General features: G+C 45.3%; 1 protein-coding gene and 1 long non-coding RNA gene across 2 annotated transcripts; one reads left to right on the plus strand and one right to left on the minus strand.

Moving 5' to 3' along the window:
- Positions 1–43,207: 43,207 nt before the first annotated feature.
- Positions 43,208–45,008, minus strand: TMEM158 (transmembrane protein 158). The gene has a single exon (XM_029243446.1). The coding sequence runs from the start codon at positions 44,721–44,723 to the stop codon at positions 43,848–43,850; it is 876 nt and encodes a 291-aa protein (XP_029099279.1). The 5' UTR covers positions 44,724–45,008; the 3' UTR covers positions 43,208–43,847.
- Positions 45,009–45,258: 250 nt separating this feature from the next.
- Positions 45,259–121,252, plus strand: LOC114907948. The gene is made up of 4 exons (XR_003796821.1): positions 45,259–45,429; positions 61,427–61,641; positions 119,873–119,955; positions 120,967–121,252. It is a non-coding gene; the product is annotated as an uncharacterized LOC114907948 (long non-coding RNA).
- Positions 121,253–141,599: the final 20,347 nt, after the last annotated feature.

Consider the following 141,599-nt stretch of genomic DNA (forward strand, 5'->3'; position numbering starts at 1 on the left):
TCCTCCCATTTCCCTGCTCTTTAGCCTCAGCTGGGTGACATGGGGCAGGTTACTTGAGCTCCATCTGTTGAATGGGTGCATGGGGTTGGCGGGGAGGGCAGGGGGCTCTGAGTCCCAGTGTCTTCCCTCTCGTATGCTGGCATCACTTCCTCCTCCCCTGGCAGTGTGATGGCTGGACGTGCTGATAGAAGCCTGGTGGGAATAGACCCTGTCCAGGCATCTCTCCATGTGCCCAGCCCTGGGCTGCTGGCTCAGAGCCACCCCCAGAAGGGGTTAACTGGCCAGAGTGACCCCACCTGCTTAGGAGCCAGGAGCATCTGTGTTGCATCCGATCTCCTGCCTTTCACTGTGGAAGTCCCAAGGCCAGCGTTCTCATCAGCCCTAGGGACATGCACTTCTTTTAAACAGAACTCCAAATCTAAGGGTCTGGGGCTGGGGAAGTAGAGGTTCAGTTCTGAGCAGGTTCATTTGGTCCATTTTCGAGAGGGGCTTCAAATGGGGATTCACCTACTGAAAGAAAGAGAAGCAACCCCTAAACCCTAGGCTTCTAAATGTGAGACACAGGAGTGATGACACTATAAATGGGTTTCTACGCCCAAACCAAAGGTGGCCGGAGGACACTGCTAGCAGAACCAGGCTGTGGCCAGTGGCTCTGCAGTTGGGGGATTTGGCAAAATCTGGCCCACAGGAGCCGATGACCCTGGGCGAGTCGCTACCCATCTTGGAACTTCAAGTCCTCCCAGTAACACAGGGAAAATCTGTCTTCTGTGGAGTTGTCCCAAGGCCAGGGTGATGCGTGTGTGAGTATACCAGGTACCAGGTACTGGGGCTCTCACTACAATTAGCTCCCCTCTGCCTTCCAGGAAAATGAAGATCAGGATCTTGGGACTCCACTCTGCAGGGGGAATACAGAGCCATTTGAGGCCCTGCTAGGCACATTTCAGGAAATTAAGTCACAGTCACACAAACACTCCTCAAAAGGTACCATTTCAGAATATGGTAAAATGAAAGGACCCCTAATTCCACCATGTTGGTATTTTCCCAGACACTGCTCCACCCCTGGAGAGCAGACAATTTCCTGTCCTTTTAAAAACTGAGCTGGGGGACTTCCCTGGTGACACACTGCTTAAGAATCCACCTGCCAAATGTAGGGGACACAGGTTCGAGCCCTGGTCCAGGAAGATTCCACATGCTGCGGAGCAACTAAGCCCGTGCATCACAACTACTGAGCCTGTGCTCTAGAGCCCGCAAGCCAAAACGATTGAGCCTGCGTGCCACAACTACTGAAGCCCGCACGCCTAGAGCCCATGCTCCTCAACGAGAAGCCACAGCAATGAGAAGCCCGCGCACTGCAACGAAGAGTAGTCCCTGCTCGATGCAGCTAAAGAAAGCCCCGCGTGCAATAACGAAGACCCAATGCAGCGAAAAAAAAAAAAAAAAAAGAATCCGCCTGCCAATGCAGGGGACACGGGTTTGAGCCCTGGTCCAGGAAAATTCCACATGCTGTGGAGCAACTAAGCCCATGCGCCACAACTACTGAGCCTGTGCTCTAGAGCCCACGTGCCACAATTACTGAAACCTGCGCACCTAGAGCTGGTGCTCTGCAACAAGAGAAGCCACTGCAATGAGAAGCCCACGCACTGCAACAAAGAGTAGCCCCCACTCACTGCAACTAGAGAAAGCCCATGCGCAGCAACGAAGACCCAACACAGCCAAAAATGAATACATAAATAAATAAATTTATTTATTTAAAAACAAAGTGAGCTGCACTGAGCAGGCCTCTGTAGAAATAACTTGCAGTTTGTAATTACCACTGAGTGTAGAATCTCTGGCTGGTGAAGACAATCATTAGCTAATAATGCCGGAGGCCATGGGAACTGCTAAGTATAACCCTCATTGTACAAGGGAGGGAATAGACAGAAGTGTGATGAGGCTTGTCGTGGTGGGGTCTCAGTGGTGTCTGTTGCTGGCGGGTAGGAACAGTAGCGGTGATAAGAGCTAGGCGACCCTGTTAAGTGGACGCCCATGCTAGTGGCCCACCTGCAGACTCCACCTCCACCACATGGCTATTCTGTTCATGAGCTCACGGTGCAAACACTGGATGGTCAGGGGCAGAGACTGACTCATCTACTTGCCAAGTCATCCTGTTCACTTAATAATTTAGTGCCTCTTCTGGAGCAGATCTTTATGATGGTCACTAACAGGTGGCACAGAAATCCTCACAATTTGTGCCTTCACAAATTGTCTCCACCATATGCCTTTCCTGGGACTTCTTTGTTCCTGATCTTCCAGTCTTGCTCCTCCCAGGCCTCTGATCAACTGGCCAAGTCTTTCTTCACCTCTCATGCATCTGTGTACATTCGTACCTCAAGCAAGGTGGATGGATGACCAGGTGCCCTTTGCCCAAGGCCCTGCCCATCAGGGACACTCCCTTTCTCTCCTGTCTTTTCTTTCCTTGTGTTAGCACGACAGCAGTACCTTCCGTATGGTACCCACACACTGAGTTCATCACCCAGCAGCCAAGCTCAGGCCTTTTCCTGTCTCTCAGCTGGCCATAGCGACCCCTCATGGGGCCAAAGGGGTGAGCTGAGGGAGAGACATCTGTGCAACAGTGATGGGTGGCCTGAAAGTCCGTGCCACCTGGTCACGCAGCTTAGTTTTCCCCTCCAACCCAGTTTATGCCTGATCCTGGATGTCACACTTCCATCGTATGAAGGATTGTTCCTAGGCCTGCCCATTTAATGAATTGGTGGGTCTGACACTACCCAGCTCATGATGGCCAGTCCTGCCACATGGCCATTTGGTCAGTCCCTACCTGGGTGCAGTAATATGATTGGTGCTTCTTTTTGAGTGGCATGTAGTTCTTTCCTGCAATTGTATGACCTTGATCCGGAACCGCATGGGTCTGTGCTGTGCATCTCTTATTGAGGCAGACAGAGGCTCTGCATAACATCTTTTTCTACCTCAGATACCTCTAGCAGCATGGGATTTTATGGGTCACATGGCCCATGAAGCAGGTCTGCAAGTATATATTATAGCCAGGACCTACTGCAGGGCCCTTTCTTGCTCTGCGCCCCACTCATAACCGTCAGTTTTCATCTTTCACCCCAAAGATGGATCATAGCATTTTTCTCAAAATGCTACCTCCAAAACTGAGAGGCATATGCAGTATTGTGCTACTTTCACACAGGTAGAAGATCAAAGGACAAAATTTTATCTTTTACTTTGAACAGAATGTCTCCCTGTGTCCCAGAACCATTGCACCCTCGAGTCTTTGTATGACCCATTCTTTGTAGTGACTGTGCATCCAAGGTACTTGCCATTAATCTTGCACATCTGGTCCAATTTATATAATGTCATCTATAGAGTAGATCAATATGCTGTTCTCAGGAATATCTAGCTAGTCTAGGTCCCTTTAGGCTCTATTGTGGCAGAGGTGAATTAACATAGCCCTAGGGCAAAACCTTGAGTCTACACTGTTGTCTGTCCCAAGTGAATGTAAACTGATCTGTATGGAACACAATGCATTTGCCACACCCCTTACCAGAGGCTATGTTAATCTGCTCAAATAAAGGTACCATATCAGGTTTAGCAGCAGCAATATGACTATTGTTTAGTAATTTTGTGGTAGACTACTGCCATCAGACTGTGGTCAGAGGCCAGGCTGGCTTTTGCAGAGGCCAGGCTGTCAAATTAAATGGGGATAGATTGGGGATGACCTTCGTCTTTGTGGGTGGCCTGATCTCTGTCATCCCCCTGAAGCATGATATCGTTTGTGACTTACTGCCTTGTCAGGAGAGGATATGGTTTTAGGAGCTTTCACTTAGTCTTTGCTACGAAACATAGCTCTTGTTGCTCTTATTCTACTGATCAAGGAATCAATGAGAGGATTTATTTTCAAGTAAATCCATTGCAATTAAACAGTTAGGAGCTGGAGAAATGACCACTGGATAAGTCCAAGGACCCACTGGACCCACTGTGAGATGAACCTGGGCTGGAGCTCCATTTATTAACTGACCCCTACAAGCCTCAGTCTCATAGGGGGAGCATGATGGCTCTTTGGTGCCAAAAGATCTGGGCATTTCCCTTTTCCCATTGTGTATTACCTGAGTAAATATCCATGGGCTCCTTTGGGGAAGGATTCGGGGGTTCACTCCTGTATTCAGTTGGCATAATTTTGCAGGGTTCTCCCTCACAGAGACCTGGCATCTCCTTCAAATGATGGGTTCTGAGTCTAAGAGCTGGCTCAAGTCTGGAAATTGAGCAAAGGATTGTGACTGTATATTGACGTAGCTAAACTTGGCCTTCTGTTCATCCTGATCACTCTTGATTTTGTGTATGAATCAATACCCTTGTTAGATGCCCATCTATTTTGCCACTAGGAGCATCATCTCATATTATCCATATCCATATATCTGTGCAGGTTGGGCACCCCTGGCTGCTATTCCAAAATTGTCATCCATTATGGTAATTACTCCCACCTTGACTCTGATGGTTATGTGTTGTCACTGACCTCAGCTGTCCCTAGATCCCTGCATCCTCATAGTTACTAATAGGAGCCCAGTTCTGTAATAGTTCCTCTTACATTTATCCCCTGCCTGTGGCAGACAACCAGCTCTGAGATTTTCAACAATTCTGGTGCCCCCTTACCAGAGCACTGCTTTGGTAAATGGAGTGACCTCCAGGCCCTCCCAAGGAACACAGTTAGCTAGGGGGTCTTTCAGTCTTATACATTAGTCCCATTCTAGCTGCCCACTTTTTGAATCTTTTGATCCATTTCCCTAGAGTCTTCCCTGGTAGTTTTGGCATTTCCAACCTAATTTAATGTATTAGGTATTGCTTTTTCCAAGCTTCCAAGGGTCATCTTGTTACCAACCAGGGTCCTTGGCCTCCTTAATAAATAGAAGTTGATAAGAGGCCAGACAAAAAATTCAGGCAAGACTTTATTGGGGCCCCTGCTGCAGCAGGGGGGAGTGAAAACAGGTAACAGGTTCCCTTGCTTGCTCCCCAAGGGGGGAGCGAGCTGGTTCCTTATATGTGGTATGTCCAGGGATCAGGCAGGAGGGGTGACTTAAGTGGTTTGCTCACCCTTTTGGTGGTGTTGAGTGCAGGATAATACCCTGCTTTTGCTCCCTATACCCTGTTTATGCTCCCGGCTCTTCAGAAGCGGCAGTTGGGTTTTTGGTCTTTTTGTATCTTGTTTTTCATAATTTGCCCCAACTGGGCATGCACGCAGTTATTTTTAGTCCCTCTTAGTTTTTTTATATTCTGTTGCTTGAGGAGACATTTGTCCAGGTGCAAGCACTGCAGCAAAGGGTCCCAGATCCCAGGTCCCAGGTCCCAGCCTGTCTTAATCTCAGCAGAGTATCAGGACAAGCTCCTAGGACCTTCTCTGGGTGTTAAATCCTGTGTCATGGGAGAGTGTGCTCATATCAACAAACTCTTCCTTATTTAGTTTAGATTCTGGCCCCCTTGATCCAGCACCAAGAGGATCTCCTTCCAGGCATATTCTCCCAGATCCTGCTCGTACATATTAGGCGAGAACTTCAGCTCCTTCAACACAATCTGTCTCCTTCCTTAGCGTGGCCAGAACGTCCCCATCCGAACAAACTAGCTATGCTAAGATTCAAGCAAGGCTAAAAGTTAACCCTAGTTGTACGTCTGGTGGCCAGGAGGGGAGGTGGGGCAGATTCTGAGGAGGGCAGACATTGTCTTGTGTGGCCTCTGTCTCATCTGAAGCTTCTGCACAGTCACCGAGCAAGGGGAGGTACTTCTATCAAGGGGCAGTGAGCCACCCCTGCAGGCACAGAGGCTTCAGGAGAATCAGAGGTCAAGTTTTCCAAGTACCTCTACCTAGATATTCCCATCCCGGGTCTCAGAGTCCCACTCCTTCCCTACCAGAGCTTTGACTAGGTGGAGAAATCAACTTCTCTGAAGTTCTGCTATTCTTATAGTTAGAGCCTAAGGCTGCTCCTCAGCTTGGTCTGCCCTTTGGTTACAGGAGATGAGGATTGCCTTAACCACTGCCAACGAGGCCCTCTGGCTTTCACATTTTGAACTTAATACTTGCCCTCAGTCTATTATTTTTTCTCTCTAAAGCATGAATGGTGTTCAGCAACAGTCTTACAGTTATCCTCTCTCTCCCCATATTTTTCACATGCCTGAGACATAATATGAGCCAGTGCACCCCTTCCACCCGTATCCCATCCCAATGAACCACATGAAAATCTTAGCATTTGTGCAGTTATAGCCCACCAGGCAGAGAGAAGGAGGAAGTGACTTGCCCGGTTCAGCCAGCAAGTGGATAACCAAGCCAGGACCAGTGTCCTTCTTCTGGTTCGACTGCCTCACAGGGTAGGGGGAGAGGTGGGGCTTTCTGGATTCTAAGAAAAGCAAACTCCCTCCAATGACATCAACTAAGGGAAAGTATAGTTACTGCAAGGATTCATGAGCTCAGAAAGCCAGGGAAGCCCAAGATCCAGTCCTGGGAAAACCATGGAACTGGGTCTACTGAGGCCAGAATCCTTATAAGTACCTCTGGGACCACAGCAGGAGGAGCTGTGAATCTCCACCTGGGATCTGGGTACTTGCATGGGGCCTGCCCTCCTCTCTCCTCTCCATTCACTGGCCTTTTCTGTTCATACTTGGCAGCTAGGGAAATCTGACTGGCACAACTAATAACTGTTACACTGCTGGGAAGCCATTTGCTATCAGACCACATCCTGGGCTATTGACCAGACTGGGTATCAGCTGCCGTTGGGCCAACCAGGAGGCAGCAGAGTACAGCGGGTGTGAGCAGAATCTGGGGCTGGCCTGCCTGGTTTCCAGTCCTGGCTCCACCACCCATGGGCTGTGTGTCCTTGGCCAAGTCATTGAACCTTTCTGTGCCCCATTTCTCATTTGTACAGGAGAGATGAAAATAGAGCCTGCCTCTGAGGGTTGCTAGGAGGGTTCCATGAGTGAATATTGTTTAAAGCCCTTAGAACAGTGCCTGGCACCCAGTCCATGCTCTGTGTCTGTTAAAGAAAAAAATGTGACAGAGTGGAGTCGGAAGGCTTAGAGGGGAAAACAGAAAATCTGCAAAGGAAGAAATTTGTTGAGAAAAGGACAGGTCCCTAGAATTGTTTCAGTTACCAAGTCTCCCATTTTCAGTTTAGTCCATGTACTTCCTGTAGGAGAACTCTTTTCATGAAGTAGTCTGAGTTGGGTTTTTCCCTTGCTACCAAAAAAGTCGGTCTAGAACAACCCCCTTTTCCCACTTCCATGCATTGAAGCCCTGCCCTCTCTTTCAAGTCTACATGAGCCTTTCTTTCTGTGAAGTCTGCCAGGGTTTCTCGTCAGACATCTCTACCTCTAAGCACCCAGAGCAGGGTCTGAATCTCCCTTAGGCCTCTTCCCACTGTCCACCTCACACTTTGGGTGCTTGTGCGCAAGCCTCCCCTCCCCAGATAAACGGCATGATGTCCATAGAGTCAGGAAGCCCAGCGAAGAGCTACAGCACCAAGAGCTGTTCAATGTGTAAAATAATGAGATATGATCTACACCTCCGACTTCCTGGCTGCACCATAGATGCTTCTAGGGTACAGGAACCTGCCTTATTCTATCTTGAATGCAGCCTCGCAGGACTCTATGCCTGTCACAGGGAGAGGGGGGTCTTCCTAGGCTGTCTCCCCATCTAGCTCCTCCCAAGTGAGGAAGTATTGGCAGAATGGTTGGTCAGAGCCTGAGACATCCATTGGGCCAAGTTTTACTGGTGGGCAGGCTCACTGGGTGTTAGAAGTGTGGGCACATTAATGAACTTCCTCTTGCCCTTTCCGTCTCCGGGTGATGAGTATGACAAAGAAAAACCTGTTTTCTCAGGGCAGGCCCAGCTGTCCTCTTTCACTTTCTGTTCCACGCAGACCTCACACCTGGCAAGGTCTGCCTCCCTTTCTGGTCCACTTTCTCCACTTGAGGCTGGAAGCTGCAGATGCAGGTACCTGAGATTCAGGGCTTGGGAGGTGAGTGAGAATCAGGGACCACTTAGTGACCACTAACCTGAACTGCTTTCTCCAAACCAGCTTGTCCCTGAGGCTGTCGTTTGGGACACCATATAATCCATCATCCAAGTCAGGCATTTTGAGAGTGAAAGGGGAGGTTATTAATATTGACCTTGGGAAAAGAGTCACAAACAGGGCACGTTCCAGGCCAACCAGGGCCCCTGGGCCCCCTCGTTGTCAGGCTCTTGCTCTGTATTCATGCAGTAGTACTTTATTTCCCATTCGGTTCTCATTCCTGGGGAGTACAGCTCCTTTGGCGAGAAATCAGAGAGGGAGAGGAGAGGAAAATCAGGATCTGAAAACCAAAACCCAATGTTGAATACCTTACATATGTAATAGACTCTCTTTTTGTTTTGGCCGTGCCTCGCGGCATGCGAGATCTTAGTTCCCCAAACGGGGATCAAACCTAGGCCCTTGGCAGTGAGACCACAGAATCCTAACCACTGGACCGCCAGGGAATTCCCTAGACTCTTGATTAATATGGGTGAAAGTATAATGAATGTAGCTGAATTATTGCCAGTGATAATAAAAGTAGCAGACGATATTGTGGCAATACCAGTAGTTTAAAAAATAACATGGAAGACATGTTTCTTTACTTTGATGGATCTGAGTTAGAATGGGCTTGGGATCCCAGCTCATCTCTTACTAACTGTGTCATTCTGGGCATGATGCTTAACTCAAGACTGTGCGTGATCTGAATGTCCCATGGGGCCTTCCTGCCCCTTGGAGATTTGGCACATTTGACTTAAACATCCTGTGTAGTGGATTAGGTAATTCAGAGTTTTCCTCATCGTTTCTGCAAATTCTGATCCCTAATGTTTTTTTTAAAAAACATTTTCCTTGATGCTGCTCTCTTTCCCCACATTCCATGTCTGTGTGTTGCCTCACATCAAACCCCGATGTGAACTTTAGCCCCATCACTCGTTTTCCACAGGAAACCCAATCTTTCTCAACATCCCCTGAGTTTGGAAACTTCATGGATTTGAGGGGTTATATGGAGGAGTTCATCACACACCACGACCATCTGCCGTCTGGGTGGCTCCAGACCTTCTTCCCCTTTCCACTTGGTTGCCGTTCAAAAGGGAGCAGCATCTCCTCCTGTGTGTCTCTTTTCCTCAAAGAAATAGTTTCCAAAAGCCACCCCCATAAACTCTCACTAATATCTCATTAGAATTGTTTTATCATATGTTCCTGTCTAAACTAAGCACAGGCAAGGTAATGGTACAACCAACTTGGGCTTAGACTAATTAGGACTCACTTCTGGGGGTAAGGCTGGACTCAAACCCCACAAATCTTCTAACTACCACAGTGGAGGGTGGATACCAGAGTAAAACTGGGTTTGTTGGACAAGTGACTGGTTTTGTAGCCATGTGTCTGCCACTGTGAGACAATTGAGATTAATTGAGCTTTGAGTCGTGGAAGACAGAGGGAAAGGAGGGCACAGCCAAAGAAGGGTGTCATTTCCCTGGCGGGGAGGCACGAGATGGTGGGTCAGACAGATCTCTCTTCTGGGGTGATGTACTGCTGTCAGTTGGGACATTTTGGTGATTCCCTAAAAAAACCTCAAGGCAAATGGGGCTGGGGAAAGTATTATCTGAGTGGCCATGAGTATAAGCTCTGTTGAATACTCTGCTTCTTGGGAGAATCTCTGATAAGATCTCATTTGCATGCTGGGATGGCAGTTGTTTCTGCTTCAACGTTTCCGTTTCAATTCCTTTTCCATTGACTTGCTCTAACACGGAGCATGTCTTTCCTTGTCTCAGAATCTTTAAAGCTATATCTTTTCGGTTCTTTTTCTTTTTTTTTTTTTTTACCAAGTCTTTAATTTTCATAAGTTCTCCAGAAGTAGTTTCCTCATCATTAATGTTTTCTCTGGACACTCTAAGTAGGGAAACAGCTGCAGATTTCAGCTCAGATTCTGTTCTGCATAGTTATAAAAATGTTCAGTCCTTTCAGATCGCCCCCAGTGCCCAGGTGGAAATACCTTTCTACTAATGGTTTCAACTAATCATGTAGACCTTGTCTCAGATAACCAGCTCTTAGCCGATTTCCAATCTATGGTATAAAGTCATCTCCGTCTGCATGGCATAATTTGAGTGCATTTTCATTTATTTTTAAAATTAACTAATTTATTTTTGGCTGCATTGGGTCTTTGTTGCTGTGTGCAGGCTTTCTCTAGTTGCGGCAAGCAGGGGCTACTCTTCGTTGTGGTGCGCGGCCTTCTCATTGTGGTGGCTTATCTTGTTTCTGAGCACTGGCTCTGGGTGCATGGGCTCAGTAGTTGTGGCTCGCCGGCTCTAGAGCACAGGCTTAGTAGTTGTGGTGCACGGGCTTAGTTGCTCCGCGGCATGTGGGATCCTCCCAGACCAGGGCTCCAATCCGTTTCCCCTGCATTGGCAGACGGATTCTTAACCACAGCGCCACCAGGGAAGTCCTAAGTGCATTTGTTTTTTTAATTTCATTTATTTATTTTTATTTTTGGCTGCGTTGGGTCTTCGTTGCTGTGTGCAGGCTTTCTCTAGTTGCGGCGAGCGGGGGCTACTCTTCGTTGAGGCGCACGGGCTTCTCATTGCAGTGGCTTCTCTTGTTGCGGAGTACAGGCTCTAGGCGCGTGGGCTTCAGTAGTTGTGGCACACGGGCTCAGTAGTTGTGGCTCACGGTCTCTAGAGCAGAGGCTCAGTAGTTGTGGCACACGGGCTTAGTTGCTCCGTGGCTTGTGGGATCTTCCCGGACCAGGGCTCAAACCCTTGTCCCCTCCATTAGCAGGCAGATTCTTAACCACTGTGCCACCAGGGAAGCCCCCTAAGTGCATTTTTAGGTCAAAGTGTTTTGCAAATAACTCTGCTGTTATATGTTCCCATAATGGCACTGGTGTCTGCTCAAGTCCAGAATGAAACTTGCAATAATGCTCCCACAACATCTGCTAGGAAAGATTCCTGTAACTGAAAGAGTTTTACTGCTAGCAGCTTTTGTGTCTCCATTCCTTCACCCTTGTTTCACTGAAATGCAATTTAAATAGTCCTTTTCTTAATTTCTGGCTCATCAAAGGTCTGATGTACACTGTGGAGATGAGGGCATTGGTTGAGATGATTCCAGTTAAGAGAGCAGTTTTGGTGGGCTGCTCAGGGCTTCAATGTCTAAAAAAGCACTCTGCTCCCACCCAGCATCTCTTTGGGTACATAAGAGCTTTTGATCTGTAATGAGGGGAGGAGGGATGAGTTTTATTTGGGGGATGGGCTGAAGGAAACAGAAGGACTACAGGAGGAATGTTATGGCACCTGTTCTTTGAACCATGATAGAGAAAGGGATTCAAGACTGTAGCTGCTCAAGTGAGAGCTTTTAAGACCCTGGATCCAAGCACAACTGCCTTAGGGTCCAGGGAGTACAGCAGGGAGCTGGCTGTGGGGCGGACTTGTCACCTTGCCTCTGCCCCAAAACCACTGAGGGTATGCCCTTCGCCTGCACCTTGGTGTTTGATATTGATGGTTATCAGATGGCCTTGTGGGCAGTGATTCCTGACCAGGAAGAGTGGGGGCTGTGGCAGGAAGTGGGGCAGCGGAGGGTAGGAACTGCAGCATTGTTAGCAAGACCAAGAGGACACCCCTCTGGGATGCCTAGAAGTAGCAGGTTGAACCACAGGTTGCTGATAGCCAGTGATCAAGCTGCTGGAGCTTGGTCCGTCACCATCTGGCTGCGATAAGGAAGGTTAGCATCATTTTGAAGTCATAGGCTGCTGAGGATTCTATCAATTTATTTTAAGGAAAGGTCCAGGAAAGGCAGGCAAACGTTTCTTTCCTGAAATGATTTGCAATGACTTCACCTCCCCAGTTCATTTCCTGTCTAATCCAAACTTGGCCCGAACCACTGTTCCAGCTATCGAATGCTTTGTAACAAATCACCCCACTATTTAGCGCCTTAAGACAATAATCATTTTGTAACCTGCCGTGATCTCTGTAGGTGAGGAGCTTGGGAAAAGTTCATCTGGGCGTTTCTGGCTTGAGTCTCTTATGTGGTTACGGTCAGACAGTGGCCGGAGCTCAGAGAGCCTGGGCTGAAGCAGCAGGCAGCTGGCCAGGCACCTCTGTCTCTTCATGTGCTGTCAGGGCCTCTGTGTGGCCTCTCCATGTGGCCTAGTTTAGGCTTTCTCACAGCATGGAGGCCTTAGGGCAGTCAAAATATTCCAGAGGGCTGAAGACTTCACGAGTGAGGACCACGGGTGGAATATGGATGTCTTTTATGGCCAAGCCTCTGAAGTCTCACGTAGCATCACTTCAAGGGTGAGCTGCTAATTCAAAGTCACAAAAGCTCACTTAATGTCAAGGGCAAGGGAATTAGGCCCCACTTCTTGATGAGGGAGTGGCAAGGTTCTAGAAGAGTGTGGGGGTTGAGGAGAGGTGGAAGACTTTGCTGCACCCATCTTTGGAAAATATACCCACAACCACCTTCTCCACGCAGGGTGAAATCATTCTTCCGAGTCTGTCTCCCTCCAAGGCTGGCTTCCTTTAAGACAGCCTTGATCTGGATTTTCCTCCCTTATCAGCTTTCTGCCACCTTTTCTACGTGCTTGAATCTCTGCTCCTTCCCCTCTTCTCCCAGCTCCTCAATCATGTTGGCTCATCTCCCAAGCCCTATTTAATATGCAGGGCCTCGGATGGAAACCTCTCCAGGTCTCCTGCTTTCCTGCTGAGGGATCTTTTCCTAAAAAGGCACTGAACTGGCAGTTCTCATGAGCAAAGAGAGTGCAGAAATCCATCAGAGCACTGACTAAGATGCAGGGCAGCTGTGGGATGCTGGCTGATTGAAACATCCCTGAGTTCTTTGATCTGAGCAAGACACACACCAGGGAGGACAGAGGGAGTAAAGGGCTGGGGGAGAACGCTAGGATAATAAATGGACTTGGAAACCAGGAAAGGCTCTCAGGGAATATTTTCCAAGCTTGCAGGCATGTAAGGACACTCCCTAATTGCCAATAAGTGAATCATCACCAATTATCATGCAGCCCAGTTAAGGATAATTGTATGCTATAGACCTAGAATCAAAGCCTTAAGAATAATATTATTAATAATATCATTATTATTAATAATATTATTTTTAAATCAACAGAAAAGAGAATCTGTTTAGAAGCCTGGAGGATGATCTAAAAGGAGAGGTCAAGATGGGAACACTTGGAGGCAGGACAGCAGAAAGACAGGGTATTCCTATGTGACCGTGAGGAAGGGCAGGCTCATGGAGAAGCATGGAGCTTCTGGCCAGAAGAGACCTGTTCATAGAACCAGCTATAGGTCCCCTGAAGTCACACTAAGCTGTCACCCTCTCCTCCCTGGGGTGTTTGTCCTTTTTTATGTGGCTGTGAAATAACCAGGCCTCACACGCATCATGCATTTCCGTTTCTTTGCAGTAATTCTAGCCAGAGAAGGTGGCACTCAAACCCAAGTGTGAATTCTGGCTCTGTCACTATTAATCTGTGCAACTTCAGGTAAGGTACTTAACCTCTCTGAATCTCTGTTTGCTCACGGAAACTGTAAAATGGGGAATATTATACCTTACCGTTGTGTTGTGATAAAATGAGATCATATGAATCAAGTGTTTAGAATAGCCTTGGACCCAATTAGTGCTTAATCAAGTCTGTTCTCTTCTGTTCCCTCTTAATTATCCAAATATCATCTTTTTTCATTTTGTAACCAGTCTCAAACTTGTTTCTTTTGATAGGTTTGCATTATTGCAAGAAAGCAAGACATTTAAAATCAAAGCATGGTTATACTAAATGGCAGGCCATAATCATTTTGGGGGATTCAGCAAATGAAGAATCCTTTTTCCTGGTTTCCTTTTCATGTGTGGGCCTTCCGAGATGCTACCAAGTTAGGAATGCAGCCCGCCCAGCATCCTGGCCTTTGTCCTTGGATCTAGGATTCCAGATTTCCCAGCCCTTCACCTGCCATCACAGGTTTAGGAAGGGCTGTCTGGGGGTTTTGCTATGAGTCTGGGTCTGTGAGGCACACAGAGGCGTTGTAAAGGCAGATGCACACGCCCCATTCAAGTCCAGCCCCTTATGAACACACACCACAGATCATCTATTCCCTCTCCCTGGGGTAAAACATCCTCCATTTCCCCTGAGAACTCCCCTCTCAAGCAGTGACTTTCTCCTTTGGGGCCTCATAGTGCCCGTGACTCGCCTCCATCACAGCAGCTCTCCCTCGGCGTCCACATCCTGATGATTTGGGTGCACACTGCCCTCCCTGCCAGGCTCCTCTCACACTACTGATTTCCAGCAGAGAGCTTGGCACAGAGAGGTGCTCAGTAGGTATTTGTTGACCTGAATCAAACTGATGAAAGGCAAGACTTATAAGACTTTCCCAACCCTAATATTCCATGATTTTAAAAAGTGCCTCCGGGCTTCCTTGGTGGCGCAGTGGTTAAGAATCCGCCTGCCAATGGAGGGGACAGGGGTTTGAGCCCTGGTCCGGGAAGATCCCACATGCCGCGGAGAAACTAAGCCCGTGCAGCACAACTACTGAGCCTGCGCTCTAGAGCCCGCGAGCCACAACTACTGAGCCCATGCGCCTAGAGCCGTGCTCCGCAACAAGAGAAGCCACAGCAATGAGAAGCCTGCGCACTGCAACGAAGAGTAGCCCCTGCTCGCTGCAACTAGAGAAAGCCTGCACACAGCAACAAAGACCCAATGCAGCCAAAAATAAATAAATAAATAAATAAATTTATAGAAAAGAATCACTTCAGAAATGAAAAAAAAGAGACTAAATCAAATTTGCCCACCTTTTCATCCACTTCCCCTCTGATCATCAAGGTGGTCAAAAAGCTGGGCTCAAGACTTAGCGTGAGCACCATCCTCCACAAAGATTAGGGCCTGAAACTCAGCTGGTGCTCAACGAATGGTGTTTGCTCAATAAACAGATCAAATGAATGTGGCATGGTAACACCAGGAAGTATACTCACTGACCCAGGATGTATCATCTGAGGTGCTGATTTATCTTAGCGGGTTGATGAAGCATTTCTGGGAAACTCACAGGGTGACAAAAATGCAGGCATTGTCAGGAAGGTGGATTAAGCTGTTTTGATTGCTGGGCAGACCTAGTCTTCAACATTTCCCCGTGGTTACAGCTCTGGATTTTGATGACCTGTCTGAGTGTTTATAGAAGCACAGCCTTTCCAGCAGCAGCTGAAAGGGTCTTTTTGGGAAGCCTATGTGAAGAACCCACTGTGACATGGATGTCACCACAGGCTGTGATGTGTCTGATGGAAAGATGCGGCAGACCTGGGTGAAGGAAGTGAAGTCTCTTTAATGATGAAGGTTATAGAAGTACGTGGAAATGGTTACAGAAAGTAGGAGGCAAGCCAGCCTGCTTCAAGGGAGAGGTGAAGCTTCCCATGTCCCCAAAGTCTCCACAAGGACAGCCCCCCACAAGTGATGCGAGCTTCAGAGTGAGGCTCTGCGAGGGCACCACGAGGTGCCCTCTGCCATCCTCATGGGAGGAGTGAGTGGGTTTTTCTCCTGTTACTTCCTCTGCAACCCCAGATGTTTTGGAGACTCTGGCCACTTACCTGCCTACTCACCAGGTACGAGGGATGGGACAGAATAACTCTAGCACCTTCCTGAGTGTTCACCCTGAAAGTAATAGATGAAGTAAAAGCCTATTTCTCAGGAGGATCCATTCCTGCCAAGGGCAGTTGCCAACCCCTACTGGAAATATGTATCACCCCTATTGTGATACATATTTCCAAATTACATTCCAAATTGCTTTCACAAATTTATACTCTCATCAGTGCCTTCATGAAGACATCCTTGCCAGCATTACATATTAAGATTAAAAAAAAACTCCCAAGGCTGGAGTTTTCACACATCAAGAAATCGAAGCTGAGAGAAGCTGAGTGATCATTCAGTGAATCATAGAGGATGGCAGAATACAGATATGACAAAAGAAAAGTTTCTATTCCACAGGAAGTACAGCTATTTTGGGACTTGGGGAAAGAATCGAGAAATAGGGCAAGAAAAGGCAGGCAGGGTCAGGCTGTGAGTGTGCTGATGCTTTCCAACCCACCCATCAGAATCAAACCCCAGGGGTAAGGGAAGATAGAAACACCCGGTAGTTTTAAGGGCTCCAAGAACACCAGGCTGGTGTCCGCACTTCCCTGGGTGTCCCCTGAGAAGGCTTTACACATTTCACTGGACCCTTGGGTCAGCCTGACGCTGCTTCCAACATGGCGCCCAAGCCATGGAGTAGAAATGACTGAGGGGGGTGCTTCGGTGGGTTGGGCCTGAGACGGCAGCCCTGGTTCGAAACGTCTGGTCCAGTATGAGATGTGGAGGAGGTCTAGAAGTTGCTTTGTGCCACAGGGGGACCCAAATAGTAGCTGAGGTACTGGCTGGTGAGTTCTCTAGGGTGTCACCCATGGCAAAAAAGCAAAGTGACCTTTTAACAGAGAGTTACAGGGAATTCCCTGGCCATCTAGTGGTAAGGACTGCATGCTTCCACTGCAGGGGGCACGGGTTCGATCCCTGGTCTAGGAACTAAGATCCGGCAAGCTGTCTGGTGCGGCCAAAAAAACCCCACAAAAAAACAAAAAACAATGAGAACTACAGGATGGACTTCTCAAACCAGGGATCAAGTGGCTTTCCCATGCAGGCCCCGGGGCATCAGTAGCCTCAGTGAGAGCCAGGTGAGACCTAGGTGGCAAGGCAGCACCTCCAACCTCGAAGGCAGCATACAATTGTGCCACAAGACATGAAGACTTGTAAGCTTCCCCTGCAACGAGCTGTTATCTTGGAATGAAGAGGAGGAAGGAGAACCCTTGTAGTGATGGAGAGACTAAAGACAAAGTAATTACCCAAAAGGAGATGACTTTAAACCAGAAAAGTATGAGATACCATGATGGCACAAACAAGAGGTTTTTGCCTACAGTGGAAAAAGGGGGCTTGTGAGCTACTGGGGATCTTATTGACAGTCGTGTTTTGCACACTCCACCTTCATGACTTCTATAATAACATACTTTATTTTTTCTGATTATAATGGCAATATGATTTCATTCTGAACTTGGAGAACAATAGTATAAAGAAGAAAATAAAAATCATCCTATGATCTCACCAACCACAGATAACCACTGTGCTATCTTGGTGTATTTCCTTCCAGTCTTTTTTCTACGTATACGTGTTTGTGTGTGTGTGTGTGTGTGTGTGTGTGTTACTGTGATTGTATGCTGGTGCTTCTTGTTTGTTGACAACAGTCTTTAATGTCTGAGGCACTTTTGTTTGTGGAAAAGAATACCCACCACTTTGTGTACTTTGTTTATTATCTGTAAATAATTAACAATTCTTAATGTTCACAGCACTCATGACCACCAAACTGAAAATGTAAGAAGTCATCAAATCCAATTTCCCCAGATGCTTAAACATTGATGGAAGTATGATCAATTAAACTTCCGTAAACATTTGATTACAAATCTCCAATATTATCAGATTCTCTCATGTGCTGTAAATGCCTTAAAATGCAGACAGAACAGGCCCACAATGACAATGATTTCTACACTGAGCAGCAGTTACAAAAGTGCTCATTTTATCTCATCATCTCATTCTTACTCCTGTGTTTATTTCTTGCCAGAGGCTCGGCTTCCTTTCCTTAGCCCAGAGATCTGGCTGCCTCTTCGCTGGCTGAAATGGGAGAAAGGGTTATGGGTCGGGACTGCTCAGATTATCAGACTTCTAAGATATGATATGATTTTTTTGTAGTCCTATCAGATGGGGAGACTGACCTGATTTAGATAAAAACTTGTCACACTGAAAGTACAGCTTCTCTTTCTCATTGATTATTTTGACCTATAATGTTGACACTATTCTTCCTCTTCATTTCATGTGCATTTCATGGGTGATTAAGTTTTCTTCACAAAAAAATTTTTAATGGCTGCCTGACATTTACTGGAATGGATGCACCATCATTTATTTAACCTAGTTACTTAATTGTTGGGCATTTAGATGATGTTCAGTTTGTTTTCAGTTAAGCTCATCTCCATTTGAACAATGTACGCTTATGAATCTCAGTGTGCCTTTCTAGTTTCTTGGGTTAAACTCATAGAAGGGAACCTCCTGGGTCAATGGTTATGAAGATATTTAAGGCTTTTGATACATAATGCCAAATTGCCTTCCAGAATGGCTCTGTAGGCCTCATTGTTCTGGTGTGGTCCCACATAGGATAGGAGAAGGCACTGCTGTCTTCCTTTAAAGGAGGAGAAATCAAGACATGGCAGAGCGGGACTTCCCTGGTGGTCCAGTGGTAAAGAATCAGCCTTCCAATGCAGGGGGCGCAGGTTCAATCCCTGGTTAGGGAACTAAGATCTCACGTGTCACGGGGCAGCTAAGCCTGCACACCACAACGACAGAGCCCACGCACTCTGGAGGCTGCGGGCCACAACTAGAGAGAGAAAACCCACACACACCACAACTAGAGAGAAGCCCGCGCGCCGCAATGAAGAGCCCGCACGCTGCAACTAAGACCCGACGCAGCCAAAAAAAAAAAAAGAGAGAAGACATGGCAGAGCAAATTGTCAGAGGAGAGGGTCATCACTACTGGAGGTCCTGGTGAAGGAAGTTCCATGCCAGATTTCCAAACACTGCCCGGTTACTCACATATGGTAACTGTGCTATTCAAACTAACAATTCAGACTCAGCCTGACAAGTCCAGGCATACTTAATGGACAGTGAAAAAGAATCTTTGGAATTAGGACTGTTCCAGAGAAGCTGGAACGTATTATAATTAGCTATTCATCCCTGCATTGTCCAATATGGCAGACATCAGCCACGTGCAGATGTTGAGCTAATGTGACTAAGGAGTGGAATTTTGAATTTAATTTAATTAATTTAAATTTAAAAGCTGATATTTGATGCAGTTATTGGAAAACTTTTAAGGGTGTTTGGAACAACTTGAACATGTGAATTTATTTTTTGACTCTAAGTTTTATGAAACCTAACTAAATATGGTCAATATTTCCAGAGAAAATTTAGCATCCAAGTTAAGATGTGCTATAAGTGTAAAATGCACAGTGGATTTCAAAGACTTAGTATGAAAAAAGAACGTAAGCTGTCCCATTAGTAAATGTTTTATATTGATCACAGGTTGTAATGATAATATTTTGGATATATAAGGTTAAATAAAATGTCATTAAAATTAATTTCACTTTGTTCTCCTTTTTAAAAATAAACTTTTAATTTTAGAATACTTTCAGATTTACAGAAAAATTGCAAAGATAAAATGGAGAAGTCTCATATGCCCCACACCCAATTTCCCAATTATCAACATCTTAATATTAGTAGGATATAATAACCAACAAGGACCTACTGTATAGCACAGGGAACTATACTCAATATTTTGTAATAACCTATAAGGAAAAAGAATCTAAAAAAGAATATATATATATATATATATATATATATATATATATATAACTGAATTGCTGTGCTGTACACCTGAAACTAACATGATACTGTAAATCAACTATACTTCAATTAAAAAAAGTTTTTCAAAATTAAAAATATATATTTTAGTAGGATATATTTGTCACAGTTAATGAGCCAATATTGATACATTATTATTGACTGAACTTTATTCAAATTTCCTTAGTTTTTATCTAATGCCTTTTTTCTGTTCCAGGATCCCAACCCAGATACCGCATTATATCACATCTCCTTAGGCTCCTCTTGGCTGTGACCATGTCTCACATTTTCCTTGGTTTTGATGATCTTGACAGTTTTTTGAGGAGTACTGGCCAGGTGTTTTGTAGAATGAGCCTCAATTGGAATTTGTCTGATATTTTCTCATGGTTAGACTGGGGTTATGGGTTTTGGGGAGAAAGACCATAAAGGTAAGATGTCCATCTCATCATATCATATCAAGGGTATATACTGTCAACATGGCCATCATTGTCAATGCAAACCTTGGTCACCTGACCAAGGTGGCCTCTGTCAGGTTCTCCACTGTAAAGTGACTCTTTCTCTGCCCACACTTACAAGTGAGGAGATGTGCTTCACCCCCTTGGGAGTGGAGATCTGCATAGATTATTTGGAATGCTTCTGGAAGGAAGAGTTGTCTCTTCTCCTCATATATTTATTTATTCAATCATTTATTTATGTCAGTATAGACTCATGGATATTTATTTTTATTCTTTGGGTTATGATCCAATACAACTTTATATTTACGTTCTTACTCTAATTGTTCTATAGCTTTGGCCATTGATTGGGAGCTCTCTCAGTTTGTCCTATGTCCCTTTGACATACCCCATTGTTGTGAGGTTTTCTGAGTGGGCTTCTTTTTTTTAATGTAGCTACTAGAACATTAAAAATCACATTTATGCATGCATTGTATTTCTATTGGACAGCTCTGATCTAGACTGTCTTGTATGCAAGCACTATGTACTTAGAAAATTCTTAACCTTGGGACCAGCAAGAGTGTCTAAACTGTGTGGGCATCCTAAATCTTGCATTCAGTTAATTTCTCCTCTTTGCTTTGGCTCCTGGGAAACTCAGTGCTGTTATTGTGATCCTTGTCTAGAAATATCCTAGCATACTAAGTTTCCTTCTGGATATATTTCCTTTTTATCTCTGTTTCCCCATGGCCTCAACTCCAACAATTAATCATTTAATTTTTTTTTGTATTGTACCTAATTTTGTTAAGCCATCCTGAACCCTCTATGGAATAAGGCATGTTTATAGGACAATGTTAATGCTCTGCTCAGATCCCTCAGATCCCTTTTACTGTTTTATGTGTGTGTGTGTGTGTGTGTCCCTGCTGCCACACTTCCAATAGCTGGCCCCTGTCTAGTCTCTGGAGATCTAGTCTTAGGCTATTTGGGGAGGCATTGCCTGAGAATTTACATCCCTCTGGGGCAGCCCTTAACCATTGACTGGTGGGGTGTAAGAAGTGGAAGCTTTGTTTAGGTGCCCTGAGGGCGGGAACCGGGGGGATTCTGAGGTGTTGCTTACACTGCAGAACCCTCTATGGATTCAGGCTACAGCCACCCTCCATGGGACTTTGCCTGAGATGGCACCTTATCGTGGCTTCCCTGAGATAGCATCCTTCATAAGTCACTTGCATACGAAGCTCATCTCAATGTCTGCTTGGGGAGCATGACCTAAGACAGCCAGTGATACTTTTTTTTTTGAATTTTTTAATTTTTGAAATTTATTTTTTTATACAGCAAGTTCTTATTAGTTATCTATTTTACACATATTAGTGTATATATGTCAATCCCAATCTCCCAATTCATCACAGCACCACCACCACTCCCACCACTTTCCCCACTTGGTGTCCATTCTTTTGTTCTCTACATCTGTTTTTCTATTTCTGCCCTGCAAACAAGTTCATCTGTACCATTTTTCTAGGTTTCACATATATGCATTAATATATATTTGTTTTTCTCTTTCTGACTTACTTCACTCTGTATGACAGTCTCTAGATTGATCCACATCCTACAAATGACCCAATTTTGTTCCTTTTTATGGCTGAGTAATATTCCATTGTATTTATGTACCACATCTTCTTTATCCATTTGTCTGTCGATGGGCATTTAGGTTGCTTCCATGACCTGGCTATTGTAAATAGTGCTGCAATGAACATTGGGGTGCATGTGTCTTTTTCAGTTATGGTTTTCTCTGGGTATATGCCCAGTAGTGGGATTGCTGGGTCATATGGTAATTCTATTTTTAGTTTTTTAAGGAACCTCCATACTGTTCTCCATAGTGGCTGTATCAATTTACATTCCCACCAACAGTGCAAGAGGGTTCCCTTTTCTCCACACCCTCTCCAGCATTTGTTGTTTGTAGATTTTTCTGATGATGCCCATTCTAACCAGTGTGAGGTGATACCTCATTATAGTTTTGATTTGCATTTCTCTAATAATTAGTGATGTTGAGCAGCTTTTCATGTGCTTCTTGGCCATCTGTATGTCTTCTTTGGAGAAATGTCTGTTTAGGTCTTCTGCCCATTTTTGGATTGGGTTTTTGTTTTTTTTAATATTGAGCTGCATGAGTTGTTGAATATTTTGGAGATTAATCCTCTGTCTGTTGATTCGTTTGCAAATATTTTCTCCCATTCTGAAGGTTGTCTTTTCATCTTGTTTGTAGTTTCCTTTGCTATGCAAAAACTTTTAAGTTTCATTAGGTTCCATTTGTTTATTTTTATTTCCATTACTCTAGGAGGTGGATCAAAAAAGATCTTGCTGTGACTTATGTCAAAGAATGTTCTTCCTATGTTTTCCTCTAAGAGTTTTATAGTGTCCGGTCTTACATTTAGGTCTCGAATGAATTTTGAGTTTATTTTTGTGTATGGTGTTCAGGAGTGTTCTAATTTCATTCTTTTACATGTAGCTGTCCAGTTTTCCCAGCACCACTTATTGAAGAGACTGTCTTTTCTCCATTGTATATCCTTGCCTCCTTTGTCATAAATTAGTTGACCATAGGTGCGTGGGTTTATCTCTGGGCTTTCTATCCTGTTCCATTGATGTATATTTCTGTTTTTGTGCTAGTACCATATTGTCTTGATTACTGTAGCTTTGTAGTATAGTCTGAAGTCAGGGAGTCTGATTCCTCCAGCTCCGTTTTTTTCCCTCAAGACCGCTTTGGCTATTCGGGGTATTTTGTGTCTCCGTACAAATTTTAAGATTTTTTGTTCTAGTTCTGTAAGAAATGCCACTGATAATTTGATAGGGATTGCATTGAATCTGTAGATTGCTTTGGGTAGTATAGTTATTTTCACAATATTGATTCTTCCAATCCAAGAACATGGTATATCTCTCCATCTGTTTGTGCAGTGATACATTTTAAAGTAAAATAAATTTGAAAGAAAAGAGCAGTTTCTGTAGGTATACTCAGAAATTTGAGTTAGTCTGCTGTATAGCTTATTAAGTAAAAAATGAAGCCAGACTCACTTCCCTTGACATATCAGTCTGGAGTCACAACTGTAGCAGCAGGGAAATAGGAGGGGGATCCCTGTGCATTATGGGTGCTCATTTTGTGTCCTTTGGACACTGATGCCAGATCCTAAAGACCTTCTATGGGGGCTGGGATCACCTCAGAGAATGGGGAGCAGGCTTCCCTCCCTGCTGCCCTCCCAAGTGCGTAGGTGAGGCCAGAGGCCAGAACAGGGGCAGTTCAACCAAAATAACTGTCCTGCTGCACCTGACTCGTGGGCCCCACACCCCAGGTCCACCCACAGGCCACAGGGAAGGAAGAGGCAGAGTACAGAGGGCTGAGTGGAGATGGAGTTTCATTTGCCACCCTGAGTGACCACAGAGAGGGTTTCTAGAACTCTCCACCCTCCTGGCAGCTTTGGAGAGAGGAGCGCTCTGTCCTCCCATTGCTAACAGCTGGGGAAGTATGACTGTGGGTTATTCTACACAGCTCAGAGGTCCTGGGAGTTGTGAGAAGCCTCCTAGTTCAGGTTCTGCCTTTTGTGGGAAGGCAGAAGGTGGACACCTTGGTTCTTCGAACTAGCTGGGTCACAACTAATGACCACTTTCTCATAGCGTCTAGAGTCTGCAGAGCGAGCCTCGGCTTCCTGGGAATGGCGCCACCTGGTGGTGGGCACTCTAGGGATGGGAGTGCATTCTCTCTCTTGCTCATCTGGGGCACTTGGAGATGGAGACTAAGCGGAGGTGAAAGGGTGGAGATTTGCCTCCTGCAGCCTCAGACTTCCCTGGCAAGTCACTGCCTGGGGCACATTTGCTGACTAGCTGTGATTGAGGGCTTCCTGGGGCAGTGGAGCCAGATGCTGGAATTCAAGCCCCATCTTCACCACTGTGGGAACTTAGACAAGCTACTAGAACTCTCCAAGCCTCAGTTTCTTATCCGTAAAAGGGAGATCAAAGGACTTGTCTCCCTTGATTCTTTGTAAAGAATGAATGAGATTAGGCATTATCTGAGTCTGGGTTCCCCAAAAGCAGATCCTGAGATTCAGATGTAAGTACTTTATTTTGGAGGTGATCTCAGGAAATACCACTTGGGGAGGATATGAGACAGGTGAGGGGAAGAAAAGAGCAAGAGTGATTTATCCAGCAGGCGTTCTGCCACTGGGGCACCGGGTGGTGCTTAGTCCCTCTCAGCATTACCTGGCCTGAGGGGCATAGAGCTGGGGTATTTCCACTGATTCCCATCAGTCTCTGAATACGGGGGAGGTCCTGCTGGGGTGCTTTAATTCCCTAGCACTTCTGGCCTATTCAGTGCATGCACATAGCAGGCTCCAGCAGCCAGTGTCCTAAGAGTCAGAAATGATGATATTTGGAAGTTGGGCCAATATGTATGGAAATGTTCAGTGTGTGTGGGAGGGGTGAATCGCAAAATCTTCTATATGCATATTTAAAAGTTCTCAGAACAGACTGGGACACTAGTGACATCTCAATAAACAGTAGTTCTCAATAATAGTACACATCAGTGACCCAATGTAGCCCACCCCTTGTCCACCAGAGTGGGATGTGGCTGACAAACTAGAAGGGGGACAGATAGACTGTGCCATGGGGAGCACAGGTGCCAACAGCCCTACCAGCAGGGGTTTGATGTTCCCCATTTTGTAGATAAGGAAGCTGAGGCTCACAGAGTATGAGAGCCTCGCCCTGGTCCTGGGTCAGATGACATCAGTGTTGGTCTCCCGTGGGCAGGTACCGCTGCTCCCACCAGTGCCAGGATTGTAAAGAATTCATTCTGTGCCTGAAAAAAAATGCTCTCTGTCTCTGAGCCCAGCCATGACTGTGCAGAAATGTGTTTCCTTCTGTAAAATGTCAAGGCTGAATCTTTTATGTTCTCCCCTCGGTCTGCGCCCAATAATGAACTCCACCGAAGCCCCACGGCTGCCTCCAACCCCTGAGACTCATTGGGAGCCTTGGAATAATAACAAAAGGACTAATTCTCAATGGTTGGAGAGAGCGAGGGAATGGCCTTATCATTCTTTTCATGCACCACTTAGACCTGAGAGAGAAGAAGAGGGAATTGGTGGAAACAGGAAAAGGTTGGGGGCCTGCTCTCTCCCTCATTTCCAGTTGTGACCACATGGAATATAGGAGCTTGCCTGCCCATGGGGCCTGCTTCCTGTCCACCAGGAGCCAGAGGCCCAGGGTCTCATTGCCAGCATCATAGCCTGGAATAGAGGGTCTGCTCAGCTCTCCTTCCTAAGTGCTGCGGCCACATCTGTCAGTGCTGGTGACGAGGTTCATGCGGTACTAGCAGGAGAGCAGCCTGGGTGTGGGCTGGGCAGGGCTGCCATGAAGAGCATCATGGTTTGGGGGCAAGGAGCTGTTTCCAGGTGACTCCACTGGGCAGAGGACAAAACCCATCTTTAATGGTCAGTTCTTGGATGGAGTAAGGTAAGCCTTTTTCTTATTATGATTATTAAAAATTTTTTTATTGTGGTAAAATATGTAACATAAAACTTTCCATTTTAACTATTTTGAAATGTATAATTCAGTGACATTAATTACATTCACAATGTTTTGCAACTATCCTCATGCTGTTTCCAAAACTTTTTTATCACCCCAAACAGAAACCCTGTCCCCATTAAGCAACAACTCACCATTCTCTCCCACTCCCAGTCCCACAACCACAATTCTACTTTCTGTCTCTGTGATTTTGACTACTGTAAGTACCTCATGATACTAGTGGGTATGTGTCCTGTTTTTTCTAATTTATTTATTTTTGGCTGTGTTGGGTCTTCGTTGCTGCACGCGGGCTTTTTCTAGTTGCAGCAAGTGGGGGCTGCTCTTTGTTGTGGTGCGCAGGCTTCTCTTGTTGCAGAGCACAGTCTCTAGGTACGCGGGCTCAGTAGTTGTGGCACAGTTGTGGCTTAGTTGCTCCTTGACATGTGGGATCCTCCTCCTGGACCAGGGATCGAACCCGTGTCCCCTGCGTTGGCCGGCGGATTCTTAACCACTGTGCCACCAGGGAAGTCTCAGTATTTGTTCTTTCTTGACTAGCTTATTTTACTCGGTATCATGTTTTCAAGTTTCATTCATGTTGTGGCATGTGCCAGAATCTCCCTCCTTTTTAAGTGAGATTATCCCTTCATCTGTTGATGGAGGCAAGTCTTTCCCTTACATTTCTATCCACTGTGCACTTAAAAAAAAAAAAAAAAGAATAACACTTTTGAAAGAAACAAAGAGGGCACCCAGCCCATATGACCCTCTCACAGCACTGGTCTGGCTTGCCCGGCCACCAAAGATACCACTGGTCACCGACACTCTTCGGTAACGCTTCTGAGAACAGCAGCTAACAGTAAGAATAACATACGCGTTTCAGTCAATTACACATAAGCATGGATTTAATATTTTGGTCCTTGGAAGTGATCAGACTGGGCTGTATGTTCCATGAGGGCAAGGTCCACGATCGTTTGATCTCCATTCTGTACCCAGGGCTCACTCTGACCTGCCTAGCATGTAGTACAGTAATACTAAATGAGTATTTGCTGAATATGGAATGAGACAGCTGGTCCACAGGGCTGGAGTGGATTGCTGCCCTGGAGTAATAATACTGCTAGTACTGTTTGTTGAGCACCGACATGTACCTGGTGCTTAACGCTCACTCTTCCTCCCAACAGCCCTGCAAAGGTAAGCATCATCATGCCCATTTTACAGACAAGGAAGTTGAGGTTAAGTATTTAACCCAAGGGAGTACAGGGCAGAGCCAGGTCCCAGTTGGAATCTGTGTTCCTGGAAGGGTGTGAAGAGGAAGTAAACAGTTCACTAGGTCATCTTTTAAAATCTTTACAACAATACCTATGGAGAGAGGTGCTGATACTATTGCCATTTTACAGACAAAAAAACTGAGGCCTGAAAAGCAGCTAGCAAGTGCCAGGGCCAATATTAGAACCTGATCAGTCTGGCCTTACTGCCCACTGCCTCTGCCCCACTGGACTGGCCCTGTTTCTCACTCCGTTCTGCTGGAGTCACTCAACGAGCTGAAATATCAAGCATTGCTGGGGCTTCGACTTCCCTCCGAAAGCAACTGGAAGGCTGAAGTGAGTCTGTGGGAATTTTGCCATCTCATCTGGCTAATTAAGTGTGATTTGCGGGCTCCTGAATGATGTGGATGTGAATCATAATAAACACGGGCTCATTCAAACTTAGTAACCCCACTAGTCATGTATCTATGTTTAGAAGGGATTTGGGAGCTGCATGAGTTGGGGCTGGGGCATTCCTGGAGGACCCCGTGTCTGTTTTTTGCTGCCTTCCTCATAGGACAAGCACTTATCAACCAGAAGAGAACAATTTGTGGATCAGTTTAAATAAATAAATTTTATAATAACAAACAAACCATTGTGTACAAGATAAATTTTGCATGAATTTTAAAAAGAAAACATAATATTTAAAAAAATTGCCCCTTGCAAGAGGCAGCATTAGGTAACAACCTCAGCATGCCCAAGGTGGAGGGGCATTCTGTGGCCAGGAGACTTTTGCAGAAGGGTTTGAGAATTAATTCGCTGCATCATTATACCACCATGCCAGTGCGTCTGGCCGCCAGCTCCTGCCTCTCCTCTGTTGGCCTGCTCTGCTCACTGAGCAAGCAGGCTCTAGTCTGATGCTCAGGGTCAGGCACGCCTGGTACCTGCCCTTGGGGTAGAGGTGGTGTGTGTGGTTATCTGCTGTGTTCCCTGTTGTAATCTACCAGGTAGACAGAAAAGGACATGGAACTTCTAAACGTGGTGCATGAGGCACCATCACACTTTATGTTGTAGGGTCTATCAACTCAGAGAATCAGAACTCTGATTCTTTCCATGTCCATGAGATGAACATTTCAGGGAAGATCAGAAAGAGTTTCCCCATGGCCTTTATTGCTCATCAAATGCTGTGTGCAAACACTCCTTTCCACACTGCTTCCATCTCTCTGCCTGATGATGGGACTCCTCAGTCATCTTAACCTGGGAGATGGATGGTGTAGAGCAGGCATCTGCAAACTATGGCAAAGGACCGTGGGCCTGTTTTTGTATGACCTGTGGGCTAAGAATAATTTTTACGTTTTTAGTGGTTGAAAAAAATCAAAAGAATAATTCATTTCATATGGAATTTAAGCAAAATTCAAATTTTGTATAAATGTATACAAAATTCAAATTTCTGTGTCCATATATAAACTTATAAATACGTAACTTTATATAACATATATAACTGTAAAATAAATAAAGAAATAAATAGCCACACCTATTCATTTACATATTTCTTATGGCTGTCTTTGAGCTACACCAGCAGAGCTGCATGGCCCACAAAGCTGAAAATAGTTACTACTTGGCCCTTTACAGGAAAACGTTGCCAACTTCTGGGTGTCTTTTTTTTTTTTTGGCTGCATTGGGTCTTGGCTGCTGCACACGGGGAGTGGGGGCGCTGCTCTTCATTGCGGTGCACGGGCTTCTCATTGCAGTGGCTTCTCTTGTTGTGGAGCACGGGCTTCAGTAGTTGTGGCTCATGGGCTTAGTCGCTCCGCAGCATCTGGGATCTTCTCCGACCAGGGATTGAACCCTCCCCTGCATTGGCAGGCAGATTCTTAACCACTGCGCCACCAAGGGAGTCCCCTTCTGGGTGTTTTGCTCAGAGCCCACAGGGATCCTGTAGGGGGATAGTCACAATGACCCAGGAGCAATGTCTAGGGCAAGCTGTCTCTCCTCCCTCAGCAGAGTGTGCGTGCTGCTCCCAAATTCAGCTTCCCATGACATTGGTGGCTTCTCCCCCAGTGGGGAAGGCCGAACATGACCTCACCTTTCCCAAGTCTACAGGTTCTAGGTAGCTAGCTCTCCCGGGACTCTCCTGGATATCTTGCACCCAAACTCAGAGTCTTATATGGTGCATGGAAGAATGGTTTTGTTCCCCATGCGACACATATTTTTTAGTCTGGCACCAAAGATTCTGATTTTAAAAAATAAGACAATTTCCCTAACTGACCACTTAATTTTTAATTTGGAAAAACATGCTAAAAATATACTTCTGGTTATCCTAAGTGAAAATATGCCTGGTTAGATGTAAATCTTCTAAATATGATTTACATGGGGAAAAAAAAGAAAAGAAAGAAAAAAAGGATGCAGGTATTGAATGAATTCACAATTGTTTGTTTGTTTGTTTTAAAATAACTTCCAGCAGAGAGTTACTGAACCGAGTAAACCTTAGCGAAGGGGGTGTGGATTCGAAGGAGGGGTGTGGGCTTTGTGACATTCTCCTGTGTCTGAGCCGTGAAAGTTATTCAGCCTCCCAGAGCCTGAGTCTGTCCATAAATATTTAAAATAGTGAAAACATAGCCTCCCTTGTAAGATTGCTGTGAGGATTTGGAAGGTCAAGTTCCTGGCATGTAGTAGGTACACAACCCATGTTAATTTCTCCTGTTCCTTGCCTTGTGCAGACCACCCTAGAGTATGATACCGAGTGTTAACTCACAAAGTCAAAGAAGTCATTTTTTTTAATGTGAAAAATTTCTCATTTTTTGTTTGCTTCATTGTCTTGAAAAACCTTTATTCCATGGCTGTGGCCATTTGAATACAGGAAAATAAAAATCATAATTTTATAGATTATTAGACCCACACAAGAAGCCAGTATAGACAGTCTGGTGGTAAAAACCACTCATATCTTAAAACCCCTCTTCTCTAATTTGTACTATACTTTTCCCCTGCAAGTCACCCAGAAAAATGAGTGGGCACAATGGTACAATGGTACAATGAAGAAATGCTTGAGGGGTGTGTCTTTGTAGCTGGTATGGTCTGACTAGCCTGGAAGATGGGGAGGGGAAGCCAGAGCACGAAACTGCAGGCCTGGAAGAACCAAGGCCTTGTCTTGTCCAACAACCTTGTTCTGTAGGTGAGGAAACCGAGACCATACAGCTTATTAATGGCAAGGCCAGAACCCTAAGCAGGTGGCCCAGTGCCCTGTCTTATGTTACTACCAGTCTCCTGGCAGTCTTGGGGATGCTAATACTGTATCTAATGCTGATACTAATACTGTGGGACCTCCCTTATAATGCAAGTACCTGGGATCCAGGGCTTTGAACACACAGGCAAATGGCAGGGACTTCAGACTTCATCAGGAAGGGCCAGCACGCTAGAGCTGGCTGCACCTCAGTTGGCACAAGTGCAGGACACCCAGAGGCAAGGCCAGCTAGCCAGACACCATCTGAGACAGGCCAAAGTCCTGGAGGTCAGCTGGCGAGTGGGACGGGGAGTTTAAAGTTCACCTGGTGCCTTTCAGCTTCACTCCCCACCTGCCACTACTGGGAACAGGACTCAAGAGCAAGGTGAGGTCTGCAGTGAATCCTGTGGGTGTCCCACCCCAGGCCCCCATTACAGGCCTGTGCACCCATCCCCCAGCTGCTGAGGGTGTGGTTGCTAATATCTCCCAGTTGCCTCTTTCTATGGAGAACTGGGCCAAGCTAAATGGGAGCTGCCACGGAGGTGTTGCAGCCCGTACCCCCAGACTTTGGCCAACGACTAAAATGGAAGGACAAAAGACCAGCCCTTTGCATCAAGTGGAGAGAGGGTACAACTCTGTGGTTCAATTCCTGCATGAGAGCCCCATGGGATCAGGCTGAAGCTGACTCCAGCTGAGACTCCAGCTGAGACTCCAGCTTTGCTCCTTCCCTGCCCCAACCCGATTCCTCCACTCCCTTCCTCCTGAGTGCACCCTTCAATCAATCCCTTGTGTGAATCTTCACATCTCAAGCTCCGCTTCCAGGGACCCCAGTCCTAGACAAGATCCCTCCTAGAAGGCCTTAATATGGTCCATTTATTGTGAGTGGTGCTGAATACATTTTGACCCAGTAATGGTTCTTGTCCTTGGCCGATTCCCCCACCTCTGGCCCCAGCTCTCTCCTTTCTCTGGGTAGGTTCTGTCTTCAGTCCCTGCTCCCGACAGCAGAGGCATCTGAATGCAGCTGTTACTTGGCCATGTGGAGTTGTGACAGCTTTGGGGGCAGCATTATACAGGAGCAATATCCTTCTTGCTTATTGAATCTCAGAATTCATTTCACACCAAAGGCAACAAACAAACCCAGACAATACAAGGCAGCTCCATGGTTATGATTGGAGGAGATGAATTGCATTGTTCATCCTCTAAAGTTGTGTTCTGTTCCTTATCAGCCTCATCTGAAACCTCAGGCTCAGAGTAGAGATGTTTCTCCGGCCGGAGTGGAAAGTTTGGTCTGCTTTGTTATGTGTCGGAGATGATAGACTCGGGATGGGAAAGATAGAAGACCTCCCCAGCCCGCTCCCTGCCAACAATCTCCATCAAGCCTTTGGCCCTCAGATAGGTTTCAATATCCTGTGCAGCTGACTTCTGACCCACATCAGGAATCCAGCCTTTATATACCCACTGCCCAGAGAAGCCCTCTATCACCTTATGCAGAGGGAGGGACCCCCAAAGAGCCCCTGAGTAGAGAAAGCAGAATGGCCTCTAAGAAGCAGGTGCCTGCTGTGGTTAAAATATGTAGAATATATGCATGAACATTTGTCGATAAATATTAGCCACGGTCACTGGGGATGCTGGGGTTGTCGCTGCCATTGATTTCTTTATCTTATGGAGGGTGTTTTCTCAGTTTTCTATGATGTAGCACTTGTATAATAAAGAAAAGTTTTCAAAACAGGTACAGAACAATTCCATTTTTAATATAAATAACTACTCACAGACACATATACATGTGTAAAAATAGACTGGAAGTATATTCACCAAAATGCTGGCAGGGCTTATTTTTGGGTAGTAGAAAGATGAGTTCTCTTTTCCTTCTTTTTTGTGTGTCCTCATTTCTAATACTTCTACAATGGATAAATAGTATCCATGTTCAAGCAAGAATATAAGGATGATGCTGTGCAGCAAATTGTCCTTTCTGAGCAGTGTTAACCCCCACGGGGTCATGGTGACAACCTGGAGCTGGCACTGTGGGATGTGCCTCTCAGGCTGGGTGAGACACAATTTGGAACTCAGTGATTCAAGCCCCTTCCAGGGCCAAAAGAGAAGAGTGTTTCAGGGCAGAGGAGAGAGTTGATTGGGCTGTCCACTCAGGGGTAGCTCTTTATTTTATTTTATTTTTTGGCTGCACCGCACAGCTTGTGGGATCTTAGTTCCCTGACCAGGGATTGAACCTGCATCCTTGGCAGTGAAAGTGCAGAGTCCTAACCACTGATTCGCCAGCGAAGTCCCCCAGGGGTTAGCTCTTATAAGAGGGAGACCAGCAGAATCTGCTCCCGACTGTTGTCCCCATGTGCTCCCGCCAGTGCCCATCCCGTTGTAGGTCCCCCAGATGGCCTTCCTATGGCCCATTCTTCACCTGCTTCAGGCTATGGCTCCAGGTCAACCACTCCATTTTAATGTCCTTTGTGCCTTTATGTGGGGTCTTTTATTGTGTGTGAGGGAAAGGGGAGGACAGGATGAGGTGGGAGATAATCTTTATGTTCTTAAAGCTGTTTTATTTTTTTAATCTTTTATTAAAGTATAGTTGATTTACAATGTTGTGTTAATTTCTGCTGTACAGCAAAGTGATTCAGTTATACATATATCTACATTCTTTTTTATATTCATTTCCATTATGGTTTGTCACAGGATACTGAATATAGTTTCCTGTGCTATACAGTAGGACCTTGTTGTTTATCCATTCTATATATACTAATTTGCATCTGCTAACTCCAAACTCCCACTCCATCCCTCCCCCACCCCTTTACCCCTTGGCAACCACAAGTCTGTTCTCTACATCTGTGAGTCTGTTTCTGTTTCGTAGATAAGTTTACTTGTGTCATATTTTAGATTCTACATATAAGTGATATCATATGGTATTTGTCTTTCTCTTTCTGACATTTATTTTTGATGATTTTTAAAAATTTTTATTTTACTTATTTTTTTATACAGCAGGCTCTTATTAGTTATCCATTTAATACATATTAGAGTATATATGTCAATCCCAATCTCCCAATTCATCAGACCACCACCACCACCCCCAACGCTTTCCCCCTTGGTGTCCATACGATTGTTCTCTGCACCTGTGTCTCAATTTCTGCCCTGCAAACCGGTTCAACTGTACCATTTTTCTAGGTTCCACATATATGCGTTAATATACGATATTTGTTTTTCTCTTTCTGACTTACTTCACTCTGTATAACAGTCTCTAGATTCATCCACATCTCTACAAATGACCCAATTTCGTTCCTTTTTACGGCTGAGTGATATTCCATTGTGTATATGTACCACATCTTCTTTATCCATTCATCTGTAGATGGGCATTTAGGTTGCTTCCATAACCTGGCTATTGTAAATATTGCCGCAATGAATGTTGGGGTGCATGTGTCTTTTTGAATTACGGTTTTCTCTGGGATTGCTGGCTTATATGGTAATTCTATTTTTAGGTTTTTAAGGAAACTCCATACTGTTCTCCATAGTGGCTGTATCAATTTACATTCCCACCAGCAGTGCAAAAGGGTTCCCTTTTCTCCACACCCTCTCCTGCATTTGTTGTTTGTAGATTTTCTGATGATGCCCATTCTAACTGGTGTGAGGTGATACCTCACTGTAGTTTTGATTTGCATTTCCCTAATAATTAATGATGTTGAGCAGCCTTTCATGTGCTTCCTGGCCATCTGTATGTCTTCTTTGGAGATTTGTCTATTTAGGTCTTCTACCCATTTTTGGATTGGGTTGTTTGTTTTTTTAATATTGAGCTGCATGAGCCGTTTATATATTTTTGAGGTTAATCCTTTGTCCGTTGATTCATTTTCAAATATTTTCTCCCATTCTGAGGGTTGTCTTTTCGTCTTGTTTGTAGTTTTCTTTGCTGTGCAAAAACTTTTAAGTTTCATGAGATCTCATTTGTTTATTTTTGTTTTTATTTCCATTACTCTAGGAGGTGGATCAAAAAAGATCTTGCTGTGATTTATATCAAAGAGTGTTCTTCCTATGTTTTACTCTAAGAGTTTTATAGTGTCCGGTCTTACATTTAGGTCTCGAATCCATTTTGAGTTTATTTTTGTGTATGGTGTTCAGGAGTGTTCTAATTTCATTCTTTTACATGTAGCTGTCCAGTTTTCCCAGCACCACTTATTGAAGAGACGGTCTTTTCTCCATTGTATATCCTTGCCTCCTTTGTCATAGATTAGTTGACCATAGGTGTGTGGGTTTATCTCTGGGCTTTCTATCCTGTTCCGTTGACGTATATTTCTGTTTTTGTGTCAGTACCATATTGTCTTGATTACTGTAGCTTTGTAGTATAGTCTGAAGTCTGGGAGCCTGATTCCTCCAGCTCCGTTTTTTTCCCTCAAGACCACTTTGCTATTCGGGGTCTTTTGTGTCTCCATACAAATTTTAAGATTTTTTGTTCTAGTTCTATAAAAAATGCCTTTGGTGATTTGATAGGGATTGCATTGAATCTGTACATTGCTTTGGGTGGTAGAGTCATTTTCACAATATTGATTCTTCCAATCCAAGGACATGGTATATCTCTCCATCTGTTGGTATCATCTTTAATTTCTTTCATCAGTGTCTTATAGTCTTCTGCATACAGGTCTTTTGTCTCCTTAGGTAGGTTTATTCCTAGGTATTTTATTCTTTTTGTTGCAATGGTAAATGGGAGTGTTTCCATAATTTCTCTTTCAGAGTTTTCATCATTAGTGTATAGGAATGCAAGAGATTTCTGTGCATTAGTATTGTATCCTGCAACTTTACCAAATTCATTGATTAGCTCTAGTAGTTCTCTGGTGGCATCTTTACGATTCTCTATGTATAGTATCATGTCATCTGCAAACAGTGACAGTTTTACTTCTTCTTTTCCAGTTTGTATTCCTTTTATTTCTTTTTCTTCTCTGACTGCCATGGCTAGGACTTCCAAAACTATGTTGAATAATAGTGGTGAGAGTGGACAATCCTTGTCTTGTTCCTGATCTTAGAGGAAATGTTTTCAGTTTTTCACCATTGAGAATAATGTTTGCTGTGGGTTTGTCATATATGGCCTTTATTATGTTGAGGTAGGTTCCCGCTATGCTGACTTTATGGAGAGTTTTTATCATAAATGGGTGTTGAATTTTGTCAAAAGCTTTTTCTGCATCTATTGAGATGATCATATGGTTTTTCTTCTTCAGTTTGTTAATATGGTGTATCACATTGATTGATTTGCGTATATTGAAGAATCCTTGCATCCCTGGGATAAATCCCACTTGATCATGGTGTATGATCCTTTTAATGTGTTGTTGGATTCTGTTTGCTAGCATTTTGTTGAGAATTTTTGCATCTATATTCATCAGTGGCATTGGTCTGTAATTTTCTTTTTTTGTAGTATCTTTGTCTGGTTTTGGTATCAGGGTGATGGTGGCCTCATAGAATCAGTTTGGGAGTGATCCTTCCTGTGCAATTTTTTGGAAGAGTTTGAGAGGATGGGTGTTAGCTCTTCTCTAAATGTTTGATAGAATTCACCTGTGAAGCCATCTAGTCCTGGACTTTTGTTTGTTGGAAGATTTTTAATCACAGTTTCAATTTCATTACTTGTGATTGGTCTGTTCATATATTCTGTTTCTTCCTGGTTCAGTCTTGGGAGGTTATACCTTTCTAAGAATTTGGCCATTTCTTCCAGGTTGTCCATTTTATTGGCATAGAGCTGCTTGTAGTGATCTCTTAGGATGCTTTGTATTTCTGTGGTGTCTGTTGTAACTTCTCCTTTTCCATTTCTAATGTTAATGATTTGAGTCCTCTTCCTCTTTTTCTTGATGAGTCAGCTAATGGTTTATCAATTTTGTTTATTTTCTCAAAGAACCAGCTTTTAGTTTTATTGATCCTTGCTATTGTTTTCTTTGTTTCTATTTCATTTATTTCTGCTCTGATCTGTATGTTTTCTTTCCTTCTACTAATTTTGGGTTTTGTTTGTTCTTTCTCTAGTTCCTTTAGGTGTAAGTTTAGATTGTTTATTTGAGAAGTTTGTTGTTTCTTGAGGCAGGATTTTATTGCTATAAACTTCCCTCTTAGAACTGCTTTTGCTGCATCCCATAGGTTTTGGGTTGACGTGTTTTCATTGCCATTTGTTTCTAGGTATTTTTTGATTTCCTCTTTGATTTCCTCAGTGATCTCTTGGTTATTTAGCAATGTATTGTTTAGCCTCCATGTGTTTGTGTTTTTTACGTTTTTTTCTCTGTAATTCATTTCTAATCTCAGAGCCTTGTGGTCAGAAAAGATGCCTGATATGATTTCAATTTTCTTAAACTTACTGAGGCTTGACTTGTGACCCAAGATGTGATCAATCCTGGAGAATGTTCCATGTGCACTTGAGAAGAAAGTGTAATCCGCTGTTTTTGGATGGAATGTCCTATAAATATCAATTAAATCTATCTGGTCTATTGTGTCATTTAAAGCTTGTGTTTCCTTATTAATTTTCTGTTTGGATGATCTGTCCATTGGTTTAAGTGAGGTGTTAAAGTCCCCCACTATTATTGTGTTACTGTCGATTTCCTCTTTTATAGCTGTTAGCAGTTGCCTTATGTATTGAGGTGCTCCTATGTTGGGTGCATATATATTTATAATTGTTATATCTTCTTCTTGGATTGATCCCTTGATCATTCTGTAGTGTCCTTCCTTGTCTCTTGTAACATTCTTTATTTGAAAGTCTATTTTATCTGATATGAGTATTGCTACTCCAGTTTTCTTTTGATTTCCATTTGCATGGAATATCTTTTTCCATCCCCTCACTTTCAGTATGTATGTGTCCCTAGGTCTGAAGTGGGTCTCTTGTAGACAGCATATATATGGGTCTTGTTTTTGTATCCATTCAGCGAGCCTGTGTCTTTCGGTTGGAGCGTTTAATCCATTGATGTTTAAGGTAATTATCGATATGTATGTTTTCTTAATTGTTTTGGGTTTGTTTTTATAGGTCCTTTTCTTCTCTTGTGTTTCCCACTTAGAGAAGTTCCTTTAGCATTTGTTGTAGAGCTGGTTTGGTGGGGCTGAATTCTCTCAGGTTTTACTTGTCTGTAAAGCTTTTGATTTCTCCATTTAATCTGAATGAGATCCTTGCCAGGTAGAGTAATCTTGGTTGTAGGTTCTTCCCTTTCATGACTTTAAATATGTCATGCCGCTCCCTTCTGGCTTGTAGAGTTTCTGCTGAGAAATCAGCTGTTAACCTTATGGGAGTTCCCTTGTATGTTATTTGTCAGTTTTACCTTGCTGCTTTAAATAATTTTTCTTTTTCTTTGATTATTGCCAATTTGATTACTATGTGTCTTGGCATGTTTCTTCTTGGGTTTATCCTGTATGGGACTCTCTACACTTCCTGGACTTGGGTGGCTATTTCCTTTCCCATGTTAGGGAAGTTTTCGACTATAATCTCTTCAATATTTTCTCGGGTCCTTTCTCTCTATATTCTCCTTCTGGGACCCCTATAATGTGAATGTTGTTGCATTTAATGTTGTCCCAGAGGTCTCTTAGGCTGTCTTCATTTCTTTTCATTCTTTGTTCTTTACTCTGTTCCGCAGCAGCGAATTCTACCATCCTGTCTTCCAGGTCACTTATCCGTTTTTCTGCCTCAGTTATTCTGCTATGGATTCCTTCTAGTGTAGTTTTCATTTCAGTTATTGTATTGTTCATCTCTGTTTGTTTGTTCTTTAATTCTTCTAGATCTTTGTTAAACATTTCTTGAATCTTCTCCATCTTTGCCTCCATTCTTTTTCTGAGGTCCTGGATCATCTTCACTATCATTATTCTGAATTCTTTTTCTGGAAGATTGCCTATCTCCACTTCATTTAGTTTTTTTCTGGGGTTTTATCTTGTTCCTTCATCTGGTACATAGCCCTCTGCCTTTTCATCTTGTCTATCTTTCTGTGAATGTGGTTTTTATTCCACAGGCTGCAGGATTGTAGTTCTTCTTGCTTCTGCTCTCTGCCCTCTGGTGGATTAGGCTATCTCCTGACTTATTGCACTTAGTATGATAATCTCTAGGTCCATACAGATGGCATTATTTCATTCTTTTTTATGACTGAGTAGTATTCCATTGTATAAATGTACCACATCTTCTTTATCCATTCCTCTGTTGATGGACATTTAGGTTTTTTCCATGTCTTGGCTAGTGTGAATAGTGCTCCTATGAACATTGGGGAGCATGTATCTTTTCAAATTAGAATTTTCTCTGGATATACGCCCAGGAATGGGATTACTGGATTATATGGCAACTCTATTTTTAGTTTTTTGAGGCACCTCCATACCATTTTCCCTAGTGGCTGTACCAACTTACATTCCCACCAACAGTGTAAGAGTGCTCCCTCTTCTCCATCCCCTTTCCAGCATTTGTTATTTGTAGACTTTTTAATGATGGCCATTCTGGCCAGTGTGAGGTGGTACCTCACTGTGGTTTTGATTTGCACTTCTTTAATAATTAGCCATGTTGAGCATCTTTTCATGTGCCTGTTGGCCATCTGTATGTCTTCTTTGGAGAAATTTCTACTTAGATATTCTGCCCATTTTTCAATTGGGTTATTTGTGGGGTTTTTATTTGTTGAGTTGTGTGAGTTGTTTGCATATTTTGGAAATTAAGTCCTGTCGGTCACATTGTTTGCAAATATTTTCTCCCATTCTGTAGGTTGTCTTTTCATTTTGTTTATGGTTTCGTTTGCTGTGCAAAATTAAAGCTGGTGTTTTAAATTCACATCTCCTCTCCTGTTATTGTTTTCCCTTCTACTTCTCCCTCTCTAATTCAAAAGAACAATTAATAACAATAGTATTTTTGATGATGATAATTATTATTATTATTTCCAGTGTAGTCCTCCTCTAGAGGTTGCAGAATTATCTAGGAACACAGGAGGTGATTTAGGGTATAATGTTAAGAAACTCAGCATCTTTCGTACTAGGAGAACCAAAGAATATGGCATTTAACTCAAGACAGGGTACTCCTATGATCACAAAATATTCTGAAATAAGATTCCAAATTATTACAATGATAAAAATCACAATTCTAGATCATTACACAGTGTGAATCATGATTTAAGTCCAGAGTGGCTAAGTGTACAAGGCCAAGAGCTAGGCTGCAATTCACAAGTATATCCTCTGGGATAGAACAACACGGAGGCTTGGACTGCTGGGAAAACAGCAGGGACTCAGAGACACTGTAGCACAGCCACTGGGAGGGGTCGGGGAGCTCTTCTAGGTTCCGAACAAGGTTCACACCTGCAGTCCAGGGTCAGACCGGGGTGGGGTATACAGCTATGCAGTCAGCAATCTTTCCCCACCCCCTCCCTGCCTGCTGACCCTCAGGAAGTCTGATAAAACTTCCCAGGAGCCCGGGAAGGATTCTGGTCACAGAGTAAAGTGGGGCCTGCTGGGTACCCCCAAGGTAAGTTATTTTCTCAAGTGCCAAAAAAGCTTTCTAGGAGACAATTTGTATGAAGAGTCAAAATGAGGCCTTAGGATGTTATCAAGATGCCAATTATTTTGACTTTCATCACTGCCCCTGTGAAAGCACAAAAAATAATGGGTCCTCAGAGGCACACTAATTCACCCCGGTACTTTAAGGAGACAGTTCTGGGAATACTCAGGCAGTAAGAACACCAGGAAAATGCTCAGGGTGAGGGGAGGAGAGAGGCCTTTAATTGTCCTGGGTGAGCAGCAGCCATGCTACCAGCCCTCAGAGAACCACAGTAAATCCCCATCATCCTCAAAATATGCTTGGACCCTGGCCTTTCCCAGGGCATGGCAGAAATTACCACGCCTCAGCACCTGTGTGGGGGATGCCAAGGCTGGGCTGCAGACTGTGCGATCCTGGTAGCTGGAGGTGAGGAGGGAGAGATGGCAGCTTCTCAGGAAGAAGGTAGAGGAGAAGCAGAGGGCTGTGAATGGTAAGGGGCCTGCTGGTAGCAGAGACCCTGGCTTTGGAGAGAACAGCAGGAGCTGACCAGTGATGGAGCTGCCAGGTGGGGCATTAGGAAAAATCGCGTAAATTTAAGAAATTACTCAGAGCTGATGGGACGTTGCAGGCCCAGAGAAGAGGGAGGTTCTTGAAGATTTCTGAGAGCTGGAGACTGCTAGGAATGCTTGTCCTTAGGGTAAGACCCAGGGAAGGTGAAGATCTAGAGAACAAGAACCCCAGAGAACCGAGAGTTGGCAAGGAGGAGCTGGGGGACCTCGGGGTCTACTGATGCCTAGTGTGAGCACACTGCACGGCACAGTTTTGCACTAAAACCAAAAACCCAGAAGGGAAGAGCCAGAGAGAGTGGTAGGTGGTATCTGGTAAATACCTGAGTTCCGGTTTCCGGTTTGTTCCCAGGTGGTCCCCACGTGCTTAAGTGGTTTGGCACTCCCAGCCCAGAAGGAGCCAAGTGTTGCACTGGGAGAGATGTCCCAGGAGATGCAAAGCAAAGGCATTGTCTGAAGGAGAGACTGCCCTGGTTTGGGGGCTGGGGGCAACAGAAGGTCTACAGCAGGAGACCAGACAGGAGACGGGACGCTGATGACCCGAAGAGGCGCTGTGGAGCACCCAGGATGAGGTGAGAGGTGTACAGCATAGCAGCCAGACCACAGCGACCTGGGTGGGTCTGGGCCATTGCCCTCTGTCATCCTCATCCTCTCTTAGTGACTTTTTCTCCCAGTGTTCCCAGGGAAAGGCTCAGCCATGCACTCAGTGTCTTTATATTGCTCTTAACTCTCCCAATCCTTGTAGCTTTAAACCTTTTAACCTAGCTGAGAAATGGATGATTCTTCCCCAGTGAAAGGAGAGAATTGGAACAGTGAAGACCAGCCCTCTTCTCGCCCCTGTTGTCAATGAACGAGTCATTTCTGTGCGGTGGGGGAGGGGCTAGGCCAGGTGAGAGGGGACGCCTGCTCTGACCTTCTCTCCATTCCTTTCCTTTTTTTTTTTTTTGGTACGTGGGCCTCTCACTGTTGTGGCCTCTCCCGTTGCGGAGCACAGACTCCGGACACGCAGGCTCAGCAGCCGTGGCTCACAGGCCCAGCCGCTCCGCGGCATGTGGAATCTTCCCAGACCGGTGCACAAACCCGTGTCCCCTGCATCAGCAGGCGGACTCTCAATCACTGCGCCACCAGGGAAGCCCCCTTTCTTTCATTTTAACTCCTTCCATCCTTCTCCCTTGATGACTCCTAGGTCATGGAGATCCAGAGTGTATTTTTGTCTAAATCTCCCCAGTTGAGTTCTTTTGGGACCCACTGTACCCAAACATTGGAATGGCCACCAGGCTGATGACCTCCATCACTCAGGAGACTTAAAGAATGAACTGTAATCTGGGAATTGCACACGTAGGCGCACACAGGCTACAGTGGCACACTTCCTGTCCCGTCAAAGAAGTACTGATTTAGTACGGTAAACTGCATTTTGGAAGTGTTTCACTACTGAGATGATGCAAATCAAACTGACTAGGAGCACAGACCTAGAAGCTGAGCCTGCCAGCGTCTTACTTCCTTTACCCAGTGGATGGTCCCACTTAAAGAGACCAACAAGACACAGGCTCCATCCTCACTTTGCAGTCTCCTGCTTAGAGCTCTGGCTCTTAGAAAGCAGCCAAAGTCAGCATAGTGAACTAACCGGTCATCCAACGTGTGTGTGTGTGTGTGTGTGTGTGTGTGTGTGTGTGTAGCACGATTGATCGATAGATCTAAATACGTTTTAGGTGTGTGTGTGTGTAAAAATACATAGATAGAAAGTTTTATCAAGTGCCTGAGTGTCTCATTTAAAAAATTGATGCTCTCTGGCTCCTTTGCATTTGTGACTACACAGAATCTGACAGTGACAGGGGTGGGTCAACAGAGGATCAGACTCTTGAGTGGCTAGCTCCTAATTCACCTAGAAAGGGCAGTTTCTGGTGATGAAAAAATAAGAGTCAGGGAGGCAGAAGACCCAGGTTTGGTTTCAGCTCTGCTTTTTTGTGTAGCTGTGTGATTGTAGGCAAAATGCTGAACCTGAGCCTCAATTTTCATCTTGGAAAAATCAGGGTGACTGTGTGTGTGTGTGTTGTCCTAGGAATTCTTAATATGCCTTCCAGAATTACAAATGCTATGACTATATTAAAATTGACCAAGTTTAGGAAAGTTATTGATTTTCCCCTGCTAGTTACCACAGGGTTAGAGAAGAGAGCAGTTCACAACCTACCTTGCTTTGGGGTATAAGAACGTTTACAGTGACGCGTGAGGCTAGCGGATTTGCATTATACTGAACTTCTCCAATGCCTGGATCAGGAGATAGAGGAAGACTGCCACCCTCACGCTTTCCTCTCTAAGAGGCTGGCTTCTGCTAGAGATATCCTGGACCCCTAAGAGACAGGAACAGCTGAAGCTACAGGGCAATGACCCAGACTCTCCTCCAGACAGATTCCTGTGAAAAAAGGGTCCCATTTCTTTGATATAATAGAGACATCTTGAGATAAAAGGAGGCTACATACTTTGAAGGTTCTCTTCCACTAGTACACAGTGGTTCTCAAATTTGAATCCCATCAGAATTTGTCACAGGGCTTGTTAAAGCAGATTGCTGGGCCCCACCCCAGAGTTTCTGCATCTGTAGGTCCTGGGCAGGGCCCCAGTTCTGCATCTGTAACAAGTTCCCGGGTGTTACCGATGTTGCTGTTCCAGGGACACCACTTTGAGAACTATCAAGAACGATACCTAGTATTCACTAGAACAGTATGCTCTAGAACAGTTATCAAGTATTCACTCAAAAGTGGGGAGGAGATGGAACAAGAGAAAGTAGCTTAAATTTTTTTTAAGGTGTTAATTAGTCTGTAAGAGTTTACCTTGAAAAAATCTTAATGCCGAAATAGCTCAGGCTTTAAAACCAGCTTTTGAAATGTGTTCGTATACTAAAGGTTACACATATGAAAAGGAAATCTACATGCCTTTTAAAATGAGTCATTTTCATGAAAGACACCTGGCTCAGAGGAACTACCGATTTCACCATTTTGGCACTTAACTTGGTGTTTTGCAGGGCCTGAGGGAAATGCGTAAAAAGATAAATCACATAAAACCCTGTATGCCGCCCTGACGGGTGTCAGTGAGGCTGAGGGGTGGGGGTGGCCGCGTGGTGAGAGGCAAAAACACTGCCATTAGGGTCAGTAGTATGGTTTCCATCTCCCGCCTCTCCCAGACAGGTAAGGGAGACAGAGTTAGCCCTTCTCTCACTTTCTGAAGATTCCCTTCCTCACGTTTCAAGGGATCATCTTGTAATTCTTGGATTCCTTTTCCGAATCAAATAAAGACACATACGCATCTCTGGAGGAAAATGTCTGTATTAAAAGCCAAAAAAACACATAAGTACAAGAAGAAACGCCCATCTGGCCACGTCACTGGATAGATCGACTTGGAAAAAGGTTAATAAAGTTCATTTTCAGCGGTAACAATATATCAGTGTTAAATCATTCCCATGCCTCCTCCCCCTTTTAAATAAATTAAAAAACAACAAACTTCAAATACTATGTTCAGATACAAAGAGCTTCCCTTACTACAGCAATAACAATTTGATTTTTTTTACTAAAACTTTCATTTAAAACAGTTATTAAATATATAAAACAAATACACAGGATTTGGTCATTTTCTGCCATGAATATAGGGCACGTGGGTGCGGGGAGGAAGGAGGGCAGGGGGTCGCAAAGAGGGGAAAGGGCCCCATTTCCCTCCTCTCCGTCTTCCAAGCTGCGGATCTCACCCTGCAGGGCAAGGGCTTGCATCTGCTTTTCGGAGCCAGAAGCGCGGCACAAACCTGGCTTTTCCCACACGCTGGGGCCTCTTCTGCGGACCCCTCCCCGGAAGAACTAACGGTCACTACTGCACGAAGCACACCGGCCGAGTCTCCCGGCGGGAAAGGCACCGAGAGCGCGGACATAGGGAGGACAAGGGGAGGAGTGGGGCGGGTCACTTGGTCGCCGCCCCCGAGGTGACGGCCGCGGCTGCGGCGGCGGCGGCGGCGGCGGCGGCGGCGGCGGTGGTGGTCCCAGCGGGTACGGCGGCGGGGGCGGCGGCGGCGGCGGCGGTCCGGCGCTGCTCCATGCCGTTGGGCAGGAAGCCGGCGATGATGGGCACCGGCCAGATGAGGGCGGCCACGCTCCACACGACGATGACCAGGGTCATGAAGCAGGCCACCAGCGTGGACTCGATGGGCTTGCGGTTCAGCCGCCAGCCCGGCTCGCCCTGCAGCTCCTCCAGGCTGAAGTCCAGGCAGCAGAAATGCAGCGGCTCTCCCTGCAGCCACAGCGGCCCGGGGGGCTCGGCTGCGGGGTAGGCGGGCAGCGCGGTGGGCGTCCCGGCGGTGGCGCCGGCGGGCCGGAGGCGGCCGGGGCGGCGGCCGCGCACCCAGCCGCAGCCCACGCAGAGGCGCAGGTCCTGCTGCGCGCCGCCCGCCGCCAGCCCTAGGTGCTCGATAAGTAGCGGCGGCCCGACTCGGTGGAAGGCGGCGGCGAAGAAGGCGCGGCCATGCGCGTTGGTGGAGAAGAGGAGCAGGTCGCACTGGAAGCCCCGCGGGCGGCCCCAACGCACGAGCAGCGAGCTCAGCATCTGTCGCTGCACGCTGATGTTGCACGGCGCCGCCGCCTCCTCCTCCGGGCCGGGGCGCTCAGGGGCCCCGGGCGCAGCCGAGGCCAGCAGCCGCGGGGCGGCAGGCTCGTCCGCAGACGACGCGTTGACCGAGGCGTTGAGGGGCGCCCCGAGGAGGCCCGGCGCGTCCGCGGCCCCGCCGCGGGCGGGCGGCAGCGGGCAGGCGGCGGCCAGCAGCGCGGCGAGCAGGGGCAGCATGGCCTGTGGCGGGCGCCTACGCGCGCAGGGCAGGCGGTGGCTGCATGGCGCGCGGGAGACGAGCCGGCGAGCGGACGGCGGGACCGCGGGGACTGGCGGCGGGCGGAGTGAAGACGCTTCGGGCCCCCCTCAGCCCACGGGGGCGGCGCGGAGGCGGTGGCGGCGGCTCGCTTGGCGCGTTTCCCTCCCGACCCGTTGGTGTCTGGGGTTCCCCGCCGCCCCCGACGCGGGAGCCCTCGGACGGCCAGGCGGCTCTGCTGGGCCCTGCGCTCGCCGGGAGCAGGATTCCCCGACTCGGCTCCGCCTCCCGCGCGCCTCGCCCCATCCCGCCCCGCCCTCCGCCCGCTAGGCTCGGAGACTCCGGGGAGGGCGGGGTTGCACGCGCCACGGCGGGAGCGGGGGCGTGGTCGGGCGGGCCGGGAGGGGTGTAGGCTGCGTGCGGGGGTGGGACCCCGAGGCCTGCGCGTGGGCCTGGAGGGTCGCTTCTGTGGCTGTTTTCCGATAGTTTGGGGTGGGGTGGCTTGGTCCGGCTCGCGAAGCTTGCGGACGCTCCCTGGCGGCCCCGCCACACCGCCGGAGTCCAACTCCAAGCGGCGAAGGCACTTTGAGGGAATCGCGTCCTCGGAGGGAGGCTTTTGTCACGCCTGAGGCGGGCCTGAGATGTCTCACCTTAGTGCTCACCTGGACCTCGCTCCTTTTACAGAAGGTAAAACTGAGGCGGAGATAGGGGGAAAGACTTCCCCAGGCCATCCCAAGAGCCAGAACCAGAACTCCTGGCCACGAGTGACTCTTAGGTCCGGAGAGTTTGGCGGGTTTTTAATGTACCTCCAACACAATAGATCCACTTGGTATTCTCACAGCAAGCAAACCCCAAAATTCCAAGAACTCTATGGAGTTGGGGTTGAGAGGGTCGGGTGGGAATGTGTGCCCCATAACCTTGCAGCTCTGGGGTTTCCTGATAGGGACTTTCACTCCCAGGAAACAGCTCCTCATGTGCAAGGCCCTGTCTGGCAAGTCCAATGAGCACGTATTTATGAAAGATTTGTATGTAGAGTCTGTTCAAGGGAAGATTCATCTCCGTTAGGATATTAAGTGGAGGAAGGCCTGTCAAGAATAACGTGCCAAGATCAGATTTATATTTTAAAAAGCACTTTCCTAGCAGTTTGGCCTTTTACACTTGGTAAGAAAAATTCACTGATGCTGCTCCAAGAGAATACCCCTGTGGTTTGAAGCCAGTGTGCTCCGTGAGCACCAGCTATTCCTGAGTCTGAGAGGGAAGGGGTGGAGAGAGCAGAAACAGGCCATCGCCAAAATGGCACTCCGTCTAAACCAGCTCCGTTTCCTGAACAGAACTACATTGCTAGGCTTCGTGGCTGATTACATTTCTGGCAGAGTTATCCACTGTTTCTAACAATAAGTCAAACCAGGTTGAGGGAGATGTAAAAACAGCTCCAAAATATAGGTCGCAAACCTACCTGCCTTCTTTCCACTTGGGCAAGTTATTATTCTGACTTGGCCTTGGCTTCCCAGTCTGAACGGTGGGGTCAGTGGTACCTGCCTTGCGGGGTTGCTGTGATCAGTGCACTCAACCCAGTGTCTGTCCATCTGTTCACAGAGGTGCTCACGCGTTGGCTGATGAGATGTAGTTCCTATCAGTCTAGCCCGAGCTGGCTGTCTGGAATGACCCTTGGTTTCTACAGAAATGATGAATTTCCTTGAGGGGATGGGACTCCCTTTTGTTTAAGCCTTCGTCACTTTTCTGCTGGGAAGCAAACTACCAGAGAGAACAATGTGAATTTTCGTGCTTTTATTAAAAGTTAGTTTTCCCTTGAGACTTGCATGTCAGGAACAGAATTTATTGTCTGATATGGCAGAGCTGTTTTAATCTGAGCCATGTGGCTGGTGAACAGCCCACGAACAGGGGCCTCAGGTAATCTTCAGGGCTGAGAGAGGCCCAGTCTTCAAGGGGTGGGTTTTGAATCCACTGTCTTTGACAGTAAGTGATGCTCTCTAGGGTTTCAGCCAGAGGTGGGAGCTTCCTGGCTTTGTCTGAGCAGCAGGGAGGCAGCAGCAAAGGAAGAAGACACAGAGCCACTTGGGGAGCCAAATAGTTCGCTGCAAAGCTGTGCCACCGTTGCCCTGCGTCCTAGGAACCTGAATTCTGCCCACTTTTCCAGCACGTGTAGGACTCCAAAACCTTACCCTCGTTCAGAGGGACAACCACACAGTTCTAGATTGATTTGCTGTCTTTAGGGGCAATTGGAATTTGGGAAGATAAGATAAAATTACGTTGTTTTCGGTCTTGTTTACTTCTGTGTTACCAGCAATGGCAGAAGCACTTGAGCACAGGGTCTCGAGAGGCTGTGTTTGTTGATTGGACAAATTTGCCTGTTTGCTAATAGCCACCATTTATTTAGTACTTTCCACATGCCAGGTGTTTTACACACATCATCTCTACTCTTTAAAACAATCCTATGGATGTGATACCTATTTTACAGTGAAAAAACTGAGGCTCAAAGAGCGTGAGTAACCCACCTGAGGCCCCACAGCAACTGGTGGCAAAACCGGAATATCAGTTCAGTGTCCACTGACTCGAAAGTTTGTGCTTTTCAAAGAACTAGTTGTGTCTTGTCTTACTGAGGTTGGGTTCCAAAGTCTGTGCATAAGTTAAAAGAATATATGGTGTAATTCTAATTTCATTTTGATAAAAACTTTTGGTCGAGTTTCTTTTTAAAGATATATATATAACCAGCATATTATAACAGCATTAGACAAAGATTGGAAAACAGTGGAGGAAACCATTAGAATCCCGGCTACCTGATTCTTTACTTCTCTGCCTCTGCATCATTATTCTTTTCTGCAATCTTTGTATTCTCTAAATATGCAACTAATACTTAAAAAAAAAAAAAGGAAATTGAAGTCCCACTACCTTTTATAGCCATTATCACTTTGTGTTCTTCCCTTCAGCCCAGAGGGGATCTGGGGTCCAGCCAGGAGCATAGGGCACTCAACATGCAGTTGCTGACTGAGTGAGTTGGCCTGCTGGTTAAGAATTCTGCCCAAGCTACAGGCAGAGACCTGGTTAAGTTGTCTGGCTCCTGGTCCCTTCTCTGATCCATCTCCTACCACTTTCCCTTTCCCTCACCGGCTCTGTTCCAGGCATACTGCCTTCCTTGCTATTCCTGGAACACAGCAAGCAAATCCAGACGCAGAGCCTTTGCCCATGCTGTTTCCTCTGCCTAGGATGCCATTCTTTCTGATAGCTATCTTGCTTGCTCCCTCCCTTCCCACAGATCTCTGTTAAGATGTCAGCTTCCCCAGAGAGGCCTTTCCGGACCATTCCTGTAAAACAGCACCCATTCCCAGCATCCCCATCCCTCTCCATCCTCTTGTGCATGGTTCCGTGTCTTCCTGGTACTTATCGTCAGCCGTCACACCGTAGGTTTTTCTTCTTTGTTTAATGTCTATCCCTTCTTTGGAATGCTTGCTGCCTCAAAGCAGGGCTTTATCTGTTTTGTTCAATGGAACAGTGTGTGGCATATAGTAGGGGTTCAATAACTAGCTGATGAATGAGTGAGTGAATTTAATAGACTGGGCCAACGCAGCAGGCAGGATGTCGGGGAGCGGTCAGGGAATTGAGATGGACAGAGCCATGCCAGTTCCACAGCAACAAGACTCACGTAGCCCCTACCAGCCTGCAGGCCAGGAGCCGCCCACCTGGCCCTGCCCTGCCCGGGACTGGTGGAGGAGCCAGGTCCCATGGGGAACCACCTGGTGCGGCAGAGTTTGGCCTGGAAGACTGAATTGATCTCGTAAACCCTGACACTCAGCAGCACTGAGGGACATGAGTCAGGGCAAGCTGAATGACTAGGAAGAACATCCCAGATGAGCCCAGACTTCCCTTCTATCTAAGGAAGAAAGGCAAATGAGACTCCTTCCATCTCCTCAAGTCCTATCATTTTTATCAAACGAATGGAAGACTTTGATAAATCTCTGTTTTGTCTATAAAATACAAATAGCAAGTTCTTCTACATGGACTGTATTGTTAGAAAACAATCATGAGGACTTCAAAGAAAATAATTAGTAATGATGCCCAGTTGTTTCATTCTTTTCATTTCCTGTGTCCTTCCCCGGTGTTAGCTAATTTTTCCTTATGCTGCCTACTGAAGTTATAATTAACAAAAAGATCTCCCTGGGTTATTTGAATTCCTTTCATCTAACGACCTCAGAGTGCCACAGGTACAGTAATTTGTTAGATATGATTACCACACGCTGTAGACTGAGAAGTAAGCAAGAACCACAAAAGAATCGTAAAAATAGGACAGGAAAGAGGGGCTTAGAAACCAGTGGTTCAGCTATACCAGAGTCACTGGTGAAGGCTGTGGTAGTTGGGTTGGCATGTGTTTTGGTGGGGGGGCACTAGGAAATAGGGGAAGAATTCTTTTCATTCCAGTCCCCCTGAGAAATCCCATTTCTCAGATGGGAAACTTGACTGCAGGAGCAGCTGAAGAGCTGGGCCTTTGTACCAGGCACTGGGGGAGGGCTGGGGGCCCCCAGTGTTCAGGTGATTAGAGCCTGACCAGTCCTGTGCCCTCTGCTTCCAGGCTGCTTCGTGACCTCACCGGGTGGCTCATCCAGATCTCCAGGGTGTGGATGTTTATTCTTCCTGATCACTGTGGTCAGAAGGGAGATTTCCCTCCGCATACTTCTGGCAACAATTATAGCCCACACAATTCATTTGGCAATTAATCGTGAGCTGCCTTGGGACAAGGCTGCTGTGGCCAGCTCAAGCTGTTACTAAGACAATTCAGCCTGGTGCTTTCATTGTTTGCTTGTGGATATCCTCTGTGCATGGTGGGCAGGGCCACTGCTGGTATTTCTTTTCTGTCCAGAGACCCAGACGTCATGCTGGGCTTCTGGTAAGATTTCAGCGAAGACTTTTTGAGGCAATAAGAAGCTTGTGCTGTTATAGGAAGATGGAAAGTATCTAAGAGAGAACTGTGAGGAAGAAAATGGTGCCCAGGTGATAACATATGTGAAATAATTTGAAGGGGAGAGAAATCCTGCCAAGTGAGACCCTCTTTTGGGTTTGGCCTAGCATTGGTACCTTCACCAGATGATAACTGTCCCTTGACAGACACTTACTGTGCTCCAGGCACTGTGTCAACCACTTGAAATGCATCCCTGCCGTAGTCTCCTGAGAAAGAGATTACTGTGACCATTTTACAGATGAGGTAAACGGAGCCTCGAGGGATTAAGTCACTTATGCAGAATCACAGTCTTGGAACCAAAATCCAAACCTCATCTGACAACGGTGTTCTTAATCACAGCCCTGCTAAATGGTCTCTGCCATCACCGACAGCCTTGTGAGTTGGAGGTTATTGTCCTGTTTTAATGATGAGGAAGCAGGTGCAGGATGTCTGGGCAGTTGGCAAAGGATGGGTCATCTGCATCTCTTCAGCATTCCAATTATATCTAGCCTACACTCAGTCCCACTTCATAAATTCCACCAATACTGAAATTCTGGAGGATGTTTTCCCAATCTGGTGCATCCTTATGGATGGAGCCCTGGATTCCCCATGCCTGTTGCTCTGCCTCCAGGGCCATCAGGGCTCCTGGTACTCAGTAAGTGCTGGTCAGGAACCTGGGATTCAGCAGGGACTGCTCAGCTGCGCAGACATCCAGCCTGGAGCTCCTGAGATACCTGAGAGCTTTCAGGTATGACGTTGATGGATTCTAAGATAATGTATTCACAAGTTACTTGGTGAAATATTCAAGAGGTATTGACTAAACCCCATTGATGGGGATAGCAGAACAGTTTCTGTGAAAAAACCGCCATTAAACACTTATTTCCAGGGTGAGCATCTGTCAGGCAAACTGACTGAAACTATCTTTTAAAAACTTTTTTTTTTGGTAATATGGTGATGTGCATTTCTAAAACTTTGGTGCTGCTTAAAGTAATTTCTTTTGGAAAGACAACCCTTAAAGCAAATGATATTTTGTTGTTCTTTTTTTTTTTTTGCGGTACGCGGGCCTCTCACTGTTGTGGCCTCTCCCGTTGAGGAGCACAGGCTCCGGACGCGCGACGCGCAGGCTCAGCGGCCATGGCTCACGGGCCCAGCTGCTCCGCAGCGTGTGGGATCTTCCCGAATCGGGGCACGAACCCGTGTCCCCTGCATCGGCAGGCAGACTCTCAACCACTGCGCCACCAGGGAAGCCCTATTTTGTTGTTCTTGTATCCACCTTATAAAAAATTAAAATGTCATTTAACATTTATAAATGTAAATTCTGAGAATTTCAGTATGGCAATTATGGGAGACAGAGCTGGGTCATCAGAGCCAAGGCAGCTGAAATGTTCCCCATCAAGCAGTAACCAGCATCATAAAAATTTACTTCATGCTGCTTCAAAACAGCACCAAACACTCCCTTCAAGTGAAATCGTTGGTGTTCCGTTTCCAGACGTAGGGAGGAGACGGAGGAAGCAAGAGCCCATTTGGAGAGAGCCAGGAACATTGGAACACATTTGTCAAAATCTTTCATGCCTTCTCACTGCACCCCCTTCCTGCTGGATCTACTGGCCCCACATGCAGGGGGACATCTGCCACTTGCCTGGGCATGTCCTGTCACTCAGGGGTCCTGCCTGGCATTGCTTTCGTGTTGAGTTGGCCTCTTGGTCTACCCATTCTTTCTCTATGAAAGTCCCCAGATTTGGGGATTTGAGAGAGTTGTGACTATGAACATGGCCTTCGGAGCTGGGCAGACCTAGACTGGATGCACTACTTTACCGTGTCTCGGTTTTCTTGTCTGTGAAATGGGCCTAAGAGCTGCTCTCTTCTAAGGGTTAAATGGGATTCTTATTGCAAAACAGCATTCAGTGAGAGTGGCTAGCACTTTGGGTTCCAGAAACATGGGCACGCAGCTCTTCCTCTCTCCTTACACTGCTGTGGAAATGGATGTATTTGCACCTGCAGGGGTTTATCATTGTATGTGGAAAATAAAGAAAGAGGGATGGCTCCTGGCTTAAAAGAAGCTAGTGTACATTCCTGTCTACCCGGAGCCATCCCTAGTAATCAAGCACACTTGGATTCCTGTGGCCATGAGAGTTGGAAGGGATCGCAGAGGCCACCTAGTCCAAGCTCCTCGTTTTATAAATGGGGAAACCAAGGCCCAGAGATGGCTGCTGGCCTCACCAAAGATCACAGTCTGGTTGGCAGCAAAACCAGGGCTGGAAGCCAAAACCCATGGCCAACTGGCCATCAAACATGGCACCTCTCTAAGTACAGTCTGTTGCAGTGCTTTTACAGCTGCACTTTAAAAATGAGGTCCAGTTGCAAAGTGAGAGCAAAGAGCCTTTCTAATTTACTTAGAGAAGAAGAGGAAAATAATGGGCTTTATAATTGCCAGAATCACACTCCTAACTCTATTTACACGATGGAGGATTGATTGCGTGGGCTGAAAGTGTCAGCACACTTGGCAAGCTTCCATTCTGATGCAATTAAGCCTTTCTCCTTCCAGCTCTGCTGAGAACCTGGGTCAGGCCCCAGGAGACCCCGATGTGAGTGGAAGCCCAGGCTGAACCAACCCCACCCTTAAGTCCTGAAGGAGTCCATGGGAATAGGCAGGAACTTGGAGCCCACTGTCCAAGTGAGGCCACTGGGGCCATCAGGTCATGCTTCTTCCTGGTACCCGGGCTGTTGGCCAAACTCCTGCAGTCCTTTGCATGGTATGAGAATCCCCAGGTGACTGCCTGCTTGAAGCTATGTACCAGGGTCACCCAGAGCTGGCTGTGCCCTGTCCTCACCATCCAGGCTGTCCCCTTCAATGGCAGTCTTCATTTTGATGGTGCCTCAGTTTGCTTTGCCCTGTGCACTTTGGAGATGTGAGCTGTGAGCCCCTCCATGGAAGAACCCAGTGCTACCCTGGAACTGGGCCTGTGGTTCCAGCCCTGTCCACCCTAGCCCAGCATGTATCGCCCTCTCTGGCTGGCTGCTGACTAAGCAATGGAGCACACAGGTGGGAGGGATCAGATTTCTCTTAAAGCCAAACTCCTGTGGAAATCTAATGAGTGAAGCTCAGAGATTTCCCGCGCTGCCCACTTGCGACTCGCTTTTCAGTGACAGTAGTGGAAAGGAAACACATTTGGCTTCCCATAGGCAGACAGTCTCACAATGTCCCATGCTCCACCAGGGCCCAACCATCTCACTGTCACAGAGACTGATACCTGCAGTCACCTACAGTCCCCTGAGCAGGCATCTCCCAGAGGGGACCCATTAGGGTTCTGAACTGACCCCTGTGGCTTACACCTTTCTTAAATCCAGTTCCCTTTAGTCTCTTGTTCATCAGTGATCTGGCATCTTGTTTTAAGCCTCAAAATGGCAGATCACTTTTATCTTGTAGGCTAGCTTGGATTGGCTGGAAGTCATTACCTGAGTGCTGTGTTCAGAAGGATTCTGAGGCTGAATCTTGGCTCAAGGGGGAAATATTGTGATGGACTAACAGTAGCTGCCGGGGTATGAAGGAATACAGATAGTGAATATCTGGTTTTGTCTGCCTGTTTCTTCAGGAAAGGACCTTTCTTTCTCTTGGGTATCTGCTGCTCCCTAAATCCATATGGTTTTGGTGGTGCTACCAGTTAGAGTACCTGGACCCTGGTTTCAGTGATGAACATGTGACCCAGGCCTAGCCAATCATAGTGCCCCAGCCACCTAACCCTAATGATTTGCCCAGGGAGCATGTGACCCAAGCCAGCCAATCAGAGACCGTCCTTGGGATTTGATACATGAAGCTGGAGGAGAGAAGACATCTCTTTCCTCTGGCATGTCTGGCTGGGATGAAGGAATACTGGAGCTGTCTGCAGCTCTGCCCACTCCTTCCTCCACCCCCTGCCCATTTCTCCTCTCCCTGCACACAGAAAGCCTGTTTACAGTAGGAAGGAATAACCAATAGCAGTTTCTGAGAGATGCCTTAAGGCTTGTTGTTATCGTTTGTGACCCTTGATCTAGCAGGACTTGAAGCCTGCACTGCCCCTGTTCTGACCAGATTGTGAGCTTAAAAGCACAGTTGTGAAACTGGAAGCAGGCTAGAGTTGCGTGTCTGACACATGCAACCAAATACATGCAGCAGCTATCTGTCAGCCCTCTTGTTATCACTCAAAACACCCTCAGCTTTAGCACTGCTTTAATCTTACTGGGAAGCCCCTCTACTCCCTTTTCTCACAGCCCCCAGAATGCCAGCTCTACTCTTTGAACCCCTCTAATTCTCTCAAAGAAAGAAGACACTTCTTTCTCTCCTTAATCATATTCATAAATGAGCACCACTCCCTCCCCTGCTCAATCTCAGGGGAAATTTCTGTTCTCTATATAATTAGCATTTGAACTGAATCGCTCAGCATTTGTGAATCTGTGTTCCAAGGTCATAATCGTGAATAAAGAGAAAGTTTGTAGCTCCAAGACATTTATCATGTTGTTTACGATTGTGAAAAATTGGAAACCAACAAAATGCCCCCCAGTAAGGGGATGGCTAGGAAATAGAGAAATGTTCTCCTTATGAAAGAGTACTCAGCCATGACAATTCTCTTTACAGAGAGTTTTCTGCTGAGTGTGGCATTGAGACCATCATGCAGACTTTAGCTCCTCTCATGGTGTCCAGAGTGTAGAACCCCCAGAACTTTGGTTATTTGCATAACCTTCACCGATGCTTTGTGCAGTTTAGGGAGAGGGCACATTGCATAAGACTTGTGATCCCACCGACAATGTCTTGAGATACTCCCTGTTATGGGGGTCTCACTCTCTCTTCCTTTTTCCCACATAGCACCCAGCCTCACTGTCTTCACTCTCCTCTCCCCTAGATTTCCTCAGGGGACCTCAGAAGTCCTTCCCTTCTATTGTAAAAAGCAATCCAGTTCTTCCCTGGATCCTACCTCCCAATCTATCCTGGGACTCCCCTGACCTGAGCCATGCAGGGAACCAGACCCTTCCTTCTTACAAGGCCATTGAGCCCTGGATTTTGCCACTGGAGCATGTTCTGGAGCTTCCCGATTTCCACCAAAATTGGCTTTCCAGACCTTAACTGCTCCTGAATCCCCTGGAGGGCCCACCCTAGTGGTTCTGATGCAGCAATGCAGGGTGGGGCCTGAGAATCTGCATCTCTAACAAGACCCCTGACGATTTCCAGGTGATGCTGAGGCTGCTGGTCTGGGGACACACTTTGAGAACCACTGACTTGGAGCATTTCTTTTGAACACATAGAATACTCTCCCTAAGAGGAATTTTGTGAACAGTGTTTGCTCCATCTTGTCACATATTATTATAGTACTATTCCTGGAGATAGAAAACGTTACATAAAAATGTTTATGCCAGGGGCATCTGCTTCCCAGTTTTCTCCAGAGAAGCATAGAGGGGGATCCCAGACTGCCCATCATCTGGATTTGCTTAACTAAAGAGATCCAGATCTTTCCATGGTTTGGAAAGATGATTTCCAGCAACTAACCAGGGCAGCTTCCATGGTATCCAGGCCAGAGAAGGTGCCAGGATGGGGAGCAGTGTTGGGAGCAGGGCTGGGCCAGCAGAGGTTGGAGTCCGGCCCCAGAAGCCAGGTCAGGGACCAGTCAACTCACTGGCAGCTCTACTCAATCACCACTGTACCAAGCGCATGTCAGAGATGACCAGGGACACAGCTCTCTGCTGGTGGAGGAAGGGGAGCCAGGCCAAGTCAGCACGTGAAAATATGAAGTCACCCCAGACTCATGGTGGGCACTGACGGAAAAGCCACGGGAGGTGGGGAAGCCCCAGGGCACCTGGTTCTAGTCCTGCCCTGGTGTTGGCTGGTGAGCCTTCCATCTTGAGCACATCGCGTCACCTTCTTCAGTTCCAGTGTCTCATTGGTAAAACGAGGGGCCTGCACCAGATGATGTCCTTGCCTCCTTAAGATTCCACAGTCAAATGTGTCCTCAGGGCTGGCACTTCTCCTTTTCATTGGGACTGTCTTCCTTTTGTGGGGTAAGGGGGATAAAGGGCCAGCTCGGATGTTGCGAGAACTTGGGCCAGTTAGGACGCCTTGATGCGTGTGGCAGCCTCTTTGGTTATGAGGGGTCGTCAGGCTGTGAGAGATCCAACACGCTGTCTCAGTCCCTGGGGTGCTCCTTTTACTCTGACAAGTGGAAGCAGGATGTTGGGGAGCACAGGTGTGGAGATGGGTCGCATACTGGGCTTCCAGATGTGGGGAGTGCTCAGCACAGCTGGACCACATTTGGTCCCCACTGGCTGCTGGGATCTGAAGGACAGGAGGAAAAGCATCGATAGCTCTTGCAGGGCCTCTCTGGACAGCAGCCCTGATGGCTTAAAATGGATGTGGATTGTGAAGGGAAGGGAGGCACTCCACTGGGGCAGGGGCACCGAGGACGGTATTGTCGTCTGAGTGCAGGAGTGTGGCTCCTCCCTGCAGCCAGCCGTGGGACGTGGCATTGCCCACTAGGGTACTGCTGGGGATTTGCGGGGCATTTATATAGTTTCCCCAGGTTCTATAGTCAGACTGTTCCCAGGACTCGGAGAGCTCTCATCTGCCAACAGGAGCTCCTGGTGGCCTTGCCAGCCTCAGGCAGGGCCCTTCTCTGGCCCGATGGGGCTGCCCCTGTAACTTTGGGACAGACCTAGGCTCAGGGTGTTTCCCCTGCTCTCTCCCTTCCCGTGTCCCTCTTTCCAGGTGCTTGGGGATTCTCTTAGCTGACAGCCAGCTGAGCACTTCACACTTCATTGAAAAGTCACCACAATAATTACCAGATCATTAACAAGAGATTTTGAAAAGGCACTTCAAAGCGTCTCTCCCAGAATTGCAAAGACAGGTGTAACAGTCTATCTGGGCAGAGAAGAATGGTTTAAAGGGATGTTGGGGACTGAGGGTAAAAATAATTAAAGTGGGCTGAGCAGTGGCAGGAGTGGGTAACCTTCTTATCTGAGCATGGTAACAACCCAGGCAGCAGTGAGGAGGCCTCACAGTTTTAGACAAAACACAAAACGTACAGACTTTGTTTCTCCTCTTACACTTTAATAAGGAATTTGACATAAATCCTAGGTCTTCCTTAGAACGCCTGGTACCTGTTTCGACAAGGTTCGTGTACAAGAAACATAAATTTTCCTGCACCACGGGCTTCATTATTAATTTTACTCATTACAGTTAATGAAAACTCAAATGTCCAAATGGCTGGGGACGAGGTGGGCAGATAAGCTCTCCTTATATCAAAAGTCCCACAGGAAGGAAGATAAATGGTTATGTCTCAAATAGGTGGACGATTAGGTATGCCTGCTTAAGCTACCCCTTTACTGAAACTTTAGATCAAGTTGTTGCCTCCTGACAAATCTGCATACTGTTTGGATGGAGATACAACCCTTCCCTACCTGGGAACCTTGTTTCCAGAGATCCTTGCCCAATTGCAAGTGATACCCGGGTGGCAACAGACTCAGGTACAGATCATCACCTTTCTTTGATGGTCCAAGTCTGTGGGTTTCAGCCCTGGCTGCATATCAAAATCCTAGTAACACAGGTGTTGGGACTCACACAAGACATGTGGAATCAAAATCCCTGGGGCTGAAAACCTGGCATCCATATTTTTAAACACCTCTCAAGGTGATTCTTGTGTAATTTTTAGAGTACTGGTATTTGGGAACTAACCACAGGAGCTGAAAATACTTTTTGTGAGGTTTTTTTTCTCCTTTTCATATTCAAAGCTACTTTAGAGCACAACTGCTTTAAAATGTCACCTGAGGGTCTTCAGCCTCCTTGAGAGGGCTGATTTGCATGAAGTATTTTCTAGATGCCAGGCAGAAAATGTAAGCTAAGCATAGGAGTGTTTGGGCTCGTGGTGACCATCTTTAGCATCAGGGAAGCATCTGTCTGGCACCTTGCAGGCTGGCGAGGCAAAGTGTGAAGTTCATGGTATTTCTTATTCGGAGAATAGCAAACTCTACCTAGGACATCATGCTTTCTGGGTATGACTTGCTAAAATGCAACTGTGTCCGTCTGTGCATGAGATCATGCGTGCTGTGTGGGCCTAAATGTGCAGGTCCAAACTCCATGCCCTGTCCCAGATTCTCTGCCTGACTCTTGGACAGTGATCATGAAGCCTGAGACAACCGTGGTGGGAAAGGGAGGTCCTGGGTGGTCCCAGAGGGAATGAGGGTGATGGAAGATGCTGGGTAGACCTGGGGGGACAAGTAGATGGGAGGGGCTGGCTGTCTCCAGAGGGGATGGATGAGAGTGATGGGTGGGATGCCGTGCTTAGGAGGAAGGTGTCACCAGCTAGATCGGAATCCACAGTTTGGGAGACCCGCTGTAACTAACAGATCAGTCTGCCCCTCCCCAAATCCTTAAATGTGCAGGCATCAACTTGTCATTTTGGATTTTATTAAGTTTTATTAAAATCACCTTGGAAATCTGCCCTATTTATCATAGACACCCTGATGTCTCTGAAACTCCTCTGGGCATTGGGGCATTCACATTTCTCCTGCTCACCTCTGGCCCCGATTCCTGTTGGATTCCCAGTCTCTATTATGTGCTCTTGTTTTCCCCGTAGGGTATCACCCCACCTCCCTCAGCCCTGATCTCTTCTTACCCTCAAAGTCCCACCAGCTCAAAGCTTTGGGAGGACCGACTTCCAGGCCCAGATCAGCAGAGTCCAGCCACATCACAAGGATACCCTTGCCCTTAGCCTGGTCGGGACCCTTTACACTCATGCTGCTCCTCGTGTTATAAAAGCAAAGCGTCCCATTCCTGGCCCATTGCCCCTCTCATCTAGCATCTCCTCACCCCTTAGAGACCTCTGACACCCCGCTTACCAGGGCAACGCTGCCAGCTGGGAAGGAAAAGTAGAAAGATAGATTGAGGGAGGCAGAGGGAATGACCCTCCTGTATATCTTAATTTCAGCATTAAAATCAAATAGCCAGAGATCAGATTCTGTAGACAGAAGCCAATTACACACAAATTTTGGCAAATCATATGCAAATAACACATGTGTCTGCCCTGGATTACATCTGCTTAGATGTGTTTTTCAGGAGCAGACAAGGAGAGATCACGGGGAAAGAGTGTTCGGGATGTGGGGGCAAAGAAGCAAGAGAGGGAATGATGGATTCTTAAACCCAACCACATGCCAGGAAATTTTACTTATGTCATTTACTCAGCTAGCCCTTCTTGAGTGGCTGTTGTGCGCTTTGTATATTGGCCACGTTTCTCCCTATCATTTAAAAGTGGCTGCCATTGCCCCAAACACCATGTCATCACACAGTGAGGGCCAAAAACAGGAAAAGAAAGGGGAAAGATATCCTCACGCCTTTCTCTCTTTCATTTTTCAGAGAAGACAATTGCTTCTCAAAGCTACCCAATAATCTTCCCAAGGCCACAGAGCTGGGAATATAGTGGAGCAGCGATTTCAGTGTGGACAGTCTGACTCTAGATTGTCCAACAGAAACATAATGCAAGCCACATATGCAATTTTACTCTTTTAGTAGCTACATTTAAAAAGTAAAAAGTAGGTGAAATTAATATATTTTATTTAACCCAATATATCCGGAAGATTATTTCAACATGTCAACAGAAAAATTACTAATGATATATTTTACATTTTTTATACTAAGTCTTTGAAATCTAATATATCTTTTATACTTAGAGTACATCTCAATTCAGTCACCATATTTTCACTGGAAATACTTGATCTGTATTTTATATTTCATAAAATTTATATATAGATACACATACTCAAGTTGTTACAAATAGACTTAAAATTTCCCAGTTATTGAATCAAGTAGTGGTTTTTGCATTCACATTTAAATAAATTAAAGTTAAATAAAATTTGAAATTTGGTTGCTCAGTGTTTCTAGCCACAGTTCAAGTGCTCAGAAGCCACATGTGCGGTGGCTACTGTATCGAATAGCATCGTCTAGAGTCTGCACACTTAAGCTCATTTTGATCAAATTCCCTGTACCTAAGTACATAGTGATGTGTTAGTAAGTGTCCACCTATATTTAAGTGATGCACAAACTCTCCAGCTAGAAGACTGGAGACCTGCCTTGTGTTCTTGCCCTGGTTCCAATCAGCTGTGTGACCTCAGGCGAGTTACTCTATTTCTCTGGCCTTTGTTTACTCATTTGTTAATGAGGTGGTGTGTCTCAAATGTCTCTTTGAGCTCTCAAATTATGTATTTTTTCTCTTTTCTAAAAGAGAAAGGAATGAGGTCATTATTAAAGCCATGGGCACCAGGGTGCACACGTACACACACACACACACACACACACACACACACACACACACACATTCTCCTCAAAGTAATATATACAATCCGTGTTGCCAGTCTCCAGTATCTGCTGAAATGCTGTGGGCAAGCATGGCTTCCAGGGTGTTCTCTTCCTCCCCTCCAGCACTGAGGGACTTTCTCCAGAATGCCCATGATAAAGAAACATTGAGGCATTGTCTGGCCTCCAAATTCCAGGAAATATTGCTAGTTTGTTCCCTTTTATACACTGCCTTTTAAGGAAGAAAAATCCTATACATGGAAGGAATTCTGCATTGGTTTCTGCAATGATTTTGAGTCACTGGCTTCCTGGGACAGGCTGTGTTCTTTTTTTTTTTTTTTTTTTTTTTGCAGTACGCGGGCCTCTCACTGTTGTGGCCTCTCCCATTGCGGAGCACAGGCTCCGGACACGCAGGCTTAGCGGCCATGGCTCACGGGCCTAGCCACTCCGTGGCATGTGGGATCTTCCTGGACCGGGGCACGAACCCGTGTCCCCTGCATCGGCAGGCGGACTCTCAACCACTGCGCCACCAGGGAAGCCCGGCTGTGTTCTTTTAATATATATAAAAGAAAGGGCCTTGGCTCTCCCATACTCCCCTGTGTTACAGTTTGTATTGTGTGCACCTGACTTGTTAGTCAGAATGGGCCTTTGGGTTTATTGGTTTTTATAAAAGCTTTTATAAAAGTTTTTTATAAAAGCTCGACTATATTTTAGGTACAGAGCCATGAAAGGATGGTCAGGGGATTCGAGTCAAACCAGAGAGTAACTACTGAGTCTGAAGGCCCAGCAATCCACATAATAATTGGATTTGACCAGAACTTGCCTTCCAAATGGAGGACATGGATGTGCCAGGGGGATAAAAACTTAACGGCCATGTAGGAAGGTTGCAGTTCTGAAAAATAATTGCCCCAGACTGGTGACATTTTACTACTTAGAGTCTCATTTCCTTGGGTCTTGTAAGGTGGGCAAAGTGGAACTAGCCTCCTCACCCCAAAATGAGAGATTGTAGTCTGGGTTTGAATTTGGGAGAAGAGAATAATAAGAAACTGAATGAGAGAAGAGGGCAGGAGGGGGCAGGAGGAACTAAAACGACACTAAAGGAAGATGCTAAAAGTTGTCAGCCATTTTATGTGAAGCTAATGCCATACTGGAATTTAAACAGACCAGCAAAGACATAAAAAATCTGTCACCAGTTTATTCTCTGCTTAAAGAAAGACAGGCTAAAAAGAATCAGGAGTATGGGGTTTAGTTTCTTCATTCCTTTAACCAGCGTGAGAATCAGAAGGAAGCTTATAACTCACTTATTTGCTCATCTTTTCATCCATTCATTGTGGTAGGTAACTTTGAAAGATGGTCACCATCAATTCTTGCCACTCCGTTCATCATGTCCTTCCATCAAGAGCTGAGTTTGTTTTCCCCTCCAGGTGATTCTGGGCTGGCCTGTGACTTGCTCTGACCAGTGGAATGTGCTGGAAGTGATGCTATGCCCTTGGGAGGCTGCGCTGTGCCGTAAAGGAGCTCAGGCTAGATTACTGGCTGATGAGAGGCCACGCAGAGAGGGAGAGGCCAGGAGGAGGAACCTGAGGCGCCAGAGGTGAATGAAGCCTTCCCACCCAGCCCACCTACTGTTGGAATGCAGGTGAGTGACCTCAGTCAATGCCATATGGACCGGAAAAACGGCCCAGCTTTGAACACTGCCCAGATTCAGCACCAACAGAGTCATGAAATTGTTGTGGTTTTAAGCCACTATGTTTTGGGATAGTTTGTCATCCAGCCATAGATAACTGAATATATATGTTTTTGGCAGCTGTATTTAAGGGGTTCCTTTTTTTAGTTTTCTAAAATAGATTTTTGATCATAAATATGAGTTGAAATTTGTAAAATGACTTTTTCTGCCTCTATTAAAATGGTCATGTGGTTACTTTTCTCCTTTAGTCCATTAATCTTTAATCTGCTCTGCATTTTTGGTAGTTTTTTTGCAGAGGTACTGCACATCATCTTTCATTAAATTTATCCTAAATATTGTATGTTTTTTGGTGCTATTATAAATGGTACCTTAAAAATTTTTATATTCTAATTGTTTGTGACAGTATAAAAATAACACTGATTTTTCTATATATTAACATTGTATTCTGTGACTTTGCTAAACCCATCTATTAGTTTTAGTAATTTTTAAAAAGATTCCTTAGGATTTTCTATATACACAATCATATTGTCTACAAATAGAGATGGTTTCACTTCTTCCTGTCCCATATTTCTACTTTTTATTTATTTTTCTTGCTTTATTGAACTTGCTATGACCTCTAGGACTATGGTGAATAGAAGTGTTAAGAGTGAACATCCTTGCCTTATTCCTATTCTTAGGGGGAAAGCACTCACTCTTTCATATTTAAGTATGATGTTATCTTTAGGTTTTATACAGATGTCTTTTATCAGGTTGAGAAAGTTGTCTTCTATTAATAATTTGCTGAAAATTTTTATTATGAATGGATGTTGAATTTTGTTAAACACTTTTTCTTCGTAAATTAAATGATCACATTTACTGTCCTTTATTCTGATTTTTTAATGGGTTGAACTACAATGTGGTTTGCAGCCCCTAACATGGTCCCCAGTAATCCCCTTCTCCTGGTATTCATGCCTTTTTGTAATTTCCTCTACTTGAGGATGACCTGGACTTAGTGACTCACTTACAATGAATGTAATACAACAGAAGTAGTGGCTTGTCACTTTTGAGATTAGGTTATAAAAAGACTGTGGCTTCCATCATGGGTGACTTCCCTCACTCACTTGCTCCAAGGAAAGCCAGCTGCCATGTTGTGAGCCACCCTCTGGAGAGAGAGGTCCACATGGCATGGAACAGAGGGAAGCCTCTGGCCATTAGCCAGAGAAGAACTGAGGACTTAAGTCCCAACAGCCCATAAGGAACTGAATCTTGCCAAGAACCACATGAGTCATCATGAAGCAGATCCTCCCTCAGTCAGGTCTTCAGATGAGATGACTATCCAGGCTGACCCCTTGACCACAGCCTCATGAGAGACCCTGTACCTGAAAACCCAGTTAAGTAGCACCAGGATTCCTCACCCACAGAAACAGTGAGATAATAAATGTTCATTGCTTTAGTATGCTGCATTTTGGGAGTGATTTCTTTATGTAGCAATAGGTAACTAATATATACATTGATTACTTTTTGAAGGTAAAATAAGTCTTGCATTCTTGGAATAAACCTCACTTCGTCATGAAACGTTATCCTCTTAAACACTGTTAAATTTGATTTACTGATTTTATTTTATTTATTTATTTTTTTGCTGTACGTGGGCGTCTCACTGTTGTGGCCTCTCCCGTTGCGGAGCACAGGCTCCGGATGCGCAGGCTCAGCGGCCATGGCTCACGGGCCCAGCCGCTCCGCGGCATGTGGGATCCTCCCAGTCCGGGGCACGAACCCGTATCCCCTGCATCGGCAGGCGGACTCTCAACCACTGTGCCACCAGGGAAGCCCCATTTACTAATATTTTGTTAAGGATTTTTGTGTCTAGGTTCATAAGGGATATTGGTCTGTATTTCTTTTGTAATGTGTTTGTCAGGTTTTGATATTAGAGATAAGCTAGCCTCATAAAATGAAATCCCTCCTCCTCTATTTTTTGAAAGAGGTTATATGATGTTCATATTGTTTCTTCCTTAAATTTTTGATAGAATTCACCAGTGAGCCTGGAGTGTTCTTGTAATGAACTTTTTTTTTCTTAATTATAAATTCAGTTGTCTTACAGATATAGGACTATTCAGATTTTGTTTCTTCTTAGGTCACATTTTCCCCTTCTCCAGCTTTAAATATTAAAAGAAAAAATATACGGGTTGATTATCAAAAGAAAGGCAATTATGTTGTAACAAGAACTCCTAAGGCTGCTTTGCGTAGCAGGATTGTACAACATAAAAGGAACACGTTGCCTGGAAATGTATTGATGATGGGAAAAGACAGCATGGATGAGAGTTATGTTGGAGCAGAAGAGTGAAAAAGTGTTAGGAGTTTTAGGTGTTAGCGAGTAGAGAGCAGGAGACTTTAATGAGTTGCTATGGCCTAAATCAGATTCCCTGATATCTCTGAAAGAAACATGCCTTAAGATTAAAATTCTTGTCTGCACCAAGCTTAAGAGTAACACCCGTTTGGGACAACAGTATGGATGCTTGGAACACACAAGAGGAGGGATATTCAAAGCTTTGTAAGCATTACTTTTCCATTGCTCTGATGTCACTGAACTTCATTAAAATAATGTGTACTTTGTTACCATTGCTTCATAACAAATTACGCCAAAACTCCGTGGCATACAACAACCATTTATTATTATGCTCATGGATTCTTTGGGTCAGGAATTTGAACAAGACATAGTAGGAACAGGAGTTGTCTCTGCTCTGTGCTGTCTTAAAGCCCCAGCTCTCTCCAGCTCTCTTTTTTTCTCTACCCACTATGCCTTCCAGGCCCAGTCATCTGAAAGTCTTTTACTTTCCTTAACACACTCTGCATTTTCTCTTACTGAGGTCCTTCCTCCATACATGCTCTTCCCAGTACAGAATGCTCTTCTCATATCTCCTTGTCCAGTTAATTCCCAGTCTCCTTTGGGGACCACTTAGATGCTACCTCCTGTGACCCTCTGCACCTGCTTTAAGTGCCCTTCCTCCAGGCTCCCATAATCCTCAGTACTTCCCCATTGTAAAGCTCATCACACATTATTTATTTCCTGATTCTAATATCCAACTCCTCAGCCACGATGCTAGCTCCATGAAGCCAGAGACAGCCTCTATGCTGTTCAAGTGCTTTCCCTAGCATGCGGCACAAGGCTGGATATTTACTTGTTGACTGCATTAATGGGCAAGGCAGGCATTGTTGTTCCCATTCACAGAAGTGAAAACATGGTGGGGGAGAGTAAGAACCAGGCCCAGTCATGGTCAGTTCATGACATAGCTGAGTCTAAGTGCAGGTCACACCACCACCCAACACCCTCGTGCAGCCTGGAAACAGAAAATTTGCAACAAGCCCCCGCAGCGGTGGTCCTTGATACCCTACCAGCTGTGTCCACTGTCTTTCCAGCCTAGACATGCCAGGCAGCTGGGTCCATGGAGGGAAAAGTCCTGGTTATTAACTTATTTTTATTTATTTGCTTGTGAACCACCCAGTGAGAGATGGTGCTTTTGACTTGTCTTGGTAAGACACAGCCAGAGAGATGCAAGTTCTATTCCCATGATTAAGACTTCTCCACAACTAAAATATTGATCTTAATTAAGAAATAATGCAGGGCTTCCCTGGTGGCCCAGTGGTTAAGAATCCACCTGCTAGTGCAGGGGACACGGGTTCGAGCCCTGCCCGCGAAGATCCCACATGCCGTGGAGCAACTAAGCCCGTGTGCCACAACTACTGAGCCTGCGCTCTAGAGCCCGTGAGCCACAACTAGTGAAGCATGCATGCCTAGAGCCTGTGCTCCGCAACAAGAGAAGCCACGACAATGAGAAGCCCATGCACCACAATGAAGAGTAGCCCCCACTCATCGCAACTAGAGAAAGCCCGCATGCAGCAATGAAGACCCAACACAGCCGAAAAAAATAAAAACAAACAAATAAATTAATTTTTATAAAAGAGAAATAATGCATAAGGAGGATGCTGGGAACAGTGGCCATAGGCTATGGAGACAAGAGGCTTTTGTGAGAAGAGGAGAAGATGGAAGTTCCATCCGCTCTCATTGCCAGCGTTTTTCTTTCCCACTTAGAATAGTGACAAATAGTTTTCTTTTTCTTTTTTCCATTTGGGAGAAAAGTACCCGGAAAGTACTTAACTCAGGGGAAGAACAAGCCCCAAAGCCAGACAACTAGATCACCCTGTCTCTTAACAGCTGCTACTAATGGGTGTAGAATCAATACCATCGAACCCCCAGACTTCCCAGAGCAGACACTTCCAAATGCCCAGCTCGGAGGCAGGAGGAACTAAGAGGTGGGGCAGGGCTGGACCAGCCAGAGCTGGGCCCATGAGATGGTAACCAAACAACAGGCCCACACTCTGAACCAGCGCAACCAAGGGCATGTGGCCGGATGGCCAGCAGAATTCAGGACTGCGGCATCTCAAGGCAGGGTAAGAGAGGTCCCAAGGCAGAGAGCTCAGGAGCTAGATAAACAGGAGGAAAGAGCACCTGGTTACCGGAGGTAAGAAAACCAGACAGTCATGGGAATTTCTGCATTCTGTGGCAATGACAACAACGAAATAACCTTGATACAGAAGCCAGACCCCAGCCCGCAGAGGAGCTTCCCATACACTTCCTTTTAAGGATGAAACCATTTTAATACTCAATAAATAACACACAGGAACACTTAACAAAAGAGCTATACAAGTGTCCGCTAAGCATATGTAAAAGGTCTCCAATGTTTTAGTGATCAGGGAAATAACAACTGAAACCACGGTGAAAAACCATTTCACGCCACTAGGATGGCCAACCTCAGAATGACACCACCTCTTGGTGAGGATGTGGAACAACTGCCTGTAGGAATGCAAAATAGTATAACCACTTCGGAAACTTGTTTGACAAGTTCTTGTAAAGTTAAACAAATACACATCTACGCTTTGACTCCGTAGTTTCATTCTTACTATTCTTACCCAAGAAAATGAAAACACATGTCCTCAAAATGATTTGTATATGAACGTTCGTAAGCAACTTTATTTATAAATAGCCTCAAACTGAAAACAACCCAAATGCCCATCAGGTTGAGAATGATGAAAATGATCATTCCAGGATGATGAAAATGTTCCATATCTTGCTTGTGGTGGTGGTTCCAAGGATGTAGGCAGTTGTCAAAACTTATCAAGCTGAACACCTAAGATCATTGCACCTTGCTGTGTGCTAATTATATCTCAGTTTTTAAAAGAAAAGCCATAGGCAAATTGGAATCTTTAGGTCTAGAATGACAAACACAAAGCTCATATGCTGTTGCTTCTGATTCTGCTCCCATGGCAGACATGATTAATTGATTTCAGCATTCTGTGCCCTTGAACTTCAGTGGGGCTTCAGAATACATCACAGTGTAGCTCTTCAAGCAGCCAGTATTAGTCCACCAGTCTGTTAGAGGTCAAAGCCAGTGCAACTCATTCTTGCTACTGTGATCTCAACTTGTTTCTCTAGTTTGGTGAGGCCTGGGGAAATTCAAGTTTTCTATGAAAATAATCCATTTCAGAAAAGTTTTAAAGTAACTCAAAACCCCACTCTCCTATTACCATCACTAATACCATTGAAGTTATTTCCTTGTATTATGTTGTCCTAGGTAGGCTTATTTAACATACAAGTGCAGGTCCTGTTTCTCACTATTCTAAGAATTTTTCTAGGATACTAATAGTTGTCATAACTTCTTTTTATTTTTTAAATGGTGGCATAATTCTCTGAGCAGCTGCACTATCATTTACTGACCCTGCCCCTATGGTGCTCTGTTTTCACTCATTCCAGAAATATAGTTTCGTTGGGTTTATAAATCTAGTTGACAGTTATTTCTATCAGCACTTTGAAGACTTGATTCCACTATCTTCTGGCTTATATATTTGAGAAGTCAGATATTGATTTTTATATTTTTGTAGATAATCTATCTTTTCTTTCAGGCTTCTTTTAAGATCTTGTCTTTGCCTTTGGCATTCTGTCTTTTCACTATGATGTCTGGATATGGCCTTTTTTTATTGTTTATCCTGTTTAGGATTTTTTGGGAACTTTCTAAATATGAGGATTCACATCTTCACCAAATTCTGCAAAAATTCTCAGCTACTATTTCTTTGACTATTGCCTCTTCCCCCATTCTCTCCGTTATCTGCTTTTCTAACCCTGATTGAATGTATGTTGAAATTTCTCACTCCATCTTGTCATTTTCTTAACCAAAGTTTTCCATATTTCTCCCTCTCTGAGCTGCGTTCTGTGTAATTTCTTCAGATTTATATTTGAGTTCACTGTTTCTTTTTTCAGCTCTTTTTTGCTTTTCAACTCATAGATATTTTAATTTTTATTATAGCCTTCATTTCTAGAAGAAGTCTTTTTGGTTCTTTTGTAGTACATTTGCTGCTCATTTGTATAGTTTTTTTCTTTTAAATTCTCTGTTATTTACATAATCATATTAAAATAATATTTTCAATTTGATAATTCTAATATCTAATCTTTGTGAGTAACATTTTTTCCTTGCTGTCTCTTACTCATCACAGTGGCTTGTTTATTGCGGCATTTTCTGGTTTTATATTGTGAGCTCATATATGATGGAACTTTGCCTGCAGGAGTTTTATGAGGCCTGGGTTGAAGGTACATGCTTGCCTCTGTCAGGAGTTTTAGGCACTAAAGACCTGGGTCCCTCTAAATTAAATTCTTACCTTGGGATTTTTTGGTATATTTCAGTGTATGAATCTATATGAGTGTTGGCCAGTGGCCTTGAAATCTCAGGGGAAGCTTTTTTTTCTCCTCCAACAGAATTGGTCCTAAGTCACTGTTTCTTGTAATCAGCCTCTGATAGGCAGTATTTCTTCTACTTCACCCCTTTTCTCAGGGTGTAACCCCCTCTGAGTCCTGGATTGATGCCAGGTTTTGCTGCTCTGTGTCTGTATCACTACTCACATCTAAGGCTTGTTCTCCTTTCCCATCCACCCCTCACCCCAGTTAGCTTCTAGGTCTCTTTTCTCTAAAGATGACCTCAGGCTGGGAAGTGCTTTTTGATTTTTATTTACCTTCAAGGGCTGGTATTCCTGCCGATTTTCTAAATCACAGATGATTCCCTTACTTTACTTTCTTGCAGACTGTTTCATTGCTATAAAGGAGATTGTGTGTGTGTGTATCATGTTAAGATATTTTGTTGCTAGAAGATCTCAGGATGCTCAAATTATTTGCTACTCTTCTTCAGTCTTTCTGTTCTCTTTACATTGACTTATCTTTGTTCATAATACCTATTTTCTTCTTTCTAATTGCATTAATATCTTTGTATTTTTCCTTTGCATTGTCATGATTATAAGTTCTTTTATGATAGCAATTTGATTTTGAGCCTTTTATTTCTTACTGTTTGTAAATTTTTTAAAAAATTATTATTTTATTTTTGGCTGCTTTGTGTCTTCATTGCTATGCACAGGCTTTCTCTAGTTGCGGTGTGCGGGCTTCTCATTGCAGTGGCCTCTCTTGTTGTGGAGCACGGGCTCTAGGTGAGCAGGAGTCAGTAGTTGTGGCACGTGGGCTCAGTAGTTGTTGCTCGTGAACTCTAGAGCACAGCCTCAGTGGTTGTGGCGCACGGGCTTAGTTGCTCCGCAGCATGTGGTATCTTCCCGGACCAGGGCTTAAACCCGTGTTCCCTGCATTGGCAGGCGGATTCTTAACCACTGCACCACCAGGGAAGTCCCTGTAATATTTTTATTAATTCTTTTATGATATTGTGTTTGTCCTCGATTTGTTTTCTTAATTCTGAAAGATCTGGTTTAACTGTGGTCTATTGATTTTATGAACTCACCTTTCAGTTCTTGTTCTGTTGAATTCGTGAGAAGAAGCACTCATGTTCTGTTTTTTGAGTTGTTTTCTTTTAGAATATGTTCTTCACTTATCTTTGGCATGCTTTGTCCTTTTCTTTCCTTTCGTTTTTTGGGGTATTTTTTCCTAGTTTGAATGTGGACTGCTATATCCACACAGAGTATATTCTGTGAGAAACTTCGCTACAAGTATTTCTTGTTCTGTCTACTTTTCTGTAACATGAGAGCGTGGGGTAGGGGTGAATATTCTCCTAATTCACTGCGGAGTCCTAAAGCCCTTGCTTTCATCTGAGAAAATACCTCCCTTCTCCTCTCAGTGGCTGTTTCCACTACTCTTACTCTCCCACCCAGCCCCCCCACCCAAATAGAAGAGGAAAAGAAAATGTCACATTCTCTCCAGAATAGGTCTGTAAGTAGAATTCTCAGGGTCCTGTTGACTCACCAGAGTTACATGTAGGAGGTAGGCTGCACTCCACCGTATTCTGAGTTATTTTTTTCCCCTTTGTCACCACTTCTTGAATTCTTATGTCATTAGGTTATGCCTTTGTCTGGCTCCTACTAGTAAAATTTTCTGGTTTGTTTATTTTTTCTTAGTGTTTTTGTCATTTCCTTAGGAGTTAGAGAAAAAAGCCTCTCTGATCCTATTTCACTTTGCCAAATCAGCTCAGACTCATCTGTTTTCTATCTTCCATAATTCTCTCAAACTTCCTGTTAGCTGTAACAGACATTATTGTCTTCCAGCACTTTTATAGTTTCATTCCTTAAACACACACACAGCCACACATACTCTGCTTGGGGAGCAGCCATGTATAAAGGACGTGTTTTGACTGAGGTGCCTGTTTACTTAGGGCAGCTCACCAGCTTTTGGCTCATATGGACTTTTCTGTGCCAACTTGAGAAAGGCTTCCTGTGAACTAAGGCAGTACTCTTAAGCAATTACTGCACTTCTGTACCCCACAATTGGCTAATGTCAAGTACACGAGTTAGATTCATCAGGGCTTCTCAAACAGAGAAATGTCAGTTATCGGTGTTGGTGCATGAGGACATTTTTCTGGGGAAAGAGGCCTCAGCTTTCATCAGACAACCTCTCTAAGCCTCTGATTCCTCATCTGTAAAATGGGGATTATAATAAAGGTACCCACTGCAGAGGCTCATTATGAGGATTCCTCATTATGAGGAATTCTTATTTAATCTTATTTATTTAAGTAAAGCATTCGGCATAAGGCCTAGAATGTAGTGAGTACTATTATTATTCTCAAAGGAGCCCATGTCCCCCAGATTTTAATAACCACTGAAATAGAAGATTTTCCTTCTGGTTTTCCACTGCTGTATAACAAAATGCTCTAACATCTGGTGGATTAAACAACAATTTCTTATCACTTGCTATTTTGTGGGTTGACTTGGACTCAGCTGAGCAGTTCCCACTTGGGGTCTCTCAAACAGTTGCCATCAGACGTTGGCTGGAGTCATCAACAGGCTCGACTGGGTTGGCCATCAAGATGGCTCGCCCTCATGGCTGGTAGTTGATTCTGGAGACTGGCTGAGAGCTCAGCTGTGGCATGCAGAGCGCCTACACATGGCTTCTCCTTGTGACTTGGGGGCTTCACACAGCATGGGAGCTGGGTCCTAAGGGCAAGAATCCTAAAAGTAAACTACCCAAGAGACCCAGTCATGGAAACCTCAAGGCTCCTTATGACCTAAGGGAGTGAATACTGGGAGATGTGAGTCCTGAGAGGCTTGGTTCACTGGTGGAGGGGGAGGGACATTTTGGGGAAACTAGCTACCACAGTTAAAGGTCTCTTCTAGCTCTAATATTCCACAGTTACATTGTCATAAACTGTTCTCTTTTCTCATTTCATGCTTATAAGCAACCTTTTGAACTCCCATTTTAAAGATGAGGAGACACAGACAGGGTAAGTAACTTGGCCAGGGTCCCTTAACTCCAAGTCCAGTACTGTTTGCCCTAGTGGCTTGTAAACACGAACTGGAGTGCTGCCATCTATTGAAACCCTGCCCACATTCCTAGCATGAGGCTGGGTACCCAGAAGAGGCTGAACTTGTGCTTACTAATGAAGCAAAGGTCTTTTCTTTGAGAACTCACCGAAAGAAGGGGTTGCTCAAGTCTGTTTCCCTGGGGTGGTTCACAGGACTTGAGAACTGCAAACACATTTTCCTTTACTGACTATATGTAAGACAGGCAAAAATCTCTCCTTGAACAGCCGTCTTCGGGAAGAGAAATGTAAACCAAAGCATGCTGCAGCCACTGCCCAGCCTCTGTCCTTTGCCGCAGACCTGGATGGGCATCCATGCTGTGCTGGGATGTTGTGTATCTATGATTGTGTGGTCACAGAGGAGAATCTTGACAGCTGAGCAGGCCCAGAATTAATCTTTTCCACCACCAAAATATAGATCAGCTCCAACCCATCCTGTCTGGGCATGTAGCTGCCCACACTGAAACAGGCAGCGTCAATTAAACACCCTTAAAATACCCTTCCCCAGAGGAACTAGTGAGAACAAAGTGACATGGTGGTTGAAGTTATGGCTGAAAAGTGTTTTCCTCTGACATACTTCCTCCCCCAGGGCATCGTGGGAGTTTGCCCAGCCTACCTGCCCAGGAGGGAGAGGAAATACCAGAGGCTCTGAGGGTCCCCTCTTAGTCTCTCCCTAACAACTGCTGTTCTGCCCAGCACTTCACAGTTTATAAATTCTCTCACATGCCTCTTTGCAGAGATCTTGTGAGCTGGGTTTTACAGGAAAGGAAAAGCAGGTGGAAAGAAGGAAGGGAACTGGCTCAAGGAAATGTACAGGCAGACCTCCTTTTATTGTAACTTGCTTTATTGCGTTTCGCAGATACTGTTTTTTTTCACAAATTGAAGATTCGTGGCAACTGTGCATCAAGCAAGCCTGTCAGCGTCATTTTCCCAATGGCATTTGCTAACTTCATGTTTCTTTGTCTCATTTTGGTAATTGTCACAACATTTCAAACTTTTTCACTGTTATTATATTTGTTATAGTGATCTGTGATCAGTAGTCTTTATGTTACTACTATGGCTTGCTGAAGGCTCAGATGATGGTTAAGGATTTTTAGCAATAAAGTATCCTTTAATTAAGGTATGTACATTGTTCTTTTAGACAGTGCTATTGGACACTTAATAGACTACAGTATAGTGTAAGCATAACTTTCCTGTGCACTGGGAAACCAAACAATTCTTGTGACTGCCTTATTGTGATATTCGTTTTATTGCTGTGGTCTAGAATCCAACCCACAATATCTCCAGGGTCTGCCTATAGTCAGTGAAGATCATAGTCAGAACCTGAATGATTGTCTTTGGACACCAAATGCCAGCCCCTTCTGCTCCCCTGCGGCCCCCACTGTCCCACAGTTACAGTGGGAGCATTACCTGCCCCCCACGCCTCTTGGGGACCACAGTGAGCTACTCAGCCTTCCCCTCCCACCCGCCCTTGGTGTCTGCCGGTCTCCTCAGTGGAGCCACTTTGAGAACAGGACTACCCCAGCCAGGTCACTGCAGCTCCTGGTTTTCAGTTCAGTATGTAACACAGCACAAGTTGCAACCATGAAACTTAATTTTTTTTCTTCCCAACCTTGAGTCTTTCAAAAACAGTCCCAGCTAAATATAATAAGGATGCCCTTTGGCATATCTTGCCAATCTTATGAATGAATCATAGAGCTCACTGAAGATGCCCAGGGACACAGTAGCTGCCATATAGTAAAAATACCTGCTGTGCTGGAAGGTGGCACAGATGGTTCTTAATGAGCTCATCCTGCTCCTCCGGAGCCGTGCAGTGGTGTGCACAAGTGAGCCTGGCAGGGGACAGGGTTACGCTGGGCTTCCTCTGGGCCCCCAGTCGGCTCATCAGCCCAGTGGAGTTCCCAGAGTCTTCCCACAAGCCCACAGTGCTGGCCAGGCAGAGCTGGCCCCGTTCCACGCAGAGTCTGCCTCCTTTGACCACCCCTGAGGCACTGTCTTTGGTTGGGTTCCCCAGAAACAGAGCCTGAGACAGGGGTTTACTGGGGGACTACTCCCAGGTAAAACTTGTAAGGGAGTGAGGGAATCAGGATAGGGCAGAGAGGAGGCTGGGCAAACGTGTAGGTCAAACTGAAGTCTAGTCTCAGCCTAATCCCACGGGGAGCTCGGAGGCATGAGTTTTTCCACCTGGAGGTAAGGCCTTTGGCCCTTGGACACGCAGACCAGTCACCGCTGTCTGGCAGCTGCTTCTGCGGGAGGGCAGAACCTCCCAGGCTTTTTCGGGTGAGGATGATTCCCTGGAGAAGGGAATCCATTAGTCACTGACACCCGCAGCAGCTGGGGGCTGGGTGTGCTGGCCAGGAAAAGAGGAGCTCAGTGGGACGCCAACTGTACCTACTCCAGGCACCATTTCTCACCTGTTGGGAAAACCAAAATGATCAAGCATTGGAAGGTAAGTCACTTGCTCATAGCAAAACATTATTTTCTATTTGTCCCAAGGGTGGGAGGAAGCCAAATACAGCATCAATTCATTTATCTTTCATCTTGCATTACATCTGATTTTCCACATGCAGGGCAATCCCTGTGGCTGAGGAAGAAGTAAAAGTATAAACACTACTGAGTCTTTCTTAAACATTCTAACCTCCTATACGACCAGGGAATGCCATAGTTTTCATCTCACTTCCTCAGTTCTTTCACTCTGAAATAAATTCCCTGCTGAGATGCACGTGGTGTGGGATACAGCAATGATGGAGTAAAGCATTCAGTAAGTCTACTGATGATGTTGCGGGAAGAAACATGGTGACCATGGAAGGCAAATTCAAATCCAGAGTGGGCCCTTACTACCTGAGGACAGCCCATTGCCCGGTTCAAGATGGAAGGGATTATAAACAACCTGCCACTGGGTACCTGAGGTAGGTACCATATCAGATGCCCAGTAATGGTCTTTGCTGCTGGCAAACTGGGGAAACAGGAGTGGCAGTACCAGATCATCTTGGTGAGGGGGAGTCCCTATTGTTTTTAATTTTGGAATGCAAGAGAAGCTCTAGGGACTCCCTCCTTCTTACTATAATTGTCTTTAGTCCAAGGTCAAAGAGTCAGTGCGGGGATTCTTCTTCTTGCTGAACTGGGAAATGAGCCATTATGTGCTAGGATATAAGTGTGTAAGATATCAGGAGGCTGACTGAGGTGGACTAGTACCAGAGTGTAGTCCTGGGTCCCTCAGAGCAGATGTCCAATGCTCCTCAAATGGTCTGATGATTTCCCTGTCCCCAGAACATAGTCACCCTGGGAAATGGCCACAGGTCCGTTTGGGAGAGTGGTGATGTCATGGAGTAAGGGCAGCCTGGAGAAACTTTGATTTCCCCATGAAAGTAACTTCTTTAGGTGATACCATTACAGGGCTCAAGCAAGGTGGGGAGAGCCTTTTCAAACTGGGGAGGAAGGGACATTTTCTGGCAAGTGGATTAGTGGGACTTCGTACCTCTCTTACTAAGCCATTCAGTGCCACTGGAAGAAGCCAGTTTATCCCAGGTTAGGAATAAGAAGTTATGTACGTACTTGTGACACTATCACATTATCCAGAAATTCTGGGTCTTCTAAATAACTCAGATCTGGGAACTGCTCTGGTGGCTCAAGTTAAGCTCCAGTTGGCCAAACTAGAGGTTTGGGGTTATAAGGTCAAGTGGCACCACAGTTAGCTGCCATCCTATTTTAGTCCTAAGGACCCCATGATCACTTGGCTACTCCAAAAAGCTCTGTGGTCAGACTATGCGAGTGCTGATTGCAATCTGCTGATTGCCGTGATCCCGAAGCACCTTCTGGAAGCTAGGCCACCTCTTGGCCTCAGCCACCTCTGTATCCCTTCACCCCCTGCTGATATCAGGGAACCCATTTTAATGCAGTCTCTCCCACTAGCACATCCAAACTACAGATAAGAGCTACAATAGTGCCTTTCAAACATTCCCATTCGTTCCTTATTAATGTAATTCTCAACACTTTGGCAAAGGGAGTGTCTTCAGGGCCCTTTCAGGGGACATGTCTAGGGAATGACATGTCCCCTGACATATTATATCAACAGATCTCATATACTTAGTCCAACATTTATGGCTCCCTCCTCTACATCAGGGCTTCATAACCTTGGGTCTACATTTTAATCATCTGAGGAGCTTTGACAAAATACTGGTGCCCAGGCCCCATCCACAGATATATATATATATATATATATATATATATATATTTTTTTTTTTTTTTTTTTTTTTTTTTTTTGGCTGCTTTGGGTCTTCATTGCTGGGGGCAGGCTTTCTCTAGTTGCGGTGAGCGGGGGCTACTCTTGGTTGTGGTGCGCAGGCTTCTCATTGCGGTGGCTTCTCGTTGTGGAGCACAGGCTCTAGGCGCACGGGCTTCAGTAGTTGCAGCATGCGAGCTCATTAGTTGTGGCACGTGGGCTCAGTAGTTGTGGCTTGTGGGCTGTAGAGTGCAGGCTCAGTAGTTGTGGCACATGGGCTTAGTTGTTCGGTGGCATGTGGGAATCTTCCAGGACCAGGGCTCGAACCCATGTCCCCTGCATTGTCAGGTGGATTCTTAACCACTGCACTACCAGGGAAATCCCCATCCACAGATATTCTGATTTAATTGGTCTTCAGTGCAACCCTAGCATCAGTAGTTTGAAAAGCCCCTCAGATGATTCTAATGTGCAGCCATGCTTGAGAGCTGCCGTTCTACATTAGACCCTGAAATTTCTGGAACTCTGTTTTATGTTGGCTGCCATTGAATTCAGGATTAAGTCCACCAATCAATTAGAGAGAGTAATTAGAATAGTAATCACCTGCTCAAGACAGTCCATTAAACATGGACTCTGGTCAGAGCACTCCAGTTGACAAATGCAGGTCTATCTATGTTATGTTCTTGCCTCCCTGGCCCAGCATCTTCAGAATCAATCCCTACACACGCCTCCATGCTTCTTTCTGGCACAAATTAGCAGGTTCTTGCACATCTTTAAATACAGATGCCTTTTCTTCCCAAGTTTGACTTTATATTTGGCCTCCTGTGACTGCTGGGTTCTGATCTCCTGATAGGTCTCAGGGCAATGAGTGGTGATGGCCGGGGGTGAGGGGAACTTGGAGGGATTTAGAGTTACCGGGCCAAGTAACTCCTGTGGGTGAGGCATTCCAGGCCCTCAAGCAGGCAGGGAAGTCAGGGAATACTGTTCTAACAAAAGCAGAATGGAGGGGCTTAGTGCTCCTCTTGGTGAGCTGTCCAGTGTACTGGGGGCAGCCAGTTTACCACCCGTCCGGCCCTGAATTCCTCATACTTTTCATACCATTTGATGGCAGCACCATTAGATCACCCTAAGCTTTGCCTTCAATGTGCTCTTCAAGGCAGCCACAGGAAAACACTGTTTTCAGGAGTCATGCCTTGGACTGCCTGGTCCCCTTCCTTATTGCCAGCTGGCCCTTAAGCGCCATCCCTTCCAACTAAGTCAGATAACCAAGCCCACATTCCTTCCCAGTGTTTTGTAGCTGGGACTGACTTCTAGTCCCAATTTCTGGATAAGTCAGGTGTCTGATGGCAAGACTGACTCTAAGTAGGAAAGACATTTATTAAAAACACATTGCCGGGGCTTCCCTGGTGGCGCAGTGGTTGAGAGTCCACCTGCCAATGCAGGGGACACGGGTTCGTGCCCCGGTCCAGGAAGATCCCACATGCCGCGGAGCGGCTGGGCCCGTGAGCCATGGCCGCTGAGCCTGCGCATCCGGAGCCTGTGCTCCTCAACGGGAGAGGCCACAACAGTGAGAGGCCCGCGAACTGCAAAAAACAAAAAACAAAAAAACCCATACATTGCCATAGCTCGTAGAAGTGTTGGGAGGGTGGAGGATCATGCTCACAGGTAAGCTCCCAGAATCACACTGCAGACCTGACCTGATGAGGACACTGCTGCCTCTGGCACTAGAGGAACACTCCCCCTACCTCCAGCCCACCCCTCTGAGGCTGCTTTTTCCCCAGGAAGTGACTTTGTACCCGCTGCTGACCCTGAAAGCTAGATGCCTCTGCCACCACCCTGCAGCAGGTTCTGAATAGAGCCGCCTTTGTTGAGTTGCTCATTTCTGAAATTGTACCTCACACAGGTGAGAGTTGACATATAGGTTGTGTGCCTGTGTCCCAGCAGCAATGGAGGTTGGGGAACTGATTTTTCTGGGTTCTGCTCTCCATAAGCAGAATTTGTAAGGCTGGTATATGTGATTTATCCTAAGGAATTGGCTTATGTGATTGTGGGGGTGGGCCTGAAACCCTCAGGGCAGCCCGGAAGGCTGGAAGCTTCCAGGCAGGAGTTGATGCAGCCATCTTGATGCCGGAGTTTTTGTTCCTCAGGGAAACCTCAGTTTTCCTCTTAACACTTTCAACTGATTAGATGAGGCTCTCCAACATTATCTACGATAATCTCCTTTACTTAATGTCAACTGAGCAACACCTAGATGGAGTGTTGGACTGAATAACTGGGCTCTATAGCCTAGTACCCATAAAAAGTTAACACATAAAAATACCCATCACAGATGGTTATTTCTCGGAGTTAGCAATGGTGTTCAAAAGGTCCTGGGAACCCAGAAGACGTGGCAGATGTTTACGATGCACCCCAAACTCACCACTAAAGAGGAGATGATGAGGATGATGGTGGTGATGACGACGCCTACAACAATTTGTTGAGCTCCTACCATGCAGCAAATGCCTAGTCTATTACTATCTCATTTAATCCTCACAGTAATTCCATAAAGTGGTGGTAATTATCTCCATGTTATCAATAAAGAATCTGAGGCTCAGAAAGGTTAGTTCATGGGCCCAGTGCACGTGGAAGGGAGAGGAGCAAGAGATGCTCTGCTGGATTCCAAATCTCCGCCCACTCCACACACCGCCTCTCCAATTGTCCTAAGAAGGCACTTTGGTAATTTAACTAATTCTCAACATTTGTGCTAAGGAGGGGACAAAGGAAGTCAGTAAAAGCAGTGATTCGCCAACTTTAAGGCACATAAGGATCACCTGGAGAGGTTGTTAAAGCACAGATTTTTTTTTTTTTTTTTTGCAGTACACCTGCCTCTCACTGTTGTGGCCTCTCCCGTTGCTGAGCACAGGCTCCGGGCGCGCAGGCTCAGCGGCCATGGCTCACGGTCCCAGCCGCTCCGCGGCATGTGGGATAATCCCAGACCGGGGCACGAACCCGTGTCCCCTGCATCGGCAGGCGGACTCTCAACCACTGCGCCACCAGGGAAGCCCTAAAGCACAGAATTTTGGGCCCTATCAACTGTGATTCTGATCTCGTGGGTCAGAGGTGGAGCCTGAGAGTCTGCATTTTTTAACAAATTCCCAGATGATGCTGATGGTGCTGGTGTGGGACCAGACTTTAGGTAGCATGAGGTAAAGAAATCCACACGTATCACGAGCATCTCTCCCCAGTAAAACCTTAAGAGCGACATCTGTAAATAGCAGACAGCTGATTAGAGTGGGCGCTGTTCTCTCTAGCCTGGGGCTGACAGTGCAGTGATCAGAAGTCAACGGGGTGATCATGGAGGAGGAGCAGCAGCAAAGGGCAGCTTGCTAATCTCTTTGTCAAAGAGGAGCCAGTGTCAGAGAACCGGGTTTCAGTTTTGTGACCTCTTCTGCAAGCCTGCAAACACCCCGATCCCGGGCTCTGAGGGAGCCCTGGTAGGAGGATTTGACTCAGCATCATTTTCCCCACTGAGGAAACTCTAGGCAGAAGTTCAGCTCTTGGAAGAGAAGAGAGGATGGGCTTGGCATGGGTGGGGGCCATGGCCAGCTCACTCGTACCGGGTATCCAGCCATTGAAGTTCTACCCAGGCCCATGCTGACTACGTGTGAGGAGACCCCACTGCTGTCTCCTGGCAGCTTACTGGAGTGGGGATTTAAGACACGGTCCTGAGAGGTACCAGGAGAGGAATGAGCATTCAGAAAATGGGAGAAGAGTTCCAGTTCAATCATTTAAGCTATAAAACATCTGAGTCTCAGTTTTGTCACTTGCAAAATGGGAAAATACCAGGATCTACCGTACAGAGAAAGGTTTCAGTGCATGGTTGTAAAATTTTATATTGCTTTGACTCTTTCCCTGCCTCATTTCCTTTTTTATTTTATATCCTTTTTTATTTTATGTGACTGATACTACAACTGAGCACAAACTGTTCTCAATTTGGAAGGAAGAACAGTCACTTCCAGATTCTTTAAGGATTTGGATAATCTGGACTTGATCAAATACCTGGGTGAACATGAGACAAGATAATGAGAAGGGTTTCTTAGCTTAGGCCTCTGGAAAGCAGAGCCAGAAGCAAAGACTAAAACATTGACATTAATTGGTTGTTTTTTTTCTTTTTTAATCAATATTTTTTAATTGAAGTGCAGTTGATTTACATTGTTGTGTGAATCTCTGCTGCACAGCAAAGTGATTCAGTTATACATATATATACATTTTTTATATAATTTTCCATTATGGTTTATCATAGGATATTGAATATAGTTCTCTGTGCTGTACAGTAGGACCTTGTTTATCCATTCCATATATAAAAGGTTACATCTGCTAACCCCAACCTCCCACTCCATCCCTCCCCCAATCCCTTCCCCCTTGGCAACCACCAGTCTGTTCTGTATGTGATTCTGTTTCATAGATAGGTTCATCTGTGTCATATTTCAGATTCCACATATAAGTAATATCATATGGTATTTGTCTTTCTCTGTTTGACTGACTTCGTTTAGTATGATAATCTTTAGTTGCATCTGTTTTGCTGCAAATGGCATTATTTTGTTGGTTTTTTTATGGCTGAGCAGTATTCCATTGTATCTTCTTTATCCATTCATCTGTCGATGGACATTTAGGTTGTTTCCATGTCTTGGCTATTGTGAATAGTGCTTCTATGAACATAGGGGCGCATGTATCTTTTTGAATTATAGTTTTGTCTGGATATATGCCCAGGAGTGAGATTGCTGGATCATATGGTAATGCTATTTTTAGTTTTCTGAGGAACCTCCATACTGTTTTCCACAGTGGCTGCACTAACTTAGGTTTCCACCAACAGAGTAGGAGGGTTCCCTTTTCTCCACACCCTCTCCAGCATTTGTTATTTGTAGACTTTTTAATGATGGCCATTCTGACTGGTGTGAGATGGTACCTCATTGTAGTTTTGGTTTGTATTTTTCTAATAATTAGCGATGTTAAGCATCTTTTCATGTGCCTATTGGCCATCTGTATTTCTTCTTCGGAGAAATGTCTATTTAGGTCTCATGTAAATCAATGAAGCTAGAACACACCCTCTCACCATACACAAAAATAAGCTCAAAATGGCTTAAACATAAGACATGACACCATAAAACTCCTAGAAGAGAGCATAGGCAAAACATTTTCTGACATAAATCGTACCAATGTTTTCTTAGGTCAGTCTCCCAAGGCAATAGAAATAAAAACAAAAATAAACAAATGGGACCTAATCAAACTTACAAGCTTTTGCACAGCAAAGGGAACCATAAACAAAACAAAAGGACAACCTACAGAATGGGAAAAAAATATTTAAAAATGATGCGACTGACAAGGGCTTAATTTCCAAAATATACAAACAGCTCATACAACTCAACAACAAAAAAACAACCCAATCAAAAAATGGACATTAATTGTTTGAGAAGTGTCTAGCCCAGGGTGGTGAGAGTGGGGAAAAAGAGAAGAGGGGCAGGGATAAGGAAAGATGCAAAACAACATGATGCAACGTGTTACCACCCTGGGTACCACTTCACAACAGGCTGAGAAGAAAGAAGCAGGTAACTTAGCAGGTATGTTTATCCAGCACATGGGACTCCTCCACAATAATTGCAAGGGAGAGCTAGTCTTTTATGGTAGTCCATGGAAGAGAGAAAGGAGGGCACACTTGGTGCTGCCATTGATGAATGCCAAAGGGGGAAAGCCTTTGCCTCCCTCCATCTCTTGTTGTGTCTTGCAAGTATGGGCACCTTGAACTTTAGCTGGAAACTAATTGATGTTCTCTGGCCCCTTTCCTAGGGATGATGGTAGATTCTCTGATTCCATTCCAATCTCCCCACCCATGATATCTGTAGCCAATTTCCCCACTAAGTTATCCAAGAAGCAAGCAACTTCACCAAGGCAAGCATTGTCCTTGTTCCCCTCAGAGGTAGGTCCAGCCTCAATATGAGGAAAATGTCTGCCTGCCTTGAGCATGACTATCATACCCCTGGTATAATTGTGGCAAGATGAATTTGACTTTTTCTGTCCCTGCAAGTGTTGCCAAAGTGGCTATAAATGGCCTCCCTCTCAGCCACCTGCAGGGGTGGTACCAGCTCAGATTAAAAGTCTTCTTGATTCCAGTTCACTCTGACACAGTGGCTGATGCATAGGAGATGCACAAGGTGCATATCTGCGCCCTTCAACACTCCTCTTATTTATGATTATGTTGGCATTGATCCTATTAAATAACTATTTTCCCCCATCACCTCTTTCTTTTACATTTTCTCCCTCCCCTCTTCTTTTATTTCTGACCTCATCTTTGTAGTTTAATCTCTTCTTTGTGGTTTTGTATATCCTTTGTAATTATGAAGTGGAAGGGCTCTTTGGTGATAATTTCTTGAGAAATTCGTACCAGAGAAGAACAAGAAATTTAAAGTCTTCTCTCTTCTCAACAAAGAGCTGTGGTTCTGTTTACGTCAGTAGAGGTGCAATTCAGAAGTACTAAACAGCCCAGATTAATGCTCCAAACAGCTTCTGTGTGGGTGGGCAAGGCAATTAAAAACTAGACATGTTCAAGTTTTTAGCGGATGTCTAGGTGATCAAAATGCTGTCAACACATCCAAAGAGGAGTCTGCCAGCTTTTGTTGGAACAACACAATTCTCGTGTCCACAAAGGAAACTCTCATCTTTTCTTCAAGTTAGTGTCAAACTGGAGAGGAGTATTAATGGGAGCGGGGGGAATGGGGATGGAGCAGAGACAGCAGGTGGCTTTGTGTTTAAAGGACAGCCAAGGAGACACCCATTAAAATCGGGATAATGCTACAGAACTTTAAAAAACCAATCTCTAAACTTCTAGATGAAAAAAGAGATGAGTTGCTTTAGGATGTCTCTAAAGGTCGCTTTCAAAAAGTTTGAAGGGCCCTTCAGCACACGCTGGGTTTGCAGCTTGGAATGGCTCATTGTCATTGCCCTTAAGTTTTTGTTGATTCTCTTTAGTGTAACAGGAATGTTGCCATGAGCTTCATGTATACCATCTCACTCTTCACAATAATAGGCATTATAATCTCCATTTTGCAGATGACAAGACTGGGTCTCACACAAGTTAAGAAGCAGAGCAAAAGTTACCCAGTTTCCAATAGTGAATAGTTGTTCTATTCACTATTGAAAGTGGGGTAATGAAATTTCCAAGTATGATTGTTGAATGATCTATTTCTCCCTTCAATTCAGTTAGTTTTTGCTTCAAGTATTTTAGGGTTCTCTTGTTAGGTGCATATATAACTATAATTGTTATATCTTCCTGATGGAATGACCCTTTTATCATTATAAAAAGTTCATATTTAACTCTAGTAACATTTCTGTTTTAAAGTCTATTTTGTCTGACATTTGCATAGCCACTCCAGCTCTCTTATGGTTGCTGTTTGCATGGTATATCTCTTTCCATTCTTTTACTTTCAATTTACTTATATCTTTGAGTACATAACTCAAAGCCCATTGAGTACTAACTCCAAAGCTTATTGCTCTCTGCTCTCTGAGAAGACAGTTCAGATTCAGAGTAGTCCTATTTTAGTCTACTACCACTACATTTTGTAAGTGACTCAAGTTTCATTCTGCTTTGTTCTCTCATTAGAATACATCCATTATGGTATAGATTAAAATTCTCTTTTATAGAAAGGCTTTCTGAAGAAGTTTTTTAAAATAAAAAAAAGTCACTTGAAAGCCAACAAAAACGTTATTTATTAAACTTATATATCTAAAAGGAGCTTTAATCAATGAAAACTAGGAGTTGGATTAGAAAACATCAAAAGGATGGAAGAAAGACACTGTAATTTCTGTCTGATGTACTCTGGTAATTTTTCATTTTCTCCATACCTAGTTGTTTGACCATCTGGAGATGTATAACTAATAGAAGACACTCCTACTTGCACGACCAACTGGGACCCATCATTAAACTGAACCCACACAGCTCCACTAGTTAACTGTGTAGCCCAACCAACATTTTTCACAAAAACAGACTTGAAAAGTTGTGCTGATTTAGGGAGACAATCTTTTAGACTACTAGGAGAGCTGTTAGTTCCAGAAGCTGCACCTGCAAGGCCAAGTCCTTCATTTGTAACCTTAGAAGGATTAAGTATTGGTGCCTGTTTTGGAGAAGCAGCACTATTTATGATCATTCTATTCAGAGATGGTGTCTCTCTCATTGGGTAGTTTGGATCCACAGAAGGAGGAGGTGTTAAGGCCTTAGGTGAACTAGTACTACTAGGTTTTCTTCCTAAGATTATTGGGGAAAAGGAAGCACTTCCACTTTTCTTTTCCTCTTCTGAAATTATGGATTTAAGAGGTAATAAAGGGTGTTGAGTAAGCCAATACTTCTATGGAAAACAGAACAGTGTCTGGCACATAGAAGGTGCTCAGTACGTTTTAACTAGAGTTAGCAGAGCTTAGATGTTAAGGGCCTTAACACCACAGATCCTCAGTTTCCTAACCTGTAAACTGGGGATGACAATACCTATCTCCAAAGGGATATTGTGAGAACCAGTGCAATACCATGAATAATGCAATTAACGGAGGGCCTAGCTGTTACTGTTTATTATCATCAGGCTCTTTGAGTCAATAGAGGAAAAGAATGAGATGTTCAAATGAGAGGCAAAGCTGACCTGCAGAGTCAGCTGAGTTTGGATGCCCATGTGGTGTCACAGAGGCCTCTAGTAAATGCAATTACCCTTTGGAGCCATGAAGACCAGGACAGTGCTGGTAGCAGCTAGTGTTAATTGACGATCAATGACCAGGCACTTCTTTAAGTGCTTCTGTAAGGTATATGACCTATTATAATATGCCTGTTTTATGATGAGTAAACTGAAACAAGCCTAACTGTGTGATGTGTAAGCTGAAATATAGTGATGGGAAGTAGGCTACTAATGTGACACACTAATAGTGGTGGAGCCAGGATTTGAACCCAGGCAGTATGGCTGCAGAGGTTAGGCCCTTAACAACTAAGCTCTGCTAACTCTAGTTAAAACGTATTGAGCACCTTCTATGTGCCAGACACTGTTTTGTTTTCCATAGAATTATTGGCTTACCCAACACCCTTTCCTACCTCTTTCTAAAATATCTTCCTACACTGCAAAGACTGGAAAGCTAGACATTTTCCAGACCCCCTAAAAGCTTGTCTCCAGTTGTTCTCCTATGAGACTTTGATTTACAACTGAGTTACTTGAGCAGAGAAGCAGGGTCCAAGGCTCAATTTTCCTGGCACAGGTTGGTCTAGAGGTGGCATGGTTCTTAAGTCAGCAACTGTAGAGTTTGCTTCCTGATCCTGCAGTTTCCTAATTAAGCAGAGGAACAGTTCTTTTTTTTTTTTTTTTTTTTTTTTTGCGGTACGCGGGCCTCTCACTATTGTGGCCTCTCCCGTTGCAGAGCACAGGCTCCGGACGCGCAGGCTCAGCGGCCATGGCTCACGGGCCCAGCCGCTCCGTGGCATGTGGGATCTTCCCGGACCGGGGCACGAACCCGCGTCCCCTGCATCGGCAGGCGGACTCTCAACCACTGCGCCACCAGGGAAGCCCAGGAACAGTTCTCTTGGTGGCCCAGTTTGGCACTGTGGTTTTGGCAGTTGTTCCTGGAAGCTCAGTCCAGAGCCAATTTCCTCAGCCCCTATAATGATTCTGTAAGTTTTCTATTCTCCCTTATAAATTTCTTAGCTAGAACAGATACTGTTGCCTGCAACCAAGGGTCCTCATTAACACCCTTGGATTCCCTCACCCTGGGGTTAGTTGATTTCTTCAAGAGCAAATTGAAACTCCAAGAAGTTAAAAGATTTGTCAAAGTCATACAGTAAGCCAGGAACTAAGATTTAGTTCTGTCAGACTCCAAAGCCTGGGATTCAACCACTATATTTCGCTGTTTTGGTTTTTTTGTTTGTTTGTTTTTTCCATTTTTCTGCTAGGCTCGAATATAATCACAACCTGTCATTTTTGAGATATCCTTATTATCAGAGGCAGCTATGTTCCTTTCTTCCTCTCTCAGTCTTCTTGGAATGTGGTTCTGAATATCTGGCAGTTCCAGCAGCCTAACCTTTTAATGACTTATCCCCATTGTCATGTGTTGAGCTGGGCCTCATGCTGGGCATTCCACATCATCCTGCAACAATCCCAGAGATGGATAACATAATCGTCATCTTAAAAAGCAGAGAAGAGATCCTGAGGGCTGTTGACTGAAGATCATAGCTGGTTAGTTAAGGTCATGCTAGCTGTTGGAACAAACCTAACAATATACAGCGGCTCAAACATGATAGGAATTTATTTTTCATTCACCCAAAGCCTAAAACAAATGTTCCTGATTGGCAGTGGCTCCCCTCCAAGTGGTGATTTAGGGACCCAGGCCGTCTCCGTCCTACAGTTTTGTCACTTTCGACGGGCGGCTTCCTCTAAGTCAAGGCAGTAGATGGAGAAAGGGCATGGGTGACCCCATGTGGGAGGGTTTTATGGACCAGGCCTGAAAGTGATGCTTTGTCACTTCTGCTCACTTTCTATTAGCAAAGACTCAACCAAAAGGCCACACGATCTCAGGGGAGGCTGGGAAAAGTCTATGTAAGGAACACTTGGAAATGTAGGCTGGCCACATGCCCATGGAGAAGAGGAAATGGGACTGGTGATCGTTAACCAGCGCCACACAGCAGCCTCAGCGGGGCCAGGGCCAGCCCTACTCTCCTCCCTGCTGCCCAGTCATCTTTGTCAACAGTGGTGGTGCAGAGGGAAGGAGATTGGACTGGAGACAGGAGTCCTAGTGCTCAACTCTGTCGCTGGCTACATGACTCTGGGTAAGTCATGTCATTGTTCTCGACCTCACTCTCCAACTCAGTAAAATGAAGGGGTTGGGCTCGCTATGTCTACCACTCTAGCCAGCGCTGACATTGACTTTGACTATGCTAATTGCTTTAATTATGCTTTTGTCTAGAAATGATGTTTTTAAAACATTTATTCTTTCTTCAAAAGGCAGATCACCTGGAAGCCCAATGTAGGACAGATAAAAGGAGAGCTGCTCCTGCTGGAGGCAGGAGAGGGGCTGGGAGCCCTGTGTTCTTGGCTGCCTGCTCCCTCTTTCCTGCAGTGGCCCCTGGAGGGTCTCTGTGGACCTTAAGTCTCCAAGAAGCATAGTCTGGAAACCAGTTGTCGAAACCATAGTGGTCCCTCCACATGTGCATGCTAGGTCTCTGAATAGCACAGGTGACCCCTAGATTCATTCTTTCACTGCTCCATCCAATCTTACTGAGTTCCTATTTTGAGAGGCAGGAGAGTACAGTGGTTAGTCATGTGGTATCCGAACCTGGGTTTCAGTTTTGAATCTGCCACTTAATAGCCAAAGGATTAGATTTTGAACAAGTTCCTTAACTTCTCTCCACCTCAGTTTCCTCAGCTACGAGACATGGAAAATATGCATCTCATATGCTTGCTCAACCCTCTTCCTTGTACTATCTTTCACCTTAGCACTTACCACCTTGTACTGTGTCAGGTAATTTACTTATTTATCTTGTTTCTCGTCTGTCTTCTCCACTCGAATATCCACTCCTTGAGGTGGTGACTTTTGTCTGTTTTGTTCTCTGATGTATCCTCAGCACCTATGACCAAGCCTAGCTCAGTAACCATTGCTCAATAAATGTTGTTAATTTCCTTAAAGCACTCAGAATGGGGACAGGTACATTATAAGCATTTAGTAAATGTTGACTGTTAGTGTTTTTACTGAGTACTATTGATGAGGATACAGTGTTGAAAAGAATCAGATAGCGCTCCAGCCTTCATGAACTTTACAGTTCAGAGGGGAGACATATAAAATAAAGAAGCAAAAATAAATATCTATTATATGTTACACATATTTAAATTTTGACAATTGTTATGAAAGTTTAGGGAGCCATGAAAGGATGTAACAGAAAAATATCATTTGGTTTTGGTTTTTTGGAGGTGGACAGGGGTCCAAGCTGGCTTCTTTGCGATAAACCATTTAAGCTGAGACCTGACAGGTGAACATGAGTGGGCCAGGCACAGGGACAGTGTTCCAGGCACGGGGACAGGTATGTGAGGCCTCAATGCTGGATGGAACTTGGAGTTTCTGGGATCTGAAGGCAGACCAGTGGGGCTGGTGCCCAGTTAGTGAGGGGAACAGGGATAGGAAAGTCCGCTGGAGAGGCAGGGATCGGAGGGGACAGGATATACAGAACCTCGGCATCCCCAGCAGGGTGGAGTCTTGGCTCAACAAGCAGTGGGTCCCACAGGCAAGTGATGTATTTAAACAGCAGAGGAGGGACATGGTCACGTTCACAAGATCCCTCTGGTTGCTGAGTGGGGAGGGAGCTGCAGGGGGAGGAGGGAAGCGGGACACAGAGGCTACACTTCACCTCTGCACCACATTCCACGGGTCAGAGTTCTTTTTCTGCCATTTGTTTTCCCACAAGTTTTGAATTACTTAGGCAAACTCTTTCTTCTGTTTACTGATCAAGTTCTAGTGCTTGATCTTGAAACTGCAGGTCCTTCTAACTGCTGGGGAAAGAATTCTCATCGCACTAAGAAAGATTGCCTCCTTTCCTGCAGCTTAGGCAAACCTCCTTTGCCTCAGCAAAGCAGATACTATTCTACATCTTAAAACTGTCTTTGCAAATGCTGTTTCTGACAAGGTCTTCTCTAAGATGCCTGGATTTTGGAGATGGTTGCTCTGCCCTATAACTACCTTTTTTTTTTTTCTTTAACATCTTTATTGGAGTATAATTGCTTTACAATGGTGTGTTAGTTTCTGCTTTATAACAAAGTGAATCTGTTATACATATACATATGTTCCCATATCTCTTCCCCCTTGCGTCTCCCTCCCTCTCACCCTCCCTATCCCACCCCTCTAGGTGGCCACAAAGCACCGAGCTGATCTCCCTGTGCTATGCGGCTGCTTCCCACTAGCTATCTATTTTACGTTTGGTAGTGTATATATGCCCATGCCTTTTAACCTCTAAGATGTCTCTTGTCTTAATTGAGAACCCTGATAATAATATTTAAAATGGCATCTTTATTCTCTAAAAGTGATAAGTACTTGCGAGGTTTCCTTCTCGAGCCTGGAGGAGAACATGAACCCTCCCTTCTTCTTTCTTTATAAAAAAAGTACCTTTTTGTATTTCTTTTTTACACAGAGTTTGCTAGCTTTGGCTCACTGAAATTAACCCTGGAGACTCGTAGGGAGCTTTTGCAAAGTCAGGTGACAGATGCTGCAGGTTTGGATTCGGGGGGAGGGCAGTGGGGATAAGAGAGCTGGGAATTGGACAGAATTGAGAAAGATTCTGGAGGGAGAATTGACAGGACTTGGGAAAAGACTGAACTGAGTGTGGGAGGAACTTTGACAGATGACTCCCAGGTTCCTTGCATGAACCACCCGGAGGATTGTCCGTGAAAAGAAATGAGAGGGTAGAATGTCCCTCGGAAATCTGTTTACTCCACAATTAATGATGTCAAGAGGTCCCTTGTGCAAAATTTCCCTCCTCAGAGGCCCCAGAGTGAAAACTTAAAGGTCATTGACTGTGTCTGAACAGTATTAGAGGAAATGGGGGTGGGGTGGGTCACGGGGGTTCTTGGTGACTCAGCAGGTGGATTTTCCTCCATAGACATCTCTGATGATGTACTGGGACGTGAATGGGAGCAGAGCTCCACCCTGAGCCCCCAAAGAGGTGGCATTTCTGCTTGAACTCCTCTCAGCTCTGCCCTCTGGGCACTGAGAGCTTAGGGGGTTGGGGGAAGACATCTCACGAGTCGGGGAAAGTCTGACCCTGGATTGTTCTGTGGGAAGTAAGGACAGGGCTGAATGGCTGAGGAGATGTGCTGGGAATTGAATTCCCTGTGAGTGATTAAATGTACAAATGCAGGCAGCTGGACCACATGTAAAAATAGAACTCTGACCCACAATCTGCTGCCACCAGCTCAGGAAGCCAACCCACAGCGCTCGTAACATTCTGCCCAAAATGACTGGGACATTACAATCAATAACTGCCAGCTTCCCTAATGTGTGTCTTCCTTCCAACTTAGGACCAATCACAGAAGGCCAAATATGCTCCCCTAACCAATCACATAGGACGCCCGGCTTCTAGTTAGCCCACCTCCAGCTCCCTCTGCCCACAGCCTCCAATCAGGACACACCTGAAACCTTCCCTTTCTCCACTACACAGCTTTCCCACTCCCCCGCCTGCCTTTGAGTCTCTGCCAAAGGCAAGTGCTGACTCCCTTGCTATATAGCAAGCTCTGAATAAATAGCCTTTGTTTGTTCTCATTTGGGTAGTCTTCACTTATTTCCGCACCTGGCACCTTCCAGGACTTCATCGAAGCTACCTTGCTGGGGACGTGGGGAGGGGGAAAGCAGACACGGACCTTGAGATCTCTGTATTTCTCAGTGTTGGGGCAGAAGGCTGATTCTTCATCAGAGGTGATGCCGGCAACATCTAGCAATTAATCTGACACCTTACCAATGTAGCTGAGGAGTATGACTGAGTAGGAGGAGGGCTGTCTGCTGGGGCAGACCCTCTGAGAAACAGCAGTTTAAAGGGGTGTGTGTGCGCGTGTGCACATGTTTTCCTGAAATCGTTTAGCTCCTTTACAGGAAGAAAGCCCACAATGGCCACCAGCATAGCCTTAGAGTTTAGAGCCGTACAAGTGGCCCACATGGTGTGTTCTCCTTCCCAAAGAATATGTACAGAGTATGTGCACCTCTGACTGCAACTGCGTCTGAATCCTGGCTTTATCACTCTCCAGCTGTGTGATCTTGGACAAGTTACTTCCCCCTCCCCCTCCCCAGGGTCTCAACGTCTTCCTGTGTTTATTTCATGGGCATTTCCATGCTGCCATGCTGGTTTAAGTGTGGTCTACATGCCACCTGCATTTGAATCCCCTGGGGTATTTGTTAAGCATACAGGTTTCTGGGCCCCACCGCAGACCTAATGAATCAGAATCTCTGGCAGTGGTCTGGATATCTATCAGAGTAGCCAACTCTCCAAGTGATTTTTCCACTCATTAAAGTGTGGAAACCTCAGGGTTACTGCATCTTAGGTACTTGTGAGGTTACAATGATGATCAAGAGCTGATGCTCCTCCAAGGCAAAGCACATTGCAATAAACCCAGAAATGGAGGAACCAACAGCTGTGGGAAAAGGGATGGATTCCAATCTGGGAAATTTGAGAAGGCTGCATGAAGGAAGTGGTTTCCAGTCTAAGCCTTGAGGGAGAAGTAGAATTTCATTCTGCGGACATGGAGCCCCATCTGAGGTGCTGGTGGTAGGGAAGAGGAAAACCTTCTCCCTCCAGAGGAGAGAGGCGTAGACTCAACACTGCCTGGAGGTCACTTATTACAGTGGCACAGGCCCATTCTAAAGCCCCGTTAGATGCCACCTACCTATGGGGTAGATAGTACTGTCCCTGTTTTATGCATGGGGGACCAGAGGGCCAGCGAAGACCTGGGACTTACCCAAGGATGTGCAGCTAGGAAGGAGGACGCCAGAGGTTTGCCTATGGAGTTAGAGAATCTGCAGGAAGAAGGGGGTTTCTGTGGAGCATTTGAGGAGCAGGGAGCCCCCGCTGATCGTTTTTTTTGGAAAAAGGTTGTGGTGCTGATTTGTCACTATGGGAAACCTGGCCTCAAGGCAGGGGTAGGCTGGTGTATGTTTAACTGGTCACCAGCTCTGGGGAGAGCAGGGGCCCTGAGTTGTAGCGTTTGCTGGTTGCTGTGGTGTAATCACTCCCACCACGGCCCATTTCAAGCTGTTGACATGATGCCACTGAATAAAGTCGGGAAGAGATGCACCCAATGGGCTCTCGAGCCAGAAGAGTGGCTCCAGCACCCTCTGTCTAGGGCATGAATGAAGGGGAAGTGTGAGCCAGACTCACCCATCGAGAATGAAGTAATGCCATGGGCTGGTTTGTGGACTGACTGTGGCCTTCGGCTGGTTTAGAATGCCCCTTAGTCTCTTTGATGGGCTGTGCCATCTTTATTGCTTCTTGGGCATGCCTTTGCTGAAACATTTGCAGTTGAGGAACCCTGGCTGTGAGGGAGGCGGGGAGCTGAACGCTGCTCTTCTCTCTCAGAAGGGAATGCATCCAAGATCTTTACAATGTTGCCTTTGAAAAACAACCGGTCTCAACATGGTCGGAGGGGAACTGTGGGCGCATGGAAGAGCCAGAGGAGAAAGAATGAGGGTGTCCTGGCCTTTGGGACACTGGGAGGAGAGGTGCTAGGAAGACAGTGAGAAATGAAGAGGACCTCCCAACCGAGCTGGGCTTCGTGGGGCAGAGACAAAGTGGAGGGAAGGAGGGAAATTTACTTTCAACAGACCTATGCAGAACCATGGCAACCAGATAATTAAGAAGTTATTATAATTTCAGCATACATATAAATATTGTGCTTTATGATTTTCATTTGGAGTTAGGTATACGGAGGAGGCATGACAGATAATAGATGTCTTTTCTTGCCCAGGGCACTAAATGGATTCATCCAGCCCCACCCCACTGCCTCCTGACCCATATCTGCCTCCTCCAGCCCCTCACCCCTCTCAAACATAGCCCATGTTGGTAGTGGGAGAGGGAAGGGGTGCCGTTTCTCCCCCTTGGACAGTCCCTGTCCCTCTCTGAGGGCATCCTCAGTGACAAAGGGGGCCAAGCTGAGGCAGAACACACCTGACAAGGGCCATACCCACAATCTACGCAGAGAGCACCCCACCAGCAAAACCAGAGGGAGCCAGAGAGAGGCCTGAGACCTCACCCAATGATGGGAGACCATCCTTGATCCTTGATTCTCTTAGGTCCCCAAGACCTAAGGACCCAGGAGAAGGCATTTGGTATTGTAATTATTATTCTCTGGTGGTATCTTAGGAACCTCAGGGCTGGAACAATGCCTGCTATGTGGCATCCACTCAGGCATCTACTAAGATTGTGGGTAGGTCTTGTAACCCACTCTGTGGAGGACGGATTGGACAAAAGAGGCAAGAAAAGAGGCTAGGAGAATGTGGCAATAAGTAATAAAGAACAGGGTGTAATGATGAGGATGGGGGCACTTCACCTCTGCACACTTCCTCCCAGAAACCCATAACCCCATCCAAGCACGAGAAAAAACATCAGACAAGCCCAAACTGTGATTGAAGAACTATCACACATCAGGGGAACCTAAGGAGAAATGACAGCTAGATGTAATGTGCATCCTGGAGGGGATCCTGGGACAGAAAAAGGACTTTAAGGAAAAACGAATGATATCTGGACAAAGTGTGAAGTTTAGTTCACAGTAGTGTACCAATGTTGGTTTTTTCGTTTGGCAAATGTACCATGGTAACCTAAGATATTAACATCAGGGGACACTGGGTGAGGAGTATTTAGGAACTCTTGCTGCTATCTTGGAACTTCTTCATAAATCTAAAACTGTTCTTTAATTAGATTATTTGAAAGGGGGTGAGGAGAGGAGGCATGGCTTCCTAGTGGGGCACTTGGGGACAGCTTTGTGGACAAGTTGTCATCTGAGCTGTTGAAGAGCATGCAGGGATTGGGTGGGACAGGGTTTACAGGGGTGGAGCAGCCTGAGCACAGACCCAGGAAACCAATGGGGCTCGGTGGTCAACGGGCACTGCCTGTCTTCCAAGCAGAGGTGGACAAACAGCACAATGATGTCAGCTAGTATTATTTGCTTTTGACTTAAGGATTCTCTAAATCAGGAGGTAATTAGACCACCCCAGGCTGAACGAGGGCACGTGTATTTTCGTCGGCGAGGAGTGTGGTCCATGGGGGACTCTAGTGACCAGGAGCTCTGCTACAGTCTCAGATGGGCCCGGGGCAGGGTCGGAGAGGGGCGTTGCAGTGGCTCCCTCTTCCCACTCCGACGAAAGACTAGTATGTTGGGTGTATACCAAAACCTGCATATGGATGTTTATAGCAGTTTTAATCATAATTGCTAAAACTTAGAAGCAACCAAGATGTCCTTCAGTAGGTGCATGGATAAATAAACTTTGGTACATCCAGACAATGGATGTATTGTATTATTCAGCGCTAAAAAGAAATGAGCTATCAAGCTATGAAAAGACACGGAGAAACCTTAAGTGCATGTTACTAAGTGAGAGAAGCCAATATGAAAAGGCCACATGCTGTAGGGTTCCAACTATATCACATTTTGGAAAAGGCAAAATTAAGGCAACAATAAAAAGCTCAGTGGTTCCCAGGAGTTGGAAGGAGGGCAGAGGCTAGTGGGATGAATAGGTGGAGCACAGAGAATTTTTAGAACAGTGAAATTACTCTGTGTGATACTATAATGGTGGATATATGTCATTATACTTTTGTCCAAACCCACAGAAGGCACAACACCAAGAGCAAGCCCTAAGGTAAACTGTGGACTTTGGGTGACTATGATAGGTCATCAGTTGTAACAAATGTACCACTCTGGTGGAGGATGTTGATAATGGGGGAGGCTACGTATAAGTGCGGGCAGAGAGCTTATGGGAAATCTCTGTACCTTCTCCCTTAATTTTGCTGTGAACCTAAAACTCCTCTAAAAAAAAATAGTCTTAAGAAAAGGAAACAGAGCCACAAAACAAAACACAATGAAACAAGTCTGTTGGGAGTGGAATAGGGGTCCAGAGGAGCCACCCAGCTCCCTTTGAAGGCCCCCAGCCCTGGTCTGCCTGGGAGGCTTTGCCTGAACTGAAGTCATTCCAAGGCCCAGGGGAGTGCGGATCATCAGGGTCCCGGGAGCAGAGCACACATTACTTTAGACTTTTAGAGGAGCAGTTTGTGGGGGAGGAATCATTTGAGCTGGAGTTTCATTGACTTCACCAGGTAGCCTAAGTCCCACCCTGGCCTCTCCATTTTTTCCCAAGTCCTCCCTACATGGGAACATTTTGTTAAAGACACTTCCACACAGGCACCGCTCCTTGTTCATCGTGTTTCTGCCACTCAGCTTGTCCCTGGGCCCCCTCCTGCCCTGGACACTGAGGTCAGAGTTCATGTGACGTGAGCATCACAGGGGAGGGCGTGATGGAGTTGACATACTACCGGGCCCCTAGGTGGGCAGTTCTCCTTCCACAAAATCAGAAAGATAAGATCTCGAAGGCCCCTCCCTGCCTTGGAAACCCTGTTCTACCCTTATGACAGCTGCTCTGGAAAAGGCAAAGGGACAGAGTGGGAATTTCTCGTTCTGTTCATTCCACCCTGATTCCCAAATAATTGGCTTGGAGGTACAGATGAGCTCCGGCCTCCAGGGCATCTGCCTTTGGAAAGGAACCAGGCAGCTGCTAAGGAACTTATGCTGCTTCAAAGAGTGGACGACTGTTTGTCCTCCAAAGCCTTGTCTGGATTGTCCCCGGTGCAGATGGCAGCTTCTGGTGTGGGACCCTAATTTGAAGAAGATCCTGTGACCTCTGGACCAATTAAATCATGTCTCAGGAGCTGGGAACAGCTGTGTGAGGAAAGTGCTTGTGATGGCTTTGGGTAACAGGTGAATTTTTTTCTCCCACCAGAAGTCATTTGAGTGAGGTATTGACTGTGGGTGTTGTGTAGTTCAGGAAAATTGGTCTCAGGAGAAGCAAGAAAAGTGACATTAGCAACCTGCCTTTTTCAACAGAGGCTCTAATGAGGCAGAGCTGGTTTTGGGGGAATAATTGCTCCCAATTATCAGGAAAGTTGCCTGGACCAGAAATAGGAGAAGGTACCAGAGACATGCTACTTTGAGAGGGGCAGAGAGTTGGGGGGATTAGGTTTTGAACCTCTACCCCCAATCAGGCCACTGGAACTACATTCAGAAGTGTCCCTCGAGACTATTTTGTGGTGATAGAACTGTTCTGTATCTTGATTGTGGTTGATGGTTACAGGATCATATGCCTCTGTCAAACCTGCCATAAAACTGTAAATTTCAAAGAGTCAATTCTACTCTATGTAGATTTTCCCTATATTTAAACATACACAGTACACACATACACAGGGTCACTTAGGCTGGCTCTCCTCACCCAGACCCAGGTAGGCCTCTGTTGGTCAGATATTAACTCTAAGTCCTGCCTACAACTCCTGGGATCCTTGTATAATTTTCTAAAGGAGGGGAGAAGGAGGAGAAACGCCAATGCAGGATTATAAAAACTGGGAGGTCTCTGAAGCAGGGGCTTGCCACCTTGGCTGTCCCCAGCACCCCCTGGGAGCTCTGACAGCTCCAGGCCACACCTGACAAATGAAGTCAGAATCTCTGGAAATGGGACCCATCCTCAGGATTTAAAAGTCCTCCCACCCCAACCCCCACCCCATGATAGTTTTGTGTGAACGGTTTGGGACACTAATGGCTCTAAAATCATGAGGAGCGGCTCGTATATTCCATCCTTCACTTACATCTTTGGAGTCAGTGTCCGAGGCCTACATCTGAGGCTCTGTGCTCTCCTGCCCCGCCCACCCCCCGCCCGCCCTACAGGTTGCTGGATGCCCTTGGATTTCCATCTTGCTGCTATGCTGGGACGTCAGTAGACTCCTTCCTCTCCCACTCAAGGATCGATTTGGAACTTTGGCCCTGGGTTCCCACTGCCTCCGGCCCCTGCCCTCCTCCCTCTCTCCCTGGGAATGTACATACATATCGTGTCCTCAGAGGAAGAACTTAGAACTGAACTCTGGTTCCAGCTCCCTATCTTGGGTGAGATTCCTGGAGGGTCCCAGGTTAGGGCAAATCACTCATCCTCTTTGAGCCTCAGGTTTCTCACCAGTAAGATGGGGAAGATGGCTGAGATGATATGAGCACTCACTTTGAAAACCCAAGCATTCAAGCCCTAGTTAACATTTTCACCAATGGCTCCCTGGAGGACAGGACTTTATATCCTACATTTCTTGGTTTCCAACAGGAGTCTCTGCAGTGTTCTCCCAGGGATGCCCGATCATCGTTTGCCAAATTAATTACTGTTAAACCTTGTTTTTCATGGGGAAAAGGACCAAGCTATTTTCAGGCTGGTGGGTTAAGTCAGAACTCCGTGCAGGCTTCCAAAACAGCTGTTGGTTCCTGCTGGGAGGTTTCTGAAGTGGCCCAGATTTCTAAGTGCCCCTGTCCTAAGGGAAAGGCTGTCACCATGCCTGCCCGCCCACTGGGAGGGAAGAGGATGAGCACTGCCCTCCTATGCGCTCTGTTCTTTCCTGTACAGCATGGACAGGGAATGAGGCTCTCCCCTCTGGAGGGGAAAGTTGAGGGACACAGTGGGAAGTGGTGTATTTTGAAGCTTTTCCAGAATTGATTGTTTCGAGGACACTTTTTTAAAGGGTCCCTTCTTGAATGTTGGCAAAGTGGCCAGACTGCCAGAAAAAGATATGACATGGACAGTGTCCCTCTGCCCTCATTAGATTTCCCCACCCACTTCAGAGCCCAGGGAGGCTGCACATCCCACCCCAGGGTCCAGGGTTCCCACTCAGGGTGTCAAGTCTGGACTGTGTTCTACGCTTGGCAGAGCAGGGTGGTAGGGGTCGGGGGGGTACTTGAAACAACAGAAATTGATTCTCTCTCAGTTCTGGAGGCTGAAAGTCCAAAATCAAGGTGACCCATCCTCCCTCTGACAGCTCCAGGGAAAAATACTTCCTTGATTCTTCCTAGCTTCTGGTGGCTACTGACAATCCTTGATGCTCTTTGGTTTGTAGCTGCATCACTGCAATCTCTGCCCCATTGCCACATGGCCTTCTTCCTGGTGTGTCTTCAAATGACCCTCTTAGAAAGGTCATTGGATTTAGTTAGTCATTGGATTTAGGGCCCTCTCTAATCCAGTATGACTTCATCTTAACCAATTATAACCTAGACCCTATTTCCAAGGAAGGTTTGAGTAGAGCTGAATTTTAGGGGGACACTGTTTAACCCAGTACAGTATCCCTGGGGCCTACGTAACCTTATATATCTTCTGTGTGAGGGGTTTTGTTTTGGCAAATCTGAGCAGGGTGAGCTCAGCACCACAGTAGTGAAGACAGGCACTGTGGTGTGAAAGAAGGGCCAGGGCTTGGATCTGAAAACTTGGGTCAACTTCCTGTGGACCTGAGCAAGTCACTACCCTCAGAGCATGAAGCTACCTGCAGACCCACAGCTTAACAGGATTAAGTTCTAAGACTGTGTGCATTAAAATTAACCCTCCAACATTCACAGAAAGATAGACAAGATGAAAAGGCAGAGGGCTATGTACCAGATGAAGGAACAAGATAAAACCCCAGAAAAACAACTAAATGAAGTGGAGACCTTTTTCTGGAAGTGGCAACCTTCCAGAAAAAGAATTCAGAATAATGATAGTGAAGATGATCCAGAACCTTGGAAAAAGAATGGAGTCAAAGATCAAGAAGATGCACGAAATGTTTAACAAAGATCTAGAAGAATTAAAGAACAAACAGAGATGAACAATACAATAACTGAAATGAAACCTACACTAGAAGGAATCAATAGCAGAATAACTGAGGCAGAACGGATAAGGGACATGGAACACAGAATGGTGGAATTCACGGCTGCGGAACAGAGTAAAGAAAAGAGAATGAAAAGAAATGAAGACAGCCTAAGAGACCTCTGGGACAACATTAAACGCAACAACATTCACATTATAGGGGTCCCAGAAGGAGAAGAGAGAGAGAAAGGACCTGAGAAAATATTTGAAGAGATTATAGTCAAAAACTTCCCTAACATGGGAAAGGAAATAGCCACCCAAGTCCAGGAAGTGCAGAGAGTCCCATACAGGATAAACCTAGGAGAAACACACCAAGACACATAGTAATCAAATTGGCAAAAATTAAAGACAAAGAAAAATTATTGAAAGCAGCAAGGGAAAAACATAACATACAAAGGAATCTCCATAAGATTATCAGCTGATTTTTCAGTGGAAACTCTGCAGCCCAGAAAGGAGTGGCAGGATATACTTAAAGTGATGAAAGGGAAGAACCTACAACCAAGATTACTCTACCCAGCAAGGATCTCATTCAGATTCGACAGAGAAATCAAAAGCTTTACAGACAAGCAAAAGCTAAGAGAATTCCACACCACCAAACCAGCTCTACAACAAATGCTAAAGGAACTTCTCTAAGTGGGAAACACAAGAAAAGAAAAGGACCTACAAAAACAAACCCAAAACAATTAAGAAAATGGAAACAGGAACGTACATATCGATAATTACCTTAAACATCAATGGATTAAATGCTCCAACCAAAAGACACAGCCTTGCTGAATGGATACAAAAACAAGACATATATATGCTGTCTACAAGAGACCCACTTCAGACCTAGGGACACATACAGACTGAAAGTGAGGGGATGGAAAAAGATATTCCATGCAAATGGAAATCAAAAGAAAACTGGAGTAGCAATACTCAGATAAAATAGACTTTAAAATAAAGAATATTACAAGAGACAAGGAAGGACACTACATAATGATCGAGGGATCAATCTAAGAAGAAGATATAACAATTATAAATATATATGCACCCAACATAGGAGCACCTCAGTACATAAGGCAACTGCTAACAGCTCTAAAAGAGGAAATCGAAAGTAATACAATAATAGTGGGGGACTTTAACACCTCACTTACACCAATGGACAGATCATCCAAAGAGAAAAATAATAAGGAAACACAAGCTTTAAATGGCACAATAGGCCAGATAGATTTAATTGATGTTTATAGGACATTCCATCCCAAAACAGCAGATTACACTTTCTTCTCAAGTGCACATGGAACATTCTACAGGATAGATCACATCTTGGGTCACAAATTAAGCCTCAGTAAATTTAAGAAAATTGAAATCATATCTAGCATCTTTTCTGACCACAAGGCTCTGAGATTAGAAATCAACTACAGGGGAAAAAAATGTAAAAAACACAAACACATGGAGGCTAAACAGTACGTTACTAAATAACTAAGAGATCACTGAAGAAATCAAAGAGGAAACCAAAAAACACCTAGAGACAAATGATAATGAAAACACGATGATCAAAAACCTATGGGATGCAGCAAAAGCCATTCTAAGAGGGAAGTTTATAGCTATACAAGCCTACCTCAAGAAACAAGAAAAATCTGAAATAAACTATTTAACCTTACACCTAAAGGAACTAGGGAAAGAAGAACAAACAAAACCCAAAGGTAGCAGAAGGAAAGAAATCATAAAGACCAGAGCAGAAATAAATGAAATAGAAACAAAGAAAACAATAGCAAAGATCAATGAAACTAAAAGCTGGTTCTTTGAGAAGATAAACAAAATTGATAAACCATTAGCCAGACTCATCAAGAAAAAGAGGGAGAGGACTCAAATCAATAAAATTAGAAATGAAAAGGAGAAGTTACAACAGACACCACAGAAATACAAAGCATCCTAAGAGACTACTACAAGCAACTCTATGCCAATAAAATGGACAACCTGGAAGAAATGGACAAATTCTTAGAAAGGTATAACCTCCCAGGACTGAACCAGGAAGAAATAGAAAATATGAACAGACCAATCACAAGTAATGAAATTGAAACTGTGATTAAAAATCTTCCAACAAACAAAAGTCCAGGACCAGATGGCTTCACAGGTGAATTCTATCAAACATGTAGAGAAGAGCTAACACCCTTCCTCTCAAACTCTTCCAAAAATTACAAAGGAAGGACCACTTTCAAACTCATTCTATGAGGCCACCATCACCCTGCTACCAAAACCAGACAAAGGTACTACAAAAAAAGAAAATAACAGACCAGTATCACTGATGAATATAGATGCAAAAATCCTCAACGAAATACTAGCAAACAGAATCCAACAACACATTAAAAGGATCATACACCATGATCAAGTGGGATTTATCCCAGGGATGCAAGGATTCTTCAATATACGCAAATCAATCAATGTGATACACCATATTAACAAACTGAAGAAGAAAAACCATATGATCATCTCAATAGATGCAGAAAAAGCTTTTGACAAAATTCAACACCCATTTATGATAAAAACTCTCCAGAAAGTGGGCATGGAGGGAACCTACCTCAACATAATAAAGGCCATATATGACAAACCCACAGCAAACATTATTCTCAATGGTGAAAAACTGAAAGCATTTCCTGTAAGATCAGGAACAAGACAAGAATGTCCACTATCACCACTATTTTTCAACATCGTTTTGGAAGTCCTAGCCATGGCAATCAGAGAAGAAAAAGAAATAAAAGGAATACAAATTGGAAAAGAAGAAGTAAAATTGTCACTGTTTGCAGATGACATGATACTATACATAGAGAATCCTAAAGATGCCAGTTGCAGGATACAATATTAATGCACAGAAATCTCTTGCATTCCTATACGCTAATGATGAAATCTCTGAAAGAGAAATTAAGGAAACACTCCCATTTAACATTGCAACAAAAAGAATAAAATACCTAGGAATAAACCTAGCTGGGGAGACAAAAGACCTGCGTGCAGAAAACTAAGACACTGATGAAAGAAATTAAAGATGATACCAACAGATGGAGAGATATACCATGTTCCTGGATTTGAAGAATCAATGTTGTGAAAATTACTGTACCACCCAAAGCAATGTACAGATTCAATGCAATCCCTATCTAATTACCAATGGTATTTTTTACAGAACTAGAACAAAAAACCTTAAAATTTATATGGAGACACAAAAGACCCTGAATAGCCAAAGCGGTCTTGAGGGAAAAAAATGGAGGTGGAGGAATCAGGCTCCAAGACTTAAGACTATACTACAAAGCTGCAGTAATCAAGACAATATGGTACTGGCACAAAAACAGAAATTTAATCAATGGAACAGTATAGAAGACCCAGAGATAAACCCACACACCTATGGTCAACTAATCTATGACTCAGAAGGCGAGGATATACAAAGGAGAAAAGACAGTCTCTTCAATAAGTGGTGCTTGGAAAACTGGACAGCTACATGTAAAAGAATGAAATTAGAACACTCCCGAACACCATACACCAAAATAAACTCAAAATGCATTAGAGACCTAAATGTAAGACCAGACACTATAAAACTCTTAGAGGAAAACGTAGGAAGAACACTCTTTGACATAAGTCACAGCAAGATCTTTTTTGATCCACCTCCTAGAGTAGTGGAAATAAAAACAAAAATAAACAAATGGGACCTAATGAAACTTAAAAGGTTTTGCACAGCAAAGGAAACCATAAATAAGACGAAAAGACAACCCTCAGAATGGGAGAAAAAATTTGCAAACAAATCAACGGACAAAGGATTAATCTCCAAAATATATAAACAGTTCATGCAGCTCAAAATTAAAAAAACAATCAACCCAGTCCAAAAATGGGCAGAAGACCTAAGTAGACATTTCTCCAAAGAAGACATACAGATGGCCAAGAAGCACATGAAAAGCTGCTCAACATCATTAATTATTAGAGAAATGCAAATCAAAACTACAATGAGGTATCACCTCACACCAGTTAGAAAGGGCATCATCAGAAAATCTACAAACAACAAATGCTGGAGAGGGTGTGGAGAAAAGGGAACCCTCTTGCACTGTTGGTGGGAATGTAAATTGGTACAGCCACTATGGAGAACAGTATGGAGGTTCCTTAACAAACTAAAAATAGAATTACCATATGACCCAGTAATCCCACTACTGGACATATACCCAGAGAAAACCAGAATTGAAAAAGACACAGGCACCCCAATGTTCTTTGCAGCGCTATTTACAATAGCCAGGTCTGGAAGCAACCTAAATGCCCATCGACAGACGAACAGATAAAGAAGATGTGGTACATATATACAACGGAATATTACTCAGCCATAAAAAGGAACAAAATTGGATCCTTTGTAGAGACGTGGATGGATCAAGAGACTGTCATATAGAGTGAAGTAAGTCAGAAAGAGAAAAACAAATATCATATATTAACGCATATATGTGGAATCTAGAAAAATGGTACAGATGAACCGGTTTGCAGGGCAGAAAGTGAGACAGAGATGTAGAGAACAAACGTATGGACACCAAGGGTGAAAGCATTGGGGTTTGGTGGTGGTGGTGGGATGAATTGGGAGATTGGGATTGACATGTATACACTGATGTGTATAAAATGGGTTACTAATAAGAACCTGCTGTATAAAAAAATAAATTAAATAAAATTCAAAAAAATAAAATAAAATTAGCCCTCTGCTCTCTGCAGAATATTCCTGCCCAGGAAGATGAAGTTACAAATAATTGTTTTATTTGTCTTATGAACTTACTGAAAATCCATTTATCTGAATTTTTATTTATCACTCAACTAGCCTTCGTCAGGGTAAATAGCCCCTTTCTCAGAACAGTGGATCGCTCAGCTGGTTTTAGCAAATGCCTGTTTACTCTTAAGGTTCATTCAAAAACTTCCTTTCTTTTTCCCAACCCTCAACTATTGTATCAGGAACTTAGTCCAATTCCAATCAGCTCCCCACAGTTGAAGATCCACCTTAAACCAGACCCTCAAATCCTATAAATATAGTACCCTTGACCTCCCCACTTGCTGCAGAGCAATAAACTGAGCTTTGCGGGCCCCACAGGCTATCCAGGTGGTATTTTGCCTGGAGTTGGCAGCTGGCTTATCTCTGAGTGTCAGCTCCTATATTTTATATTTATATTGTATATAGCAAATGCATATTCTTATATAGAAATATATTTTTACATTATATATTTTTATATTTATATTATAAAAAGTCTATAAAATGGGGATAACAATTCCCTACTTTACCCACCACACAGACTTGTGGGTTCCCTGCTCACCCCCTCCCCTGCACAAAAGAAGAAAATGGAGACTGGCAAAAATTCTCGTCAGCAAGGACGTACTCCAAGACTGAAAGGAACAGTTGCCCCCTTGGGAGCTTTGGAGTCTTTTAAATGTGATGTGTCAGTAAAAGAATTCTGTAAGTCGTAGGCTGCTGTTAGATATTTTTGTCCCTCTACCCACAAACGGAAGCTTTTGAACCAAATAACAGAATCTAGTGAGGTAAAGTTGGCGACTTGTAAAATTGGTCCCTGAGTCAAGAGTTTCCTAGCTTTTGTTAATTAGAAGTAGACACACACGCGCGCGCGTGCACACATACACACACACACACACACACACACACACCCCACCGGGCTCAGGATTAGCCTGGGGGATGTCAGGCACCCATGTGGAATGAGGGACAGTGCTGGGTGGTCTCCTTCCACCAGCCCACCCACAGCATCTTACATGTCCCCGCTGGTTGGGAGTCACGGGGGAATTACTGTGCAGTAAGCCAAGATGTTGATACTTAATAAGTGGTACTTACTGAAAGTTTAGTTACCAAAACTGAATTTAAATTGTTTTCTAATAGGCATTTTATGTAAAATGAAAAATGTGCTGTTTTGAAGTTGTGCAGAATTCCCCTTTGTTTAGGAACATACCATAATGGCCTCTCTGAGTGTGTCTATTATGGACTGTGGTTCTAGGGGTGGGGCTTTTGCAGATCAGGTATTTGCCAGCTGGGTGGCATGTCTGTAGTTTAGCCAAGTGAAGATCAAAATGAAGATCCATATTTCACTTTCCCCAATTGTCCCTACAATGTCATTTGGACCTGACTCTAAGTCAGGACCCAATCAAGATTTGAACGTGGCATTTGGTTGCTATGCCTGTTTAGTTTTCGTTCATCTAGAATGGTTCCCCCAATTGTTTTCCCTTATCATATCAACTTTTGGAGAAGATAATCGGTTTCTTTATAAAAGGTTCCATCTTCTGCATGTTGTCAACTTGTTTCTTCGTGGTGTCATTTCACTTATCTCTCTGTCATGCAAAGTGGGAGTTAAGGCTCATTTGATTAATTTTTAGCAAGAATATGTCACAGATTTTTAAAAATATTTTTTCAGATAATGAAACCAATTCAAAGTTATTATGGAAAATTTTAAAGAAAAAATAAATAAAGGCAGCCCATAGTCCTGCCTTTCCAAAATAAATATGTTTTGGTGCATTTCTTGCCAGTCTTTTGTTCTCTGCATGTGTATAAAGAGAAACAATGAGAGAAAATATATAAATATCCTTTTTAAGAACAAAATTAAGCTCAGATTCTCTGTGTGGGGAAGTGTGTGTGTATGTGTGTGATCAACCTATCATTTGATCAGTTGTCCTGTTGTTGGGCCTTAAGGTCATTTCCAGTTTTTGTCCTTTACATGTATGACAAACATCCTTGCATTCACATCCTTATCTATCTTCTTCTAAAATGGAACTACTAGGCTAGTACTATGTACATCTTGGTACACATTAACAAGGTGCCACAGTTGATTAATTTATACATCTGCCAGCCATTACTCGCCTGCCCATTTTATTACAACTTCACCAAACCAGAATTTTCTTTAAAAATATTTTGATAGATGAAGACATAATGGTATCTAATTTTAGTTTTCATACCATATTATTTAAGGAAGCTGAGCATATTTCCATACGCTCATTAGCCCATCATGGGGTTTTTTTAGTATAATTTTATCCATAATTTCTTGATTGCACAGTCCTTTGTATTAAAAATAATCCTTTGTCATATATGTTGCTCTTATCAAGTTGGAAAATGAAAGGCCGCTCATAGCCTCAGATTTCACTCATAGCCACTCTCTCCTTGGGATCACGCTGGAGTCTAGGGCCTGTTGAGAGGGTAGGAGCTTGGTATAGAGAAAGCCCTTGGCACAGGGCCTGGCACACAGTAGGCACTCAGCAAAGGTTGGGAGCATACTGGTGATCCCAATAAGCCCCCGGGACACGTCCCCTCCTGTGACCCTGTCGTAAACCACCAGGATGAAGCTCAGAACTCCTCCCAACTTGCCTCCCCATTCCCACTTCATTCCCTTCTCTCCATCTGCTCCTCGTGAGTCCAGACCTGCTTGGATTTGCCTCTTGATTTTCCCTTTGTTGAACTACAAACCATAATCCCCAGTTGACAAGGGCCTGATTTGCAGAAGCCCCACCCCCAGAATCAGGTTCAGAATACCTGGTTCAGAGGACTGAACCTCTGAAAGCTGCAGAAGGTGAGGGCTGGGGTGGGTGCAGAGGGAGACTGGACAAACCTAGTCCAGGCTGGCCTAAAGCATGAGGACATCCTGGGCAGCCTAATAATTTGGTGCCCCATCACGCCGATATACTTTTTAAATTCTTTAATGGGAAGTAAATAGAAAGTAATTTTCTGTTTTAAAAAATAGTGTGCAGAGACAGCTCTCTCCTTCTTATGTTCCCAGCACGGCTTCTCTAAACCCTTGCTCTGGTTTCCATTGTGATCACCAGCAACTGTCTATCTCTTCCAACCAGACTGTGAGTGCCTGGAAGGTGGGGACTTTCCCTCTTTGTCTCAGAGTCCCCAGCACCTGGGGCAGTGTCTGGCACATAGAAGGTCCTGGAATGAATTGCTGACTCTCCTTCTGTAAAAGGCTGCAGTAGACACGTGGGCTCAAAGGGAAGAGCAAGAAACCCACACATTGCTGATCTCAGGCCTCTTTGGACACCGGGGCTCAGCCCTTATGACTTGGAGCCCCTATGCCTGGGCCCTGGAGGGAAGCCCAGGACGCCCTCTCCTCCCCTCAGTTCTTCTGGGAACTGCATCCTGAGACACATTTGGCTCTTCTTGTCCTGGATTAACTTTAAAACGCAGCAATTCCTCTTGGAGGAAGAGATGGAGACCGAGAGGGAGAGCAAGCTGGAAGTGATCTGAATGAGGGTGGGGGCTAAGTGGACCACGATGCTGCCCTGGATAGCAAGGGTAGGAAATCAGATCAGAAGCCAAGAAGCTGTTGGCAAAAGGGTTGGGGTTAGCAAAAAGGGTGTCATAAAATACCTGTTCTAAAGAGAAGTCACTGGGGCTGAAAGGCTATGGCCTCGCCACTCTAATCCTGTTCCCAGGTCTCTGCTGCTTCTCCCCTGTGAGAAGCCTGGCCTCACACTTCTATGCTGACCACATCAACCTAGGCAAATAATAATAGTTGCCATTTGTGAACGTCCTCTGTGAACTCTGCTTCACATATGCTTTCTCATTTAATGTAGACCTCACCGCTTCTCATCTGCTCTTTGATGTATGATGACACCTATCCTCACTTCCTTTTGTAGCTATAATAAAAATCAGTATAACATTAAAAAGCACTAGGGACTTCCCTGGTGGTGCAGTGGTTAATAATCTGCCTGCCAGTTCAGGGGACACGGATTCGAGCCCTGGTCGGGGAAGATCCCACATGCCGCAGAGCAACTAAGCCTGTGTGCCACAGCTACTAAGCCTGTGCTCTAGGGCCCGCGAGCCGCAACTACTGAGCCCGCGTGCTACAACTACTGAAGCCCGCGCGCCTAGAGTCTGTGCTCCACAACAAGAGAAGCCACCTCAATGAGAAGCCCGCACACCACAACAAAAAGTAGCCCCCGCTTGACACAGCTAGAGAAAGCCCGTGCTCAGCAACAAAGACCCAACGCAGCCAAAAATAAATAAATAAGTAAATATATATATAAAAAATAAAATAAGCACTAATTTTTTTTTTTTTTTTTGCGGCGCACGGGCCTCTCACTGTGTAGCCTCTCCCATTGCGGAGCACAGGCTCCGGACGCGCAGGCTCAACAGCCATGGCTCATGGGCCCAGCCGCTCTGCGATATGTGGGATCTTCCCGGACCGGGGCATGAACCCGTGTCCCCTGCATCGGCAGGCGGACTTTCAACCACTGCGCCACCAGGGAAGCCCCAGCACTAAATTTTTATAACGAAAAAAAAAAACCCTATAGATATGATGCTAACACCCCCTCTTGGAACAGAGCTTGGCTGCACTAGGTTCCCAGTTATAACTGATAGGCTTGATCTTAGAGGATAAATCACTGGGTTCAGGCATCGCATAGATAAGCCATGCCCTGCACCACCACCCCACTCCTATCCTCCAACTGCTCCCTCTCCCCAAGCCTGTCACATCAGAACTCAAAGCTTATGTTTGCATTAATATATCATTTACATAAAGTTCACCCATTTGAAGTGTACACTTTGAAGAGTTTGAGTAACTGTATACAGTCATGTAACTACCATCACAACACAGACCAGAACCATCCCCTAACCCTAAGAAATCCTTCCTGCCCCTGTGCAGTTGCTCCCCGCCCCCCACCAGCCTCATGCAACCACTGGTCTGCTCTCTGTCATTATAGTTTAGCCTTCTCTAGAATTACACATAAATGCTCTCATGTAATATATTGCCTTTTGTGTTTGACTTCTTTCACTTTAGCATAAAGTTTTTGAGATTGATCTGTGTTGTTCCATGTATTGCTATTTTGTTCCTTTTTTTAAGTATAAATTTATTTATTTTATTTATTTACTTTTGCCTGCATTGGGTCTTTCGTTGCTGCGCACAGGCTTTCTCTAGTTGTGACGAGTGGGGCTACTGTTTGTTGTGGTGCGCGGGCTTCTCATTGTGGTGGCTTCTCTTGTTGAAGAGCACGGGCTCTAGGCGCACAAGCTTCAGTAGTTGTGGCACGTGGGCTCAGTAGTTGTGGCTCACAGGCTCTAGAGTGCAGGCTCAGTAGTTGCGGTGCTCGGGCTTAGTTGTTCTGCGGCATGTGGGATCTTCCCTGACCAGGGCTGGAACCCATGTCTCCTGCATTGGCAGGCGGATTTTTAACCACTGTACCACCAGGGAAGCCCGTATTTTGTTCCTTTTTATTGCTGAGTAGTATGCCACTGTATGCATATTCTACAATTTGTTTATCCGTCCACCATTTGTTGCTTCCAGTTTTGGGTGATTATGACTAAAGCTACTATGAACATTCACACACACATCTTTGTGTGGACGTATGTTTTCATTTGTCATAGGTAAATATCTAGGAGTGGAATGGCAGAATCACATAGTAAGTTTATGTTTAACTTTAAAAGATACTGCCATACTGTTTTCCGGAGTGACTGCACCACGTTGCATTCCTATCAGTAATGTGCAAGAGTTCCAATCGTTCCACATCCTTGTCAGCACTTGGTGTTGTCAGTTTTTGTTGTTATTTTGTGTGTTTTAGCCATTCTAGTAGTTGCATTGTGGTGTATTGTTGTGGTTTTACTTTGCATTTCCCTGATGACTAATGATGCTGAGTATCTTTTCATGTGTTTATTGGCCATTTGTGTATCTTCATTGGTGAAATGTCTGTTCACATCTTTTTCCTATACTTGTACTGTGTTGTTTGTCCTTTTATTATTGAATTGTACAATGCCTAATTTTTTAAAAATTTATTTTATTCGAGTATAGTTGATTTACAATGTGTTAATTTCTGCTGCACAGCAAAGTGATTCAGCTATACATATACATACATCTTTTTCATATTGTTTTCCATTATGGTTTATCACAGGATATTGAATATACTTCCCTGTGCTGTACAGTAGGACCTTGTTGTTTATCCATTCTATACATAATAGTTTGCATCTACTAACCCCAAACTCCCAATCCATCCCTCCCCCACTCCCCCTTCCTTGGCAACCACAAGTCTGTTCTCTATGTCTGTGAGTCTGTTTTGTAGGTAAGTTCATCTGTGTCATATTTTAGATTCCACATATAAGTGATATCATATGGTGTTTGTCCTTCTCTTTCTGACTTCACTTAGTATGATCATCTCTAGGTCCATCCATGTTGCTGCAAATGGCATTATTTCATTTTTTTATGTAAAATGCCAAATTTTTAATAGCTAAATGTTCCCTATGACCCAGTCTGAGGCACGGAAGTCTGATTTCTGTCTCAACTGCTTTATCTCACTTAGAGAGACAGATTTAATAATAGTAAAATACAGAATGTGCCTCCATCCAAGTCATGTTGACCACCGAAAAGTTATTTTAATCCATTGCACCTTTTAAAACTGAACAAGCATTTGTCCTCTGAACCCTAAACATGGTTAATATGACTTTTACTTCCTTTTTTCAGGAACATAAACATGTAACAATGCTTGTGTAAGAAAACACCCACACTTTAGCTGACACCTGCTTTTTCTCTTCTTATGTCAACTAAAGTTAAATAATCACCAACAGAACTTGGAGAAATCTATTCCAGAGATAAATCCCTTAGCTTCTTGATACTCTGATGGGTCATTGCTCTGAGTAAGAAAATCCTTACATCAGGAAATTTATGCCTTGGCTCAAATTCTTGGAGTTTCTGATTTTTACATAAAGCCCTAACCATGCCAGGGGGAACCCTTACATACAGTTCGTCCATGTGTCTGTGCTTCATTCGATTCTCTCCCATGGTGGGACACAGAATAAATCTAGTAAGTTTGATAATTTAATAATGGTTACCATTGTAGATGGCTTACTGTGTGCCTGGTCCTTGGAACTTGGAGTCCATAATCTCATCTGATACTCAGGTAAACCCTGAGAAATGGTGGCTGTTATTATCCCCACTTATAGGTGTGGAAGCTAAAGGTTACAGAGGAGAAGTAACTAACCTGCCCGAGATCTCATAGCCAGCAGAAGCTGGGCCAGGTTCAAACATTGGATCCAGTGCTACTAACCACCCTACTGCACTGCCTCTCATTCTGTGTATCAGGATTACCTCATCTGTTCATCCAGAATACAGCGGTGCTTGCACGGTGGCCCCTGTGCTGGCCACATGGGTGGGCTTTCCCCCTTTATTCGCCCTCACTCTATTTGACCAGTTGGAAGGCTAACACTGCATTTCCTAGACTTCTGGATGTGAATGAGGTTGTGCCAATGAGATGCAAGGTTAGGAAATGTTATAGGTTAAATTGTGTTCCCCCGAAAAGATATGTTGAAGTCCTAACCTCCGGTGCCTGTGAATATGACCTTATTTGGAAGCGGAGTCTTTGCAGACATAATCAAGTTAAGATGAGGTCATTAGGGTGTGTCGCTATCCAATATGACTGGTGTCCTTGTAAGAAGAAGAAAATGCCATGTGAAGACAGAGACACACGGAGAACTCCATGCGACGACAGAGGCGGAGATGGGAGTGATGCAGCTTTAAGCCAAGGAACACGGCCACCACCAGGGGCTAGGAAGAGGCAAGGAAGGATTCTACCTAGAGCTTTAGAGGGAGCATGGCCCCGCCCACACCTTGATCTCAGATGTCTAGCCTCCAGAGCTATGAGAGAATAAATTTCTGGTTTTAGGCCACCCAGTTCGTGATACTCTGTTACCAGCCCGAGCTGACTAACACTGGAAGGCAGAGCAAGGCAGAGGCTGCTGGCAGGCAAGCTGGAGGCCGGGGGCATGAGCAGTTTCAGGGGCCAACTCTCCGCCCACTGCCATCACAGCTTGTGGCCAGAGACAGTCACAGCAGGTCCTGGCTCTGGATCTTGGCTTTGAGGCTGGACCTTGAAGGCTGTGCTGCAGTGGTGGTCCCTGGCTCCACTTCTCCAGCCCTTCCAACAACTTTTGTAAGTGCTCAATTCCCTGGATTAAATCCTTTTCTGCTCTATTTCCTGTACTGAACTCTGATTGACACACATTCCTAATGCTGCTAAATATTGGATAGACTTAAAAGTGGAGAAGATTCCCGTGTGGAAATCAGGGCAAGCTATACTAGAAACGCAGCTGCAGGGGGGGTGGGCTTCAAGCCTGCCTTGGTCCGCAGGTCTCTCTCTAATCTCCAGGTGACGCACTTTTCCGTTTTCCAACAGCCTGAATTCCTTTCGCAGAGCTGACATCCTCAGTGGGTTTCACCTCCCTTGGGCTGGCAACCTTTGCTGGATTGTTCTATTGTCAACTTGTTTACACTGGGAACTCTGTTTTCCAAAGTTGCCTTCCTGGTGTGGTTCTGAGTTTGATTTGGCCACAGCTGAAGTTCTGCAAGACCCAAGAAGCAGAATTGCTGCAGCAACCCTGAAGGTTGTTATTGGTGGGAGGCACTGAAAGAGAGTTTGTCACACCCTCCTTGCTCTGTTTCCCCTTCTGACTGCCAGGTGCCTGACCAGTAATGGCCCAGGGTCACTGTTGGATGCTTCACTGTCACCTCCCAGAGACAGTAGCCACTGCTCTTTGGTTAGCACTTAGGATGGCTAATCCCTTCTTTGAATATCCTGTTTCTCCTTGTCCCAGAGCTAGGGGCACCGTCTGCTCAGAGTTCCTGCATTTTCTCCTTTTTTCAGGCTTTTTCTTTTCTTTTTTGGAATCAGGATGCAATAGGGTAGATTTCCTTCCAAGCCTCCATCTCTCTCCTGTTTGATTCACATGATTCAGGTAGTTTTCTTTGATGCTTGTCCTATTTTGAGGTTGGGTGATGGGGGAGGGAAGGACAAGGAAGGATTTAAGGGTCATTTCTTGTAGCAGGATCCAGTGGGGACTGTTATGGGGCTAACCGATGCGTGTACATCTCAAAATGTCAGAAACCACAGGCGGATTGGAGGGTTGAGAAAACTCTCAGTGAGAACCATCAAGCTGCTCATTCTGTCTGTCTTGATAAATGCCCTTTTTATTAGGGGATGCGGGTGTTATGGTGTTGGGAGAGGGCTGAATGGGGAAGGGTTCGGTGTTTTGGTTTTATGTGATTATTTATAGGCAGGGACATAACTTGTATGAACCACTGTAAAAGTTTTCTTCTCTGAGCTGTACTGAAGTCATGTCCTCCTAACACTGTGGACACCATAAGGGAGGAGAATGCCCTTTTCTATGATTCCCAGACCAGATCAGTTCCTACCTTCTTGGCATTGCCCAAAGACCAACAAGGAACCCACAGCTACTAAAGAGGGCAGGGAACAGCCTCTCAGGTACTAGAAAGAAAGCTACTTTTATGAAAGCTACTTTTATCTCCACTACTCTACAGATGAGGAAATTGAGGTGAGGAGGTGTTAAAACAACTTGCCCAAGGTCATTAGTTAATACACAGTAGAGTTAGGATTCAAACCCTGGCAGCCTGGCCACAGACCTGTGCTCTTAGCTGCCACTGTGCCGTGCTCTGGTTTCCAGTGCTGGCTCCCCAACAAATGAGCTGTTGACCTTGGTAGGTCTCTGGTCCTTCTTGTCACAGCTTGTGTAGGCCTGGCACCAAGGCATGCTGTGCAAACGTTTTCTGAGCACCTACTGTGTGTAAGGTGCTGTGGCTGCAAATTTAACAAACACAGGGTCCTGTTCTCAAGAGTGTCAAAAGGTCATAAGGAGACAAACACCGTTTCCTTAAAGCATGGCACAGCCAGGGAATTCATGGAAAGACCTCCAGGGGGTGTCCTTCAGGCAACAGCGAGAGCAGGACCTGCAGTTTGCGGTGACCCTGAATGTGGCCAGCAGCCCAGCTTTCAGCATCTGAAAGAGGGGGATTGCTCTGACCAGTTGTGGATCCTCGTAGGGTTGACCTGGCCAGGACCGGGGCAGTAATGCTGCTTGGAATCAGGTGGTGAAAGAGCCGTGTGTCCAGGAAGTGCATTTGTTGCCATGGTGCCCAGATAGCAGGAGGGACCAGAGAGAGAGGAGCCTCTGTGCCGTCTGCCCTGTCCCCAGGAAGGTATTTATGGGGGAGGATGAGCCCAGGAAAGAATTAGGGACCAATTCCAGCCCCAGGAGGACAAGAGGAGGACGACGTTCCTGGCCACGGCCTGGTCTCCTACAGGCCAGACTCTTGGAAGCCTGAGCTTTGAGTGACAAGGATGCTCAGGGCAGCCGACGCCACACTGCCAGCCTTGGCCAGGACCACTCGTCCTCAGAGCTTGCAACCAAGTGACAAGCTGGGCTGCCACTCCTGTGTTCTCCCTCTTTCATCTGTCCTACTGTGTGGATGAGAGGAAATGGGAGATGCTTTGAATAGTGAAAGCAGCAGGCCAGGGTAAGGCGTCTATAGGTATGCTTATGCCTGCAGAAAACTAGGTCCTTGTCATTAACCCATGTCTCATGAAAATTGAACCTGTCCCCCTCCAGGCTGGTGACTGGGCTGTGCCCCTCTTGTCAAAGAAGTGTCAGTGTCTGGGAAGCATGGACAGGCCGTATTTTCCTGCTAGAGAGTCCTGACTGCAGCCCCCAGGCATGTCCTCCGGGTAGGCACTGAGTCGAGACTTTTCTGTGCACTATCGCACAGAAACCACACAGCATGAGGCAGGTTCTAGGATTTCTCTTGTGTGGACAAGGAAATGAGCCTTGGGGAAGCCAGTGCCACACCGGGGCCACATTGGGGCGATGCTGCTACTGAGTGACAGAGTTTGGCTTCAAACCCAGGGGCATCTAATCACAAACTGCTCTCTTGATCTTGTGTGACTGCATCCATTTGTGTGACACTTGAAGCTCACTTTGGCCTAGAAATAAACTAACAATTTAAATCCTTTGGGCTCATTTGGTGTCAGTTTATTTAGGCAAAGTGTTACTGGGTCAGGGAACCAGAGAAGTGGCGGGTAGGTTCTGTCTTTATCCGTCTCAGAGCCCAGGTGTCCAGGTTCCAGTCCACACTCCAACCCCACCGAGGACTCCAAGGAGAGCTGGGAGAGGCGGCACGGTTGCCTGCTCACTCCTGTATCCACAGCAACTAGACCAGCATCTGCCCCACACCCAGGGCTCCATCCACACGCTGGATGAAGAGGGGGTGAGGCTCAGGACACCGAGGCTGAAGGCAGACTCCTATCCATCAGGGAAGCTCTTTCTCACCTGTCTCAACCAGCCTCCTTACCTCCCCACACACCCCCTGTTCTGGCGGAGGTCATCTGCACCCCACCCCGTCCCACCTTTGCTTATGACAAAAGTATGCCCTCCTACCAGGCGTACACTACTCCCGTCTCCAAGGCCCAGATCCACATTCCTCCTTCCTGCACAGAACTCCCCACTAGCCAGTGGCTTCCTCCCCGTCTCAACTCCTGGCACATCTGTCTGAGCTATGAAAGCCTGGGGGCCCCTCCAGAAGGTCCCCCATCCTGCTCTCCTTCCCCTCTGTCTCCCACTTGCCATTTCATCCTCACCATTTGTGTGTGTGCTGGAGTGGGGGGATGCAGTAAGGAACTGTTGCATCACAGCTGTTGTATTGTTACAGGAGGTAGGAAATTATAAAGACATTACGTTTCTAGAATGATGCTTGCAGAATAATGTTTGTAGAATAATATTAGCACTAAGCATATTTCAGTCCCAGCTTCTTCTTTTGTTTTTAAGACGCTGAAATTCCAAGTCTAATTTTTCCGTGCCCATTAAAAAATTGAACCTTCCTGTGGGCTTTTACCACCACCATGCCCCACTTTCATCAGGAGCTCACATGAGCCGTGTACTCACACTCCCACCACACAGGTAGCAGTCCAAACACACAGCAGGCCCTGATTCTGGACAAAGAGACCTCTGCCAAGGCTGGGGGAAGAAGATCGAATCCCATTCATTCATACTTTCATGTTTGCTGAGTATCCCCTATGTTCCAGGCACTGCCTTGGGGACACAGTAGTGACTAACATTCCAGTGCAGGGAGCCAGGAGTAGGCAGATAGCACTTTCTAGGGAGGGAAGGAGGTGCTATGGAGAAAGTAAAGCAGAAAACTGAACGAGTGGTGGGAGCCCAGCGTGGGCTCCAGGCAGAGGGATCAGCAAGCAAGAGCAAAGGCCCTGGGGTGGGAGCGTGCATGGCAAGCCAGACCCGCAGGAAGGCAGAGGAGTGGACCATGGCAGTGGACCAGGGAGAGAGTCAGGTGCCGAGGTCGGGGCAGGGGTTAGATCGTAGGACCTTGCAGATGACTTCACATGGCTTTGTGCTGTGCCCAGGTCAGCTGGAGAACCTTTGGAGGATCTTGACTTGTTTTTTTACTTCTGTGTTAAAGAATCACTCTGGCTGCTGAGTGGTGAACAGACTTGGGGGCTGGGGCAAACGTGGATGCAGGAAAACTAGTTTGGAGGCTGATGGTGGTCTAGGGGCTGGATTCTAGGTACACTTTCAAAGACAAGCTGATGGGGTCTCCTGATGTCTTGGATGTGAGTGTTAGAGGAAAAAGAAGTTTGCTGAAGTTGACTTTATATGGAAACCATTTTCAAAGTGCTCGTGTGCATATTATTAGGGTCTTTGATGACCCCTGGAAGGTGGGCAGGACTTCTCTTTACAGATGGAGAGTCTGAGGGCCAGAGACAGAAGGGGCTTGTCCCATGTCACAGGTGTTGTTTCTTAGACCCAGGCCATTGGCTGCTCCTGAGGCGTTTAATCTCGTTTCGTGCTTTATGTTCTGAGAGAGCCTGAGCAGGAGGGCTGTGCAGGCCGGGAGAGGGTGAGCTGGGCTCCAAGAGGGGGTCTGCACAGAGGCCAGTGTGAAAGGAGTTGAGGCACCACAGGCGGGGCCTGGGGTTATGGTCGGAGGCTGTCTCTGCACCCTCCACCCTGCAGAGCAAACGTCCTTCACCCTCAGTAGAAAGACTGGGAAGGTGCCACCCTTGGCTCTGCTGGCTCCCCTCTGGCACTAGACTGCAGAGTCGATTCTACTTATTACCACCCTGAGCTTCCACTCCAGCACCTTCCATGGTGGTCACAGCATGATTTGTTGGTGACACAGAGGTCCCACTGGCCTCAGAACAGTTGGGGAAACACAGACCCTTTGCAGTCATTCAGGGAGGAAATGGGATAAATGGGAGGGTGACCCTGCGCTGCCAAAAGGCTCAAGACATCTTGTCACCCGGTTCCTCAGTGGGGTCCCAGCTGGAACAGAATCTAGCCCTTGCGGTTCAAGAGACTTCAATGCTGGGACTGTTATTACAGAGTTTGGGCAGGTTAAGGAAACCCAGAGACCAGCCGCAATGGGGGCTGTTGTTACCACCGGACCTAAAAAGGAGGAGGAAAGGTATTCCTGGAGGCCCGAGGGCTGGAGCATGAAGGAAGGACTGCCCCGAGGGAGCAGTGGTCATGGGGCCACGGTCAGGGCCAGAGCAGGGCCAACAGGGCAGAACCTCCCCGGCTCTCCTCCCCGAGGAAGGTCTCGCATTGGCCAACCCCGCCAGAATCCAGAAGGCGAGGGAACCCCTGGTGCTGCCGTCCTCAGGATCAGCCTTGGGGTACACAGGGCAGGGCCAAGAACAGAAGAAGGGAGAGGCAGAGGGAGAATAACAAACACACCAGAGATGCCTCAAACCTGGGGGAAATGTGTGCTTAAACACAGCGTTGATCGTTCATTACTGCTTTCCCTGAACCTGTGCTTGAGTTACCACTGGAGAAAATCAAGTTCTCGGGAAAGAATATTCTGGTAGGAATAGTGATTAGGTACTAAAATCCAGAGACTGAAATTTTGACTCCTGGGGACTTTCCAAAACAGACTTAAAAAATCACTGGCTTCAGATGTCAGAGAGCTTTCAGAAGGCAGAGGAATAGACCTAAGCCCCAGGAAGTCATTTCTAGCTCTAGTGTTAACGTATGGGATCCAGTATTTTCCAAAGTGGTCTATATAATTTTGATATAATGGAAACATAAGTCATTTTCCAGGCAGAGTCTATACTAGCAGATAGGCTACTACTATGTAACCCTTTTCAGGGCAGACACATCTGGATAATTGGGATGGTGTAGATGGGTCTTAAAGTCCTCATAAATTCTAGATAATTAGGATGCTTTGGAACCAAAAGGAATTTGTTGTAAACTGGGACTAAACATGTTGCCTTCTTAGTGTGAAAATTTTTTTTAATTAAGACTTTTTTTTATTCCTCTTTTTCCTCAACTAAAATCTAGGTTTCCACGGGCGACCAGCTGACCTTTTGATTTGAGCAGAATTTGCTACTGCTTATAAAGTCAAAGATCAATGCTTATCAAAAATCGTCAGCCTGGAAATCTCTTTAATTTCCTGAGCTGTGTAGGTGGCTTTTCTGATAACATGCACTCATTCTGATGCTACATTTTGGAGGCGGCCTGCATCTGAAAAGCGCACTACAATCTGCTTCCCCCCCAACACCCAGGCACATTGGTCGGCAATTCCCATCAGTCCTTTCTAGCTGCTCCATGGGGCCAAGGCTGGGTCACAAAGCTCTGAATTCACTCCATCTATCCAGAGAGAGGGAGATGGGAGCGCAGACCTGCAGGAGGGCCTCCACACTTCACTGAGATGCACCCTCTTTAGGTCCCTGTCTCCTTCGCCTTCTCTCTGTGGCTGCTTCATGGTGTTTCTGTCCTTTTTTGCCCTTTTCTTCCCCTTTCTCCTCTGGTAGGGATTTTTGGGAAAGGATCTTAAATTGTAAGGGTTTGCACTCCCACTCCTTTAAATCATCTCTAGATCACTTATAATACCTAATACAATGTAAATGCTATGTAAACAGTTATAACTACAATGTAAATGCTATGTAAATAGTTGCCAGTGCACATCAAATGCAAGTTATGCTCTTTGGAACTTTCTGGAATCTTTTAAAAAATATATTTTCTAGGGGACTTCCCTGGTGGTCCAGTGGTTGGGACTCCCCTCTTCCGCTGCAGGGGGCAAGGGTTCAATCCCCGGTCAGGGAATTAGGATCCTGCATGCCGTGCAGTGTGGCCAAAAATTTTTAGATAAAATAAAATAAAATAAATCTGCTACCCCTGGTTGGTTGAATCTGCAGATGTGGAAGGCGGACTGTAATTCTTCTGAAAGAAAGAAGGCAACCTTCACTGACAGTGCATACATTCCTCCAGCTGATGGGGCACTGCATTCGATTACTGTCAGTACCCTAGAAAGTTAAAAGGATAAATTTGTATTTCTAGATATAATTAAACAGTTGTGATTTCCACTTTATTATCTTTCTTTTCTTTTATCATGCCATTTCTTTAGTTCAATATAGCAAGAAAAAAGATGAAAAAGGAACTCCAAGCCTATGTAAAAGCTTGTGCTGATGAATTAAACCAAAGCACCTCATTCATTCGTTCATCCAATCATTCATTCAATGATATTAACAAGGAATACTTTTTGAGTATTTACTCTGTGCCAAACTTTATGCTAAGAACTTTAGATGATTACCTCATTCAATCTATATAATTACTCTATGGGATAACTGCTAATATTATCACTATTTCATAAGTAAGAAATTTTCAAGAAATATGCCAGGTCCTATGCTAAATGGGGAGGAACAGAAAAACTAACATATTTTCTTGGCATCAAGGATTTAGGACCATGGAGGCAGAGACAAATGCATAAACAAAAACATAAAATAAAACATTATAGGAGCCACCATGACCAGCTGTTAGGGTCCAGCTGGGCACACAGGAGGGAATGGTCCCTTCTCCTTAGTGTTATTCAGCTGGCTGTAAGTCCTGAGGCTTTCCAATGGGTTGGGAAAAAATGGGCCTAGCACCAGCATCTCAACACACTTGTTTTTCAGCCAAAGCTCTTGGCCACTCCCCCTTTTCCCAATCACCTCTGCTTGCAGGTTCCCCCTCCACCCTGTTGACTGTGTTATCCCCCAGACCCTTGGGTATGCTCACCCCCAGCCCTAGAAAAGAAAAGCCCAATACTTTCTGTGATAACCATGTTGTGATGTAAAAAGTATACTCTGTTAACTGTAGGTACCCTAAGCCCTCTTAGGAAAGCCAGCCTGGGAAGACACCATGATCAACTTTTGAGGGCAGAGCAGGGAGGTTACAAGGTGAAAAGTCAAAAGTAATGCTTAAAGATGAGAGAGTAAGAGGAATTTGCTGTGCTCCTGAGAGGAAGAAGGAAAAAGAAATGAGGCAGAGAGAAGCCAGAGCTACCCAGAGGGTGGGTCCCTAGGGGTGAAAGTAGCAGAAACAGGTGGTCCATGCTGGTGGCCCAAGGAAACTTCTAAGAATGAGGACGCCTAGTGGCCAGTTGTAGTTGTAATCCCTTTCTTCCCATCCCCACTGCAACACACACACACACACACACACACACACACAAGGTAGAGAGGTCTACCACATTCAGGAATACCTTGACACCTTTTGGAGGAAAACAAAGGGCTGAGTCTTGTGTGAGGGTGAATGCACTGTGGCATACAGACAGGGAGCTAGGTGCAGGGGCAGATCCAGAGTTCATGGAATCTGAAGCTCATACAGTTTGGTGAGATGCCCTTAAGAAAAATAATATAAAAATATCAACCTTTTGCAAATTTTACCAAAACATATGACCACGTGAACACTTTGCTAGGGCCTCCCACAAGGGAACAGCCCTGGAATTTAAGCTTCATTAGCTTTCTTATAAATCTTTCACTGGGAAGACGTGACCACAGGAGAGCCAGACCCCATTTGAAAATCCTCAGAAATTTTTGAGGGGGCTTTGGGCTCCATAGTCCACACAATGGGGGAGTTTGAGTCAAGCTGATCTAGATCTCAGGGGTTGGCTGGATATGACTGACAGCTGGGTTATAATCACTTTCCTAGTCTCCAGAACAAACTACAATCTCAGAGGAGGAGAGACCACGGTGAAGGAGGGACTAAAGGCAGCTGCGTCGGAACCTGGAAGGGTAAGTCTGAGAGCTTGCGTTTCTGGAGGGGATGGGAGGGAGGATGACCACAGGCCTGCAGAGTGAGGTGAGCCGGCTCTTTAAAAGCTCTTCAAGCCTTATTAGAAAATTGCAATGGAGAGATCCCCTGCCCTCTCCTCCATCCCAGGGTACACAGTAAGGTCTGTCCTCCACTCTGATTACCCTCATTTTGGCGCTCAGAAAGAAGCTAATCAGAAGACACACGTTGTACAAGCTACTTCAAGTGCAATTTAGAATTCAGCGTGACGAAGGGAGTCATCGGGTGTGTGATTATAAAGAAACATTCCAACAGAATTAAGGCATGAAGGTGCAGGGGTGGGCGGGTGGACAGGGATGGTCAGAAGAAACAGGGCACAGCTCACCACCACTCTCAATAGTTCCCAGCTCTGCACACCAACCAATGAGGAAACACAGCTTCCCTGTGTTCCTGCATATCCAGTAGCATCGCCAATAATCCTCACAACCCTCTCAGTGGCGTGTATTAGTTTTCTCTTGCTGCTGTAACAAATTACCATAAATTTAATGTCTTAAAATAATACATTTATTTTCTTATAGTTCCATAGGTCAGAAGCCTGAGATGAGTCTCACTGGGCTTAAATCAAGGATTGATGTCAGCGGAGCTGCATTCCTTGCTGGAGGCTCTGGGGAGAAATCATTCTCTTTTCCAGCTTCTAGAAGCTGTCTACACTCCTTGGTCCCCTTCCATCTTCAAAGCCAGCAAGTCTTTCTCACATCTCATTACTGTGACATTGACTCTCCTGCCTCCCTCTTTCACATGTAAGGATCCTTGTGATTACATTGGCCTCACCCAGATAATCCAAAATAATCTCTTTATTTTAAAGTCCAGGTGATTAGCAACCTTACTTCTCTTTTCCCAAATAATGTAACATATTCACAGGTTCCAGGGATTAGGGAATTAGTATGTGGACATCTTTGGGGCCATTATTCTTCTTATCACAATAGGAAATATTATTATCTCCTATTTTCCAGGTGAGAAAAATGAGGCAGTTGAGAAAGGTCCTGTGGCTTGCTCAACATCACAGAGCCGGTGAGCAGTAAAGTTGGGATTCACCCAGGCCCATCTGATGCCAGACCCTGTATTCTTAACCTTTAAACTGTACTCCTTTCATATAATCATTGTTCTTTTGTTCAATACTTTATTGAATTTTATTTGACACTTCCATTGATAGAAGCATTTGAGTAAGGCAAAGGCTCTGGGGGCAGGAACTGCTGGTGGTATGGACATGCAGGTGTGGGAGAGGCATACTGTATACCCCATAACAGTGCCAAGTGGGGGACCATCTGCCTGTGTTAGGTCACTAGAGACCAGGGTTCACATCTCAGCTCTGTCACTTGTATCTATGTGCCTTCCAGCCAATTGCTGGATCTCCTGAGTTTCCTCTGCAAATGATAATAACAGAACAGAACCCACCTTACAGGCTTGTTATAGTAACTAGAACAGCATGTATGAAGCTCCCAGCTGTGCCTAGAGCACAGGTGGTGTTCCAGGAATGCTGCTGTTACTACCTCTCTCTCCTTGGCCCCTCTCCCCAAGGAACCTTAACTTCTCGCAGGTAGGTACTAACAGAGGAAATGGTGGCTGAGATTTCTGGATTCTGAGGAAGCAGATCTGGGGAAGCTGAATCAGAACAGGTAGGAGGAGGACAAGGAGCTCTGCTTTTATCTGTCTTAGGTAGAGTCCACATTAGAACTAATTAGAGAAAAGGGGCTCTGTGGCTAAAACACATTTTAAAAACACTGATGTCTCCCTCCCTCCCTTCCTTCCTTCTTTGTGTTTTCAGAAAAGTTTGGAAGAAGGAGAGGAGAAATAAAATGTCCATTAGATCTAGAGTTCTTGGTTGCAAGCAACAGAATCTGACTCTGACTAACTTAGATGAAAGTTGGAATTTAGTGGAAGGGCATGGGGTGACACCAAATTGAAGACAAAGTTGAACATCTGGGTCTCGGGAAGACAGGAGCATGTAGACAGCAGGAAGGAATAGATAGCCTCTTCAGGGCAGCAGTGCCCTGAGTGGAGCCCTTCCCGCTGGCCCCCTGGGCTTGGCACTGGGTCCACTATCCATCTTCCTGGGAAGCAGAGTTACTGGACTAGCCTGGGACGCTTGCTGGCCCCATGTCTCAGTAGGCAGGGAACCTTGACTGACTGTCCCACCAGAGCATCTCCAGAGGGCAAGATGGGGTTCCCCAAGAAGATACCAGCAAGCAAACAACTGTCACCTTTGACAAAGGTCACCTTTGCAAAGCAACCATCGGTCACCTTTGCTATGTTTGAAAATGTATCTTTCACCCCTGACCTGCCTCCAGGACTCTCTTTCATTTCCTCATTCTTTCTATTTAAACTGCAAAATGTCATTTTTGTAGGTACTGCCACCCTCCCCCCCCCGCCAAAAAAAAAAAAAAACAACAGGAAAAAGAAAAGCTTCGTGCTTCTTGGACTTGGGGAGAAATACTTTGTTTTACCGTCAGTTGACTCAGGGTCAACTGAGTTTGGTTAATACGGGACTCTGAGCATAGTGGCCTTTTGCTGTGTCAGCATCAGTCGAAAAAGGACCACTATGTCACAAAAAACTCACCTGTTAAATCCTCATATTTTACAGTTGAGACACAGGTCGGAGATGCTCAGTGACCTGCTCAAGGTCACAAGGCAGTTTAGAGGCAGGATCTCTGCTGGTTCCTTCCATTAAACAACCTAGGCCTTTGGAGTGGCAGTGCCTCATCAAGAGGGAGCTTCCTCTTATCTGTCAGGCACAACGTTGCCCCATCATGGATGAGGATGTGAGTGGCGCCTCCTGGCATTTGCGGTATGATATGGCGCTGAAACCCAGCACCCAAGGATGGGCTCCTGGGCGATGGAGCACCGCTGGCTGTGTTTGAGGCGTCCAGAGTCAGATGCAGCTCCTTTGTCAGTCCGTGCCCCTGAGGGCTTAAAAAAGGAAAGAAAGAAAAAGAAAAGAGAAACGCTTCCAATCTCTGATTTTACAGAACAAGGCAAATTTCTCGTTTTGACAGAATCAAAACCCAAATCCGCCTTACCAAGAGACCAGAGGAAAAAACAAAGTTCAATAGATTTTTTTTCTTAAACTGTTGGATCCCATTTGAAAGGAAATGGGTTTCTTTCTTTAAAAGAGAGAGACAAGAGAAATGAGAGTCTCTCCAGGATGGAGAATTCAAAAGTATGGTGTCCCTACGTGCCCGGAAACCAAGGGAGGGTCAGCAGTTTCAGGGTGTGGTTGACAGGTGATTTGACCAGGGGGTGTAGAACTGGAAGAGGGTAAGGTTTCTAGAAGAACTGGGGCGTCTCTTACTGTCCAGTGACTTCCAAATGGCATCCTTCAGTTTCAAGGAGGGCAGGGCAGGGTGAGCTACTCAAATCAAAGTTGGCACTACAGTGAGCCTCCAAGCCCCACCTCCAAATGCTGGGCCTAATTGTCTTTGCTCTAAAGTAGATGGAATCTAAACCCAAACACCCCATTCTACCTTTATTGCATTTCTAGGCTGTCATTGCCCCCAGACTTTTCTTCCTGATGGGCCACTTGAGTGAAAAACAAAACAAAATAACCCAAGACCTTGCAGCAAAATGAAGCAAAACCTATCCTGTATTTCACCAGGAATAAAGTATTCTGTTGTTGATTTTTTAATGCAGACACTTTGCCTTAGTATGATTTATACCTCATTTTATCTTTCCGATACATTTAGCCATCAGTGGGTGGGAAGTTTTCAGAGCCCTGCTCAAATGTCATCTTATCCAAGCGATTGGCCATCCTATCCCCAAGAGGATATTCCTTAGTACCTAGAAAAGCCCTGTCATATATTAGGTGTCCAGTAAATATTTGTTGAATGAATGAATGACAAATTCTTTCACTCAGATGCGCCCAGACCAGGTTGTGCTGATGCCCACAATATTCATCGACTACCCTCCGAGGTAGATACAGTGGGCACAGTATGGGAGGGATAAAGGGAATGGTACCCCAGGCTGCTGCCCTGGAGGACTTGAATGTGTAATTTGGGAGGAAAAAAAAAATGTACGTGTTATAGAAGTTAGTGAACTCGTAACAGAAACAGAGCAACAAGGAGGCAAATGGGGCCGTCCATCTGCAAGTGATTTCATTCATCCATCGAATGTCCTGAGTGCTGACTGAGGCTGGCTGCTCAGCTGAGTGCTGCGGCGTGATGAATCCTGAGGTCCACGCTGCCCTCCCCGAGCCTTGAGTCTGGTGGGGTGAAGGGAGAGTGAGAAGAACGCCCAGAGACAGGGAAAATTTAGGTCTCAGGCTTTATAAGAAACTTATTTAATATTCTTTAATTACCTTAAAATCAATGTAGAAATTTGACTAAGAATTGAGGATTGAAAAATCTATTTTAAGTTCACGTAATTGATTTTGTGGGATCAACTTTTAGAGCTGGGCAGAGCTTGGAGATGCTCTAGCCCACCCCACCCCCTCATTTATTATCAAATGTGGAAAGCGAGGCTCAGATCAGCCAATGAATAGTTTTCCATATAAGAAAGAGGGTCCACATCCCTAGGGTGGCAAAATCACAATCTCTATATGGTCATATATAGTGGAGAAAGCATGCAATATGATAGCGACTTTGTGGTCGTGGAATTTTACTTTTTAAATTTTATACATCATTAAAGCAGGATATGAGATTTGTGTGTTTATCAAAATGAGAGTGTATGCCTGAGCCAGTCCTCTGCCAAAGTAACATTGTTGTGAAAGATAATGAAAGAGAGAGAAGCTGCCCAGATCAGAGGAAGCCATGGAGACCTAGTGACTGTATGTGCCATGATAAATGACTCATGGTTATGTAAGATGTTAACAACAGAGGGACCTAGGGGAAGAGCACACAGAGTTTTCTGTACCATCTTTGCAAATCTTCACAATTATTTGAGAATAAAAAGCAATTTTTAAGAAGGAGAGCATGGTGTGGTAGATTGTATTTTCTAAAAGTGGATGCCACACGGTCTTCCAAAGTTTGCCACCTCCACGTCAAGAGGTAGAATCTATGTTCTCTCCTTTGAGGGTGCGCAGGTTACTTACCTCCTCTGTGCTTCTGCTGCCTCTGTAAAATGGGAAAACAGTATTAGAATTGTTTTTACTATGAAATGGGAACACACATGTAAAGCACGTAGACAGAGCTTGGAAATGTTGGATGTCATTATTGTGGGGCACAAGTTAGGAACCCAGTTATCAGAGCTGGACTGGCAACCAAAGTAACTTAATACAGAATCCCGGGAATTCCTTAAACTCCTCCTGTTTCAGGGGAGAATCCTTGCCGAGGGTGGAGATGCCAAGTTTGCAGGTGGGCTCTGGGAGAGACAGGATGGAGAAGATAAATGCAGAGACCAGGGATGGACGATGATGTGTAGTGCATGCACTCGGGGAGGGAGGAAACTTCCATAGTCTGTGTCGATCAGGGGTGGTGTCAGGAGGGGGTTAGCTGTAGCTGTACCTTGAAGGCTGGCTCAGGTGCAAACGAGCAGAAAGGCAGGGAAGGGTAGCAGAGGTGGAACCAGGGCCTCACCAGGGGCCTGCCTGGGCACACTTTTAATGTTATTTGTTATTTGCCTTTAGCTATCCTTCTTTCTCGATTTTTACCAATGTGAAATGGTGGGAAAGAATCTGTACATTTCATCATTTTAAGGATAGTAGACTCTAGCCATGAACTCAAAGGTTCCTGCTGGCCTACAAGTACTCGTCAGCTAAGCCCTCTCCCTCCAAGGTCACATGTCCATCAAATGGCACAAATTGGAGCTTATACCCAAGACTGGCCACTTAGGACAGACACCACATCCATGTGCTGATGGTGATTGGTCCAGAGGTGGCCCTGGGACACCAGCAGGACCAATCAGTCACCTCTCCTGGGATCATAAGCTCTCTGGGAGAGAGAGGGAACCCTTGTGGTGGTTTTAAGTCATGGCCACAAATTCTGTGATACTCCTGCCTTAGAATTGTAGCCCATGACTTTCCCCTTGAATTTGGGCAGGATCATAACTGCTTTGAGCACAGAATATGATGTAAGTAACACCAGTTGACATGTGGCTTCTGTCTTGTTTGTTGAAACACTTGCTCTTACAGCCTTGAACCACCAGACAGTAGAATAGAGGAGAGGAGAGGAAGGAGGGAAGGGGAGGGGAGGGGAGGGGAGGGGAGGGAATATGAGCCCTTAGTCATTTGAGTCATCCCACCCCTTGTGCTAGACATGGAGTGAAAAAGCACTTAGATGATACCAGCTCCCAGCCATTTGAGTCTCACCAGCTGTTATGGATTGAATGTTATACCCCCAAATTCATATGTTGAAGCCCTAATCCCTAATGTGATGGTATTTGGAGATGGGGCCTTTGGGAGGTCATTAGTGTCAGATGAGGTCATGAAGGTGGTGGCCTCATGATGGGACTAGTGCCCTCACAAGAAGAGACACCAGAGAGCTGTCGCAAGCACGCGCTAAGAAAAGACCTTCTGATCACATAGAAGGCAGCTGTCTGCAAACCAGGAAGAAACCTGGACCAGAACCTGACTGTGCCAGTACCCTGATTTTGGACTTGCAGCCTCCAGACTGTAGGAAAATAAATTTCTGTTGTTTAAGTTACCCAATCTATGGTATTTTGTTCTGGTAATCCAAGCACACTAAGATACCAGCTGAGACCCCAGACATAGTGGAGCAGAGAACAGCCAACCCTGCCATGCCCTGTCTGAGTCCTTGGTCCATAGACTCCATAAGAATAAGAAACAGTTGTTTTATACCACTAAGCTTTGGAGTGACTTTTTAATATAGCAATATCTATTAACTGGATGATGGTTCCTATTAACTGGAACATTGTCCTTCCAGAGCCTTGAGCTGGGGACTGTGGAAGCTTTGAGTTGCCAAAGGCAATATCAGCTAACAAAGGGACAGAGAGAAGGAGCTGGCCTGAGAAATAAGCTGGCACAGAGCTGGCAATGAAGAGGAGGAAAGGTCCAGCCCTCCTTGATGATACCACTGAAACCCCTGGATCAAGCTGTGTCAATCTCCTCTTGAACTTTTCAGTTATATGAGCCAATATATATTTTTTAAAGTATTAATCCAGTTTGATTTGGTTTATATTCCCTCCAGTTATAACTGGAATAGAGATTAAAAGGATAAAAAAGGGAATTCCCTGGCAGTCCAGTGGTTAGGAATTCACACTTTCACTGCCATGGCCTGGGTTCAGTTCATTGTCAGGGAACTAAGATCCTACAACTTGCATGTGGGGCAGCCAAAAAAAAAGGAATGAAAAGGAAGACAAGAGAAATGGAGGAAGGCGGGAGGGGGTCAGGTGGGAAGGGGGACAAGACCAGACCTGTTCTGTTTTCCATTTAAATGTAACTGGTATCTGTAGCAGACACTGTAGGTTGCCCATTTACCATCCATTCCCCACCTTCCACCTTATTAACAGAACCAGTCCAGGTTGTCCAATATTCCTTACCACTGATTGGCTCAGGAGTGGGCATGTGATGAAGTTCCTCCAATGAGATGTGAGGGGAGGTCTCTGGGAGGAGCCTTTGGGAAAGGCTTCCTTCTCTCCAGGAGGCGAGACAGGCCCTCTTGCCTTCTCACCGCAGGAGTTGGGAGGTACCTCTGGAGGGGCCACAGCTACCTTGCAGAGAAGGAACCTGGGTCTTAGATGACATTGAGCTGCTGATTGTACCTTGCCTCAGGCGCACTCTCTTCTGCCTTTTGTGTGAAATAACAAATGACAATCCGGTTTGAACTGCGGTTTTTTGTTACTTGCAGCCCTGATATTGCAGAGCCTGAGGAAGGCCGACTTAACCACCATCTTATTTTACTGAGGAAGGAACCAAGGCCTAGAGGGACATCTGTGTGTCCAGGTGTCAAAACTAACTGATGGCAGTGAGAGACAAGAGCCTCACCTCCCTTCTAACCTAGGCCTCATCCCATGGTAAGACAGGTTCTAGAATCTTCCATGTTGCATTGCCCCCCCCACCACCACCACTCAGCCCTGAGCCTTCTGTAGTCAGCTGTGTATGCAGAAGCTCATCTGATTTGAATCCAGCAGGCTATATTCCACCTAATTAAGCAATTAAGAGCAGGAAGGCTACATCTCCAGAGCCTCCCTGCTTTTCATGATGAGCCTTTATAAGCCCTGGCTGGTTGTTGTGATGGATGCCAGGGGCCGCGGAGACCTCTGGAAGCTGAGTCTTGCTGGGCTGGCCTGGGGGCTGTGGCCCTGATTTTTTATGGAATCTAAAGTCTGCCTTTGGATAATTACCTCCGTGTGATTGTGGGATTAATGTCACCTGGGCCAGAGGTCTGCTGTTTTCTGCTTAAGGGAGGAAAAACAAAACCCTTTGGAGAGGCTCAACGACTGCGAACTTGGAAATCGCCCTAAAAATTAGTGAGCCAGTGTGGTGAGGCCAGAGCACAGCCAGCAGCGTGCTGAACAAGTGTGCTCGTGGGTGAGGTAGAGAGGAGCCTCATAGAAAATGTGTTGATCTTCCTGCTTTCCTCACACACAGGCACAAGGGTGTGCAAATTCACTGAGAAGCAGGCAGCGGTGGGCTTCTGATATGACACCCTCTGTCCTGGGCGCCCGCTATCAGGAAAAATTCAAGCCAGAAAATTCAGGAAGAAGATAGCTTGGGAAAAGCCGGGTCCAAATAGAAGCCACCTTCATCTTGGACACCTCAGCCATTGCTCTCATTACTCAAGGGCCTGCCCTGCAGCTCAAATTCATAGGCAGTAATGTTTCAGCACCAAGGCAAACATCCTTCTCTCAGAAGAACCCCCTCAAAGAGACTGATGCTACAGGTAGAGGTGCCATCTGCCACTCAGCCAGACAGAGAGCTGCTGATAAGTGGGTGGGAGGCACCCCCAGCCGATGTTCTAGAACAGCGTTTTCCCTTAAGTCCAGTGTGGGGCGAGGGGGGGTGGCGGGGGGCAGATGATGTCCTCAGGCAGGTGCTCTGTGGCTGGTCTTGGGGGTTGTGTGTCTTTGTGGCCCCGGGTCCTGTTTCCCTGAGTGGCTCTGTGGGACGAGTGGTGAGTGTTGGGGGTGGGGGAGGCAGAGTGTAAGTTGTCCTGTGCAAGCGGGTTGTGTGTGTGTGTGTGTGTGTGTGTGTGTGTGTGTGTGCGTTTGCTCGCTTACACAGGGACCTATAGGGATTTGGGTATCCCTGGATATGGGAAATGCCTGGTGGTTTGCAGGCAGAGCTCTAGACCAGGAGTGTAGTCATGTTAATAAAAATAGAATGTGAGTTAGATATTAACTTTCAATTTTCTAGTAGCTACATTAGAAAAAAAGAAAAGAAAATCTATTTCCAAAATATATTTTATTTAACCCAGCATATCCAAAATTATCATTTCAACATACATTCAATATAAAAATATATAAATGGGATATCTTATGGTCTTTTTTCTCTTATGAAGTCTTCAAAATCTGGTGTGTATTTTACACTTACAGCAATATCTCAGTTTGGACCAGCCCCACGTCAAGTGTTCAATAGTCACGTGTGGCTCATGGCTGCTGCCCTGGACAGTGTGGGTCCGGAGACTTGAATCTGAGTCCCTGCTCGGTTTCTTTCTAGCTCTGTGGCCCTGAGAAAATTATTTATGTGTTCTGAGCCGCTATGTAGCCATCTGTGTAATGCCATTGATAGTCCATCTCGTGGCAGTCGTTCAGGTAGCGTCCTATGTGTTGCTGGGTATCTAGGGTCCAAATCAGTGCTGCGGGGCTGGCTTGTACAGTGGTGTGCCAGAGCTGGACCATACATGCTCACAAGAGCCAATGGTTAAATATTCAGGAATTTTGTAAACTGATGGTAAACTACTGGTCTCTTGAAATCAGCCATGGTGGGAGAATGTTTACACCATGGAAATGAGCAAATGCTTACAAATCGGTCCCTGCCACTCCAGAGAGCTGGTTGTTAAACATTTACTTGCACGCCATGGACTTGGGTATATTTATATGTGATTGCAGGGGTGAGTGTGGTCTGGGGGCTGCTTCCTTGGCTGTTTTTTCTCGCTGAGGCCTCAGCATCTCCCTTTAGGTGCTCCTGTCTTGTGGCAGCCCCTTCCAGATTACTCTTTCCCACTATGAGAGGCAGCATTGAGGAGTGGTTAAGCCAGCAGAATCTGGAGCAGACCCTGGATCCTCCATTTACTCATTTTGTAACTGTGGACAGGTTAACTTCTCTGTGCCTTTGTTTCCCTCATCTGTAAAAATAATAGCAGCTGAGAAATAGGGTTAAATACCATCCCCGTAGGGCTTCCCTGGTGGCGCAGTGGTTGAGAGTCGGCCTGCCGATGCAGGGGACACGGGTTCGTGCCCCGGTCTGGGAGGATCCCACATGCCACGGAGCGGCTGGGCCCGTGAGCCATGGCCGCTGAGCCTGCGTGCCTGGAGCCTGTGCTCCGCAACGGGAGAGGCCGCCGCGGCAGTGAGAGGCCCACATACTACAAAAAAAAAAAGAAAAAAAAAAACCATCCCCGTAAAATGATAGAACAGTGCTTGGCATACAGTATGTGCTCATGAATGTTGCCTGTTCTATGTTGATGATTCGCAGCTGATGTCTGCAGCTCCTCCTGGCCTGCAGGCTCTAACTGTCGGTCTCTGTGGAACAGTCGTGAAGGGGCAGTGTTTATGGCAGGGACATCCAGAGGACCAGCTGGTGTGATGGTGGGGTAGGTAACACCACAGTCAGGTTGGACCTGCGGTTGTCTTTCCTTCCATTTTCCTTTCATCTTCTCTTTCTCGTCCTGTCATGAGAATTGACCGCCTACTGTGTGTGAATTCTGTGGGGAGGGGATGGGCACACAAAACTGAGAAAGCTGATCCCTGCCCTCAACGAGCTTACAAAAGCTCTTTGGGGTCTTCACTAATTTTTAAGAGTATAAAGGGGTTCTGAGATGGAAAAGTTTGAGAACTGTTGGACTGCGGGTTTAACGAAAAGACTACTAAATGTGGGGGCCAGAGGGGTTGGCAGGTTTGAGCTCTAGCACCTATTACTGTGTTTCTAATCCCTTGACTTCTTCTGGCCTCAGTTTCTTCCTCTGTAAAATGGGAGTGATAATGTGGATCGATATCCCAGCCACCTCCAGGGTGCTGTGAAAGTGCATTTAAAGACTCTAAAGGCCTGGAGGGGGGAGGGGTTGCTGTAGGCACAAGCTGGGCCCTTGGGGACTATGTTCTAAAGCTGACATTTTACTATCTGGGGGATCTGGCTGACCCGCCTGAAGTGAAGAGAAGCCCAGAGAGTACCCAACAGGCTATCCCAAGCCCTGTCATCTGGCTTTCTGGAATACCAAGGATTCTCTGGGGTAATTCCCACATCAATGCATGAAAAGCAAAACCGACACATTTAGGTGACTTTGGAAACATTGCTGGAAAATGCAGGCAGGGAGTTCCCTGGTGGCCTAGTGGTTAGGATTCTGGGCTTTCACTGCCTTGGCCCAGGTTTAATCCCTGTTGGGGATCTGAGATCCAGTGAGCCAAGTGGCATGGCAAAAAAAAAAAAAAAAGAGGCAGGGAAGGGATTTGGAGCTTGAAATTTCCAGATTTCTACTACCCTTCTTTGACTGGAATTGACAGCCTCAACTGTGTCACCTACCAGGACCAGTCTCAAATGGAGGGCTGTTAAGACTCCAGAATAGCCCAAAGGGGACATTGCCCCACCCTACCCTGCTCCTGACCTTCTTCCATCAACCCTGGCTTCCTCCAGGATCCAGTGCTTTTTTCCTCCCCAAAAGATGCTGTCATGATTGTTCCTACCCATAAGAACCCCTAGGTTGTCTCCCACCAGAACCCCTATCTCCTACCTCATTCCCCCAGAGACCCCAGCCCTAACCTTGGCCAATGACTAGGTGGAATGAGGAGACTCCATAAGAGCTGAAGAGCTTTTCCCAAAGAAGAGCTTCAAAGGTTCCTGGGATGTTTAAATATGTCAATATTAATAGAGATGTTTTAAGTAGAAGAAAATGCCAAAATTGCAGCTGGTCAAAATGCTAAAAAACACTCCATGTCAAGCTCAGCAACCAGCAGGGTAGAGAGGACAGGTTCTCCTTAGCATCGCTCTGGCCAATTAACTCCAGTCCCTCTATTCCCCTCACAGAGGAGGAAGCCTTCCCAGCACCTCTCCCTTGCCCCTGCCCGTTAAGGAAGACAATTAGCATCTGAGCAGAGGTCTCCAAATGACATCCTGTCAGTTTTCTGTCTAGTTCAATACCATTTCCAACAGTGACTTTCAAAACAGAAATGATTTTTTTGTCATTTACTTACAATTTTTAATTTCTTTTAATTTTTTTTTTTTTGCGGTATGCGGGCCTCTCACTGTTGTGGCCTCTCCCATTGCGGAGCACAGGCTCCAGACGCACAGGCCCAGCGGCCATGGCCCACGGGACCAGCCGCTCCGCGGCACGTGGGACCCTCCCAGACCGGGGCACGAACCCGTGTCCCCTGCATCGGCAGGCCAACTCTCAACCACTGCGCCACCAGGGAAGCCCTACAATTTTTAATATTTTAAATCTGTTTTACATAGTTGTGTGATTATATTCTAAAAACAATTTAATAGGCTGTTTAACATTTTAATATAATAAACACTTTTTTTTGGTTTTATTAAACACTTCTTCTTCTTTTTGTTTTTTTTCTTTTCCAAAATGGAAATGTTTTTTTAAGTGTACAAAAGTAATGCATCGTTTAAGAAAAAGTTTAGGGGAATTCCCTGGCTGTCCAGTGGTTAGGACTCAGCGCTTTCGCTGCTGTGGTCCAGGTTCAATCCCTGGTTGGGGAATTAAGATCCGCAAGCCGTGCCACGTGGCCAAAAAAAAAGAAAAAAGAAAAAGTTTAAAATAGGGAAAATAAAAAAACCACTCATAATCCCCTCCTCCCAACTCTAACACAAGCAATACCATCATATTGGTGCTTTTTCCTTGCAGTCTCTGTCCCTATAAATACATTTTATTTGAACGTTGTGATGCTTGTCTTGGCTTGGTTCCCCAGAAAGCAGAGTCTGAGACAAAGGTTTCTGTGCAAATATTTCACTGAGGAACATGATTTCAGGGAGGAGGAATGAGAAATGGGGAGCGAAGCTGGCAAGAATGTGTTATGGAACTGGCCACAGCTGAGTGCACCTGGGTGCTGGATCCAAGATCATCTGAGGAGTCATAGGAAGACCTTGCATGGGTGGGGGGAGAAAGAGAGAAGCATTTTCCATTGGCTCCCAACCCCCGTCGGTCAAAGGCTTTCCCCATGGGGTAAGTCACCCACATTTCTGAGGTGCCCTTGCATGGGTGCTGAGTGGGTTTCCCCTAAGTCCCAGGCGATGGCATTGACAGAGAAGCCCCAGGGTGAGCAGCATAAGCAGGGGACACATAATGTCAGGTTGCAGCTGTGAGAAGCTGGCCGGAGTTGACCCAGAACTGGTCACCCCAGCGTGGGCAGGACTAAGAGACAGGCAGGGCCAAGCAGATCTGAAGAGATGCCCAATACAGTCTTGGCGATGCCCACCTAATTTTATCCTTGCTTTCCCCACTGACCTTTATATATTTTCCATATCGATCAATAGTTCTCAAAAATTTTTAATTGAAATATAGTTGATTTACAATGTTTCAGGTGTACAACAAAGCAATTCAATTATACATATATATATATATATTCTTTTTCAGGTTATTTTCCATTACAGGTTATTACAAGATATTGAATGTAGTTCCCTATGCTATACAGTAGGTCCTTGTTGTTCATCTATTTTATATATTGTAGTGTGTATCTTTTAATCACAAATTCCCAATTTATCCATCCCCCACTTCCCCTTTGGCACCCGTAAGTTTGTTTTCTATGTCTGTGAGTCTGTTTGTTTTGTAAGTAAGTTCATTTATATTACGTTTTAGATTCTCTATATAAGTGATGTCATATAGTATTTGTCTTTCTCTGTCTGACTTACTTCACTTAGTATGATCATCTCTAGGTCCATCCATGTTGCTGCAAATGGCATTATTTCATTCTTTCTTTTATAGCTGAGCAAGAGTCCATTGTATACATGTACCACATCCTCTTTAACCATTCAACTGTTAATGGACATTTTGGTTGCTTCCATGTCTTGGCTATTATAAATAGTGCTGCTCTGAAATTGGGGTGCATTATCTTTTGGAATTAGAGTTTTCATCTTTTCTGGATATTTGTTCAGGAATAGGATTGTTGGATCATATGGTAACTTTATTTTTAGCTTTTTAAGGAACCTCCATACTGTTCTCCATAGTGGCTGCACCAATTTACATTCCCACCAACAGTGTAGGAAGATTCCTTTTTCCCCACATCCTCTCCAGCATTTATTATTTGTAGATTTTTTGATGATGGCCATTCTGACTGGTGTGAGGTGATACCTCACTGTGGTTTTGATTTGCATTTCTCTAATGATTAGTGATGTTGAGCATCTTTTCATGTGCCTTTTGGCCTTCTGTATGTCTTCTATGGAGAAATATCTGTTTAGGTCTTCTGCCCATTTTTTGATTGGGCTGTTTGGTTTTTTTGATATTGAACTATATGAGCTGTTTGTATATTTTGGAAATCAATCCCTGTTGGTCACATCATTTGCAAATATTTTCTCCCATTCCATAGGTTATCTTCGTTCTCATAATTTTTAATGGCTGCTTTCCAAGTAGAGGGAAAAGTTTAAATTTTATATATAATCGATTTCTATATATTGTGTTATTTGCAAAACAATGACAAGCTGGCCCACTGAGGTGACCTAAGAAGGGTCATTTTATACCTTTGTGGCATAGAGGGAGGTGTCATTCCTCAACCCAAGTGAGTGGAGGGAAGACATTGATCTCCTTACTAAATACTTCTGTTTCTATTTCAAATTCAAAACTTTTGGAATACATTGATGATTGGAAATCAGGAGAAAAGAACCCTACTGACTTCAGTGTTCTCAATAAAACTCTATCCCTTTTCTTTCTTTCCAGCAGTAATACTTTTAGGACTGCTAGAGAACTCTGGATAAAGACGGGTTTAGGACTCCATTTGTCTCTTGGCACTCATCCATTCGGCAAATACTTATTGAGCACTTGCCATATGTCAGGTATGGCACCAGGCACTGGGGACCCAGAGACCACGGACCATCTCTGTCCTCAGGGCATCAGGTGATACAGGCTTGTAAACAATCAAATGTTATGACAATGCTATGATAATAAGCACAAGACACAGCAGGGAAAGAATAGGTCTGACATTTCATTCATTCACTGACTGTATTTGTTATTTATTGCTGGGCAATAAACTGCCCCAATACTTAGCTACCTAAAACAATAATAACTATTATCACACAGTTTTGGTGGGTCAGGAATTTAGGAACAGTTTAGCTGAGTGGTTTTGGCTCAAGGTCTCTCATGATGTTGAAGTCAGGATGCCAGCCAGGGCTGCAGTCATCTGAAGGCTTGACCAGGACTCAGGGATCTGCATCCAATATGGTTCCCTCACATGGCTCTTAGCAAGAGGTTTTAGTTTCTTGCCATGTAAACCTGGACTGCTTGAGTGTCTGTGATGTGGCTGCCCCAGAGCAAGTGATCCTACAAAAGGAAGTTGAAGCCACAGTGTCTTTCATGAGCTAGCCTCAGAAATTGCACACCATCACTTCCACTATATTATATTGGTCCCACAGGACAACGCTATTCAGTACAGGAGGGGACTACCTAAAGAGTCAACATTAGGAAGTGGGGATTATTGGGGGCCACTACCACGTTGGTTCATTGATTCATTCGATTCCCAGTTATTAAGCATCTGCCAGGAGTCTGGCACTACGCTCAGGACTGGGGATACCAACGTGGTTGGCAATAATTGAGTTCAGGGACCAATTCTTTGTTTCATTTTATATCTCCAGTGCCTGGAACACAAAGTCTCGGTAAGGCTTATTTATCAAAAGGAAGCAAAATGAAGTGGTTAGGAGCTGGACTTATGGAGCCAGTATGCCTAGGTTCAAATCTGGCCTCCTCCTCCCCACACTGATGGTTTTCCAACAAATCATGTTGGTTTATGTTGCTTACAACCAAGAATGCTAATGATATGCTCATTAGTTTTCCCACCAATCTCCTTTTATATAGTTCAGACTCCACACAGGATCCCACACTACATTTAATTGTCATGTCTCCTTTAATCTGGGACAGTTTCTCAGTCTTGCCTTGTCTTTTATGACCTTGCCACTTCTGAAGAGTACTGAGTATGCATTTTGTAGAATGTCCCTCAATTTGGGTTTGTCTGAGATTTTCTCGTGATTAGATTGAGGTAATGCATTTTGGACAAAAGCACCAGAAGTGATATTATGAATCATATAAGGGATACGTGATATCAACATGTCTTATTACTGGTGCTGTTGACTTTCATCACTTGGTTAAGGTGGTAGGTATCTGCACAGTTTCTATTTTTTCCTTTGTAATTAATAATTATCTTGAGCTACTTTCAAACTCTGCAAATATCTTCTTTTTTCGTTCTTTTACCCATTGATTTGGCATCCATTGATAATGCCTTTGGACAAGAATTATTCCATGTTGTTTGCCTATTCCTGATTTCCTATCTCTATCATTCATTCTACATTTATTAATCGGAATTTTACTTTAAAGAAGAATTATCCCTTCTCCTTCTTATTTACTTATTCAGGTATTTATTTATAACAGTATGGACTCATGGATTTTTTCCCCTATGGTTTATAATCCATTACTATGGTTATTTATCTCTCAAATTATCTCAGATTTGGCCATTGGGAACCCTCAAGCTGGCTCCTGTGTGTATAGGAGAAATTATTTTTAGTTTTAATTTTTTATTATAAAAGTTATATATGCCTGGGTGGAGGGTACATGAGACCTCTCTGTACTACTTTTGCAATTTCTTGTAAATATATAATTATTTCAAAAAGAAAGTTAAAAAAGTAATGTATGCTCATTATAAAAAATCAGGAAATACAGAAAAGTATAAAAATTATCTCATCTCTTAGACTTAATCACTGTCTGTATTCTGGTATGTTTCTCTCCATTCTTTCATTTTAAATGCTATCATAACACAATTGTGGCAGCTCTGAGCACTGACATTCTAGTTTTATAATGGAGAGAATGCCAGCCAGGGAGACAGGGATTACTAAAACAGTAATACCACCAGCCCAACATCCATGTGTCTGCCACATGCCCCCAGCCCTCCCGGTGCTGGACCACATCTAATCCCTCCCCCGCCAGCATATGAGGTGGGGTGCTGAGTGCAGTACCCATCAGACAGGGTACTGGAGGGTCTCAATGTATTGATTCAGGTAGAAAAGAGTATCAAGGTTAGTTAGTAGAAACAGAAGGAGTTAAAGCTAGTAAATTCTGGAGAATGTACACAGGTCAGGCTGACTTGAGAGAAGAAGAGAGAGATTAAGATGATTAGAGGGAGAGAAAAGAGGAGAAAAGCAGAAAATGTTGAATTTTTACATTCTTGCTTCCAGAAAACAGAGGGCAGCCAAGAACTCAGTGGGTGTTTAACCAAGCGGACTTAAGGTCTTGGTCAAGGATGAACTTCTCGCCTCCACTCTAGGTTGCCCTGACAACCTTCTCCTTCTGGTATTGACATAATGATGAGAAAGAAGGGAAAACAGGCAAATGAAGAAAATAGTCATGAGAGGCAGAACCAGCCGTGGTCTGGCTTGCTTCATCTTGCAGGGAGGTCTGGGGAGGAGTCCAGGAGGGGCAGAGGGCTCTTGGGCTGGTGTTTCAGACAGAGGCATGAGGACTAGAGGGAGAGATGGGGTTTCCTGTACAGGGATGGACTTGAACTCATGTGCTAGAGACACCTGAAGCTCCTCTCAGAAGTTTTAGTGAAGCCATTCAATTTAAATTAAATCTCACTGGTTGCATATCCTCCTTGCTTCCCTGGCTCTTCAGGTTAGTCAAGGTTGCTTAGAAGGAAACTCCAGAACCCAGGTTCAGGGAATGGCAGCCACGCACTCTACTGGCAGGGCTCAGAGTCACCACATTAACCTGGGGCTTAGAGCCCTTTCTCCTTTTCCATCACCCAGAAGGGTTGGGACCATCAGAGGAGAGAGAAAGAATGGAAGAGGGTATCAACAGTAGTTATTACTCTCTTCTCTTTTCAGGTAGGGAAAGTGAGGCTGAGACAGTAACTCGCCTACGGTCACAAAACTGAGAAATGTCCAGGATTCAAACCCAGGTCAGATCAAGTCAAGGTTTTGCTGGGTAATTACCTCACTCTGTGATACAGAGCAGTGGTTCCCAAACTCTATTGTGTGTCAGAATCTCCTGGAGGGCTTGTTAAAACACAGAAGGCTGAGCCCCACCCCAGAGTTTCTGATTTGGTAGATCTGGGACGTGGCTTGGGAATTTGTATTTCTGACAAGTTTCCAGAAGATATTGATGCTGCTGGTCCAGGAACCACACTTTGAGAACTACTGACATAAAGCAAGCCATTTAAGCCTTGGACCTTGAGTATAGTCTTTGTAAAACAAGGAGTACCTTTTTCAGAGGTGCTTTAGCCATGGGGATACGAAGGTTGAGGGAGTTTTACTTTTAGCAAAGTAGCTCCTTGGATCTCTTTACATATTAGGGTTCCATGTGAGAGGTTATTGGAAAGGAGGTTTCTGCTATTAAACATAAAACCAAGAGTTTAAAACCAACTAGTGACCTAAAAGATGTCAAATACTGTTTGTTCCTGTTATCTCTTGCTATGGCTTAAAACAACAATTTTATTACATGATTTTGTGGGTCAGGAATCTGGGCAGATCTACCCCTATGGTGTCCACCACAGTTACTCCAGGGCTACTCAAGCTGGTGTCCGGGCTGGTCTGGAGGGTCCAAGATGGCTTCACTCACATGGCTGGAGCCTTGTCAGGGTGGTTGGAAGGCTGTTGACTGGAACCTCTACCATGGCCTCTCCAGCAGGATGGTCTCAGGGTAATTGGATTTCATGGCAGCTCAGGGTCCAGAGCAAGTGTTCCAAGAGACAGAAAGCAGAAAGCACCAGTCTTTTAAGGCCCAGGCCTGGAAACCAGCACAGCGTCACTTTGCCATCTGCCGTTTGTCAGCATAATCACCAGAGGTCCCTGTCCCCAGATTCAGGGGAGGGCACATACACTGCCTTCTCAGTGGGCAGAATGTTTTGTGGCTGTCTCTTTGAACTCAAGCTTCATCCACACCTGAACCTTATGTCGATGATAAGCTTCTGATCCTCAAGCCAGATGTGGTAAAGGGATGAGACTTGGGGGTGGGGGGGGTTTAGTATATTTTGCATGTGGGCTAAATGTAAATAACTTGAGCAGAGGGTGGGTTGTAATAAGACCTAGAACACCTCCATCCTGCTGGAGGAAGCCCAGTTGGCCCCATGGAGAAGCCCATATAGAGAGAAACCTGGCCCTGCACCTTTCTCCCAACAGCCCAGCTGAGCTCCCAGCCCATAGGCAGCGCTAACTTGCCAGCCATGGGAGTGAGCCAGCTGGGAAGGTTTGGTCCTTCAGCTCCAGTCAAGCTTAGCTGATGGTGCATAGATTGACATGACACTAAATAGGGCTGTGTGATGGTTCATGTTGTGTGTCAGTGCCCGGATGCCCGGATGTTTGGTCAAACATTATTCTGGATGTTTCTCTGAAGGTGTTTTTCAGATGAGAGTAACGTTTAAATCAGTGGACTTTGAATACATTAGATTGCCCTCCATAATGGGGTGGGCTTCATCCAATCAGTAGAAGGTCTGAATAGAACAAAGACTGACCTCCCCTGAGCAAGAAGGAATTCTTTTTAAGATTTATTATTTATTTATTTAATTTTTGGCTGTGTCGTGTCTTAGTTGCAGCACGCAGGATCTTCGCTGAGGCATGCAGGATCTTTTGTTGCAGCACGTGGGCTCTTCACTGTGGTGTGAGGGCTTCTCTCTAGTTGTGGCGTGAGGGTTTTTTCTCTTCTCTAGTTGTGGCGCACAGGCTCCAGGGCGCGTGGGCTCTGTAATTTGCGGCACACGGGCTCTAGTTGAGGCGTGCGAGCTCAGTAGTTGTGGCACATAGGCTTAGTTGCCCCACGGCATGTGGGATCTTAGTTCACTGACCAGAAATTGAACCCGCATCCCCTGCCTTGTAAGGTGGATTCTTTACCACTGGACCACCAGGGAAATCCATGAGAAGGAATTCTGCAGCAGATCTTGAGGTCTTTGACTCTAACTGCAACTCTGCCATGTACGGAATACTAGTTTTTGATGAATATTAATAAGTCCTCAGCTATTTAAAAAAATGTTTCCATGGTCAATTATGTTTGGGAAAACTATTTATCAAACAATGCTTAAAAGGTCTCTGTGTTGCAGAACTTCTAATTAGGCCATGGATCAGTTTCTGTATAGCACATCTGGAGCCTTGGAAAGGGCTGATCTGGGGTTATTGCGAGCTTCCTGACAGTGAATCTTTATTCTGTTTTGTAAGTGGGTCACCCTGGTCGGCTTCCACTCTTTTAGAGGGTCTCATTTATAGGAGAAAAGGGGTCTCCTTCTTGGGTAAAAGGAAAGCGATGCATCGCTTTGTTCTCTTCCATCAGAGCAGCACTGTGGGTCCACGAGTGAAGACTTTCCAGCCTGAGAGCTGCTGCTCCATCAGAGCCCTCCCCCAGCTCCTGAGGCTTCCCCTTTCTGCGAGGGAGTTTGGACCACTCTATCAGATATTCTAGAGCAGAACCAATGAATTATTTATGTGCTTTCTGCTGGCAAAGATGCTAATGAGATGCTACTGCATACATTAGTGCAATACCTGGAGATTCTTTTTGCTCAGGACCACTGTCTCTGCCCCCTATTGGCCGTGGTGGTGGGTAGGGTATGGGGTGGCAAAGAAGCCAAGGAACTGAAGACTCGCCAGCCAGCAATTCATGACTAGGGAGGACAGAGGCCTATCCATCTTCCTAGGTCCCATGTTGGGGACTTGAAGAATGAACATCCCGAAGCTGTTTTCCACTCACACAAGCAGGACAGAGCTCAAATCACCTCCTCCAGGATGCCTTTCCTGACTTATCCCTACCCACTGTGCCCTCTCCTTCCTCTCCAGGCTGAGAGATGTGTCCCTCCTCTGTGTGCTGCAGTCCCTGTGCTGACCAGCATCATAGATGATGGCAGGGCTCCACTGTCTGTGTCCACCATTACACCCTGAGCTCCTGAGAGCGTGTGTTCAGTGCCTTTTTTCTCTTCCTCTCCAGGACCGAAGGTGGCGCTCAGTACGTACAGGATGTTCAGATGTTGTTTGATGAGTTGAATTGAATTGTTCATACGTGATTAGTTCAATTCAGAAGGAAATATGGTTATTTTGATAGGGATTGGTCTTTGCCTTTGGAGCTGCTGAGCAAATTTAATATGTAAACAAGACTCAGGTGGAGAGATGTTAAACACTCAAAAAAATATCTTTTCCAAGTACTTTGGCAGCTTCCATTTGATGAACAGTTGGTTGATTTCAAATGATTTAGTTGTATTTATTCAAGTAAGTTCAATAGGACCAATCTCTATTTGGCAAAATTCTGTTAACTCTTACTGTCTTTTACTGTATGGCCTTAGAAGTAATTCATTTTCATTTCATCTCCCTTCCTTCCTTCCTTCCTTCCTTCCTTCCTTCCTTCCTTCCTTCCTTCCTTCCTTCCTT

This window comes from Monodon monoceros, unplaced genomic scaffold (assembly GCF_005190385.1).
Source record: "Monodon monoceros isolate NGI ecotype Baffin Bay Population unplaced genomic scaffold, NGI_Narwhal_1 Super_Scaffold_3, whole genome shotgun sequence".
Classification (NCBI taxonomy): Eukaryota; Metazoa; Chordata; class Mammalia; order Artiodactyla; family Monodontidae; genus Monodon; species Monodon monoceros.

Coding starts and splice junctions, on each gene's coding strand:
- TMEM158 (XM_029243446.1), bottom strand. CDS start 44,723: ATGCTGCCCCTGCTCGCCGCGCTGCTGGCCGCCGCCTGCCCGCTGCCG.